General features: G+C 63.3%; 7 protein-coding genes across 15 annotated transcripts; 5 read left to right on the top strand and 2 right to left on the bottom strand.

Annotated features, from left to right (window-relative positions):
- The first annotated feature begins 6,544 nt into the window (after positions 1-6,544).
- On the top strand, positions 6,545-16,067 carry LOC140912246 (signal-regulatory protein beta-1). Its single transcript, XM_073346393.2, has 7 exons — positions 6,545-6,671; positions 7,900-8,229; positions 8,508-8,807; positions 9,741-10,031; positions 13,075-13,179; positions 13,850-14,203; positions 14,694-16,067. Exons 1-7 carry the CDS (start codon positions 6,614-6,616, stop codon positions 14,726-14,728), a joined length of 1,473 nt encoding a protein of 490 aa, XP_073202494.1. The 5' UTR covers positions 6,545-6,613; the 3' UTR covers positions 14,729-16,067.
- A 16,415-nt stretch (positions 16,068-32,482) lies between these two features.
- NFATC2IP (nuclear factor of activated T cells 2 interacting protein) lies at positions 32,483-41,176 on the top strand. Of its 2 annotated transcripts, XM_073346386.2 has the most exons (8): positions 32,483-32,501; positions 32,719-32,788; positions 35,654-35,793; positions 36,084-36,149; positions 37,071-37,251; positions 37,863-38,007; positions 39,703-39,836; positions 40,136-41,176. In XM_073346386.2, exons 3-8 carry the CDS (start codon positions 35,672-35,674, stop codon positions 40,292-40,294), a joined length of 807 nt encoding a protein of 268 aa, XP_073202487.2. In that variant the 5' UTR covers positions 32,483-32,501; positions 32,719-32,788; positions 35,654-35,671; the 3' UTR covers positions 40,295-41,176. The 2 variants fall into 2 exon arrangements, with proteins under 2 accessions (XP_073202487.2, XP_073202486.2); XM_073346385.2 differs by lacking the exons at positions 39,703-39,836; positions 40,136-41,176 and adding an exon at positions 38,427-39,690.
- A 1-nt stretch (position 41,177) lies between these two features.
- LOC140912243 (arylamine N-acetyltransferase 1) lies at positions 41,178-45,015 on the bottom strand. 3 transcript variants are annotated; one of them, XM_073346388.2, is made up of 2 exons: positions 44,955-45,015; positions 41,178-42,476 (listed from the first exon to the last, which is right to left on the bottom strand). In XM_073346388.2, the coding sequence occupies exon 2, from the start codon at positions 42,468-42,470 to the stop codon at positions 41,631-41,633; it is 840 nt and encodes a 279-aa protein (XP_073202489.2). In that variant the 5' UTR covers positions 42,471-42,476; positions 44,955-45,015; the 3' UTR covers positions 41,178-41,630. The 3 variants fall into 3 exon arrangements, with proteins under 3 accessions (XP_073202489.2, XP_073202488.2, XP_073202490.2); XM_073346387.2 differs by having other exon boundaries at positions 44,818-45,008; XM_073346389.2 differs by having other exon boundaries at positions 44,879-45,008.
- On the top strand, positions 45,011-64,749 carry SPNS1 (SPNS lysolipid transporter 1, lysophospholipid). The gene is made up of 13 exons (XM_078853052.1): positions 45,011-45,072; positions 46,555-46,831; positions 47,107-47,172; positions 47,370-47,506; positions 49,911-50,062; positions 50,251-50,317; positions 55,757-55,899; positions 56,434-56,589; positions 57,694-57,883; positions 58,197-58,262; positions 60,656-60,754; positions 60,853-61,024; positions 64,254-64,749. Exons 2-13 carry the CDS (start codon positions 46,606-46,608, stop codon positions 64,346-64,348), a joined length of 1,569 nt encoding a protein of 522 aa, XP_078709178.1. The 5' UTR covers positions 45,011-45,072; positions 46,555-46,605; the 3' UTR covers positions 64,349-64,749.
- Positions 64,750-65,023: 274 nt separating this feature from the next.
- LAT (linker for activation of T cells) lies at positions 65,024-82,583 on the top strand. Of its 3 annotated transcripts, XM_073346390.2 has the most exons (13): positions 65,024-65,088; positions 70,462-70,572; positions 70,969-71,005; positions 71,283-71,335; positions 71,545-71,608; positions 77,989-78,050; positions 78,656-78,682; positions 78,923-78,989; positions 80,744-80,829; positions 81,332-81,385; positions 81,735-81,797; positions 82,102-82,167; positions 82,500-82,583. In XM_073346390.2, exons 2-12 carry the CDS (start codon positions 70,467-70,469, stop codon positions 82,158-82,160), a joined length of 678 nt encoding a protein of 225 aa, XP_073202491.2. In that variant the 5' UTR covers positions 65,024-65,088; positions 70,462-70,466; the 3' UTR covers positions 82,161-82,167; positions 82,500-82,583. The 3 variants fall into 3 exon arrangements, with proteins under 3 accessions (XP_073202491.2, XP_073202492.2, XP_078709177.1); XM_073346391.2 differs by lacking the exon at positions 78,656-78,682; XM_078853051.1 differs by lacking the exon at positions 65,024-65,088 and having other exon boundaries at positions 70,432-70,572.
- A 2,162-nt stretch (positions 82,584-84,745) lies between these two features.
- LOC140912241 (uncharacterized) lies at positions 84,746-105,423 on the top strand. Of its 4 annotated transcripts, XM_078853049.1 has the most exons (11): positions 84,746-84,791; positions 92,470-92,574; positions 92,989-93,026; positions 99,740-99,766; positions 100,890-100,923; positions 101,510-101,550; positions 102,441-102,473; positions 102,717-102,761; positions 103,378-103,405; positions 103,556-103,623; positions 104,814-104,952. In XM_078853049.1, exons 3-11 carry the CDS (start codon positions 93,020-93,022, stop codon positions 104,861-104,863), a joined length of 333 nt encoding a protein of 110 aa, XP_078709175.1. In that variant the 5' UTR covers positions 84,746-84,791; positions 92,470-92,574; positions 92,989-93,019; the 3' UTR covers positions 104,864-104,952. The 4 variants fall into 4 exon arrangements, with proteins under 4 accessions (XP_078709175.1, XP_078709173.1, XP_078709176.1 ...); XM_078853047.1 differs by lacking the exon at positions 103,378-103,405 and having other exon boundaries at positions 104,814-105,423; XM_078853050.1 differs by lacking the exon at positions 102,717-102,761.
- A 2,394-nt stretch (positions 105,424-107,817) lies between these two features.
- LOC140912240 (sulfotransferase 1A1) lies at positions 107,818-114,212 on the bottom strand. Its single transcript, XM_073346380.1, has 8 exons — positions 114,110-114,212; positions 113,375-113,781; positions 112,642-112,770; positions 112,432-112,529; positions 112,219-112,345; positions 111,853-111,947; positions 109,547-109,727; positions 107,818-109,074 (listed from the first exon to the last, which is right to left on the bottom strand). Exons 2-8 carry the CDS (start codon positions 113,553-113,555, stop codon positions 108,962-108,964), a joined length of 924 nt encoding a protein of 307 aa, XP_073202481.1. The 5' UTR covers positions 113,556-113,781; positions 114,110-114,212; the 3' UTR covers positions 107,818-108,961.
- Between the last annotated feature and the right edge of the window lie 19,777 nt (positions 114,213-133,989).

Genomic DNA, 133,989 nt, shown 5'->3' with positions numbered 1-133,989 from the left:
CCCCACCCCGCTGTCCCCACCCAGCTCGCTACCCGGGGTCTCCCAGCGGCTCAGCCAGCAGGGCAGGGACACAGACCCCCCCACGGACACCCAGCCGTCAGCCCCTGTACCCAGCCGGCCTCCCCCATCTGATGTCCGGCCCCCGGCGTCCCCAGCGGCTCAAGTCACCCCAGAGCCCCATAGGGGAGACGGGGCCTGTGTCCCCATGTGCGCGCAGGATCCCGGCCCCCCGGAGTGGTGGTCACGCCCTGCAGACGCGAAGCCGTTGCCACGAGGTGGGTGTCCCCGTCCGTCCGCGGGGATCCCAGCTCCATGGCTGCGGGAGCTGTGCCTGGGGACGCTGCCAGGGGGGACGACCGGCCCCTGACCCGCGGGCTCACGGCTGCGCCGTCCGCTTGGTGCTCGCAGCCTCTGCCCGGGGCGGGCGCTACTCGGCCTCCGGGCTGCCCAGACACCTCTTCACCTTGGCAGCCAGCCGGGCCAGGTGCCCCTGCAGCTCGCTGGCCAAGCGGACGCAGCCCCCGATCGCCTCCTCCAGCTGCCGCAGCCGTGGGGCGCCCCCGCCCAAGGGGCAGGCGTCGGGGGGCGCCGACGGGTCTGCAACAACAGCACGGCACTGCGTCAGGGTCACTGCGAGGTCCCGGCCCCACGGCAGCCTGCCCCACTCCAGCCATGGCCTCAGCCGCGGGCAGGGGCGCTGGCAAGGCGGGTGCGGACATTATGAGTAGTGGGGCAGGTGGGAACTCCCCAGCAGGGGGCGCCGTGGGGGGGCGGGAGAACGGGCCGGGCGGGCGGGTCGGTGCCCCCCAGCAGGGGGCGCCGTGGGGGCGGGAGAACGGGCCGCGCGGGCGGGTTGGTGCCCCCCAGCAGGGGGCGCTGTGGCCGGTTTCCCCCCCCGCCCCGTGCTCACCGGCCCCGCGCAGGGTGAGGCTGCCTTGGGCCTGGTCGGCGGGCAGAGGACGTAGCAGGTCCAGGCCCGGCTGTCGCTGGGGGTGACGCCCTGCAGCGCCCGCGAGAGGTTCCCGCTCCTCCCTCGTCCTCGGCCAGGCTGAGTCCCGCCCCACCCCGCCCCGCCCCGGCGAGCTCCAGCACCGTGCGCCCCTCGTGCCGCCACGGCGCCTGCAGCTGCTCCGGGTCCAGGGGCGGGTCGCCCGCCCCGCCGAGGGGCCCACGGACACCTGCAGCCAGGCCGCTGCGGGGAGAGGGGCAGGGTCACCCCCCGCCGGGGCTAGTCTGCCGGGGGCCCGCCCGCCGCACCGCCAGCCGGGGGTCCGTTCTCCCCCAGCATCCTCTGGGGCGGGGGGTGCCCCGTTCACTCCCAGCATCCTCTGGGGCGGGGAGTGCCCCGTTCTCCTCCAGCATCCTCTGTGGCGGGGGGTGCCCCATTTGGCTCCCAGCATCCTCTGGGGCGGGGGGTGCCCCGTTCACTCCCAGCATCCTCTGGGGCGGGGGGTGCCCCGTTCTCCCCCAGCATTCTCTGGGGCGGGGGGTGCCCCGTTCAATCCCAGCATCCTCTGGGGCAGGGAGTGCCCCATTTGACTCCCAGCATCCTCTGGGGCGGGGGGGGGTGCCCCGTTCACTCCCAGCATCCTCTGGGGTGGGAGGGCACCCCGTTTGACTCCCAGCATGCTCTGGGGTGGGGGAACCCCTCCTGGGGTGGAGTTGCCCCTGCTCCCTGCAGGACACTTCCCACTGCCCCCACAGCTTTGGATGGGCCTTGAATCTCCCCAGGCAGGGCCGTTCTCCAGCCACCTGGCCCTGCCCCCCAGCTCTGTTGGGGTCCCCACACCCTGTCCTGGAGTGATGAGGGGAACTGCTTGGCTCTTCTGCTTTGGGGAAGCAGGGGCAGCTCTCATCTCCCCCCTGAGCTGGCTCCTGCCCCCCTCACCCTCCTGCCTGTCTTGGGCAGATCCAGGGGGAACCCCCCAGGGCAATGAGGGGCCTGTCTCAGGGAGATCCCAGGGCAGTGGGGGGCCCTGTCTCGGGGAGGTCACAGGGGAACCCCAGGGGCAGTGGAGGGCCAGTATTGGGGAGGTCACAGGGGAATCCCCATGGGCAGTGGGAGGCCAGTCTCGAGGAGACCCAGGGCAGCGAGGGGCCCTGTCTCAGGGAGGTCACAGGGGAATCCCGGGGCAGCGAGGGGTCAGTGTCGGGGAGACTCAGGGGCAGCGATGGGCCAGTCTCAGGGAGACCTCGAGGCAGCGAGGGGCCCTGTCTCGGGGAGGTCACAGGGGAACCGCATGGCAGAGAGGGGCCAGTCTCGGGGAGACCCCGGGGGACCTGCGGCGGGACTGGCCCCATACTCACCAGCTGCCGTGCAGCACAGGGCCAGCATGGCCCCACACAGACACATCTCTGGGGGTGCGTGCGTGGGGCAGGGCCCCGATAAGCCCCGAACGTGGCCAGCAGTCCCCTGATTGGCTGGGACGTCCCGTCCCGTCCCCCCAGGCACGCCGGTGCCGTCTGCCTGGATTGTTTTTATCCTGGGGCAGCCGGTGGCCTTGTGGGGCCAGGACCCAAGTACCCCCAGGACACCCGTGTCCCCTTCCCGTGGCACCCGTGTCGGACTATCCCAGCCAGGCATGGGGGGCGGTTCCCTGCCCCAGGCCTGCTCTGTGTCAGCGTGGGGACCCCAGCCTGGGGGTGGTTCACCCCCCACCCGGCTCTGGGCTCCGCTCCCCTCGGATTATAGTCGCCCCTTCCCGGGGGCAGCGCTGGCCGAGCCCAGCCAGGCCTCAGTCAATGCCCTGGACACGGGACACCCGCTCCTCCCTCCAGGGCAGCGTCCCATCAGGGAGAGGGGCTGGACCCTGCACCCCCTGGGATGGGGCAGCCCCCGTTCCCCTTCTGGGGGGCCTGTCCCACTGCCCCAGACACAGAGAGTGTGGGGCCGGGATGGAGGCTCAGCAGCGGGGTTCACCCCCCGACTCCCACATCACGGACGAGGACACAGACCATGCATCACCACCGGCTTTATTCAGACAACAGCTCACAACCTGCATCCCGGTACGGCCCAATGGGACCACCCTAAAGCTGAACCCCCTTTCCCCCAATGCACAGCCCCCCACAGCATCCCCCCCAGTGCACAGCTCCCGCACAGCATCCCCCCCAGTGCACAGCCGCCCCCCCGCAGCGTCCCCCAATGCACAGCCCCCGACTGGGTCGCCTTGCTGAGAGGCCCCACTATGTCCATGGCCACCTTCTGGAAGGGCTCCTCTATGATGGGCAAAGGTCTCAGTGGGGCTTTACACTTATCCCGGCCTTCCCCCCCCTCTGGCAGGAGTCACAGGACCTGCCGGGCTGCTGGACAGCGTCAAAGACCCTGGGCCGGTCAAAGTTCTGCCCGGTGCACTGGATGCCCCGCAAGGGGGATACCGTGGGCCACGTACAACAGTCTGTGGCGGTACCTCTGGGGACTGCCTCCTGGCTTCCCACGGTTCACTTTTCCTGGAACCAGCCCATTCCCGGTACAGGAATCCCTTCTCCCCCTGGAATCTCTCCCGGCGGTCCTCCCGTTGGGATCCTGCACCGCTGAGGCCAGCCAGGGCCCTCACCTTCTCCAAGGAGGGATCCTCCTGCAACCCCGTCTGGAATTCAGCAGCTGGGTTTGAGGATACAGCCCTGGCTGGCGGTGCCTCAGTGTCCCCACCTTGGGGCGGAGGCTCCAGCCCGGCCCAGTCAAGCCCTGCCCCTGGTGTTTTAGTTCCCCCCTTCGGGATGTCCTGCATCCCTCGCTTGCTCTGGCTCCGGGTAAGGACCAGGGCGCTCTGAGTGCCCTCCAGCCAGTGCTCCAAGTCATTACCCATGAGCACCTTGGTAGGCAGGTGATTGTGCACCCTGACCTCTTTGGGTCCCTCCTTAGCCCCCCCATTTCAGGTGTATCCTCGCTGCCAGCACCTTGACGGGGGGCCCGAACGCTCCCCTCAGGGTCATGTAGGCATCGGGCACTAGCTGGTCTGGGCCCACCGCCTCGGACCGCGCCAGCATCTCCTCACCACCCATGTCCCAGAGCCCCGGGACACTCCTTCCCCCACCTCCATGGGGATGAGGTGGCGATCGTCCCCCGGGGCCTGTCCCAGGCTCACCCAGAGGACAGAGTACGGGCGCTCCGGACCTGGAGCCCCACCTTCCCCTGCGGGCCTGGCCTGGCAGTCCCTCCCCCGGCACAGCCCTCTCGACTGCAGCCCCCGGGCCGGCGGTGCCCCCTCTCGGTGGGCTTCCACCCAGTTGACACCCCGCGGGTTCTGCTTGGCTGCCATTTCCTTCCTCTTCGGGCCTTGTGCCACCTCGTGTCCCTTTGGCCACAGTAATTACACTTCAGGTCCCTCAAGTCCCACGACGGGGGTCAGCCCGCCCTGGCATTCCCGGGCACCCCTCACTTGGGCTTCCGGGAATCCCACCTTGGAGAGGTCTCTGGGTGACTCCCCTTCTGAGTCCGCAATGGGGGTCTCCCTCCTGCCCCCGATCTGCTTCCACAAACTCATCTGCCAGAGCCCCTGCCCTGCGCAGATCTCTGGGCTCCCGGTCCCCTAACCCCATCTTCAGGTCTTGGAGGGCAGATGTCTGACAGCTACTCCAGCCCCACCAGGTGATACACGTCCTCTGCGGTTGTGGCCCCCGTGCCCTTCCCCCACTTGCGGAGATATTCCCCCAGCAGGTGGACGACCTCCTTGCAAGTGACCCCTGGGGTCTTGCGTACACCCCGGCTGAACCTCTATGGCCTTGGGACCCAGCAGGGGGGTCAGACAGCAGAGCCTGTCTGCGGGGTCAATCTGGTTCAGACCACAGGCCTTCTCAAAGGCTGTGAGATAGGCATCAATAGCCCCGGCGTCCCTGGGCGATGCTCTGGAACTGCTCCCCATGAAGCCAGTCAGGACTCTGGGGCAGTCTCCTCTCGGGGAGCAGCCTGTCTGCAGGACACACAGCTCACCCAGCTTCCCCCTTCCTGGGTCTGACCTCGGAGCATTCAGCATCCTCTGCCCCTCCCTGCGCTTCCCACAGCGAGTCCGCCCAGGCGGGGTCCTGGGGAAGCCAGAGGGTCCTGCCCCCCAACTCCGCAGTCAGACGGGACTCTCAGCCGGCCAGTAAAACAGAAGGTTTATTAGATGACAGGAACATGGTCTAACACAGAGCTTGCAGGTGCAGAGAACGGGACCCCTCAGCTGGGTCCATTTTGGGGGGCAGTGAGCCAGACAACCCCGTCTGCCCTTCACTCCATGTCCCAGCCAGCCCCAAACTGAAACTCCCTCCAGCCCCTCCTCCTCTGGGCTTTGTCCCTTTCCCGGGCCAGGTGGTCACCTGATTCCTTTGTTCTCCAACCCTTTAGCTCTCACCTTGCAGGGGGGAAGGGCCCAGGCCATCAGTGGCCAGGAAACAGGGTGTCGGCCATTCTCTATGTCCAGACCCCTGCACACACCTGCCCTGCAGAGCTCTGCAATGATCATACACCCTTACCCCCCCCACCTAGAGACTTAAGAACTGCCTAGGGGAAACTGAGGCACCCCCACACTATTCAGAGGGAACATTAAGAACAGTCCCACTTCGTCACAGCCGCCACTGGCAGAACTGACTGCCAAGCTGGGCCTCCTGGTCATCCGTCGCTGGGGTCTCCGTTCTCCAGGCCATTGGCCGGGGTCCCAAGTTCCCTCACCGGTCCTCTGCACCAACAAACTCCCTCTCCCATCCCCTCGTTAAACCCGTAACACCCAGGGAAACTGAGTCCCACCCCCTCTGCATGCAAACCAGTGAAAAAAAAAAACAAGGAAAACTCAAGAAAACCCCCCACTTCGTCACACTTCTTGACCAAAATGACAATTTTTCACCAAATTTAAATTTTCCACTTTGTCATTTAAATCATGGTCAAACTTCCTGTCGTCAATAAAACTCTTTGATTTCGGAGACCAGAAGACATTCCAGCAGCAGGGCAGGTTCCCGCTGTGGGATGAAAAGCCAGGAAAGGTTTGCAGGAAATTTTTAAAAAGTTCATTCCCGGTGAGAAGTGTGTGGCATTTTCTGTCCCTCTCTGCTGAGGGGTGCACGGCCGGCCAGGGGAACCGGGGTGGCTCCTGGCTCTGACACCCCCGGGTGCTTGAACCAAGCCCACCTGGGCAGGTTTCCAGGTGGGGCAGGGGCGCTCTGGGCAATCACTTCGCCACCCCCCGACGGGCCGAGCTCAGAGCCCCTCGGAGCCGGGAGCCGGGCCAGCGCTGAGCCAGTACCCACCTCCGGGCCGGGCCTGACCCGAGCCAGACCCCAGAGCAGAGAGACGCTCGCTGGGCCAAGGGACACCGAGGGGGGCTGGGGCAGCGAACTCCAGCCCGAAACACACGGGGGACAGGTGGGAGCTGTCGTACGCACAGGTAATGGGGGGGGGTCCCCCAGCCCCCCAACCTATCCCGGGGGGATCCCGCCAGCTCCCCCATTGCTCGGCTCTCCCCCCAGGCAATCCCGCTCCCCACGACGGGTCCCCCCCGGGGTCCCTGCCCTGATCTCGGAGCCCCGAGCTGTGGGTCCCGCCCAGCCCCGCGTCCTGCCCTTATCTCGCCCGCCAGCCAGGCTGCAGAAGCGAAAGTAACCGAGGCTGGGGCCGCCGCGCCCCGCACCGCCCCGCACGATGCCCCTCGCCCTGGCGCCCGGCCTCCTGCTCCTGCTCCTGCTGGCGAGCGGGGCCCGTGAGTAGCCGCCGGGGCCGCCCCTGCTCCCCGGGGGTCGCTTCTCTGCTCCCCGCCCCAGACCCTGCCCCAGAGGGGCGGTGGGCAGGAAACCCGGCCCCGGCTTCCCCCCCGCGGCCCCGGGGCCGGGGGGTCCAGCCCGGGCGGTGCCCTGGCGGATGGGGGGCGGGCTGGGCGCAGGGTCCCGCGGGGGGTCTCCGAGCCGGAGGGGCTGGTGGGTGAAAGTGGGAAGCTGGGAGCCAGGACTCCTGGGTTCTCTCCCTAGCTCTAGGAGGGGAGTGGGGTGTGGTGGTTAGAGCAGGGGGCGCTGGGAGCCAGGACTCCTGGGTTCTGTCCCACATTGGCACACCCCATGGCCAGGCCCCACCGCAAACCCACATCGCGCTCCCTCTGGGCTGTTCCTGCCCCCCAGCCCCCTCGCACCCATCACCCGCAACCTGCCCTGGGGTTCTGGAGCTAAATCTGCCCCCCCACCACGGGACCAGCCCAGTGCTGACGCCAGGGCCCTGGGGCCTCCACCGAGGGGCTGGCAAGGGGGGTGCCATGGCCACAGAATTGGTTCACGCTGCTGGGGGGTGCCCAGAGCCCTGACCAAGTCAGGCCGGAGAGCTGCCCGATTAGTATGGAGGCAGGTCGGGCAGGTGGTGCTGGCTTTGGGGGTGGGGTGTGGTGCTGACGTGGGGGTCAGACACAGGGCGGGGGTCCTGCTCCCCACCCCACCCCTGCACGGGAACAGCTGGGGTGAGGGTGGCCCCTGAGGGAAGCTTGAAGTAGGAGGCTCAGGCTGGAGGACAGTGGGGGCTGGGCCGGGGGCGGGTGAGGCCAGGGGCTCAGGTTGAGGGGCAGAGGGGGCGGCTGGGGCAGGAGGCTCAGGCTGGGGGGCACAGGGAGGGTGGGGGCAGGGGCTGGGAACCATGTAAGGGCCACAACACCAGTTGCTGCGCAAACAGGAAGCTTCTCACTTCCTCTGCCTGAGGCTTGGGGCCCCCACGGGAACCCAGCGCCCGGCCCACATGGGACACGAGGCTGCCAGGCCTCAGCCTGGGGCCCCCACCTTCCTCCCTGGGCTCTGACTGGCCCTTGCAGAGAGGATGTGGGCTCCCATGGTGCTGAGGGGCTGGAGGGGGGCCCAGTCCCTGGGAGGGGGTGGGGTCTCCCCCCAGGCTGCCCCCCCCATGCCCCACAGAGCGGCAAATAGCCCTGCCTGTCTGCCTGTCTGTCTGTGCAGGGGGTGCCCTGGTGGTCTCCGTCCCCAGCTCCCGGGTGCAGACCCAGCCGGGCTCGGACGTGCTCCTGGGCTGCCACTTCTCCGTGGGGGCGCCCGTGGACCTGATGGCACTGGTGGTGCAGTGGAAGCTGGGGAACAGCCTGGTGGCCGAGTTCGATAACGCCCCATCGTACGGCAGGCCCGGGGCCAGCCTGTCCCGGGAGGGGCTGCGGGTCGGCAACGCCTCCCTGCTCCTCCCGCGGGTGGGGGGCGCCGATGCCGGGCTCTACACCTGCGTGGTCATCGTCCCCCCGAGCCGGGAGAGTCGGCAGGTGGAGCTGCGTGTGGAAGGTAACTGTGGGGGGCAGGGTCCCAGGGCAGAGCCCAGAGGGGCCTGGCTCCAGGGCTGGGTCTGCCCCCCTAAGCCACCTCCCCAGCGGGGCAGCAGCTGCCCCCTAACCCATGGCCCGGCCAAGTCTCCGTGGGCAGCACCGTGGCAGGGCGGAGGAGGAGGTGGGGAATGGATTGGGGTGGTTGGGGCGGACGGGGAGATGGGGGGCAGATGAGGGTTGGTAGGGGGCGGACGAAGGGGTCTGGGCCCCACTGACTCTCCCCCTCCACCCCCTCAGTCCCGCCCCATGTCTCAGTGTGGGGCACCGAGGTGAGGGCCGGCGAGCAGAACCTCGTGACCTGCAACGTGAGCAACTTCTACCCCGGGCGTGTGAGCGTCGCTTGGCTGCGGGACGGGCTGGTGGTGGGGGGCTCCAAGACGGCCCCCAGCCAGCTGGGCCCCACCGGCCTGTACAGCACGACCAGCATCCTCCCGCTCGCGCCCAGCATCCCCGACGCCAGCGCGAGCTACGCCTGCCGCGTGCAGCACGTCGCCCTGGGGGCGCCGATCCAAGAAGCCTTCCGGCTGAGCGTGCTCTGTGAGTCACCCCACAGCACCCCCCGCTGCCCGTCCCCCACCAGAGCCCCGTCCCCCCACTGCACTTCACCCCCCGCTGCGCCCCCACTTCTCTACATGCCTCCGCAGCACCCCCCGCTGCCCATCCCCCACCAGAGCCCCGTCCCCCCACTGCACTTCACCCCCCGCTGCGCCCCCACTTCTCTACATGCCTCCGCAGCACCCCCGCTGCCCATCCCCCACCAGAGCCCCGTCCCCCCACTGCACTTCACCCCCCGCTGTGCCCCCACTTCTCTACATGCCTCCGCAGCACCCCCGCTGCCCATCCCCCACCAGAGCCCCGTCCCCCCACTGCACTTCACCCCCCGCTGCGCCCCCACTTCTCTACATGCCTCCGCAGCACCCCCGCTGCCCATCCCCCACCAGAGCCCCGTCCCCCCACTGCTCCCCACCCCACAGAACCCTGTCCTCCCCACAACACCCCATCCCCTGCTGCACCCCCCAGCACCCCATCCCCACCAGACCCCCATCCCCCCCACAAAACCCTGTCCCCCTCACAGCACTGCCCCTCCCCTCACAGCACTGCCCATCCCCCACCAGACCCCCACCCTCCCCACTGCACCCCATCCTCCCCACAGCACTGCCCATCCCCCCTACACCCCCCCACAGAATCCCACCCCATACTGCACTCCAACAGCACCCCCATCCTCCCCGCAGCACCCCCATGCCCCTACAGCACTGCCCACCCCCTGCCAGAGCCCTGTCCCCTGTACAGCACCCCATTCCCACGCAGCGCCCCCTGCTGTGCTCCTGGGGGCCCCATTCCTTCCACCTGCCCCCCCCAGGTGTCTGTTCCCCTGCCCCTGCCTAGAGGGCCCCCCCATGAAAGTCCCCTCTTGGGGCCCAGAGCCTGGGGAGGGAGCCCAGCGCCCTGACCCTGTTTCCTGCCCGGCAGCCCCGCCACGGCTGACCCTGCTGCCGCCCCTGGTGACGCTGGAGGGGCAGGCCACCCTGCAGTGCCAGGTGAGCGGCTACTACCCCGCCGAGATCACGGTGCAATGGCTGCGGGACGGGGTGCCCCTGATCTCCATGGAGTCACCCCCCATGAAGGAACCCGACGGGTCCTTCGCCCTCCGCAGCAGCTGCATCCTCGACCTCCCGGAGAGCAGCGCCCAGGCCAACTTCGCCTGCCACGTACAGCACCCGGCGCTGGCCGCCCCGCTGGAGCGCACAGCCGTCTGGATAGGTCAGTGTGGCGGGCTGGGGGCCAGAAGGCATAGGCATCGACTTCCCCTCTGACTGGCGGGGGCTTGACCCCTCCCCGCCCCGGCCCACCTCTTCCCGCCCCCGCACCGCCCTTGCCCCGCCCCCATCCCAACCCTTCCCCCAAGTCCCCACCCCTGCCCCAAGCGGCCGGCATCTCCGTTCCTCCCCTTCTCTCCCAGAGAGTCCTAATTGCCGCCAAATAGCTGTTAGGTGGCAGGAAGTGTGGGGAGGAGCAGGGATGCGGCACGTTGGGGGGGGGGAGGTGAGGTGGGGGACAGAGGGAGCTTGGCTGCCGGTGGGTGCAGAGCACCCGCTAATTTTTCCCCGTGGGTGCTCCAGGCCCGGAGAACCCATGGAGTCGGCACCTATGCCAGAAGCGGGAAGTGGTCTTACCCCCTGTTACGGAGTGTGGGGGAGTCCGGGCCCTGCACCCCCCACTTCCTGCAATTCACTGTGACTCTCAGCCAGCCAGTAACACAGGAGGTTTATTAGACGACAGGAACATGGTCTAACACAGAGCTTGTAGGTGCAGAGACCGGGACCCCTCAGTCAGGTCCGTCTTAGGGGAGGTCAGGTCCCTCCATTTCCCAGCCAGCTCCAAACTGAAACTCCCCAGCCCCTCCTCTGGCCTTCGTCTCTCTCCTGGGCCAGGAGGCCACCTGATCCCTTTGCTCCCCAACACCTTCCGTCTGCACCTTTGCAGAGGAGGGGCCCAGGCCATCAGTGGCCAGGAGACAGGGTGTCGGTCAGTCTCTGTGCCGACATCATCACACTGGCCCTCTAGGGCTCTACAACAATCACACTCCTGATCCCACCACCTGGCTACTTAAGAAAGGCATGGGGGGAAACTGAGGTACCCACACAGTGTTCAGAGAGAAAATTAAGAACAGTCCCACTTCATCATCCCCTGCCCCTCCCAGCCCAGCATCGCTCCCGGCTGCGCTGCCCCCTTCCCTGGCATTAGCCCCTCCCTGCTCCCCTAACTGTGTTAAAATTACCAGCCTTCGCTTTCATCTGATCCCACGAGCACAAGGGTAGGGGGAGCCTGTGAGCAGTCGTAGAATCAGAGACCATCAGGGTTGGAAGGGACCTCAGGAGGTCGCCTAGTCCCACCCCCTGCTCAGAGCAGGACCGACCCCAACTAAATCATCCCAGCCAGGGCTTTGTCAAGCCTGACCTTAAAAACCTCTAAGGATGGAAATTCCACCACCTCCCTAGGGAACCCATTCCAGTGCTTCCCAAAACTCCTTGTGAAATCATGTTTCCGAATATCCAACCTAGACCTCCCCCACTGCAACTAGAGACCATTGCTCCTTGTTCTGTCATCTGCCACCACTGAGAACAGCCGAGCTCCATCCTCTTTGGAACCCCCCTTCCGGTAGCTGAAAGCAGCTATCAAATCCCCCCTCACTCTTCTCTTCCGCAGACTAAACAATCCCAGTTCCCTCAGCCTCTCCTCGTAAGTCATGTGCCCCAGCCCCCTGATCATTTTCATTGCCCTGCGCTGGACTCTCTCCAATTTGTCCACATCCTCTCTGTAGTGGGGGGCCCAAAACTGGACACAGTACTCCAGGTGTGGCCTGAGCAGTGCTGAATAGAGGGGAACAATCACGTCCCTCGATCTGTTGGCAATGCTCCTTCTAACGCAGCCCGATATACCATTAGCCTTCTGTGACGATGTGACTCAGCAGGGAGGGGGGAGTGTTGACCTGGGACTGTGCCCTGGGGAGGGGAGACCTGAGAGCCTGTCCCCTGAGCCAGGAGGGGGAGGTGACACCTCTGCCCAGGAATGTGAACAGAGGCTGCAGGAGGGGGCCTGCTGGGGGGGTTTAGTTTCAGTTTGGGGCTGGGTGGAGGAACGCAGGGAACCCCAGGGCTGGGGTCTAAGCTCTCTGCTCCCCCAGAAGGACTTGACTGAGGGGTCCAGGTGGTACCCACAAGCTCTGTTTTGGACTGTGTTCCTGTGGTGCAATAAACCTTCTGTTTTACTGGCTGGCTGAGAGTCTCAAGGAATCCCAGGAAGAGGGGTGCAGGGCCTGGACTCCCCCACACTCCGTGACATCTTCTTGGCCACAAGGGCACACTGCTGACTCATATCCAGCTTCTCGTCCACTGTCACCCCTAGGTCCTTCTCTGCAGAACTGCTGCCGAGCCATTCGGTCCCTAGTCTGTAGCTGTGCATTGGGTTCTTCCGTCCTAAGTGCAGGACTCTGCACTTGCCCTTGTTGAACCTCATCCGATTTCTTTTGGCCCAATCCTGTAATTTGTCTAGGTCCCTCTGTATCCTATCCCTGCCCTCCAGCGTATCAACCACTCCTCCCAGTTTAGTATCATCCGCAAATTTGCTGAGAGTGCAATGCACACCATCCTCCAGATCATTTATGAAGATATTGAACAAAACCGGCCCCAGGACCGACCCCTGGGGCACTCCACTTGACACCGGCTGCCAACTAGACATGGAGCCATTGATCACTACCCGTTGAGCCCGACAATTTAGCCAGCTTTCTACCCACCTTATAGTGCATTCATCCAGCCCATACTTCTTTAACTTGCTGACAAGAATACTGTGGGAGACCGTGTCAAAAGCTTTGCTAAAGTCAAGAAACAACACATCCACTGCTTTCCCTTCATCCACAGAACCAGTAATCTCATCATAAAAGGCGATTAGATTAGTCAGGCATGACTTGCCCTTGGTGAATCCATGCTGACTGTTCCTGATCACTTTCCTCTCCTCTAAGTGCTTCAGAATGGATTCCTTGAGGACCTGCTTCATGATTTTGCCGGGGACTGAAGTGAGCTGACCAGTCTGTAGGTCCCCGGGTTCTCCTGCTGCCATGTGGGGAGTTGGCCAAGGGAGCTGCCGGTTTCCTTGGTCGGTGTTTTGGGAGCTTGTGCGGTATCCGGGATTCCGAACGCTGAGCCCCCTCGGCACCGTAGCCTCCCGGCAGGAGCCTGGTTAGCGCTCAGCTGCTCTGGGCGTGGGGCCGGGGGCGGAGCACTAATGCCGACTCTCTCCCCGGCAGTCCCCAAGAGCTCCGAATTACTGGCATGGGTATTGCTGGGAATCTTGCTGGTCCTGCTGCTGCTGCTCCTCGCACGGGTCGTGTACCGGGGCTGCAACATCAGCAGTAAGTGGACCTGGACCCCATCCCCGAGCGGTTCCCCCCCCCCCAACCCTTCACACTCTCCCTCCCCCCGCCCCACGCCCTCCTCCCACCCTCCTCCCCCCGCCCCACGACCTCCCCCCGCCCCACGACCTCCCCGCTCCAGCTCACACCTTCCCCCTGCCCCACGACCTCCCCCCTCCGGCTCACACCCTCCCGCTGCCCTGCCTGCCCCACAACCTCTGCCTCACGCCCTCCCTCCGGCTCACGCCCGCCCCACGACCTCCTCCCTCCGGCTCATGCCCTCCCGCTGCCCTGCCTGCCCCACAACGTCTGCCTCACACCCTCCCCCTGCCCCCCCCGCCCCACACCTCCTCCCTCCGGTTCACGTCCTTCCTCCTGCCCCACAACCTCCTTCCTCTACCTCACGCCCTCCCGCTGCCCCCCCCGCCCACCCCATGACCTCCTCCCTCTGGCTCACGCCCTTCCTCTGCACCCCCTGCCCCATGACCTCCGCCCCATGCCCTCCTCCCTCCGGGTCACGCCTGCCCCATGCCCTCCTCCCTCCGGCTCACGCCCTCCCGCTGCACCCCCTGCCCCACAACCTCCGCCTCACGCCCTCCTCCCTCTGGCTCACACCCTCCCCCTGCCCCACACCTGCTTACCCCAGCCTGACGGCTGCCTCTCCCCACAGTGTCCAAGATCCATCGGGGGCAGTGTTGGCCGGAGGGCAGCATCATCGTGCTTTGGTGCAAGGTGGAGGGCTGGCTCCGGGCCACGGACCAGCTGGTCTGGGTGAGGCTGCGCCCGGGGAAGGAGCCCGGGCGGCCCGGGGAGCTGAGAGAGCCCTTGCTGAAGGGGGAGTCGGAGCAGTACCAGATTTCGACATGGCGGTGCCCCCTCCGGCTGGGCAGGGAGCGGCTCATGTCCTGTCTGATCATCTGCTCGGCAGGGAGCGTCCACGGCACCTTCAGCTGCATGTTCCAGCCGGGCACGGCCGGCAGGCGGGTTCAGGAGAGACACATCACCCTCTCCAGTGCACAGGGAGGTAAGTGGGTCGGAGACAGGATTGCGGGGGGGCAGATCGGGTGCTGGACAGAGGGCAGCAGGGGGCTGTGCGGCGCAGGGATTGGGGTGCCTTGGGGAGGCAAGGTTATGTGGCGCATAGTCGGGGCACAGAATGTAGGGGGAGGGGATGGGGGTTCTGCAGGATATGGGGTGCAGTGGGGGGGTGCAGGGGAAGGGATATGGGGCACCGGATGCTCAGGAAAGGGGGTGAGGTGCAGGCGGAGGGGTGCAGGGTATATGGGGCGCAGTGGGGTGGAATATGGGGCACAGGAAGCAGGGTGAAGCGGGGGATGGGAAGTTTGCAGGATATATGGGGCACAGTGGGGCGGGATATGGGGCACAGGACGCATAGCGAAGGGGTGGGCTCTGTGTGCTTTCAACTCCGTGGGGCCCCAGGCTATGCCCCCAACATGGTGGGGATTCTGCCCAGCCCTCCGGGAGCCATCTTTGACCCCCTCCCCTTCTTCCAGTCACGCCGGATACGGATCTCAGCAGCTGCCTGTGAGGGCCTGGAGCAGTGCGGGCGGCCCCATGCTAGGTGCCAGAGCCCAGCAGGATGAGAGCCAGGCCGCCGGCTCCACGCTGACAAATGCCCACCTGGACTCAGTGTGACGAAGTGGGACTGTTCTTAATGTTTCCTCTGAATAGTGTAGGGGTGCCTCAGTTTCCACCATGCAACAATTAACCCCTCACAGGAATTCTGCTCTTACCCTCTTTCCCTAGGGCTTGCTCTCAGGAAAGTGTTCCTCTAGCAACAACAGACTCTTTCTGGGTCTCCCTTACATCCAGAATCACCTCTGGCCCATCCAGCAGATTCCTACACAATCCCCTTTCAGGCAAACTTACAGACTTCCTAGATAAAAGGTCAGAAGCCTTCTCCTTCCCTTTGCCACACACAAGTTCAGGAATCTTTTCCTTCTTGCTGCAGGTTTCCACACCCTCAGTAGGTAACACAATCACACACCTTCCTGCTCTCCTTGTGCCCTGGCTAGGATCTCACCCTGATCAGACAGAGTTGCTCCACCCTTTCCAACAACACACTAGCAACAGCCAAAATACAAGCACCAGAATTGTCTGGGCTCTGGGATTTTGCATAGTCACTAACTGGATGCGACCTAGTTACCGGGCCATTCTCCTGAGCAGACCCAAACTTAGGACCCTTCCCTTCCTGGGCTTTAACTGAATCCAGAACCAGCTCTGAGACAACTGCACGACCCTCAACCGTCACAGGCTGAAAGGCCCCTTCTGTCTGCTCCACAGACAAAGAAGAGCTGGACACACTTTCTCCTTTCCCAGACACACAGCTTGGGATCTCATTCCCCTGGTCCCAGCACACAAGGCTGGTCACAGACAACTGCTTGGAGATTGATAAGGAAAAGTTAGCACATGTGACTCCATTTTGGTTTGGGGCCCACCATTGTCTAAATGCCAGCACATCATACACCAGGAGGAGTAATCCTTAGATACTGAATCCCTGTGAAAATCCTCCTCCTTGTCTCCAGCCTGCCTTGACTCCCAGTATCTGGTTTTTGTCAGTCTGTAACTCCCTGTCTCTTGGCCTTGATGTGAGGCCTCCCATCCTGATAATAAAGGTTACTGATGCATGGCTTTAGGACCATGCTGTGTAATTAACATACTGGTTTAGCACGAGGAATGCACCAAGCAGGGATAGGTAGATAAGACAAGGGTTTGTTTATTGGCTAAAGTTTCCAATGCACGATGCACGAGGGCAACATGCTTTGCTAAAAAGTATATAACCTTTGTATAATCTGCATTCAGGGTCCCCTCCTGGCTAGCAGGGGGGCACCACGCTCGAGCGTAATAAACTTAGTGTCTTTTGGGAACTCTGCAGTTGTGGACTTTATTTCTGTGTCTCAGCCTAGATTCGAACTGTGTGTGTCCTACCAGGTGTAATTCGCAGCATTGGTGTGTGTGTCCTACCAGGTGTAATTCGCAGCAGTTGTATGCGTGTCCTACCAGGTGTAATTCGTAACAAGATCAGGGTAGCTCCCTCCACAGGCAAGTCAATACCCCTGACAGACACAGGCACGTTTCCTTCCCTGTCACACTTCTCCACCCAGCTAACAGGTAAGGTCCAGGGAGCTATCGACCACCCCCAACCTAAGGGAGGGCATGAAACTGGAAGGGCCTGGTGTAACTCCTACCAAGGAAAGGGAGAGATGCTGGGGCATCCATGGGAACGTTGGTGGCTTCGAACTTCCCCAGGTCACCAGCTAAAGTGACCCTGCTCAGTTCGATCTCGAAGGGGGGAGAGGTGTGACGAAGTGGGACTGTTCTTAATGTTTCCTCTGAATAGTGTGGGGGTGCCTCAGTTTCCCCTAGGCATTTCCTAAGTCTCTAGGGGGTGGGGTAAGGGTGTATGATCCTTGTAGAGCCCCAGAGGGCAGGTGTGTGCAGGGGTCTGGACACAGAGAATGGCCGACACCCTGTTTCCTGGCACCTGATGGCCTGGGCTCTTCCCCCCCCTGTAAGGTGAGAGCTGAAGGGTTGGAGAACAAAGGAATCCGGTGACCTCCTGGCCCGGGAAAGGGATAAAGCCCAGAGGAGGAGGGGCTGGAGGGAGTTTCAGTTTGGGGCTGGCTGGGACATGGAGTGAAGGGCAGACGGGGTTGTCTGGCTCACTGCCCCCCAGAACGGACCCAGCTGAGGGGTCCTCTTCTCTGCACCTACAAGCTCTGTGTTAGACCATGTTCCTGTCATCTAATAAACCTCTGTTTTACTGGCTGGCTGAGAGTCAGGTCTGACTGCGGAGTTGGGGGGCAGGACCCTCTGGCTTCCCCAGGACCCCGCCTGAGCTGACTCGCTGTGGGAAGCACATGGAGGGGCAGAGGAGGCTGAATGCTCCGAGGTCAGAACCAGGAAGGTGGAAGCCGGGTGAGCCGTGTGTCCTGCAGACAGGCTGACCACAGGAAGGCGACTGCCCCAGAGTCCTGCCTGGCTTCGTAGGGAGCAGTTCCAGAGCATCGCCCAGGGACTCCGTGACAACTGGTGGCAGCGGTGGGATGTACTGCACCCCATGGATGGCACTTCCTGCAGTAAGTGATGGGGGAGCAGTAAAACGAAGGGGGATTGACTGAGGCACCCCCACACTATTCAGAGGAAACATTAAGAAGAGTCCCACTTCATCACACTCAGCCCATGGCGTTTCCCAGGGAGGGGACCACTGCCCAGGGAAGGTGCTTTAGCCAAGCACAGGGCCCCTTCTGGCCTTGGACTCGATGGCCCATGGAAATCCGGAGTGGGAAGGGGGTACAGAGTGTGGGGAGAACGTGAGCAGGGGATCCCGGGAGGCAGAGCTGGGGTTGGTGGGTGTCCAGTTTTCGACCAGAACGTCTGGTGGAAAAGGGACCCTGGCGGCTCCGGTCAGCACTGCTCGCCGGGCCATTACAAGTCCGGTCAGTGGCGCTGCGGGGCTAAGGTGGGACCTCTGCCCGGCTTTGCGCGGCTCTCGGAAGCGACCGGCTCCTCGGCACAAGGGCAGCCATAGGGGCTCCGCGCGCTGCCCCCACCCCGAGTGCCAGGAACCACAGTCCGTGGGAGCTGTGGAGGTGACGCCTGCAGGCGTGGGCAGCGGGCAGAGCCCTCGGGCCCCTCCAGCTGGAGGACAAAGGGCCGAGGAGGGGCCAGGTGGGGCTGTTTAGTGGGGGCGGTTGGAAGCCGGGGAGACGGTCTGGGACTGGCACTAAAGGGGGTCGGGGCTCGGGGGTCCCCCGATGGACCTTGCTGTAATGCTCCACTCTCTGTGTTAACTAGACTCTCTTCGCTGTCCCCCAGACAGCCAATAAACCCTCCTGCTGTCACCGCTGGCGGGAAATCCCTCCAGAGTCAGGGACTCGGGTGCATTTCTCTCTTTGGGGGGGTGAGGCTTCCCCAGGGGTCCAGTCCAGGTGGGCTCGCTGAGGGGGGGCTCACGGCGTGACACTGGGGTGCTGACGGTGCCGAGGTTTGGTCCCCAGAGGCGGGGAAGCCGAGGGGCTGACCCCAGCAAGAGCGGGACCCTTTGGGGGCTGACGCACTGCCAGGCTTCTCCTCGGGACTGCTCCAGAGCCGTGTGTGAGCACAGGGCCTGTGGAGCCGGGACACTGTCATCGGCCTTATTCTCGGGCCTCCCCACACCTGCCCTGCTGTCTGCCCGTGTGTTAAGGTGGGAATTACCAGCCTCCCCTTTCCCCAAGCCGAGATCAGGGCCTGTTGGGTGGGGCACTGCCTCAAACCCCCAGTGGCCCAAGCCCTGTCCCAAGGAGCTCACCCTCCGAACAGACAAAGAGCAGGAAGGAAAAGGGAGGCACCCAGAGGGGAAGGGGCCTGCCCATGATCACACAAAAAGTTTGGGGCAGAACTGGGGATAGAACCCAGGAGCCTTGGCCCCCAGCCCCTGCTCGTATCCTTGAGCCAGGGATAGAACCCAGGAGTCCTGACTCTCAGGCCCCCCCACTGTAACCCGCCAGACCCCACTCCATGTTGTGGCATTCACCTCATATTCATGTAATATTGAGAGGAGTTATGGCATAATCCTCGTGTATCTTGGGCAAGATAAGGCAGTTGGGGTGTCACTGAAAAGGTTACAATTTGCTGAATACCCTCCTGTTTGTATGCGGGTATCGTTTCTGTATCTGAAGTTAGGAATATTGTCTATGCACCTCTCACACCTGTGTTTACACCCGCCGAACGCCCACTAGACTGAGTGCAATCAGGCTAGACGGCTGGCTGGGCCATCTGGAAGAACAGTAGGTCTTAGAAGGTGCTAATCTCCCGCCAGGGAGCCTTCCTAGGATGCTGCAAACGGCCTCTGGGTTGTGGCTGCAGGGCCATGTGATCGAGTCACCTGATAGTGGACACCCTGATAACTCTAGTATTTTCCCACTGGCCAGGGGTGGGAATCACACTGGAAGACCGAGGATCCCCGCCATATGTAAAACCTATGTAAGGCAGGGGCGTGACACCATCAGGGGCTGGTTCTTCACTGGCTCCCCGCCCAAGAAGGCTGGTGTAAACATCTAAGGAACAAAACGTGAATGGGGGGGAGGGGCAGGCTGGAGGGGTGTCAGGCCTGTGAAAGGAACATCTGGAGTTGTACACGGCAGGCCAGTGCAGCCGGCCTTCAAGAATCTCTGCAATCTGTCTGTGGCAACGTTTAGGGTGGGAATGTGCCACTTGTAACGAGTTTCTTTAGTATCATAAGCTTAGGTTTCGTGTTCGTTTCATTTGCTGGGTAATCTGCCTTGATCCGCTTGCTCTCCCTTATATTCACTTAAAATCTACCTTTTGTAGGCAGTTGTCATAAATATAAAGGGAAGGGTAAACCCCTTTAAAATCCCTCCTGGCCAGAGGAAAAATCCTCTCACCTGTAAAGGGTTAAGAAGCTAAAGGTAACCGCGTTGGCCAAAATGACCAATGAGGAGACAAGATACTTTCAAAAGCTGGGAGGAGGGAGAAAAACAAAGGGTCTGTGTCTGTCTGTGTGATGCTTTTGCCGGAGACAGAACAGGAATGGAGTCTTAGAACTTAGTAAGTAATCTAGCCAGGTATGTGTTAGATTCTGATTTCTTTAAATGGCTGAGAAAATAGCTGTGCTGAATAGAATGAATATTCCTGTCTGTGTGTCTTTTTTGTAACTTAAGGTTTTGCCTAGAGGGATTCTCTATGTTTTGAATCTAATTACCCTGTAAGGTATCTACCATCCTGATTTTACAGAGGTGATTCCTTTACTTCTATTAAAGGTCTTCTTGTAAGAAAACTGAATGATTTTTCATTGTTCTAAGACCCAAGGGTTTGGGTCTGTGGTCACCTATGCAAATTGGTGAGGATTTTTACCAAACCTTCCCCAGGAAGTGGGGTGCAAGGGTTGGGAGGATTTTGGGGGGAAAGACGTGTCCAAACTACGTTTCCCAGTAAACCCAGATAAAGTTTGGTGGTGGCAGTGGAAATCCAAGGGTAAAATAATTTTGTACCTTGGGGAAGTTTTAACCTAAGCTGGTAAAAGTAAGCTGTGACGATGTGACTCAGCAGGGAGGGGGGAGTGTAGACCTGGGAATGTGCCCTGGGGATGGGAGACCTGAGAGCCTGTCACCTGAGCCAGGAGGGGGAGGGGGAGGCGACACCTCCGCCCAGGAATGTGAACAGAGGCTGCAGCAGGGAACCTGCTGGGTGGGTTTAGTTTCAGTTTGGGGCTGGGTGGAGGAACACAGGGAACCCCAGGGCTGGGGTCTAAGCTCCCTGCTCCCCCAGAAGGACGTGATTGAGGGGTCCTGGTTATACCCACAAGCTCTGTTTGGGACTGTTCCTGTTGTCCAATAAACCTTCTGTTTTACTGGCTGGCTGAGAGTCTCAGTGGATCCCAGGAAGAGGGGTGCAGGGCCTGGACTCCCCCACACTCCGTGACAACTGGTGGCAGCGGTGGGATGTACTGCACCCCGTGAACGGCGCTTCCTGCAGTAAGTGACTGGGGAGCAGTAAAACGAAGGGGAATTGACGGGGACCAGGCGTGCTGAAGATTCAGAGAGAGACGGTTTCGGGGGGCGGTTAACCCCTGGGAATGTGTGACCAGAGAGAAAGACTTTTGCAGTAACAGGGTCCCCCAGGGGATTGCAGCGAGCGGTCCCAGGGGCGGAGGAGTCTGCAGCTCGACCCTGGCAAAGAGTCGGTGACCTCAAGAAGGACGGGCACACGAGGGGCTTTTCCTGGAAACCGTGGGAAGCTGCCCGGCCTGCGAGGGGCCAGCAGGGAGATGTACGCTAAACGCCTGAAGAGCGACCTGGTGGAGCTGTGCAGGCAGAGGGGGCTGCGCATCGGGAGGTCCACCAAGGAACAGCTGATTGCCCAGCTGGAGGAGAGGGATCGCTTGGATGACCCGATCCCTGTCCCTGAGGGAAGCTGCCCGGGGGACGCAGCGTGGGCCCTGGGGCCTGACCGGGCTGGGAGGGGTCAGACTGCTGCTGAGGACATCCCGAGACCCTTCCTACCTAGGCCTGGGGGAGGGGTTGGGGGAAGCCCAGCGAATACCGAGGGCACCCTGACCCCGGCACCCAGCAGGGGATCCTCCCAGCGGAGCTCCCCATCCCTGGAGCGGAGGCGGCTGGAATGGGAGAGGGAGATGAAAATGAGGGAGCTGGAGGATCATGAAAAACAACGTCAACATGAGGAGAAACAACGTCAACATGAGCAGGAGGAGAAGGAGAAACAACGTCAACATGAGCAGGAGGAGAAGGAGAGGGAGCGTCAGGAGAAGGAGAGGGAGCGTCAGGAGAAGGAGAAACAAAGACAGCATGAACTGGAGCTGGCCAGGCTGAGGAGCAGTGGGACCCCGGCTGCGGTGAGTGAGGGGGGACCCAAGACGGCAAGGAACTTTGATAAGTGCTTCCTGGCCCAGCGTAAGGAGGGGGAGGACATAGATAGCTTCCTGACGGCCTTTGAGAATGCCTGTGAGCTGCACAGGGTTGACCCTGCAGACAGGCTCCAGTTTCTCACCCCCTTACTGGACCCCAAAGCCGTGGAGGTGTACAGCCGAATGACAGGGCCGGAGGCAGGGGACTATGAACTGTTCAAGCAGGCCCTGCTCCGTGAGTTTGGGCTGACCCCCGAGATGTACCGGAGAAGGTTCCGGAGTCAGCGTAAAACGCCTGAGGTCACCTACCTACAACTGGCCAACCGGATGCAGGGGTATGCCCGCAAGTGGACAGCTGGGGCCCGAGCTAAAGAGGACCTGCTGGACCTAATCGTACTGGAGCAGCTGTATGATCAGTGCCCTTCCGACCTGAGGCTGTGGCTGGTGGACAAAAAGCTCGAGAACCCCCAGCACGCAGGGCAGCTGGCCGACGAGTCTGTGAACAGTCGGTCAGGGGGTAGCCGGGAGGAGCCCCAAAAGAACAGGCCCCCCCCGATGCAGAGAGAGAGTCACCAGGGGGCCTCCCAGCGGGGAAATAGGGAGAACCCCCTCCCAAGGGGAACGCCTGGCGTCGGGCCCCTCCGACCTGCTCGAGGGGACCAACGTGACCTGAGCTGCTATCACTGTGTCCAGAAAGGCCACGTACGGTCCCAGTGCCCCGGGCTCAGGGACAAACTGAGCAGACCCAACCTACCCAGGGTTAACTGGGTAGGGACCCAGCTGGACGAGGGGCAGACGACCCAGGAAAGGGGGCCTACCAGTTTACCACCTGCCCCGGAGGGAAGAGTACCCCAGGCCAGCTCCGCCAGAGGGCTGGAGGCTCTGGACTCAGGGTGCTCAGTTTACAGGGTGGGCGCGGGGCTGTCCCTCCGGAGAGAGTGCCTTGTTCCCCTGGAGGTGGATGGGAGGAAGGTAAATGGATACTGGGATACGGGCGCGGAGGTGACGCTGGCCCGGCCCGAGGTGGTGGCCCCAGATCGGGTGGTGCCCAACACCTATCTGACCCTGACAGGGGTGGGCGGGACCCCATTTAAGGTGCCCGTGGCAAGGGTACACCTGAAATGGGGGGCCAAGGAGGGCCCCAAGGATGTGGGGGTACACCACCATTTGCCCACTGAAGTTTTGATGGGGGGAGACCTAGAGGACTGGCCAAGCAAGCCCCAGGCCGCCCTGGTTGTGACGCGTAGCCAGAGCCGGCGAGGGGCACTGCGCCCTGACCTCGGGGAGGGTATCACACCGGAGGCGCAGGACCCTACCCTGGTGGGGAGGGAGGGCCGAGGGGCACGGCTTAGAGAGGCGGAGGCCTCAGACCTGGCCAGCGAGAGGGAACCGGGCCCCGTCCCTGCCCCAGCTGCTGAGTTCCAGGCCGAGTTGAGGAAAGACCCCTCCTTGCGGAAGCTCAGGGACCTGGCCGACCTCAGGGTGGTACGGACCATGAGGAGAGGCTGCCAGGAGAGGTTCCTGTGGGAGAAGGGGTTCCTGTACCGAGAATGGGCTCCCACAAGGGAAGTGGAGTCCTGTGGGATCAGGAGGCAGCTGGGGGTCCCCCAGAAGTATCGCCGCAGGCTCCTGTACCTGGCCCATGACATCCCCCTCGCAGGGCACCAGGGAATCCGGCGCACCCGGCAGAGGTTGCTACAGAACTTTTACTGGCCCGGGGTCTTTACCACGGTCCGGCAGTATTGCCGATCCTGTGACCCCTGTCAGAGGGTGGGGAAGGCCCGGGACAAGGGGAAAGCGGCTTTGAGACCTTTGCCCATCATAGAGGAGCCTTTCCAGAAGGTGGCCATGGACATCGTGGGGCCTCTCAGCAAGACGACCCGGTCGGGGAAGAAATACATTCTGGTGGTGGTAGATTTTGCCACCCGCTACCCCGAGGCAGTGCCCTTAGCTTCCATTGAAGCAGACACCGTGGCCGATGCGCTCCTGACCATTTTCAGCCGAGTGGGGTTCCCCAAGGAAGTCTTGACAGACCAAGGCTCCAACTTCATGTCGGCCCTGCTCCGGTGCTTGTGGGAGAAATGTGGGGTCCGGCACGACTGGGCCTCAGCGTATCACCCCCAGTCCAATGGGCTGGTGGAGAGGTTTAACGGGACGCTAAAGATGATGCTGAAAACCTTTATGAACCAGCACCCGCAGGACTGGGACAAGTACTTACCTCACCTGCTGTTCGCGTACAGGGAGGTGCCCCAGGAGTCTACCGGATTTTCGCCTTTCGAACTGTTATATGGCAGGAGGGTGAGGGGCCCCCTGGACCTGATGAGAGACGAGTGGGAGGGGAAGGCCACTCCCGATGGAGAGTCAGTGGTGGAGTATGTCCTGATCTTCCGAGAGAGACTGGCTGAACTCATGGGCCTGGCCAGGGAGAATCTGGCCAGAGCCCAGAGGAAGCAGAAGGTCTGGTATGACCGCACGGCACGGGCCCGTGCCTACGCCACCGGGGATCAGGTGATGGTTCTCATCCCAGTGAGAAAGAACAAACTACAGGCCGCCTGGGAGGGCCCTTTCAAGGTCGTCAAGCAGCTCAATGAGGTAAACTATGTGGTGGAGCTGTCAAACCGGGCGCACCACCGCCGGGTGTACCATGTGAATATGATGAAGCCATATTATGCCAGGGGGAATGTGGTGTTGGCCGTGTGTGGACAGTGGGAAGAGCAGGGAGATGACCCTTTAGTAGATCTATTCCCTGGGACCAGAGCTGGTTTCCCCCTGGAAACAATTCCCCTCTCGGATCAGCTAACCCCTGCCCAGCAAGCTGAGGTCAGGGAGGTGCTGCATCCGTACCGACAGCTGTTTTCCAACCAGCCTGGACGCACTAATCTGACTGTCCACCGGGTGCAGACAGGGTCACACCCGCCGATAAGATGCTCCCCCTTCCAAGTCACAGGGAAAACTGCTCAGGACCTGGAAAGAGAGGTCCGGGACATGCTGGCTTTGGGGGTGATCCAGCCATCTGCCAGCCCTTGGGCCTCGCCGGTGGTGCTGGTCCCCAAAAAGGACGGGTCGGTCCGGTTCTGTGTGGACTATCGGAAGCTCAATGCCATCACTGTATCTGATGCCTACCCCATGCCCAGGCCGGACGAGCTCCTAGACAAGCTGGGAGGAGCTCGGTACCTCACCACCATGGACCTTACAAAGGGCTACTGGCAAGTGCCGCTGGATGCAGATGCCCGACTGAAATCGGCCTTTATCACCCCTCTGGGGCTCTATGAGTTCCTGACCCTGCCTTTCGGCCTCAAGGGAGCGCCGGCCACTTTCCAGCGCCTAGTGGACCAGCTCCTGAGGGGGATGGAGAGTTTTGCCGTGGCGTATATTGATGACATCTGTGTCTTTAGCCAGACCTGGGAGGACCACGTGTCCCAGGTTAGACAAGTGCTGGACCGACTCCAGGGGGCTGGGCTGACTGTAAAAGCGGAGAAGTGCAAGGTGGGGATGGCGGAAGTATCTTACCTGGGCCATCGGGTGGGGAGCGGCCGCCTAAAGCCGGAACCAGCCAAGGTGGAGGTGATCAGAGACTGGCCCGCTCCCCACACCAAAAAGCAGGTCCAAGCCTTTATTGGGATGGCAGGATACTACCGAAGATTTGTGCCCCACTTTAGCGCCATCGCCACCCCCATCACGGAGCTATGCAAGAAGGGGAAGCCAGACAAGGTGGTCTGGACCGAGCAGTGCCAGGAGGCTTTCCGGGCGCTGAAGGAGGCTCTGGTCAGTGGCCCAGTTCTGGCAAACCCAGACTTTGACAAGCCCTTTGTGGTGTTCACCGACGCCTCAGACACGGGACTGGGGGCGGTCTTAATGCAGGAGGATGAAAAGGGGGAGAGACACCCCATCGTGTACCTGAGCAAGAAGTTGCTACCCCGGGAGCAACACTCCGCGGCCATCGAGAAGGAGTGCCTGGCCATGGTGTGGGCCCTCAAGAAACTAGAGCCCTATCTCTTCGGGCGACACTTCACTGTCTACACCGACCACTCTCCCCTGACCTGGCTGCACCAGATGAAAGGAGCCAACGCCAAGCTCCTGAGATGGAGCCTGCTCCTGCAGGATTACGACATGGACGTGGTCCACGTGAAGGGAAGTGCCAACCTGATAGCGGATGCGCTGTCCCGGAGAGGGGGCCCCGAACTTCCCCAGGTCACTGGTCAGCGTGACCCCGCTCAGTTCAGTCTCGAAGGGGGGAGAGATGTGACGATGTGACTCAGCAGGGAGGGGGGAGTGTTGACCTGGGAATGTGCCCTGGGGATGGGAGACCTGAGAGCCTGTCACCTGAGCCAGGAGGGGGAGGGGGAGGCGACACCTCCGCCCAGGAATGTGAACAGAGGCTGCAGCAGGGAACCTGCTGGGTGGGTTTAGTTTCAGTTTGGGGCTGGGTGGAGGAACACAGGGAACCCCAGGGCTGGGGTCTAAGCTCCCTGCTCCCCCAGAAGGACGTGATTGAGGGGTCCTGGTTATACCCACAAGCTCTGTTTGGGACTGTTCCTGTTGTCCAATAAACCTTCTGTTTTACTGGCTGGCTGAGAGTCTCAGTGGATCCCAGGAAGAGGGGTGCAGGGCCTGGACTCCCCCACACTCCGTGACAACAAACCCAGATAAAGTTTGGTGGTGGCAGTGGAAATCCAAGGGTAAAATAATTTTGTACCTTGGGGAAGTTTTAACCTAAGCTGGTAAAAGTAAGCTTAGGAGGTTTTCATGCAGGTCCCCACATCTGTACCCTAGAGTTCAGAGTGGGGAAGGAACCTTGACAGCAATAAACATTTATTTTGTCTAAAACCTGTATGTGTGTGGACATTGTATCTTGGGGCAGACAGCTGTGCAGATCCTTCTCCACATTGAGGGAGGGGGCGAATTTCAATGATCTTATCCTGTGTAGTTCTCTGTGCAGCTGTGACGTTATGAGTGTAATATAATATCTCATTGAAAGGGGGGGACACAGGGCCAGAAAGAGTTAATTAACTCACAAACTGACCTGACCGTGGCCAACCTTTAAAGACTTGTTAGGAAGAGATGGAAATGAAAAGAGCTTTGAAATGCAGCCTGCATTGTTAGAGATAGAAGGGGAGATGTTTGTTCAGGTCTTGTGAGGTCAGCAAATAAGTCTTGTCTATTGCTATGGCTTTGACTCAAGATTTAAAAAAAAAGAGTATTAACATTTAGGAAGACACTTGAGTGACATTGTATTATTGTCTACATGGCTCATTGAAGGTTGTGGTGGCCTGTATCTGAATTGTTTAATGGATAAATGACCCTGTGCTAATTGCCAGCATGTTTGGGAGACAGAAAGTTGAGCCGATTGTTTTCTCAGGCCAAGAGGCTGCTAGAAATGTATAAAAACCCTGGGACACGATCCTTCCTCATCGCAGATCTGCTTTGGGGTTCAAGAAGAGGTAAGATCTGAGTTATAATTGGATCTGGGTGTGTGGCTGATCCTTTGGGACTGGAAGGACCTTTTCTTTTATATGATGAGAGAAGATTTTCAGAATTTATCGTAAGTTTGACGTGTGGCCGGATGGAGGCCTGAGGCCGGGCACGTTACAGGAACTGCGTCGTTTGGACTCCTGAGTACCCAGGGAGGTCAGACAGAGGCTGGTTTGGGCTGGCTGGGGAAATCTAGGTCCTGGAATATCCCCCAGCGTTTTGGGTCTGTCTGCCCTGGTCAGTTCACAGCTCACCCTGATTGAGTGACCTCAGCTGGCTCCCACAGGCAGCCCCATCACAGCAGCACAAGACGGTACAAGTTTGGGTTTATCCTCTAGAGTGGGGTGTGCGCTTGAGTACTGGGCAACTCCTTAGTTGATCTCAGCATCCGTGTGCATACAAGCTGCAGTTGGGTGTGTCCATAAGGGTGCGTGCTGGAGGGAGCTTGAGAGACTGTCACAACAGCACAGGGTAAAGGGAACCCAGGCTGGTGGGTCAGGCGGGCTCAGTGGTACCCCAGTTTCAACTGGCACCCTGGGGGGAACCTGTCACACCGGGATCCCTGAGATGGGCCCAGCTGGTGCTGCCTGTCCTGTCTCCCAGGCAGACGTGGTACGTGGTTCATCTGTGGAACTGGCAGCTGCAGGGTGTGGCTGGGGCCTCCCTACAACACCACTCAGGATGGCCTCACGGCTGCGCTGGCTCAACCCAGTGTCCCAGGCAGGAACCCCCTGGGGGTGAGGAGCTGCTTTGAGCTGGTTCCCCCCATCCCCTGATAACCCAGGGGCGCTGGAGGAGCCTGTAGACACAGGGGGATCGTATCTCTGGCTTGGTTAATGGCAGGAGAGGGTTGGGTTTTTTGGCGGGGGGGGAGATCGGGGCAGCCCACAACATTTTGGCACCTGAGGCGGGGAGCTCAAATGATGTCCCCATACCCCCTTGCTTGGGCCAAAACTCTGAAACTCTGGGTCTTAGTGGCGCCCCCCCCTCAGTCTGGCACCCGAGGCAGCTGCCTCCGTTCGCCTCAGGGTAAGGCCAGCCCTGGGGGAGAGCCTGCTGGCAGGGCCTGGCTCTGCTGCTACCCCTGGCCCCGGGGACTGTCGTGCTGCGGGCATTGGCACGGGCTGGGGCATCTCAGCCCAGCTCCGGGACTCAGGGTGAACTCTCAGCCCCGGGGCTGGCCCTGCAGAGCCAGAGGCGCCTGCCCAGGGGCACAGGGACAGAGAGCGGGGCCCGTCGGGCTGGGCCCAGCAGAGCCAGAGAAATGGACGCTGACGCCCAGCAGCACCCGCAGGGACCAGCCGCAGAAGGGAAACGGGAACCTGGGGGTGGAGGAGGGGGACCGGAGACACTAGGCGGCTGATCAGCTGAGCCAGCTCTCCCTGGGGCCAGGCTGGGAATTATTTTTGTACGTTTCTTCAGCTAAGGGCAATGTTTATTTTTAAGCATTTGCTCCTTGTTCCCCAGCCGAAACGTTTGTGGGGGGGCTGCCACGGCCACCCAGGCCCTGGGCTCTCGGCTCTGTGCGGCCCCCCCGGAAAAGCCCCCCTTCGGTGTGACACAGCCCCCTGGGAAGGTTGCTCTCTCTCTCTCTCTCTGGGGTTAGGTCCCGCTGCCTCTGGCGACTGCACCTCTGAGCCTGCAGCAGGCCTGTCTGTGCTGTGGGGCCCCCAGGGAGTCCCCTCGCTTGGGGTCCCGGGGGCCTCCACCCCCAGAGGGAGCAAAGTGCCACCCTCCGGTCTCCACCCTGCAGCGCCTCCCTGCCGGAGAACACGGGAGGTTTCTTGAATGGCAGAATCCAGCCCAGACAGTTCTCAGGGCCCTCGGGACTGGCCAGTCTCAGCCCCGGCCAGCTGGGTCTGTCCCCGTCCCAGTGGGGCTCTGGCTGGTCTCTCTCCCCCGAGTCTGGCAGCCCCCTCCTTCCAGCCGAGCCCCCTGTATTCCCTTCCCCAACACCCCTCCTCAGTCCTCTCTTCGGTCCCAGGTAACCCGGTCACCTGGGCCCCTCTCTTCTGTCCTTTGTTCCCCTCTGGCTGGAGCTGGCTGGTCAGGTCACTGGCCCCTCTCTTCTCAGCCCCACTCTGGCCAGAACTGGCTGACTGCCAAGCTGGAGGGAGGGCTCGTGGTCACCAGGTCACCAGTCGCTGGGTCCCCCATCTCCAGGCCATTGTCCAGGGTCCTGGCTGCTAGGTGAGGTCACACCTGGTCCTCTGCAACAACAAACTCTTCCCACCACCTCGTTAAACATGCAGCACACAGGGAAACTGAGGCACGCACCGCGTTCAGGCCAAGCCCTACGGAAACTCCCCACTTTGTCACAGTGGGACGTTAAGGGGGGAGGCCAGGCGATGGGGCGGGCCAGACAGCAATTGGATAATGACAGGAGCCGCTGAGCTGCACAAAGTGAGAGCCTGATCAAGCATGAACGCACAATGGGCCAAGGTCCCGCGACAGCAGATACAAAGGCAAGAGCCTGAAGCCAAACGCAGACGCCCCACCTCAGCGGGGCCGGATCCTCGGGGCCTCCACGCTGGGGCCTCTGTGTGGACGCTGGCATTGGTGCGACAATCCTCCCGCTGTACGGCGAGGCTGGGCCAGTTTACCCGGGGTTTCCTGCAGGTCACCCGAGTCTCCCGGCCCACGGGCCGAGCCCCCTGCCCCACGGGGGAACTACACCTCCCAGCCGCCCCCGCGCCTCGGGGGGGGGAGCCGAGCCCCCCCCGCCCCACGGGGGAACTACACCTCCCAGCTGCCCCCGCGCCTCGGGGGGGGAGCCGAGCCCCCCCCGCCCCACGGGGGAACTACACCTCCCAGCTGCCCCCGCGCCTCGGGGGGGGGAGCCGAGCCCCCCCCGCCCCACGGGGGAACTACACCTCCCAGCTGCCCCCGCGCCTCGGGGGGGGAGCCAAGCCCCCCCCGCCCCACGGGGGAACTACACCTCCCAGCGGCCCCCACGCCTCGGGGGGGGAGCCGAGCCGAGCCCCCCCCCGCCCCACGGGGGAACTACACCTCCCAGCCGCCCCCGCGCCTCGGGGGGGGGGGAGCCGAGCCCCCCCCGCCCCACGGGGGAACTACACCTCCCAGCCGCCCCCGCGCCTCGGGGGGGTGGAGCCGAGCCCCCCCCCCGCCCCACGGGGGAACTACACCTCCCAGCCGCCCCCGCGCCTCGGGGGGGGGGGAGCCGAGCCCCCCCCCGCCCCACGGGGGAACTACACCTCCCAGCCGCCCCCGCGCCTCGGGGGGGGGGGGAGCCGAGCCCCCCCCGCCCCACGGGGGAACTACACCTCCCAGCCGCCCCCGCGCCTCGGGGGGGGGAGCCGAGCCCCCCCCCGCCCCACGGGGGAACTACACCTCCCAGCCGCCCCCGCGCCTCGGGGGGGGGGGAGCCGAGCCCCCCTCAGCCCCACGGGGGAACTACACCTCCCAGCCGCCCCCGCGCCTCGGGGGGGGGGGAGCCGAGCCCCCCTCAGCCCCACGGGGGAACTACACCTCCCAGCCCCCCCCGCGCCTCGGGGGGGGAGCCGAGCCCCCCTCAGCCCCACGGGGGAACTACACCTCCCAGCCGCCCCCGCGCCTGGGGGGGGAGCCGAGACCCCCTGCCCCACGGGGGAACTACACCTCCCAGCGGCCCCCGCGCCTCGGGGGGGGAGCCGAGCCCCCCCCGCCCCACGGGGGAACTACACCTCCCAGCCGCCCCCGCGCCTCGGGGGGGGGAGCCGAGCCGAGCCCCCCCCGCCCCACGGGGGAACTACACCTCCCAGCCGCCCCCGCGCCTCGGGGGGGGGAGCCGAGCCCCCCGCCCCACGGGGGAACTACACCTCCCAGCCCCCCCCGCGCCTCGGGGGGGTGGAGCCGAGCCCCCCCCCGCCCCACGGGGGAACTACACCTCCCAGCCCCCCCCGCGCCTCGGGGGGGTGGAGCCGTCCTGTCTACCGTCACAGAGCCGGCGGGCCGTGGCCAATGGCAGGGCAGGGGCGGGGCTGAGTGGGAGGGTCTAAGCCAATACGGGGCGTGACCTGGGAGCCCGCGCCATGGCGGAGCAGGTGAGTGGCGGGGGGCCGTGGGGGGGTCTCTGGGGAGCTAGGCTCGGGGGGTCTCTGGGGGGTCTCTGGGCCGTGGGGTGGGGCCGTGGGGGGGTCTCTGGGCAGTGGGGAGCGAGGCTGGGGGGTGTCTCTGGGTGGGGCCGTGGGGGGGTCTCTGGGCAGTGGGGTGGGGCTGTGGGGGGGTCTCTGGGTGGGGCCGTGGGGGGGTCTCTGGGCCGTGGGGAGCGGGGCCGTGGGGGGGTCTCTGGTTGGGGCCGTGGGGGGTCTCTGGGCAGTGGGGAGCGAGGCTGGGGGGTGTCTCTGGGTGGGGCCGTGGGGGGGTCTCTGGGCAGTGGGGTGGGGCCGTGGGGGGGTCTCTGGGTGGGGCTGTGGGGGGTCTCTGGGCAGTGGGGAGCGAGGCTGGGGGGTGTCTCTGGGTGGGGCCGTGGGGGGGTCTCTGGGCAGTGGGGTGGGGCTGTGGGGGGGTCTCTGGTTGGGTCTGTGGGGGGTCTCTGGGCAGTGGGGAGCAAGGCTGGGGGGTGTCTCTGGTTGGGGCCGTGGGGGGGTCTCTGGGCAGTGGGGAGCGGGGCCGTGGGGGGGTCTCTGGGTGGGGGTCTCTGGGGAGCTAGGCTCGGGGGGGTCTCTGGGGGGGTCTCTGGGCAGTGGGGTGGTCTCTGGGTGAGGCTGTGGGGGGGTCTCTGGGCAGTGGGGAGCGAGGCTGGGGGGTGTCTCTGGTTGGGTCTGTGGGGGGGTCTCTGGGCAGTGGGGTGGGGCTGTGGGGGGGTCTCTGGTTGGGTCTGTGGGGGGTCTCTGGGCAGTGGGGAGCGAGGCTGGGGGGTGTCTCTGGTTGGGGCCGTGGGGGGGTCTCTGGGCAGTGGGGAGCGAGGCTGGGGGGTGTCTCTGGTTGGGTCTGTGGGGGGGTCTCTGGGCAGTGGGGTGGGGCTGTGGGGGGGTCTCTGGGTGAGGCAGTGGGGGGTCTCTGGGCAGTGGGGAGCGAGGCTGGGGGGTGTCTCTGGGTGGGGCTGTGGGGGGGTCTCTGGGGAGCGGGGCCATGGGGGGGTCTCTGGGTGGGGGTCTCTGGGGAGCTAGGCTCGGGGGGGGGTCTCTGGGCAGTAGGGGAGGTGACTTGGGGCCTGCTCCTCCCTCACCCCTGTCTTGGCGCAGGGTGGAGGGGGCCGCTGGGCAGGTGCGGGGAGCCCCCCTGGGGCTGTACTGGGGGAATCATAGGGTAGAACCCAGGAGTCCTGCTCCCTAACCCTCCCATCCCCACTCAGGTTGGCCCTGCCCCACCCCCCATCTACGTGGGGGGCAGCAGTAGCAGTGACAGCGAGGAGGAGCTTGTGAGACCCCCAAGGGGGGCAGTGGGGCAGCCGCGCCCCAAGCGCCGGCGTGTTCTGGGCAGCACCGAGGTCCCCGCTGTGCCTGTCTACTCGAACAAGGTAACAGGGACCCAGGCGTCTGAGCACCCCTCCACCCCGAGCTCTAACCACCAGACACCTCTCCTCTCCCGGAGCTGGGGACAGAACCAGGAGTCCGGGCTCCCAGCCCCCCTCCCCTGACATGCTCATCCCTCTTGTGCCCATCCTGAGGCTCGGTGCCCCCATGGGGGTGCCCGCGCAGCAGGGCCTGTGGGTAACATGCCCCCTTCCTCTCCAGGTGAACAGCAGCTTCCAGCTGTGCCCTGCGGAGCTGCACCCGGAGGTGCCCACCCTGCAGTGGCAGGGAGGTAAGGGGGTGCTAGGGCTGGGTGGGAGTAGGGGGGTTTTGACCTTAGGGAGGTGGGGGCTATGTATGTGCCCGGGGGGGGGAGTGGGAGGAGGCAGCAGAGGTAGTCTGGGGGGGCTGTTTGCCTGGGCTGTGGTGTTTGATGGCCACTTGTGCCCTTAAAGTCTGAGACACCCCCAATCTGATCACAGGCCACAGAACCCTCCCCCCCACCCCAATGAACCTCCGGCTGAGTCACTGACGTCCTCACATCGTGGCTTAAAGACCCCAAGTTTCAGAGACTCCGCCGCTGACACTAGTTCTAGCCTGCGAGTGACCCGTGTCGCACGCTGCAGAGGAAGGTGAAACCCCCACCCAGGGTCTCAGACAGTCTGACCCCGGGAAAAATTCCTTCCCAACCCCGAATACAGCGATCAGTTAGACCCTGAGCAGGTGAGCAAAACCCACCAGGCAGGTCCCCGGGAAAGAATTCTCTGTAGTAACTCAGAGCCTCCCCATCTAGTGGCCTGTCTCTGGCCATGTTTGTTACAGGCGGTCGCACGCCATTGTAGGCAGTCCTGTCGTACCAGCCCTTCCATACGCTGATCAAGCTCAGTCGTGAAGCCAGTTAGGGGGTTTGCCTCCCCTGCTCCCCTTGGGAGGCTGCTCCAAAACTTCACTCCTCTGAGAGTTAGAAACCTTCATCTAATTTCAAGCCTAAACTTGTTAATGGCCAGTTTATAGCCATGTGTTCTGGGTTCACATTGGCGCTTAACTTAAATAACTCCTCTCCCTCCCTGGTATGTATCCCTCTGATGTATTTATACAGAGCAATCCTGTCTTCCCTCAGCCTGCGTTTGGTCAGGCTAAACAAGCCAAGCTCTTTGAGTCCCTGCTCATAAGGGAGGTTTTCCATTCCTCGGGTCCTCCTAGCAGTTCTTCTCTGCGCCTGTTCCAGTTTGAATTCATCTCCCTTACATGGGAGACTAGAACAGCTTTGCCAGAAGCTGGGAATGGGCGACAGAGGATGGGTCACTTGATGATTCCCGGGTCTGTTAATTCCCTCCGGGGCACCTGGCATTGGCCACGGTTGGAAGACAGGACACTGGGTAGGTGGACCTTTGGTCTGATCCAGTCTGGCCCTTCTTACGTTCTCATACACTACTCCAGATGAGTCTCACCAGTGCCTCGTATCATGGTGCTGACACGTCCCTCTCTCCACTGGAAACACCTCACTTGATGCACCCCAGGACCGTGTTAGCCTTTTTCACGGCCACATCACACTGGCGGCTCCTAGTCAGCCTGTGATCAGCCAATACCCCCAGGTCTTTCTCCTCCTCTGTCGCTTCCGACTGATACGTCTCCAGTTTAGAGCAAGAATTCCTGTTGTTAGTCCTTCAGTGCACTTTGCACTATTAAATAGCATCCCATTTCTATTACTCCAGATTACAAAATCATCCAGATCTTCTTGTAGGATATTCCGGTCCTTCTCCATATTAGCAACACCTCCCAGCTTTGTCTTATCCCCAAATTTTATTCGCATGCACCCACTTTTTGTGCCAAGCTCAGTAATAAATATTAGGGCTGTCAAGCAATTAAAAAATTAATCACAATTAAAAAATACCTATATGTAAATACTTTGCAAGGCCGGCTACAAAAGTGCCTTGCAAAAGACTGTTCCCACTTTCAGGTGACAGTGTAAATAAGAAGCAGACAGCATTATCTCCAATAACTGTAAACACATGTGTTTCTCTTCGCAATTGGCTGAACAAGAAGGAGGACTGAGTGGACTTGTAGGCTCTGAAGTTTTACATTGTTTTGTTTTTTGAATGTGGTTATGTAACAATCTACATTTGTTTAAGTTGCACTTTCACGACAAAGAGATTTGTCTTGTATGACTTGTATGAGGTGAATTGAAAAATACGATTTCTTTTTGTTATTTTTACAGTGCAAACATTTATAAACAAGTTATACACTTTTATTTCAGTTACAATACAGAATACGATATATAGGAAAAACATCCAAAATATTTAATAATATTTCAATTGGTATTCTATTGTTGAACAATGCGATTAAAACTGTGATTAATCGCGATGAAATTTTTGAGTTAATTGTGTGAGTTAACTGCGATTAGTCGACAAGCGTAATAAAAATGTTAAATAAGATTGGTCCCAAGACCGATCCTTGAGGAACTCCACTGGTAACCTCCCTCCAGCCTGACAGCTCACCTTTCAGTAGGACCCGCTGCAGTCTCCCCTTTAACCAGTTCCTTACCCACCTTTCAGTTCTCCTGTTAATCCCCCTCTTCTCCAATGTAACTAATAGTTTCCCATGTGGAACTGGATCCAAAGCCTTTTGGACATCTGGGTAGGTTGGATCCACTGCACTTCCTTTGTCTAAAACATCAGATCTCTTCTCAAAGAAGGAGCTCAGGCAGGATCCACCTTTTGTAAAGCCCTGTTGTATTTTATCCCAGTTACTGTTCACCCCATGTCCTTAACAACTTTCTCTTTCAAAATTTGTTCCAAGACCTTGCGTACAATTGAGGTCAAACTAACAGGCTTGGAGTTTCCTGGATCACATTTTTTTCCCTTTCTTAAAAATATGAACTATATTAGCTGCTCCCCAGTCATAGGGTACGACCCCCGAGTTTAGAGTCATTAAAATCCTTGGTGTGGGACTTGCAATTTCAGGTGCCAGTTCCTTTAATATGTGGCTATGTGTGTTGGGTTGGGGGGAGATGTGCCAGGTGAGGGGTCAGGGGAGTTGTATCTGGGGGGCTTGGGGTACGTACACTGGATGGCGGTTTATTGTCTGGGGGGGCAGCTGTGGGGAGAGGTGCCCCCTGCCTGGCAGTCACAGCTGCTATCTCCCCTCCCCCTGCCAGGGGCAGATCTGGACGTGGATGAGATTGGCCCTGTCACGCCCCCCCCGGCCGGAGCGGCCTCATGCCCCACGCCTCCCCCAGGGCCCCTGCACTGACTGGCTGGAGGAGGAGCCGCAGCAGCAGCAGGGGGTAGTGAGAACGTAGGTGCGGGGGAGGGATTGCAGGTGGGGGGGAGGGATTGTGGCAGGATTACTGTGGGAGGTATATGGGGGGAGGGGATTAGGCTCTAATGGGGGTGGGGGGATCAGGGTGGGGACAGGGTTACAATGGAGGTATATGGGGGAGGGGACAGGGCTATAAAGGGGAGGTGGGGGCATGGCTCGGGCTCTGTGGCCCCTGGCTTTGGGGTCTGTCCCTGGGGGGGGGGGGGGCTGTCACTTATGGGGCACAGCAGCCCCATCTCACCCCCTGCTCTCTCTCTCTCTCTCAGGGTCCGGGACGAGTCCCCCTCTCCCCCACCACAGCCCACACGCAGACAGAGGGGCCGGACCCGCCGGTGAGGGGTTGTAAGGATGTGGGGGTGTTGCTGAGCTCCTCCCCTCAGGGAGGTGGGGCTGGGTGGGGGTGGTGTCTCTGTTGAAATCTCTGCCTCTGCAGGAGTTGGGGAATTGAGGGGCAGATTCTCTGGGGCACACCTCCCTTGTAGAGAGCAGGGAAGGTCTCTGGGGGGGATTTGTCTGGGGAGTCTCTGGAGGTGGGAGATGGGGAGGTCTGTCAGAGGTCTGATGGCCCCTACCTCCAGGGAGGTGGGGGGTGTCTGTGGGGCACATGGGTCTGTGCGGGGCTCTAACAGCCCTGCCCCCCAAGGAGGTGTCTGGGGGGGGTCTGTGGGGCACAGGGGTTTGTTGGGGGTCTGACGGCCCTGCCCCCCAGGGAGGTGTGGGAGGGGGGTCTGTGGTGCACAGGGCTCTGTCCGTCTGATGACCCTGCGCCCCAGGGAGGGGTGTGTGTGTGTGTGGGGGGGTTGGTCTGTGGGGCACGGGGGTCTGTCGGGGTCTGACGGCCCTGCCCGCAGGGAGGTGGGGATTGGGGAGTCTGTGGGGCACGGGGGGCTGTCGGGGGTCTGACGGCCCTGCCCTGCAGGGAGGTGGGGATTGGGGGGTCTGTGGGGCACGGGGGGCTGTCGGGGGTCTGAAGGCCCTGCCCCGCAGGGAGGTGGGGATTGGGGGGTCTGTGGGGCACGGGGGGCTGTCGGGGGTCTGAAGGCCGTGCCCCGCAGGGAGGTGGGGATTGGGGGGTCTGGGGCACGGGGGGCTGTCGGGGGTCTGAAGGCTGTGCCCCGCAGGGAGGTGGGGATTGGGGGGTCTGGGGCACGGGGGGCTGTCGGGGTCTGACGGCCTTGCCCCGCAGAGAGGTGGGGATTGGGGGGTCTGTGGGGCACGGGGGGCTGTCGGGGGTCTGACGGTCCTGCCCGCAGGGAGGTGGCACGCCAGCTGCGGGGTCTCCGCACGTGGCTCTCGGCCGCCCAGCGCAGCCTGCGGGAGGAGCCGCCCGAGGACGACGTGATCCTGGTGGAGCCGCCCCCATGCCCTGCGCCCCGGCAGCTGCAGCTCAAGGTGCGGTGCCGGGCCGAGATCCACCGTGTCGCCGTGGAGATGGTGAGTGACCCCCCACCTCTCCGCTCTTCCACATCCCCATGTGGCTGGGGAGCGAGCCCCTCATCCCCTCAGCTTGTGCTGGGCCTCCATGCAGGCCTTATATATCCTCCACAGCCTTCGGCCCCCTGCAGACACTGCCTCTCCCACCCTGCCCCCACAGCCTGGCTCTGAGCGAGCCCCACGCCCCAGCGTGCAGACCCCGGCCATGCCCTGGGGGGGCGGGGGGGTCTGGGGAAAGGCAGAGCGCAGATCACGGAGCGCACAGCTCAGACGGGGGTGGGTAGGGCCAGGGAGGTGCCGGTACAGGATAGGGGGCAGGACAGCGGCCAGGTGGAGGAAGGGGCTTGTTCACCCCCCCAGTGTAGAGCTGGGAGGACAGGGTGAGATTAACACTGATTGCAGGGGGCGGTGGAACTGCCTGACACTGGATCTGCTGGGAAATGGCCCAGCTGGAGTCACTCGGGGTGAATGTACCAGGTGATTTGGCACCTGCCATGCCAGCCCCGCTGCTTGGCTCACGCTGGCCCAGAACAGCCCAGTGGGCTGCCGGGCTGGGGGTGGCTGTGGACTGCCCGTCTGGCCCTCCCTGACGGTCCCCTCCCCCGGCGCAGACACAGCCCCTGCATGCGGTGGTGGAGCACATGGCCGGGAGGCTGCAGGTCCGGCCAGAGCAGATCCTGCTGCTGCTGCGAGACGTCGAACTGCCCCCCAGCAGCACCCCCCAGGGCCTGGGCCTGGGCGTGGCCGACATCATCGGTGAGTGAGGGGCAGGGGGCTTCTCTTGGCCCAGGTACCAGCTGGGGCTGCGCTGGCTGGGCGGGGTCTGCGGTCCGAGCGGGTCAGGCGCGGGTGGGCTGCCGTTGTGGGAAAGGCGGCTCTCCGGCTGGGGAGCGCTCGCAGCAGCGCTGTACGTAGGACGCGGGCGGTAGCTGTCCCACGTGCAATGGGAGTGCTGGGTGCAGCTCTGGGCACCAGGCGTTAGGCAAGCGGGGGACGAAGTGGAGAGGCCAGAGGAGGGGTCCGAAACCCTGACCTGGGGAAGGTTAAAACCCGGGTGAGTTTGAGCCGCCTGAGAGCAGGGGTCAGCTCTAGTAAAGGCTGGTAAGGAGAGGGTGGGACGCCACAGGAAATCCCTTCCCTGTGCCAGACCCCCTGGGGTCCCCCTTTCCCTCCAGGGTCGGCCACTTGGCCTCACCGCCTGCTTGGACTGGACCTCTGGGCTGCAGCCTCCTGCTTCCCCCGTGAGCTCTGCCCAGCGAGTCCCGCTGAGCCAGACCCCGGCAGAGACGCGCCCACGCTGCCGGGACGGTGCCCTCGCCCAGCATGGCAGGGACAGTCCCTCAACACTGGCGCACAGTCAGGTGTGTTAGTCAGCTGGGCAAGGCACAGGGAGCCCTTAGGGTCGCGCAGAGGGGTGCAGGTTACAGCCCAGTCCATTCTGCTCAGCCCAGAGCCCTGCCAGGCTGTGGGGAAACCCTTGGCACAGGCTCTGTCTATCGCTCGCTCGCTCTCTGACTTCCTTCCTGAGTCTGTTCCCGGGTGAGAGCCCCCAGCGCCCACACTGCTCCCCCCACCTTGCCCCTCCCAGGCCCTGGTTCTCCAGCCGGGGTCTGTGCCCAGCTTCCCGCTGGGAGCATGGGGCCAGGAGTCAAGAGCACGGCCAGCCGCGCTCTCTGGCCCCCTTGCTGACCTGGGGCAGTTTCAGCCAGTTCCTTAATGACTGTTCGTTCCACCAGCCAGGGCGGTGATGCATGTACCTGTGTCTTAGGCTGCCCTGAGAGCAAACTTAGTCCTTCCCCCCGCACTGAGTAGCTGTGCAAAGTATAGGGGAAACTGAGGCAGGCGTGAGACTCCCACAGATGCTACAGAAAATTCCCCCTTCGTCACAGGGATCAGTTATTCTCCGTGTTCACTGGAGGTAGGACAGGAAGTGATGAGCTCCATCCGCGGCCAGGGAGATTTAGGTCGAATATTAGGAAACTGTCTAACTGTAAGGGGAGCTTGGCCTGGAACAGGCTGATGGGGGTTGGGGAGTCCGCAGCACTGGAGGTGTCTAAGAACAGGTTGGACAAACAGCTGTCAGGGCTGGCCTAGGTTTGCCTGGCCCTGCCACCTGCCGAGGTCCCTTTCCGCCCCATGTTTCCATGTTCTGCGGGCGCCCGGCAGCTGCCCCGCCTGAGCCATGCTGGGGTCCCCGTGGCGGCTCATGGTCGCCCCACGCACCAGGCCTCTCTTCTCCTCTGTGGCCGTCAGCTGACGAGCCCACAGCGGGTTGCAGAAATTCTGGTACGGGCCCCGAAGTGCATGCTGTGCCCCCAGGCTGGGGGCAGGGGGTCTGATATCAGTGGGGGTCCCCCAACCTGGGATGGGCGGGTAACAGGGGAGTTCTCAGTGCAGCGCCCCCAGCTGCCCGCCCCTTGCGCTCTCTGTATGTCCGTCTGTCCCCTGCAGATTGCGTGGTGGACATGGCAGCCGGAGAGCCGCAGGGTGGGGGGGGACCGGGGGCTGGGCCGGGCCCTGGGGAACTACGGCTGACCGTGCGAGGCCAGGAGAAAGACTCTCAGCTCACGCTCAACGTGCCCAGGGTAAGGGGGAGCTGCAGGGGGGTCACCATCTGGGGGGTCGTCTATGGGGGAGGTGCTGTTTGCAGAGGGAGGGGGATGTGGGGGTTGTCACAGCCTCAGGGAGGAGGATGGGACTGAGCCAGCAGGGGGCTGTTGGCTGGGGCAGTCGGGGGGGGGGGAACTATCCTGGGGCAGGCCCCTCTCCACCTGGGGCTGCTTTGGGAGGGATGCTGGGGCCAGCCCACAATCCCTGTAGTGCCCCCTCCCTGGCATGTCTGCGGCGTGTACCCCCCACCCCGCTAACCCCCCACCCCCGGCAGGGAGAGCCGCTGCACCGGCTGATGGAGCGCTACCAGGAGGCCATGGGGCTGGGCGGCCGTCAACTCCGCTTCTTCTTTGACGGGCAGCGCCTGGCAGGGACCCGCACGCCCGAGCAGCTGGGCATGGAGCCCGACGATGTCATCGAGGCCTGGGCCTAGCCCCCCTAGGGTGCCCCTGACCCCCAACCCCCTCCTCCACACCTGGGCATGGAGCCCGACGATGTCATCGAGGCCTGGGCCTAGCCCCCCCCCAGGTGGCCCCCCGCACAGCTGGGTACGGAGCCCGATGACATCGAGGCCTGGGCCTAGCTCCCCCCCAGGGTGCCCCCCCGCACAGCTGGGTACGGAGCCCGATGACATCGAGGCCTGGGCCTAGCCCCCCAGGGTGCCCCCCCCCCGCACAGCTGGGTACGGAGCCCGATGACGTCGAGGCCTGGGCCTAGCCCCCCTGGGGTGCCCCCAACCCCCTCCTCCACAGCTGGGCATGGAGCCCGACGATGTCATCGAGGCCTGGGCCTAGCCCCCCCCTGGGGTGCCCCCCCCGCACAGCTGGGTACGGAGCCCGATGACATCATTGAGGCCTGGGCCTAGCCCCCCTGGGGTGCCCCCCCCCGCACAGCTGGGTATGGAGCCCGATGACATCATTGAGGCCTGGGCCTAGCGCACCCCCTCAGCCCTGGGATGCCCCTGCCCCTGCATAGCTGGGCATGAGGCCTGATGGAGGACTGGGCCTAGCCCCCCCGGGGTGCCTCCCTACAACTCCCCCACAGCTGGGCACAGAACCAGCTGCTGCTGTCACTGAGCCCGGGGGATCCCCCTTCCTAGCACCCTGCAGCAGCTGGGCATGGCCCTGCCCCCCGAGAAACCCCCCTGCACCTGGGCATGGCCTGGAGCCTGCCCATCATGTCAGCGAGGCCTAGACCCAGACCCACCCCCGGCGGCCCGTTCTGTAAATAGGGGACTTTAGGGGCGTTTATCCCCCCTGGCACGGGGGCGGTGGGAAGTTGCTTTTATGAAATAAATAAATGAACTCAGCCCTTGGTCCTGAGCCTCTTGCCCTTTATTTTGTGAGGAGGGGGTGGCACTGCACCGGACCCTGCAAGGACCCTCACACCCAGGGATCAGGGCCCCCTCGCTGCTCAGCATAAGGCAGGCCCTGCCCCACGGAGCTCACACGCTCAATGCACCACAGGGATGGACCCATCCAGCATCACACAGAGTCGGTGTCTGAGCCAGGGATAGAACCCAGGAGTCCTGAGCCGAGCCCAAGCCAACCCACTAGACGCTGCTTCCTTCCCAGAGCGGGGGATAGAACCCAGGAGTCCTGGCTCCCAGACCACCCCTCATTCTTCCCTTTGGGCCCAGCAGCTCCCCCCAGGTTCCTGCCCTGGCTGGCATGTTTTACAGCTCCCTCTCCCCACAGCTCTCAGAGCCGGGCCCCCAGGGGTGCTGTCAAGGGGGTCTCGGCCCCCCTCCACCTCCTTTCGGCGCTCCTTCATTCAGTGGGGGGAGCTGGCCCCATCTCCTCCCCCTCCGGGGGTGGCTGTATGTCCTGGTCCTTGGGCACCAAGGTCCCGCTCAGCTGGGCCCCGAAGGTGTGCTGCAGCAGGGCGGGGATCTCGGGGGGCTGCAGAGGGGTCTCCGTGCGCTCCCCGCCCCGCGTGGCGATGAGGCGCCAGCCCATGTAGGTGAGGCGGCCCCCGCCCGGCTGGGGCAGGCTGCAGAAGGACTTGCAGGCGAAGAGGGAGCTGGGGGCCTGCTGGTGGTAGCAGGCCATGGCGGCGAAGTCTCCCAGCTCCCGCTCCTCCAGCGTGAAGGTGTAGAGCACCCGCCCCTCCCCGCCCGGCGCCCGCAGCCGCTCCAGCACCCAGACGCCCCCCGCCAGGCCCAGCCGGAAGGTGCTGCCCTCCTGCGGCTGCTCCAGGCCCGGCTCCAGCCGCAGGGGCTCCAGGAAGCCGTCCCCGAAGCCCACGTCGCACAGGAAGCGCTGGCCCCCCAGCCGGGCCAGCAGCAGCAGGTGGTCGCGGGGCGGCCCGAGGCGGCCGGTGAAGCGGTTGCGGACGCGGCCGGCCAGCCCCACCACGTCGAAGCCCAGCGCCCGCAGCAGCCACAGGAAGAGCCCGTTGTTCTCGTAGCAGAAGCCGCCGCGCCGCCGGCGGACGATCTTGTCGTAGAGCAGGGGCGGCGCCAGGGTGATGGGCTCCCCGCAGTGCACGCTCAGGCTCTCAAAGGGCACCGAGAACAGGTGGCAACGGTGCAGCCCCCGCAGCGTCTCCAGGGTGGGCTCCGTCGGGCCCTGATACCCGATCCGGGAGAGATAGGCACCCACGTCCATCCTGGGCTGGGGAAAAAGTGGGGGCTGTGAGGAGAGAACCCAGGCGTCCTGGCTCCCAGCCCCGCCCGCCGCCCAGAGCGGGGTTCGACTCCGGCCCTGCAGCTCTCACACTGGGGCGGCAGCTGGCCCTGCACAGGGTTGAGCTTTCCGCATCTCCAGTGGGGGGGGGAGACATGTGCCCTCTCCCGTGGTCCCCCCCGCCCCACAGGACAGCTCCCTAACCCCTCCCAGCCTGGCAGGGCCCCCCGGCCTCTTTCCCCGGTAGCCATGGGGCAGAGGGGGGTCAGTGTCACCTGTGGGAGCAGCCCCCCACGCTCCCACCTACCTGTCCAGGGGAGGGGGAGGTAATCACCCCCCAGACTCCCAACTCCCCCTTCCCAGCGCCAACAGATCCCCCCAACGTCCAAGGCCCCCGTGCCCCCCATGCCCTGTGTTCCCAACCCCCATTGCCCCCCCTTTAACCACTGCACTCAAAGCCCGGGGAGTATTTCCTGTGCACCCCCCCCACCCCGAACACAGACAGGTGATTTGATGAGTTTCGGAGACTCTGGATTGGGGGGCAGGGGCAGCAGGGGGGCAGGTCAGAGGTCAGCACAGGTCAGGTGGCATGGTCAGCAGGGGCCCCTCTTGCCCCCCTCGGGGAAGGGCGACTCCGGGGCACTGCCAGGCGGCCGGAGGTGGGGGCGGGCGGGGGGCAGAGCATGGGCACGGGCTGGGCCTGCCCCTCCCACCACTGCCCCAGGGGGGCGTGACTGGGCACCGGGCCAGCGCGGGCAGCACCTGCCCCTGCCCCTGCCCCTGCCGGGCCAGCCCAGGGCGCAGGGGGCCAGCAGCCGCCGCGCCCACGGGGGGCATCCAGCCCCTCCGCCAGCCGGCCATGCAGCGTCGCCCCCCGGGGCGTGGGTTCCCCCCCCGCGCCCCACACCCAGCGCCCCACGGGGCCAGCCCTGACCGCCAGGGAGAGCGCCCCCCCCGCGCCCCCCAGCCCTGCACCCCCGGCCCGGCGCCCCACACCCAGCGCCCCACGGGGCCAGCCCTGACCGCCAGGGAGAGCGCCCCCCCCGCGCCCCCCAGCCCTGCACCCCCGGCCCGGCGCCCCACACCCAGCGCCCCACGGGGCCAGCCCTGACCGCCGGAGAGAGCGCCCCCCCCCCCACGCCCCACAGCCCAGCACCCCCTAGCGCCCCCCAGCCCTGCACCCCCGGCCCGGCGCCCCCTAGCGCCCCCCAGCCCAGCGCCCCCTAGCGCCCCCCAGCCCTGCACCCCACACCCAGCGCCCCACGGGGCCAGCCCTGACCGCCAGGGAGAGCGCCCCCCCCGCGCCCCCCCCGCGCCCCCCAGCCCAGCGCCCCCGGCCCGGCGCCCCCTAGCGCCCCCCCCTGCGCCCCCCAGCCCAGCGCCCCCTTGTGCCCCCCAGCCCTGCACCCCCGGCCCAGCGCCCCCTAGCGCCCCCCCCTGCGCCCCCCAGCCCTGCGCCCCCGGCCCGGCGCCCCCCAGCCCTGCACCCCACACCCAGCGCCCCCTAGCGCCCCCCCCTGCGCCCCCCAGCCCTGCACCCCCGGCCCAGCGCCCCCTAGCGCCCCCCCCTGCGCCCCCCAGCCCTGCACCCCCGGCCCGGCGCCCCCTAGCGCCCCCCCGCACCCCCCAGCCCAGCGCCCCCTTGTGCCCCCCAGCCCTGCACCCCCGGCCCAGCGCCCCCTAGCGCCCCCCCCCGCGCCCCCCAGCCCAGCGCCCCCTTGTGCCCCCCAGCCCTGCACCCCCGGCCCAGCGCCCCCTAGCGCCCCCCCCTGCGCCCCCCAGCCCTGCGCCCCCGGCCCGGCGCCCCCCAGCCCTGCACCCCACACCCAGCGCCCCCTAGCGCCCCCCCCTGCGCCCCCCAGCCCTGCACCCCCGGCCCAGCGCCCCCTAGCGCCCCCCCCTGCGCCCCCCAGCCCTGCACCCCCGGCCCGGCGCCCCCTAGCGCCCCCCCGCACCCCCCAGCCCAGCGCCCCCTTGTGCCCCCCAGCCCTGCACCCCCGGCCCAGCGCCCCCTAGCGCCCCCCCCCGCGCCCCCCAGCCCAGCGCCCCCTTGTGCCCCCCAGCCCTGCACCCCCGGCCCAGCGCCCCCTAGCGCCCCCCCCCGCGCCCCCCAGCCCAGCGCCCCCTTGTGCCCCCCAGCCCTGCACCCCCGGCCCAGCGCCCCCTAGCGCCCCCCCCTGCGCCCCCCAGCCCAGCGCCCCCTTGTGCCCCCCAGCCCTGCACCCCCGGCCCAGCGCCCCCTAGCGCCCCCCCCTGCGCCCCCCAGCCCGGCGCCCCCTAGGCCCCCCTTCCCCCTGGCCGTGCTCTGCCCCCCCGGCACCCCGCGCACTCCGGGCCCCCGTCCCTGGGGTTGCCATGGTGACGGCGACAGGGGTGTCTCGGCTGGTTACGGGGTGACACTCTGGTTGCCATGGTGACGGCGGCGCTGGAAATCGGCCGCGGGGGGCTGCGGAGGGTCCCCGTTACCCTGGTAACAGAGGCCGAGGGTTCCGCGGTGACGTCCCGGAGGGGCGGGACTCGCCATGGGTCAGGTGACGCGAAGGGGGTCACATGACCGCAGCTGGGAGCAGCGCGCCCCGGCTCGGTAGTGGGGTCATGGCGGGGGGCGGGGGGGCTGCGGGGTTATGGGGGGCGGAGGGATGGCGGGGGGGATGGGGAGTTGTGGGGTTATGGGGGCGGGGGGCTGCGGGGTTGGGGTTGCGGGGGGCAGGGGAGCTGCGGGGTTATGGGGGCGGGGGGGCTGCGGGGTTGGGGTTGCGGGGGGCGGGGGGGCTGCGGGGTTATGGGGGGCGGAGGGATGGCGGGGGGGATGGGGAGTTGTGGGGTTATGGGGGTGGGGGGATTAGTAGGGGAGCTGTGGGGTTGGGGTTCTTGGGGGCGGGGGGCTGCGGGGTTGGGGTTGCGGGGGGCAGGGGAGCTGCGGGGTTATGGGGGGCGGGGGGGCTGCGGGGTTGGGGTTGCGGGGGGCAGGGGAGCTGCGGGGTTATGGGGGGTGGGGGGATTAGTGGGGGAGCTGTGGGGTTGGGGTTCTTGGGGGCGGGGTGCTGCGGGGTTATGGGGGGCGGGGGGGCTGCGGGGTTGGGGTTGCGGGGGCAGGGGAGCTGCGGGGTTTTGGGGGGTGGGGGGATTAGTGGGGGAGCTGTGGGGTTGGGGTTCTTGGGGGCGGGGTGCTGCGGGGTTGGGGTTGCGGGGGCAGGGGAGCTGCGGGGTTTTGGGGGGTGGGGGGATTAGTGGGGGAGCTGTGGGGTTGGGGTTCTTGGGGGCGGGGTGCTGCGGGGTTGGGGTTGCGGGGGGCAGGGGAGCTGCGGGGTTATGGGGGCGGGGGGGCTGCGGGGTTGGGGTTGCGGGGGGCAGGGGAGCTGCGGGGTTATGGGGGGCGGGGAGATGGCGGGGTTGGAGTTGCGGGGGATGGGGATTTGTGGGGTTATGGGGGGTGGGGGGATTAGTGGGGGAGCTGTGGTGTTGGGGTTCTTGGGGGTGGGGTGCTGCGGGGTTGGGGTTGCGGGGGGCAGGGGAGCTGCGGGGTTATGGGGGGTGGGGGGAGGTGCGGGGTTGGGGTAGCAGGGGGATCGGCAGGGGGGCTGCGGGGGACAGGGGGAGCTGCAGGGTTATGGGGGCGGGGGGATAGCGGGGGGGCTGCAGGGTTGGTGTTGTGGGGGGCAGAGGAGCTGCGGGGTTATGGGGGGCGGGGAGATGGCGGGGGGGCTGCTGGGTTGGGGTTGCAGGGGGGCTGCGGGGTTGGAGTTGCGGGGGATGGGGATTTGTGGGGTTATGGGGGTGGGGGGATTAGTAGGGGAGCTGTGGGGTTGGGGTTCTTGGGGGCGGGGTGCTGCGGGGTTGGGGTTGAGGGGGGCAGGGGAGCTGCGGGGTTATGGTGGGCAGGGCTACTGGGGGGGATGGGAGGTCATGGGGGCCGGACCTTTGGGGGATGGGAGGTCATGAGGGCGGGGCTATTGGGGGATGGGAGGTCATGAGGGCGGGGCTCTTGGGGGGGAAAGGGGTCATGACTGGCAGGGGAAGCCGTAGTGCCGGGATCACTAATCCCCCCCCTCCCCGCCCTCCGCAGGCCCCGCTCCGGAGCCGGGCTCCCTGTGAGGCGGCTGCACAGCCCCCGGCCATGGCGTCCCGGTGCAGCCCCCACCCCGATGCTGCCCCATTCCTGAGCCAGGCGGACGAGACAGAGGAGGAGGCGGCGGCAAAGGGGGGCTCGCGGGTGGGCGGGGGGCAGCCGGAGGCGGGAGTGCAGGCCGTCACCGGGATCTCGTACCCCCGCTCAGTGATGATCGTCGCTGTTCTCTGCTACATCAACCTGCTCAACTACATGGACCGCTTCACCGTGGCCGGTGAGGGCTGTGGGGAGGGGGGACGGCAGCGGTGGCTCTGTGGGTGCGTGGGAGAGTTGTGGGAGGTTTTGGGGGACGGGGTGGAAGTTTTGGGGGGTCAGGGCTGCAGGATGGAGGGGGTTGTGTGAGGAGTGGGGCCAGCAGAGGTCGGGGGGACTGCACAGGGTGTGGAGATCTGCCGTGGGAGGTGGGCTCGGGGTTGGCAGAGGTGGGGGGCTGCGGGGTCCATGGGGGGCTCTCCCCACTTTCTAACCCCCTGCTCCCCGGTTCCCCAGGCATCCTGCCCGACATTGAGTCGTTCTTTCGCATTGGAGACAGCAGCTCCGGGCTCCTCCAGACAGGTACGGGGGTTGGGGGAGAGAGGGGGATCCCATAGCGATGGGGGCAGGGATGCACTGTGTATGTGGGGTGACACCCTTTGGGGCCTGGGGCGGCGTCTTCTCTGATGGGGAGGGTAGGGGGGCAGAGGGTTGGTGGGGGAGTGGCTGTGCCTTGCGCAGTGCCCCAGTTCTAACCAACCCCCTACCCCCCCCCGCAGTGTTCATCAGCAGCTACATGGTGCTGGCCCCGATCTTCGGGTACCTGGGCGACCGCTACCACCGCAAGCGCCTGCTCTGCCTGGGCATCGCCTTCTGGTCGGCCGTCACGCTGGGGTCCAGCTTCATACCCCAGGAGGTACCGGCTGGCAGGCCACGCGCAGGGCGGGTGCCGAGTGGAGAGGACGAGGGGCTGGGCAAGGGGCGCAGAGGGGCTGTGCGTGGGGGGAGCTGTGTGCGCAGGTCGGGTGCGGTGTGGAGGATATGTGGGGCTGGAGCGATGCAGGGGGTTCTCCCGGGCGAATTCTGTGCCACTGCGCAATGCGGAATTTTTACTCCTGGGGGAATTCTGCAACAAAAATTTAAAATTCTGTACACAGTATCTTAAAATTCTGCATATTTTATTTGTCAAAATAACACAATATAATCACACCAGTTTCAGTTATTTTTGGTCATTTATTTTAAAATACCTGTCAGCAAGTACGTCTGAAACAATACAGACAACAAAAAAGATTCAGGAAATGTTTTTTGACAAGTAGATTCCTTAGTAGGCGTATTAACACAATAATAATTCATGTAAACTACCATATGGAACCGTATTTCCCACCCCCCTCGGAAGCAGAGCAAAGGCTGGGCGGAGTCATGGGGAACGGAGGAGCTGAGGGAGAGGGAAGGACCCTGGGTGTGAACTTGGAGGGTTGTTGGGTGTGGGTGGAAAAGTATGGAACAGGTTTTTTTGGAGGACGGGGAGGGATTGTTTGGGAGCTTCCGCCACACAGACCCAGGCTGATCCCTAGCCTCTCCCATTCAGTCAGGCACATCTGCCCTGTCCCCACCACCCCATGTGTCCTTGCACCCCCGTCCACATGTGTCCCTCCAGCCCCACTCAGACACTTACTCTCCCATCCCCATGTGGCTCTGCACCCCCTTCCCCTGTCCCTTGTGTGTCCCTGTACCCCCTCCCCCATCACCATGTGTCCCTGCGTCTCCACTCCCATTCAGCCCCTGCCCCAGTCTGTCCTCCCTCGCTAGCCCTTATGAGCCCCTGTCTGACGCCCCCAGCACCCCCTGCTGTCTTGTCTCCCCATAGCCCCTGTCTCCTGACCCGACCAGCTGCAAAGATGGCAGGCTCTTTCTCTTCCTATGCTGGCTGGGAGCTGCTGCTGTGTTCTATCGCCACAGCACCCTCTGATGGGCCAAAGACGGAACTGCAGAAGTCATCTTCTGCAGGGAGCTGCTACTGTTCTTGTGCCACAGCACCCTCTGGTGGGCAAAAGGCAGAACTGCAGCAACATTACAGCAGAAGCTTTTTTTCTGCACAAAAAATTAAAAATATGCATGGCTCATTAATTATGTGCACGCGCAGTAGTGCTGGGATAACTAACAGAGAGTTCCCCCAGGAGTCAATTTTGCAGAAATTAACATGTGCACAGAATTTCCTTTCCCCCACAGAAATGGGCTGCAGAGCTGCTAGCTGCCACTAGGGGCTGCTGGACCCACAGAGCCCAGCTTGCACATAGAGGATACTGCTGGGGGGAAGGGGAGGGAGCTAGGGGGTTCCTGTCCGCTGCAGTTCCCAGCATGCCTGGGGGAAGGAGAAGGTAGAGAGTAGGAAACTCCTTGCAAGCCTGGGACCGAACATCAGGCTTTCTCTCCCTCTGGGCTCTGGGGCGGAGGGGAGCGAGTGTCTGGGCAAGCGGGGGGCCCTGTGGCTGAGCTCTGGGGGGGAGGGGGACAGGTGCCTGGGCTGGGGGGGACATGGTCGGGGGGGGTGCAGGTATCTGAGCAAGGGGGGGCCCTGCGGCTGGCCTCTGGGGTGGGAGGTATTGTGCGTGTCTGGCCCTCCCTCTGGGCTCTGGGAAGGGGAACAGGGCAGAGAAACAGGAACTGGGCTGTCAGAGGAGTTTCTTTAACTCTTTACTCCTGGGGGAACTTTTGTGTGTGTCTGAATTGTTTCAGACGTACTTGCTGACAGATATTTTGAAATAAATTACCAAAATAATTGAAAGTGGCATGATTGTGTAGTGTTATTTTGACCAATAAAATTGGCAGAATTTTTAAAGATTGTGCGCAGAAATTTTAATTTTTTGGTGCAAAATTCCCCCAGGACTGAGGGGGTGCAGAGGGGCTATGCGTGGGGGGAGCTGTGTCTTGCAGGGCAGGTGCGGGGTGGAGGTGGTGAGAGCTGGAACAATGCAGGGGCGCAGAAGGGCTTGGGGGCTGTGCATGAGGGAAGCTATGCGTGCAAGGCGTGGGGCGCAGGCTGCACCCAGTGGCTCTCGGGGTGAGGCGGTCCAGATGGGGTTGTCCCCACTGGGTGTCCTAGAAGGCAGGAAGGACAGGCTCTCTCGCTCCCCCATACTGGGTTCCCCCATCTCCAGGCCCCTCAGCGTGATGGGGAGTTTACGGTTGTAGGGGTGGCCGGGCTGGGCCTGTGGCAGGCGGGGAGCTGCGGGGTGAGCTCCCTGCTCCAGGGCGTCTCAGCCCCTTGGCAGGCCGGGGTGTGGTGCCGTCTCTGAGCCGTCTCTCACCTCCCCCGCCAGCGGTTCTGGCTGTTGCTGGTGACGCGGGGGCTGGTGGGGGTAGGGGAGGCCAGCTACTCCACCATCGCCCCCACCATCATTGCCGACCTGTTCGTTAGCGACCAGCGCAGCCGTATGCTGGCCTTCTTCTACTTCGCCGTCCCCGTCGGCAGGTGAGGGGCTCTGGGGGCGGTGGAGGTGGGTGGGAGCCCGGGGGCCAGGGCGGATTGATGGGGTGGGAACCTGGGGGTAGGGTGGGGACAGGGGGCGGGTGTTGGGGCAGTGTGGTAAGGGGCAGGTGGTGTAAGGGGCAGTGGGGAGAGCTGTGGGTCCTGGCTCTAACCTCCTGCTCCTCCCGCAGCGGGCTGGGCTACATCGTGGGCTCGAAGGTGAAGGACTTGGCTGAGGACTGGCATTGGGCCCTGCGGGTGAGTCTGGAGGGCTGGGCCGGGGGGGGGTGTGACAGAGGCCGGGCTTGGGGCTCTGGAGCCCCCCCTGAGTGACGTGCTGACAGGACCCTCTTGTCCTGGGACACCCCTCGGGGAACATTATCAGTAGGGGGAGCGTCCTGGGTCTGACCTTGGAGTGTCCAGCCCACTGTTCAGCCCATGAGCTCCCCGCAGCGAGTCCCCCTGGACGGGGCCCTGGGGCAGATGGAGGGGCCCTGCCCCCCGGCTCGGCAGCGAGCCTGGACTCCCAGCCGGCATGTGACACAGACGGGTTATCAGCCCTCAGGAACCCAGCGTAGAACAGGACTTGTTAGCACAGACCTCAGGGACTTTCAGTCAAGCCCATCTTGAGGGGACCCCAAGTCCTGGACTCTTCCCCCCGAGTCCCAAAGAGGAGCCTGCCCGGTTCGAGCTGCCTGGCCCCAGACCCCCTGTGCACCCCCCTCGTTCCTTTGTCTCTTTCCCAGGCCAGCAGGTCACCTGGTCGGCACCGACACCTCCCACCTCCAGCTGGTCCTTGCAGAGGAGGGGGCCCGACCATCGGCTGCCAGGCTACAGCGTCGCCCGTTCTCTGTCCCAGGCAGCCAGTCGCAGACACACCTGCCCACTAGGGGTCGCTGCAACAATCACACACCCTCATCCCACCACCAGATATTTGAGTAACACATAGGGGAAACTGAGGCACACACAGTATTCAGAGAAAACATGAAGAACATTCCCACTTTGTCACAGCGTAACACAGACCGGTATTAGTCGTCGGGAACACAGCGTAGAACAGAGCCTGTTAGCACAGAAAGCAGGAACTTTCAGCAAGGTCCATCTTGGTTGAGACCGGGGTCTCCTGTCACGGAGTCCCCGGGCGATGCTCTGGAACTGCTCCCTCCGAAGCCAGTCAGGACTCTGGGAAAGTCTCCTTTCTGGGAGCAGCCTGTCTTCAGGACACACAGCTCACCCGGCTTCCCCCTTCCTGGGTCTGACCTTGGAGCCTTCAGCCTCCTCTGCCCCTCCGTGCGCTTCCCACAGCGAGTCCGGCCAGGCGGGGTCCTGGGGAAGCCAGAGGGTCCTGCCCCCAACTCCGCAGTCAGACGGGACTCTCAGCCAGCCAGTAAAACAGGAGGTTTATTAGACGACAGGAACATGGTCTAACACAGAGCTTGTAGGTGCAGAGAACAGGACCACTCAGCTGGGTCCATTTTGGGGGCAGTGAGCCAGACAACCACGTCTGCCCTTCACTCCTTGTCCCCAGCCAGCCCCAAACTGAAACTCCCCCCAGCCCCTCCTCCTCTGGGCTTTGTCCCTTTCCCGGGCCAGGAGGTCTCCTGGTTCCTTTGTTCTCCAACCCTTTAGCTCTCACCTTGCAGGGGGAAAGGGCCCAGGCCATCAGTGGCCAGGAAACAGGGTGTTGGCCATTCTCTGTGTCCAGACCCCTGCACGCACCTGCCCTCTAGGGCTCTGCAATGATCATACACCCTTACCCCACCCCCTAGAGACTTAAGAACTGCCTAGGGGAAACTGAGGAACCCCCACAATATTCAGAGGAAACTTTAAGAACAGTCCCGCTTCATCAGATCTCCCCTCCAGACCAACGACCCTCCATCACACCCAGTTGACCCTCCTTGTCCTTTGTCATCTCTCCCAGGCAAGCCTTTGTTCTCCATCCCAAGGGTGTTCCCCCCCCCCCCCCGCCATCAGTTGCTAAGTTACAAAGAGTCTGATCATTGTCTGGGCCCAGGCAGCTGTTGTTTGACAGGCACACCTGTTCTTAGGCAGTGGTTCCCAACCTTTCCAGACTCCTGTGCCCCTTTCAGGAGTCTCTGCAAAGATCAGACGCTCTTGCCCCACCACATAATGAATTGTGCAATACATAGGGGATGCCGAGGCACGTAGAACATTCATACAAAGTATTAAGAAATTCCCCCATTTTGTCGGATTTCTCCCCGCTTTGAGACTGAACTGAGCGGGGCTCGCTTCAGCCTGTGAACTGGGGAGGTTCGGGCCCCCTCTCCGGGACAGCGCATCCCCTGTAATATTTGCACTCCCCTGAACATGGACCGTCTCCAGCTCATAATCCTGGATCAGGTTCCACCTCAGGAGCTTGGCATTGGCCCCTCTCATCTGGTGCAGCCACAGCAGGGCGAGTGGTCAGTGTCCACAGTAAAGCACCACCCAAATAGGTACGGCTGCAGCTTTTTAAGAGCCCACCCCAGGGCCAGGCATTTCTTCTCGATGGCCACATAGCTCTGCTCCCGGGGCAGCAGTGTCCTGCTCAAGTACCCGATGAGGGGTCTCTCCCCGTTAGCATCAGCACCGCACCCAGCCTTGTGTCTGAGGCATCTGTGAACACCAGGAAGGGCTTGTCAAAGTCTGGGTTTCCCAGCACTGGACCCCTGACCAGAGCCTCTTTCAAAGCACAGAGAGTCCCCGGCATTGCCCAGTCCAGACCAGCTTGTCTGGCTTCCCCTTCTTACAAAGCTCCGTGCTGGGAGCTGACAGGGAGATAAAGTGGGGCACAAACGTCTGGTAGTGCCCCGCCATCCCAGTAAAGGCCTGGGCCTGTTTCATAGAAGATTAGGGTTAGAAGAGACCTCAGGAGGACATCTAGTCCAACCCCCTGCTCAAAGCAGGACCAACCCCAACTAAATCATCCCAGCCAGGGCTTTGTCAAGCCGGGCCTTAAAAACCTCTAAGGATGGAGATTCCACCACCTCCCTAGGGAACCCATTCCAGTGCTTCCCCACCCTCCTAGTGAAATAGTGTTTCCGAATATCCAACCTAGACCTCCCCCACTGCAACTAGAGACCATTGCTCCTTGTTCTGTCATCTGCCACCCCTGAGAACAGCCGAGCTCCATCCTCTTTGGGACCCCCCTTCTTGTAGCTGAAGGCTGCTATCAAATCCCCCCTCATTCTTCTCTTCCGCAGACTAAACAATCCCAGTTCCCTCAGCCTCTCCTCCTAAGTCATATGCCCCAGCCCCCCTAATCATTTTTGTTGCCCTCCGCTGGACTCTCTCCAATTTGTCCACATCCTCTCTGTAGTGGGGGGACCAAAACTGGACGCAGTACTCCAGGTGTGGCCTGACCAGTGCCAAATAGAGGGGAATAATCACTTCTTAACCTGTTTCTTAGTCTGGGTCAGAGGCCAGTCTCTGATCGCCCACATCTTGGCTGGCTCTGGTTTTAGGCAGCTGCTCCCCACCTTGCGGCCCAGGTACGACACCTCTGCCATCCCCATCTTGCATGACACAGATATTATCCATGATGTACGCCAGGCCAAACTCTCTACCCCCTTGGTAACTGATCCCCAGGCCCTGGCAAGTGACCGGCGCCCCCTTGTGGCCAAAAGGCAGGGCCAGGAGCTCACAGAGCCCCATAAGGGTGATAAAGGCAGATTTCAGCCTGGCCTCTGGATCCAAAGGCACCTGCCAATAGCCCTTGGTAAGATCCACAGTAGTGAGGTAACATGCCCCCCAACACACACTTGTCCAGGGTCTCATCAGGCCTGGGCATGGGCAGGCACCAGACACAGTGATGGCATTGAGCTTCCGATAGGCCACACAGAACTGGATCAAGCCATTTTTCCTGGGGACCAGCCCCACGGGTGAGGCCAATGGACTGTTGAATGGCTGGATCACCCCCAAAGCCAGCGTATCCCTGACCTCTCTCTCCAGGGCCTGGGCTGTGTTCCCAGTGACTCTGAACAGGGAACACCTGATGGGAGCGTGGGCTCCTGTCCCCATGCGATGGCCAGCCAGGTTAGCGAGCCCCGGCCGGCTGTGGGTAGGAGCACGGTGTCACAGAGTCAGTCTCCTGGCAGCACTCTGAATGAAGTCGTGCAGGTCTCTGGGGCAGCGTGACTCTGCCCACCCTCACCAGCGCAAGAAGCCTGCTTGGCTTTGGCACTTCCTGGGTCTGACCTCGGAGCGTTCAGCCCTGTTCACCCCGTGAGCTCCCCGCAGCCATGGGACTCCTGGGGAAGCCTCACATGCCCCCCAAGGGATCCTGACCCCCAACTCCGCAGCCAGCCGTAACTCCCAGTCAGTGTGTGACACGGACGGGTTATAAGTCGACAGGAACCCAGTGTAGAACAGGGCTTCTTAGCACAGACATCAGGGACATTCAGCAAAGTCCATTGTGTGGGGATGCAGGGCCTCGTGCCCTGCCCCCCTTCCCTTCCCCCCGGCCCGACTCCAGCCAGCAGACGGCCCAGTCTCCAGCAGCCCAGCCTCAGACATGCCCATTGCCCCTCCTATGTCCTATGTCTCTATCCCGGGCAAAAGGGTCACCTGGTCTGCACCCCTCCCCTGGCTCCACCTTGTTGCAGGCGCCGTTGCCAGGCTACGGAGTGCTTCTGCCCTTCTCTGTGTGCAGGCAGCCAGAGGCAGCCCCACCTGCCCACTCGGTCTCAGCAAAAACCACACCCCCTTGCCCCACCACCTACGTCTTGTGTGACACACGGGGAAACTGAGGCACACACTGTATTCGTGCAAAACCTCAAGAAGAAACCTCCCACTTTGTCACACGCAGCACCTCTCTGATCTCTGCCTGCTGAGGAGGGGTGAGCTGATCACAGAGGGGAGCTGATTCCGGCAAGGGGCCGGCTCCGGTCTCAGAGAAGAGACCCACCAGGGGATCTTCTCCCACTGGCCGCACACGGCCCGTACCAGCCTCTCCCTGTCCCACTACGGCTCCATCACATTGACCTGGTCCCCGCGGTGGCTGTGAGCCCGGCTGGGCAGTTCCACCACATCGTTCTCCTCATTCAGCTGCTGGATGACCTTGAAGGGCCCGTCCCAGGCAGGTTGCGGCTTATGCTTCCTCACCGGGACGAGACCCCTCACCTGGTCCCTGGTGCCGTAGGCCGAGCGGTCATACCGGATCTTCTGCCTCCCTTGGGCCCTGGCTAGGTTCTCCCTGGCCGGACCCAGGAGCTCAGCGAGCTGTTCCCGGAAAGTCAGTCCATGCTCCAGCACTGATTCTCCATCGGGGGAGGCCTTCCCCTCCCATCCGTCCCCCACCAAGCCCAGGGGACCCTTCACTCTCCTCCCATACAGCGGCTGCGAAGGGGAGAACCCCGTGGATTCCTGGGTCACTTCCCTGTACGTGAACACCAGGTGTGGTAAATACTCATCTCGGTCCTGCAGATGCTGGCCCAGGAAAGTCTTCAGCATCATCTTCAGGGTCCCAGTGAAGCTCTCCAGCAGCCCCTGAAGGGAATCTCTCCCTGCAGCCCCCCTTAAGGGTTCCTCAACGCTGTGGCCAGCAAGGCCCTTCAGCTTGTCTAAGGAGGGATCCTTCTGCAGCTCCATCTGAAATTCAGCTGCAACACACGTGGGAAACTGAGGCACGCCCCATGTTCATACCAGCCAGTGAGGAAATCCCCCACTTGGTGACATGGGGTCCCGCGCTCTGCCCCCCAGGTGACCCCGGTGCTGGGCGTGGTGGCTGTGGTGCTGCTGGTCGTGGTGCTGCGGGAGCCGCCGCGGGGGGCCGTGGAGCGTCTCTCTGACTCCTCCCTGCGCTACACCTCCTGGGCCGCCGACCTCCGGGCGCTGAGCCGCAAGTGAGTGGGAGAGACCTGTGGGTACTCAGCAGGGGCCAGGGATGGGAGGAGCAGCAAGTGGGGGGGGTGTCAGACAAATAGGGGGTCAGGAGGAGGTGGGGCTGGGAGGAGCAGGGCGCAGGGAGTGGGGTGGGGTTGGGGGTCTGGGGAGCTTAGAGGAGTGGGGGATGGGGAGGAGTGAGAGGCAATGGGGGTCAGTGTGCAGCTGTGAGGAGTGGGGCTGAGCTGGGGATTGGCAGGGGACCCGGAGGAGTGGGGCGGGGCCCGGGGGCTGGGAGAGGCAGGAGTGTGGGTCAGTGAGGGGCTGGGGGGAGCAGGATGGGATTGGGGCTCAGGGGGGGTCTGGGAGGGGCAGAGCTGCAGGTTTTGCAGGGGTCTGGAGGTTGGCGGTAAGCTGTGGGGAGCAGGACGGGATTGGGGCTCGGCGTGGGGCTCTGGGAGGGGTGGGGCTGGGGGTCAGCAGGGGGGCTGGGAGGAGCAGGAGGGGATTGGGGATCGGGGGGGCTCTCACATTCCCCCCCCCCCCCCCGGCAGCCGCAGTTTCGTGCTGTCGTCGCTGGGCTTCACGGCGGTGGCGTTCGTGACGGGGTCTCTGGCGCTATGGGCCCCGGCCTTCCTGTACCGCTCCTGCCTGGCCACGGGGCAGAGCCGGCCCTGCCCCGACGGGGACACCTGCAGCTCCCAGGAGAGGTGAGCGATGCAGGGGGCCCAGCCCTGAGCTCCCCCCGGGAAAGGGAGTCACCGGTGAGCCCTGAGCTCTGACCCTCCCCATATCGGGGCCGTTCTCTCCCCCGTGACCCCCGAGCACTGACCCCCCCAGTGTCAGGGCCGTTCTCTCCCCAGTGACCCCCGAACTCTGACCCACCCCCAGTGTCGGGCCGTTCTCTCCCTGGTGACCCCCGAGCTCTGACCTCCCCCCCCAATGTCGGGGCCGTTCTCTCCCCGGTGACCCCCGAGCTCTGACCTCCCCCCCCCAGTGTCGGGGCCATTCTCTCCCCTGTGACCTCCGAACTCTGACCCACCCCCAGTGTCGGGCCGTTCTCTCCCCGGTGACCCCCGAGCTCTGACCTCCCCCCCCAGTGTCGGGACCGTTCTCTCCCCGGTGACCCCTGAGCTCTGACGCCCCCCAATGTCGGGGCCATTCTCTCCCCGGTGACCTCCGAGCTCTGACCCCCCCCATGTCGGGGCCGTTCTCTCCCCGGTGACCCCTGAGCTCTGACCCCCCCCCCATGTCGGGGCCGTTCTCTCCCCGGTGACCCCCGAGCTCTGACCTCCCCCGACAATGTCGGGGCCGTTCTCTCCCCGGTGACCCCCGAGCTCTGACCTCCCCCCCCCCAGTGTCGGGGCCATTCTCTCCCCTGTGACCTCCGAACTCTGACCCAGCTCCAGTGTCGGGGCCGTTCTGTCCCCGGGAACCCCCGAGCTCTGACACCCCCATATCAGGGCCGTTCTCTCCCTGGTGACCCCCGAGCTCTGACCTCCCCCCCCAGTGTCGGGGCCGTTCTCTCCCCGGTGACCCCTGAGCTCTGACGCCCCCCAATGTCGGGGCCATTCTCTCCCCGGTGACCTCCGAGCTCTGACCCCCCCCATGTCGGGGCCGTTCTCTCCCCGGTGACCCCTGAGCTCTGACCCCCCCCCCATGTCGGGGCCGTTCTCTCCCCGGTGACCCCCGAGCTCTGACCTCCCCCGACAATGTCGGGGCCGTTCTCTCCCTGGTGACCCCCGAGCACTGACCCCCCCCCATGTCGGGGCCGTTCTCTCCCCGGTGACCCCTGACTCCCCCTGTCTCCGCAGCCTGATCTTCGGCCTCATCACCTGTGTGACGGGCTTCCTGGGCGTGGGGGCGGGCGTGGAGATCTCCCAGCGCCTCCGCCGAAGCAACCCCCGGGCCGACCCCCTGGTCTGCGCCGCCGGCCTGCTGGGCTCCGCGCCCTTCCTCTTCCTCGCCCTGGTGTGTGCCCAGGGCAGCAGCCTCGCCACCTACGTGAGTGCCGGGGCGGGGGGCCCCGGGGCCGGGGGGGAGCAGGGCCAGGGGGCCAGGGGGGAGCAGGGCCAGGGGGGAGCAGGGCCAGGGGGGAGCAGGGCCAGGGGGTGCCAGGGGGGCTGGGGGGAGCAGGGCCAGGGGGTGCCAGGGGGAGCAGGGCCAGAGGGTGCCAGGGGGGCTGGGGGGAGCAGGGCCAGGGGGTGGACACCCCACACACTCGTGGGCCTGGTGCCCAGCGTTGGCAGGGGAGGGAGGACCCGGGGAGGGGCAGGTGGGGTCCTTAGCCTCAGTAACCGGCTCCCTCCTCCCACAGGTGTTTATCTTCATTGGGGAGACGCTGCTGTCCCTGAACTGGGCCATCGTGGCAGACATCCTGCTGGTGCGTCTGTCCTGCCGCCCCGTGCCCGGAGCCACAGGGCCAGCGACCCCCCCCAGCCCGCCCTTAGCCGGCCCCTGGGAGCGACCCCCCCCGCCCCGCCCCGCCCTTAGCCGGCCCCTGGGAGCGACCCCCCCGCCCTTAGCCAGGCCCCGGGAGCGACTCCCCCACCCCTCCCGTAGCCGGCCCCTGGGAGCGACCCCCCCACCCCACCCTTAGCCAGGCCCCGGGAGCGACTCCCCGGCCCTTAGCCGGCCCCTGGGAGCAACTCCCCCACCCCGCCCTTAGCCAGGCCCCTGGGAGCGACCCCCCCACCCCGCCCTTAGCCGGCCCCTGGGAGCGACCCCCCCACCCCGCCCTTAGCCAGGCCCCGGGAGCGACTCCCCGGCCCTTAGCCGGCCCCTGGAAGCAACTCCCCCACCCCGCCCTTAGCCAGGCCCCTGGGAGCGACCCCCCCACCCCGCCCTTAGCCAGGCCCCGGGAGCGACTCCCCGGCCCTTAGCTGGCCCCTGAGAGCGTCCCCCCCCACCCCGCCCTTAGCCGGCCCCTGGGAGCAACTCCCCAGCCCTTAGTCGGCCCCTGGGAGCCACTCCCCCACCCCGCCCTTAGCCAGGCCCCGGGAGCGACCCCCCCACCCCGCCCTTAGCCGGCCCCTGGGAGCAATTCCCCAGCCCTTAGCCGGCCCCTGGGAGCAACTCCCCCACCCCGCCCTTAGCCAGGCCCCTGGGAGCGACCCCCCCACCCCGCCCTTAGCCGGCCCCTGAGAGCGACCCCCCCCACCCCGCCCTTAGCCGGCCCCTGGGAGCAACTCCCCAGCCCTTAGTCGGCCCCTGGGAGCGACTCCCCCGCCCCGCCCTTAGCCAGGCCCCAGGAGCGACTCCCCCGCCCCGCCCTTAGCCGGCCCCTGGGAGCGACCCCCCCCCACCCCGCCCTTAGCCAGGCCCCGGGAGCAACTCCCCGGCCCTTAGCCGGCCCCTGAGAGCGACCCCCCCACCCCGCCCTTAGCCGGCCCCTGGGAGCGACCCCCCCACCCCGCCCTTAGCCGGCCCCTGGGAGCGACCCCCCCACCTCGCCCTTAGCCAGGCCCCGGGAGCAACTCCCCGGCCCTTAGCCGGCCCCTGAGAGCGACCCCCCCACCCCGCCCTTAGCCGGCCCCTGGGAGCCACTCCCCCGCCCCGCCCTTAGCTGGCCCCTGGGAGTGACCCCCTCCAGCCCGCCCTTAGCCGGCCCCTGGGAGCCACCCCCCCACCCCGCCCTTAGTCGGCCCCTGGGAGCCACTCCCCCACCCCGCCCTTAGCCAGGCCCCGGGAGCGACCCCCCCACCCTGCCCATAGTCGGCCCCTGGGAGCAACTCCCCGGCCCTTAGCCGGCCCCTGAGAGCGACCCCCCCGCCCCGCCCTTAGCCAGGCCCCGGGAGCGACTCCCCCGCCCCGCCCTTAGCCAGGCCCTGGGAGCGACCCCCCCACCCCGCCCTTAGCCGGCCCCTGGGAGCGACCCCCCCGCCCCGCCCTTAGCCGGCCCCTGGGAGCGACCCCCCCCACCTCGCCCTTAGCCAGGCCCCGGGAGCAACTCCCCGGCCCTTAGCCGGCCCCTGAGAGCGACCCCCCCGCCCCGCCCTTAGCCGGCCCCTGGGAGCGACCCCCCCCCCCGCCCTTAGTCGGCCCCTGGGAGCGACCCCCCCCCGCCCTTAGTCGGCCCCTGGGAGCGACCCACCCCCACCCTTAGCCGGCCCCTGGGAGCCACTCCCCCCCCGCCCTTAGCCGGCCCCTGGGAGCCACTCCCCCCCCGCCCTTAGCCGGCCCCTGGGAGCCACTCCCCCGCCCCGCCCTTAGCTGGCCCCTGGGAGTGACCCCCTCCAGCCCGCCCTTAGCCGGCCCCTGGGAGCCACTCCCCCACCCCGCCCTTAGTCGGCCCCTGGGAGCCACTCCCCCACCCCGCCCTTAGCCAGGCCCCGGGAGCGACCCCCCCACCCTGCCCTTAGTCGGCCCCTGGGAGCCACCCCCCCACCCCGCGTTTAGCCAGGCCCTGGGAGCGACCCTCCCACCCCGCCTTTAGCCGGCCCCTGGGAGCGACCCCCCACCCCGCCTTTAGCCGGCCCCTGGGAGCGAACCCCCCGCCCCGCCCTTAGCCAGGCCCCGGGAGCGACCCCCCCCGCCCCGCCCTTAGCCGGCCCCTGGGAGCGAACCCCCCGCCCCGCCCTTAGCCGGCCCCTGGGAGCGAACCCCCCGCCCCGCCCTGGCCCTTAGCTGGCCCCTGGGAGTGACTTGGGGCGGCAGGGACAGACAGACGGACACAGAGCAGGGGGAGGGGGCAGTGACAGACGGACGCACTGACTGGGATGGATGGGGGGCAGGCCCCCCCCCGGCCTGTGCTGACCCGGCCCCTGTCGCCCACAGTACGTCGTGGTCCCCACACGCCGCTCCACGGCCGAGGCCTTCCAGATCGTCATGTCCCATTTGCTGGGCGACGCCGGCAGCCCCTACCTCATCGGCGTGGTGAGTGCACGGCAGCGGCACTGCTGGGGGGAAGTTCGCAGCGTTGGGGGGGAGCTGGGGATTGTGGGATGGCTCCGCTCACCCTCTCTGCCCCCCAGATCAGCGACAGGATCCAGCGGGGCCGCCCCCCATCCTACCTGCTGGAGTTCCGCAGCCTGCAGTACGCCCTGATGCTGAGCGCCTTCGCCGGGGTGCTGGGGGGCGGCTTCTTCCTCGCCACCGCGCTCTTCATCCAGGGCGACCGCAAGCGGGCCGAGCTGAGCGCCCAGGGTACGTCCCTCTGCCCCCTAGCCCCGTCGCCTCCCTCTGCCCCCTAGCCCCGTCGCCTCCTGCTACTCCCCCCGGCCCCCACCTCGCCACCGCGCTCTTCATCCAGGGCGACCGCAAGCGGGCCGAGCTGAGCGCCCAGGGTACGTCCCTCTGCCCCCTAGCCCCGTCGCCTCCCTCTGCCCCCCTAGCCCCGTCGCCTCCTGCTACTCCCCCCGGCCCCCACCTCGCCACCGCGCTCTTCATCCAGGGCGACCGCAAGCGGGCCGAGCTGAGCGCCCAGGGTACGTCCCCCAGCCCCGTCGCCTCCCTCTGCCCCCTAGCCCCGTCACCTCCTGCTACTCCCCCCAACCCTGTCACCTCCCACTGCTCCCCCCGGCCCCCACCTCGCCACCGCGCTCTTCATCCAGGGCGACCGCAAGCGGGCCGAGCTGAGCACCCAGGGTACGTCCCCCAGCCCCCTAGCCCCATCGCCTCCCTCTGCCCCCTAGCCCCGTCGCCTCCCTCTGCCCCCTAGCCCCGTCACCTCCCACTGCTCCCCCCGGCCCCCACCTCGCCACCGCGCTCTTCATCCAGGGCGACCGCAAGCGGGCCGAGCTGAGCGCCCAGGGTACGTCCCTCTGCCCCCTAGCCCCGTCGCCTCCCTCTGCCCCCTAGCCCCGTCGCCTCCTGCTACTCCCCCCGGCCCCCACCTCGCCACCGCGCTCTTCATCCAGGGCGACCGCAAGCGGGCCGAGCTGAGCGCCCAGGGTACGTCCCCCAGCCCCCTAGATCCATCGCCTCCCTCTGCCCCCTACCCCCGTCACCTCCCTCTGCCCCCTAGCCCCGTCACCTCCCACTGCTCCCCCCGGCCCCCACCTCGCCACCGCGCTCTTCATCCAGGGCGACCGCAAGCGGGCCGAGCTGAGCGCCCAGGGTACGTCCCCCAGCCCCCTAGCCCCGTCGCCTCCCTCTGCCCCCTAGCCCCGTCGCCTCCCTCTGCCCCCTAGCCCCGTCGCCTCCCTCTGCCCCCTAGCCCCGTCACCTCCTGCTACTCCCCCCTAACCCTGTCACCTCCCACTGCTCCCCCCGGCCCCCACCTCGCCACCGCGCTCTTCATCCAGGGCGACCGCAAGCGGGCTGAGCTGAGCGCCCAGGGTACGTCCCTCTGCCCCCTAGCCCCGTCGCCTCCCTCTGCCCCCTAGCCCTGTCGCCTCCCTCTGCCCCCTAGCCCCGTCGCCTCCTGCTACTCCCCCCGGCCCCCACCTCGCCACCGCACTCTTCATCCAGGGCGACCGCAAGCGGGCCGAGCTGAGCGCCCAGGGTACGTCCCCCAGCCCCCTAGTCCCGTCGCCTCCCTCTGCCCCCTAGCCCCGTCACCTCCTGCTACTCCCCACAACCCTGTCACCTCCCACTGCTCCCCCCGGCCCCCACCTCGCCACCGCGTTCTTCATCCAGGGCGACCGCAAGCGGGCCGAGCTGAGCGCCCAGGGTACGTCCCCCAGCCCCCTAGATCCATCGCCTCCCTCTGCCCCCTAGCCCCGTCGCCTCCCTCTGCCCCCTAGCCCCGTCGCCTCCTGCTACTCCCCCCTAACCCCGTCACCTCCCGCTACTCCCCCCGGCCCCCACCTCACCACCGCGCTCTTCATCCAGGGCGACCGCAAGCGGGCCGAGCTGAGCGCCCAGGGTACGTCCCCCAGCCCCCTAGATCCATCGCCTCCCTCTGCCCCCTAGCCCCGTCACCTCCTGCTACTCCCCCCTAACCCCGTCACCTCCCACTGCTCCCCCCGGCCCCCACCTCACCACCGCGCTCTTCATCCAGGGCGACCGCAAGCGGGCCGAGCTGAGCGCCCGGGGTACGTCCCCCAGCCCCCTAGACCCGTCGCCTCCCTCTGCCCCCTACCCCCGTCACCTCCCTCTGCCCCCTAGCCCCGTCACCTCCCGCTACTCCCCCCGGCCCCCACCTCACCACCGCGCTCTTCATCCAGGGCGACCGCAAGCGGGCCGAGCTGAGCGCCCAGGGTACGTCCCCCAGCCCCCTAGATCCATCGCCTCCCTCTGCCCCCTACCCCCGTCACCTCCCTCTGCCCCCTAGCCCCGTCACCTCCCACTGCTCCCCCCGGCCCCCACCTCGCCACCGCACTCTTCATCCAGGGCGACCGCAAGCGGGCCGAGCTGAGCGCCCAGGGTACGTCCCCCAGCCCCCTAGACCCGTCGCCTCCCTCTGCCCCCTAGCCCCGTCACCTCCTGCTACTCCCCCCTAACCCTGTCACCTCCCACTGCTCCCCCCGGCCCCCACCTCGCCACCGCGCTCTTCATCCAGGACGACCGCAAGCGGGCCGAGCTGAGCGCCCAGGGTACGTCCCCCAGCCCCCTAGATCCATCGCCTCCCTCTGCCCCCTAGCCCCGTCACCTCCTGCTACTCCCCCCTAACCCTGTCACCTCCCACTGCTCCCCCCGGCCCCCACCTCGCCACCGCGCTCTTCATCCAGGGCGACCGCAAGCGGGCCGAGCTGAGCGCCCAGGGTATGTCCCCCAGCCCCCTAGACCCGTCGCCTCCCTCTGACACCTCCCACTGCTCCCCCCCGGCCCCCACCTCGCCACCGCGCTCTTCATCCAGGGCGACCGCAAGCGGGCCGAGCTGAGCGCCCAGGGTATGTCCCCCAGCCCCCTAGACCCGTCGCCTCCCTCTGCCCCCTAACTCTGACACCTCCCACTGCTCCCCCCCGGCCCCCACCTCGCCACCGCGCTCTTCATCCAGGGCGACCGCAAGCGGGCCGAGCTGAGCGCCCAGGGTACGTCCCCCAGCCCCCTAGATCCATCACCTCCCTCTGCCCCCTACCCCCGTCACCTCCCTCTGCCCCCTAGCCCCGTCACCTCCCGCTACTCCCCCTGGCCCCCACCTCGCCACCGCGCTCTTCATCCAGGGCGACCGCAAGCGGGCCGAGCTGAGCGCCCAGGGTACGTCCCCCAGCCCCCTAGATCCATCGCCTCCCTCTGCCCCCTACCCCCGTCACCTCCCTCTGCCCCCTAGCCCCGTCACCTCCCGCTACTCCCCCCGGCCCCCACCTCGCCACCGCGCTCTTCATCCAGGGCGACCGCAAGCGGGCCGAGCTGAGCGCCCAGGGTATGTACAGCCCCACAGCGCCCCCCACTGCCCCAAAATCTTGGGCATCAAGAATCGCGCCCCCCGGCACCTGCAGCTCTGTGCCCACCCTGTCAGCCCCCCTGACTCTCCCCCTCCCCCCGCCAGGTCTGCTGCAGGAGGAGGCCGAGCCGGAGGAGCGGATTGTGGTGCCGAAGCGCGGCCGATCCACCAAAGTGCCCGTCTCCAGTGTCCTCATCTGAGATCAGCACAGACACCCCCGGCTGGGGTCGGGCGCCGCCTGCCGGGCAGAGACTCTCGGTGCCCCCCAGGGGCCAGACTCGGGGGGCTGGTGGAACTGTGCCAGTTTGGGGGGCTGGTATTTTATGTGGGCATGGAGCCCACCCGTGAAGGAAATGGGGTCAGGGACTGATGGATGGGGCACCCTGGGCTGGGGTGAGCCAGGGACCCCCAACTTAACATCCCCAGTCCCCTGGCGCAGGGAGGGGCTTAGGGACCGAGAGGGGGGGCTCTTGGATTCCTTGGGGGGCAGGCTGTGAGGCCCCCCCCAAGGTCATACAGGTCCCCACTGCATTGTGGGGGGCTGGAGTCCTGCCCCCTTCCAGCCGCCATGTTTTCACCCCATTAAACTCTTTCTTACGTCTCCTGCTGCTGGTCTCTGTCCCGGGGGGGCAGAAATCCTGGCCGTGCTGCCGGACCCTGCTCCCCCCCAGGAGGGCACTTGCCCCCCACTCCACCCCCCTACCCTGGGTGTGAGCTCTGCTCCTCGCTGAGCCGCTTGCCCCCTTGCACAAGAGCGTGAGCCCTCGTGCCCCTGTGGGGGGGCCCCTCCCGAGCCTCACACACCTGCCGCTCACTCAGTGCTACGACTTCCTGCCGGGAACTCATTGCCCGCCGCAGCTTCCTGCCGGGGGGAGAGCGCGAGCAGGGCGGTGTGGGTGGTAGCCCTGGAGGAGCCAGCACCGGACGCGCCACGGCCCAGGTAGGTGCCCCCCCCCCCCCCGCCCGGCCCGGCTGCAGCCACAGGAAGCCGGACGTGGCGTCTGTCCCCCAGGGCCGGCCAGATTCACAGCCTCTCCCCGCCGCCCCCGGCTGCGGTGTCACCCTGCCATCGGGGTGACCCTACCGAGCGCTGGATATGGGGCTGGGGCCCTCTCGGGGGGCCGGGCGAGGTCCCTGGACTGGGGGGTCTCCAGGCCCCCTGCCTGTGAAATCCCCCCCTTCTCCTGCAGGGGAGTGGGAGGGGGGCCGCTCAGCTCCCCCAGATCTCCAGTGCCTGGCCCAGACCCATGGCGCTATTCCCCAGACCCCGCACGGCCACTCCCGGAAACGGGGGGCTGTGGCCCCCCAGCTGGGGCTCCTGCCTGTGACCCCTGCAGGGACAGCGGTGGGGGCAAGGCACTCAGTGGGGGCCTTGGGCGGGGCCGGAGATGGGGCCTGGCCCGGGGCCCGCTGGGGGGTCCGCAGATGAGGCCATGAAGGGGTCAGTGGTGACCCTGGGGGGCTGCCCGGAGCAGCAGTGTCGCCGTGGGGCACGGTGGGGCTGGGCACCGGGGGGCAGCGTCTCCAGGGTGCGCCGCGCCCCCCGATACCATCTCGGCTTTTCCTGTTTTGCTGCCTCAGCAGCGCGAGCTCCATCTCGCGGGGCGTTGGCGTGACCGCGGTGCCCCCCTCAGGCCACCAGCGTGCGGCCAGGGCCCACGCCGAGCTGGCTGGTCACTCAACTGTGCCGTGGGGCTGGGGCCCCACATCCCCGACCCACAGCCCCATTAGCACTGGGCTCCCCCACTGCTCCCCCCACAACTTCTCCGGCGCCCCTCAACCCCGACCCACAGCCCCCGTTAGCCCTGGGCTCCCCCACTGCTCCCCCCCCACCTCTCCGGCGCCCCTCAACCCCGACCCACAGCCCCCGTTAGCCCTGGGCTCCCCCCCTGCTCCCCCACCTCTCCGGCGCCCCTCAACCCCGACCCACAGCCCCCGTTAGCCCTGGGCTCCCCCCCTGCTCCCCCACCTCTCCGGCGCCCCTCAACCCCGACCCACAGCCCCCGTTAGCCCTGGGCTCCCCCACTACCCCCCAACCTCTCCGGTGCCCCTCAACCCCGACCCACAGCCCCCGTTAGCCCTGGGCTCCCCCACTACCCCCCAACCTCTCCGGTGCCCCTCAACCCCGACCCACAGCCCCCATTAGCCCTGGGCTCCCCCCCTGCTCCCCCACCTCTCCGGTGCCCCTCAACCCTGACCTACAGCCCCCGTTAGCCCTGGGCTCCCCCCCTGCTCCCCCACCTCTCCGGTGCCCCTCAACCCCGACCCACAGCCCCCGTTAGCCCTGGGCTCCCCCACTGCTCCCCCACACCTCTCCGGCGCCCCTCAACCCCGACCCACAGCCCCCGTTAGCCCTGGGCTCCCCCACTGCCCCCCCACCTCTCCGGCGCCCCTCAACCCCGACCCACAGCCCCCGTTAGCCCTGGGCTCCCCCACTGCTCCCCCACACCTCTCCGGCGCCCCTCAACCCCGACCCACAGCCCCCGTTAGCCCTGGGCTCCCCCACTGCTCCCCCACACCTCTCCGGTGCCCCTCAACCCCGACCCACAGCCCCCGTTAGCCCTGGGCTCCCCCACTACCCCCCAACCTCTCCGGTGCCCCTCAACCCCGACCCACAGCCCCCGTTAGCCCTGGGCTCCCCCACTGCCCCCCCACCTCTCCGGCGCCCCTCAACCCCGACCCACAGCCCCCGTTAGCCCTGGGCTCCCCCACTGCTCCCCCACACCTCTCCGGCGCCCCTCAACCCCGACCCACAGCCCCCGTTAGCCCTGGGCTCCCCCACTGCTCCCCCACACCTCTCCGGTGCCCCTCAACCCCGACCCACAGCCCCCGTTAGCCCTGGGCTCCCCCACTACCCCCCAACCTCTCCGGTGCCCCTCAACCCCGACCCACAGCCCCCATTAGCCCTGGGCTCCCCCCCTGCTCCCCCACCTCTCCGGTGCCCCTCAACCCCGACCCACAGCCCCCGTTAGCCCTGGGCTCCCCCACTGCCCCCCCACCTCTCCGGTGCCCTTCAACCCCGACCCACAGCCCCCGTTAGCCCTGGGCCCTCCCCTGCCCCCCCCACCTCTCCGGTGCCCCTCAACCCCGACCCACAGCCCCCGTTAGCCCTGGGCTCTCCCCCCCCCCCCGCTGGCACCCCTCAATTGTGATCTTGATGGCCCCCCCATCTTCTTCTCCAGCTCCCCCCGCCACCCCGCTGGTTCCTCTCCAGTGAGTTCCCAAGCGCTGCCGGTTTCCGACCCTAACCGACCCGGTGGTTTGTGGTCGGCCCTTGGCCACGCTCCAGGGCTCTCGCTGCCCCGGCCAGGGCCTGTTTGCAGGAGCCATGCTAGCAGGGGCTGCCCTGGATGGGGGCCTGGCGGGGGGGCGTGCAGGGCTGTGTCCCTCTGACACGGGGACTGGGACAGGAGCAGGATGGGGGTTGTGACTGGGAGCCAGGACTCCTGGGTTCTGTCCTGCTTCGAGGGTGGGAGCGTCTAGTGGGTTAGAGTAGGGGAGCTGGGGGTCAGGACTCCTGGGTCCTCTCCCAGCTCTGGGAGGGGAGCGGGATCTAGTGTTTAGAGCAGGGGGGTCAGGACTCCTGGGTTCTGTCTCCAGCTCTGGGAGGGGAGTGGGGCCCAGTGGTGGTAGGGGGGGGGTGGGGGGGCTAGGAGCCAGGACTCCTGGGTTCTGTCTCCAGCTCTGGGAGGGGAGTGGGGCCCAGTGGGGGGGGGGGCAGGCTGGGAGCCAGGACTCCTGGGTTCTGTCTCCAGCTCTGGGAGGGGAGTGGGGCCCAGTGGTGGTGGTGGGGGGGGCAGGCTGGGAGCCAGGACTCCTGGGTTCTGTCCCCAGCTCTCCTGTGTGACTTGGGGCTGGTCCCTGCCCCCCGTGGAGTGTTAGTTTCCTTTCTCACCCTTTGTGTGTTTGGGACTGTCTCTTCCTCTGTGTCTGGGCGGCAGCACCCCAACTCATGGGCCTTTGATCTGGGCGGGGGGAGGAGCCCAGGGAGTTCGGGTCGGTCCTGCCATAATAAGGCACAAGAAGTGAGGCGTGACCCCGGCGTGGGTGGGGATGGTGCAGGCGGCCGGCACCCGGGGCAGCGGGAGCCTGGCAGGCCCCAGGGTCTCTGGCGCAGGGGCCTGGCCTGCGTGTGAGCTGGGCCCCGCTGCGGCTGCGTTGCCGGGAGCTCGGGGCAGGCCCCAGCCGCGGCTCCCTGGGGGCGGCAGCTGCAGCGAGAGCCGGGCGCTGCTGGGGTGGAAACCGCAGCTGCAGAGACGGAGCTGAGCAGCGCCCGAGCCGGCAGCCCTGGTCCCTCCACCCACCTGCTGCAGCAGCAGATCCGACCTCCCCCACCCCGGTGACTCACCCTCCCCCCCACAACCCCCCAGGAGCCGGCGGGATCCGGCCCCACCATCGGCCCAGCCTGGGACCCAGCGTGCTCGGTGCTGCACATACCCTGTGAGAGACGGCCCAGCAATGGCGGGCTTGGTGGCCAAGGGCCTGGGGCAGATCCCACAGTCCGGCAACAGCAGAGTCAGGGATGAAACCCAGGAGTCCTGGCTCCCGCCCCCTCCCCACTCCAACCCACCAGGCCCCGCTCCCCTCCCAGAGCCTGGAGAGAGCCCCATGCATGGCTACAGACTAAGGACCGAGCGGCTGGGCAGCAGTTCTGCGGAAAAGGACCTAGGGGTGACCGTGGACGAGAAGCTGGATATGAGTCAGCAGTGTGCCCTTGTTGCCAAGAAGGCCAATGGCATTTTGGGATGTATAAGTAGGGGCATAGCGAGCAGATCGAGGGACGTGATCGTCCCCCTCTATTCGACATTGGTGAGGCCTCATCTGGAGTACTGTGTCCAGTTTTGGGCCCCACACTTCAAGAAGGATGTGGATAAATTGGAGAGAGTCCAGCGAAGGGCAACAAAAATGATTAGGGGTCTGGAACACATGACTTATGAGGAGAGGCTGAGGGAACTGGGATTGTTTAGCCTGCAGAAGAGAAGAATGAGGGGGGATTTGATAGCTGCTTTCAACTACCTGAAAGGGGGTTCCAAAGAGGATGGCTCTAGACCGTTCTCAATGGTAGCAGATGACAGAACGAGGAGTAATGGTCTCAAGTTGCAGTGGGGGAGGTTTAGGTTGGATATTAGGAAAAACTATTTCACTGGGAGGGTGGTGAAACGCTGGAATGCATTACCTAGGGAGGTTTCAGAGGAGCAGCCGTGTTAGTCTGTATCCGCAAAAAGAACAGGAGGCCTTGTGGCACCTTAGAGACTAACCAATTTATTTGAGCATGAGCTTTCGTGAGCTACAGCTCACTTCATCGGATGCATAAAGTGGAAAATACAGCAGATGTTTTTATACACACAGACCATGAAAAAATGGGTGTTTACCACTGCAAAAGGTTCTCTCTCCCCACCCCACTCTCCTGCTGGTAATAGCTTATCTAAAGTGATCACTCTCCTTACAATGTGTATGATAATCAAGGTGGGCCATTTCCAGCACAAATCCAGGGTTTATCTCCTTCCTTTGAGGTTTTTAAGGTCAGACCTGACAAAGCCCTGGCTGGGATGATTTAGTTGGGGGTCGGTCCTGCTTTGAGCGGGGGAGTTGGGGGGGGGACACGACACCTAGATGACCTCCCGAGGTCCCTTCCAACCCTGATCTTCTATGAGTCCTGCCTCCCAGACCCCACCGCCCTGCTCCAACCCACCAGGCCCCACTCCCCGCCCCGAGCTGGGAGAGAACCCAGGAGCCCTGGCTCCCCTCCCCCACCCCGCCCCCAGGTGCGATGGAGGCCATCTCTCTGGCCGGGGTCCCCCCCAGGTGCGATGGAGGCCCTCTCTCTGGCCGGGGTCCCCCCAACCTCCTCTCCCCCTCTCCCCCCCAGGTGCGATGGAGGCCGTCTCCCTGGCCGGGGTCCCCCCCAACCTCCTCTCCCCCTCTCCCCCCCAGGTGCGATGGAGGCCATCTCTCTGGCTGGGGTCCCCCCCAGGTGCGATGGAGGCCGTCTCTCTGGCCAGGGTCCCCCCAACCTCCTCTCCCCCTCTCCCCCCCAGGTGCGATGGAGGCCGTCTCTCTGGCCGGGGTCCCCCCCAGGTGCGATGGAGGCCGTCTCTCTGGCCGGGGTCCCCCCCAGGTGCGACGGAGGCCGTCTCTCTGGCCGGGGTCCCCCCCAACCTCCTCTCCCCCTCTCCCCCCCAGGTGCGACGGAGGCCGTCTCTCTGGCCGGGGTCCCCCCCAACCTCCTCTCCCCCTCTCCCCCCCAGGTGCGACGGAGGCCGTCTCCCTGGCCGGGGTCCCCCCCAACCTCCTCTCCCCCTCTCCCCCCCAGGTGCGATGGAGGCCGTCTCTCTGGCCGGGGTGCTCTGGGCCTTTGTGCTGGTTCTCCCGGCAGTGCTGGCCACCGCTCTCTGCATTGGCTGCCGGGACACCGGCTCCCCTGGTAAGTCCAGCTCCAGGCTGCCCCAGCTCCAGCCAGGGGGGCAGCGTGGCATTCACCCCAATGCACAAGGGGACCCAGCACCTGCCCCCCCATGCCTTCCTGCCCCCCCAGGTACCCCCACCCCAGCTCCCCCTGAGCTCCCCCTGACACACACCCTGCTCCCCCCCAGAGCCACCCCCACAAACACACTGCTTCCCCCAGGGACATCCCCACACCTTCCTCCCCCCCCCCCGCAACATACACCCTGCTCCCCACCCCCAACCCCACACCAGCCCCCTCCCCCTTGCTGGGCTAACATGGGGGGTCCTGTCCCCTCAATCTCTCCCATCCATGGGAGCAGAGTGGGACAGACCCCTCTGCCCCCACCCCTAACGCTGCGCCCTGCTCTCTCGCCAGCCCACGGTGCCCAGGCGGTGGGGGACTACGAGTACAAGTGAGTCTGTCCCCGTGTCTGTCTGTCTGTCTGTCTGTCGCACAGCGAGGGGGCTGCCAGGCAGGGGATTGGGGTTCCCTGGGGGAGGTGCGAAGGGTGGGGAAGTGGGGTGTGGTCTTAAAGGCTGGGATTGGACAGAGGGCAGGGGGGACTGGGCATGTGGGGGGCTCCCTTGGGGTGAGTGGGGGGGGGGTTGGTGGGATCCCTGGTGGTATCTGGCAGGTGCTGAGGTGGGGACCTTGTCTGGCTCTAATGGTGTCTCCTCTGCCCCCCACAGACCCCCACCTTGTGTCCCCCCCAACAGCTTCATGGTGCTGACCCGAGCCAACTGTGAGTACCCCCCATGCACCCCACCCTGTACCTCTGTCACCTCTCATATCCCCTGCACCCCATCCCCTATTCCACACCCCCACACTGTACTCCCTGCTCCCCCATCCCCTGCCATGCGCACCGCCGCACCTCCACACCCCTGAACCCCCATCTTCCCGCCCCAATGCCCCCCAGTCAAGCCACTGTCCTGTCTGCCTGTGTCTCCCCAGATCCCTCCAGGAACCAGATCAAACAGCAACCGGTGGCTCCCGCTGAGCAGTTCCTGTCCATCCCGTGAGTACCCCAGCGAGCCCCCCTTCCTGCCCTGCCCCCACCCCCGGGACACCCCCACCCTGAGCCGTTCCCGTCCATCCCGGGAGTACCCCAGCGAGCCCCCCTTCCTGCCCTGTCCCCAACCCCGGGACACCCCCACCCTGAGCCGTTCCCGTCCATCCCGGGAGTACCCCAGCGAGCCCCCCTTCCTGCCCTGTCCCCACCCCCGGGACACCCCACCCTGAGCCGTTCCCGTCCATCCTGTGAGTACCCCAGCGACCCCCCCTTCCTGCCCTGCCCCCACTCCTGGGACACCCCCACCCTGAGCCGTTCCCGTCCATCCCAGGAGTAACCCAGTGACCCCCCCCTTCCTGCCCTGCCCCAACCCCCCACCCTGAGCCGTTCCCGTCCATCCCAGGAGTACCCCAGCGACCCCCCTTCCTGCCCTGCCCCCACCCCTGGGACACCCCCTGTCACGGAGTCCCTGGGCGATGCTCTGGAACTGCTCCCCATGAAGCCGGGCAGGACTCTGGGGCAGTCTCCTATCAGGGAGCAGCCTGTCTGCAGGACACACAGCTCACCCGGCTCCACCTTCCTGGGTCTGACCCCGGAGCCTCCAGCCTCCTCTGCCCCTCCGTGCGCTTCCCCCAGCGAGTCTGCCCAGGCAGGGTCTTGGGGAAGCCAGAGGGTCCTGCCCCCTAACTTCGCAGTCAGACGTGACTCTCAGCCAGCCAGTAAAACAGAGGTTTATTAGACGACAGGAACATGGTCTAACACAGAGCTTGCAGGTGCAGAGAACAGGACCCCTCAGCCGGGTCCATTTGGGGGGGGGGGGGGGGGCAGTGAGCCAGACAACCCCGTCTGCCCTTCACTCCTTGTCCCAGCCAGCCCCCAACTGAAACTCCCTCCAGCCCCTCCTCCTCTGGGCTTTGTCCCTTTCCCAGGCCAGGAGGTCACCGGATTCCTTTGTTCTCCAACCCTTTAGCTCTCACCTTGCAGGGGGGGAAGGGCCCAGGCCATCAGTGGCCAGGAAACAGGGTGTCGGCCATTCTCTGTGTTCAGACTCCTGCACACACCGGCCCTCTAGGGCTCTGCAATGATCATACACCCTTACCCCACCCCCTAGATACTTAAGAACTGCCTAGGGGAAACTGAGGCACCCCCACACTATTCAGAGGAAACATTAAGAACAGTCCCACTTCGTCACATCACTCCCCCCTTCGAGATCGAACTGAGCGGGGTCACTTTAGCTGGTGACCTGGGGAAGTTCGAAGCCACCAACGTTCCCATGGATGCCCCAGCATCTCTCCCATTCCTTGGTAGGAGTTACCTTCCAGTGTCACGCCCTCCCTTAGGTCGGGTGTGGTCGACAGCACTCGCAGGCCACATGTGGGAAGGTTTATGTGGCCCGTACCCTTTGGCCACCCCAAAACCCCAGGGGGTCAAACTGGGATTGGGTCTTCTCCCCAACAAGCTGGCCAAACACAGCCACTTGGTTATAGGACTGTTTAACTTTCTTAACAGCTTTCACTTCATCTGAGACCTTCTCAAAGCTCTCCACACTGGGTCTTTCAACAGGACAGTCAGTGGATCCATTCACAACAGAAAATTTCTGGCTGTTAGGAACTGAAACTTTCTTGATTAAATCCTTTTCACACCCTTCAGTGGCAGTAAACTTCTTGCAAAGACTCCAGGAGGATTCCTTTCCCTAGGGGCTTTTCTATGCAACAGTTCACCCCTCACAGAAATTCTGCTCTTACCCTCTTTACCTAGGGCTTGCTCTAGAGGAACACTTTCCTGAGCAACAACAGACTCTTTCTGGGTCTCCCTTACATCCAGAATCACCTCTGGCCCATCCGATGGATTCCTACATAATCCCCTTTCAGGCAAACTGACAGACTTCCTAGATAAAAGGTCAGAAGCATTCTCCTTCCCTTTGCCACACACAAGTTCAGGAATCTTTTCCTTCTTGCTACAGGTTTCCACACCCTCCGTAGGTAACACAATCACACACCTTCATGCTCTCCTTGTGCCCTGGCTAGGATCTCACCCTGATCAGACAGAGTTGCTCCACCCTTTCCAACAACACACTAGCAACAGCCAAAATACAAGCACCAGAATTGTCTGGGCTCTGGGATTTTACATAGACCCTAACTGGATGCGACCTAGTTACAGGGCCATTCTCCCGAGCAGACCCAAACTTAGGACCCTTCCCCTCCTGGGCTTTAACTGAATCCAGAACCAACTCTGAGACAACTGCACGACCCTCAACCGTCACAGGCTGAAAGGCCCCTTCTGTCTGCTCCACAGACAAAGAAGAGCCGGACACACTTTCTCCTTTCCCAGACACCCAGCTTGGGATCTCATTCGCCTGGTCCCAGCACACAAGGCTGGTCACAGACAACTGCTTGGAGACTAGGGTAGTTCCCTCCACAGACAAGTCAATACCCCTGACAGACACAGGGACATTTCCTTCCCTGTCGCAATTCTCCACCCAGCTAACAGGTAAGGTCCAGGGACAGTCATCTTCCACTCTCCTCGCCTTTCCCCACTGCTGACTAGACACAGCCATCAGCTCACAAGGCTGCCTAGGCTCATCCAGACTTTCCTTACCAAGCACCTTGCCACTCCCCACAGATCCCCTGCCCTGCCTGTGTCTCCCCCCACTCAGCTGGGCTCTTATCTTCCCCCTTGCTCAGCACTGCCCTTGCTGTCCCAGTGGGGATAGGCAGCAAGCTCCCTGCTTTCCTCACAGCATCAGAGCCAGCGTGAGCCCCTTGGGTGCTCAAGGGGGCAGGGAGCCCCAGGGGTCTGGTTACGGACAGGCAGGTAGCCTGAGCCTACCCGCTCCTCCCTGCTGCCAGCCAGGTCATCTGCATTTTCACTGACCATTTTCCTCTCCGCCGATTGGTTCCCTGGATTCAAATTCAAACCCTTGGCAGTTACAGGAGTAAGGCCTGGATCCTGTCCCAAAGAGACATGGTCACCCCACAACAGGGTCTCGCAGCCGATATCCCAGAGAACCCCAAAAACCAGCCAGCCCCACCCCTCCTGGGTCTGCACAGGGATCTGGGCCATAGGCAGGGCGAGGGGCTTCGTCCCTGGGACCCTCACCCAGCTCACCCAGCCCCTCAGCATCTGAGGCTGCACCACCCAGGGCCTGACAACAGTTTCCTCTGTCCCAGGATCTCGCCACCCCAGGAATGTCTCCCCATTGACCATCCCCTCCCGCTCCCACTGTGGGTCCGAGGGGCCTGGCCCCAGGAAACTCCACACAGACATATAGGTTGGGATCAGGAGTGGGAGCCTGTCCACCTCCCCACCCATCGGGCTGATGGAGTCTATGGCCTTGGGACCCAGCAAGGGAGCTAGACACCGGGGCTTTTCCGCATGGTCCCCCTGGTTCAAATCTCCAGCCTGCTCAAAGGCAGTGAGGTGGGCATCCACATCCTCCCCCTCCTTAACCAGGGGCAGCAATTTAGTCTCGAGGTTCCCTGCAGAACTGGTCCCCCGGGATCTATCCCCACTCACCCCTGGGGGGTCCCCTAGGCCTCTCCGCTCCCCCACCGCCAGTTCATGCTGCTGCTGCTTCTGCAGCTCTTTCTCGGGCTCTCGCTGTCTCTCACAGTCCTCTTGCTCTCTCGGACTCAGCTCCAACCCATCCATCTCCGATCCCCGGATGGGGAACCTGATCGTGAAGACCCTCGTCTGGTCGGGGACAGGAGTCTTGGGGATGCCTGGCTCCCACTCCAGCTGCTCCCAGATCCTGCTATCGCCCCATTTGGGTCAGGAATCTGTTCCTTAGAGCGGTCATCCTCCTCCAGCTGCACGATGAACTGTGCCTTGGTGAACTTTCCAACGCTCAACCCTCTCTTTCTGCACAGGGTTACAATGTCCTTCTTAAGGAGACGGAGTACTTGTGGCACCTTAGAGACTAACCAATTTATTAGAGCATAAGCTTTCGTGAGCTACAGCTCACTTCCTCAGATGCATATCGTGGAAACTTAAGGAGACGATGACAGACCATCCCAAGTTGTTGTGGACTCACAGGCCTGTGTGCTCTCAGCTCCCCACGGTTTCCAGGGAGAACCCCTAGTGTGCCAGCCCTTCTCGAGGTCACCACCTCTTTGCCAGGGTCGAGCTGCAGACTCCTCCGCCCCTGGGACCGCTCGCTGCAATCCCCCGGGGGACCCTGTTACTGCAAAAGTCCTTCTCTCTGGTCACACACTTCCAGGAGTTAACCGCCCCCTGAAACCGTCTCTCTCTGAATCTTCAGCACGCCTGGTCCCCATCAATCCCCCTTCGTTTTACTGCTCCCCAGTCACTTACTGCAGGAAGCCCAATCCACGGGGTGCAGTACATCCCACTGCTGCCACCAGTTGTCACGGAGTCCCTGGGCGATGCTCTGGAACTGCTCCCCATGAAGCCAGTCACGACTCTGGGGCAGTCTCCTCTCGGGGAGCAGCCTGTCTGCAGGACACACAGCTCACCCGGCTTCCACCTTCCTGGGTCTGACCTCTGAGCATTCAGCATCCTCTGCCCCTCCTTGCGCTTCCCCCAGCGAGTCCGCTCAGGCGAGGTCCTGGGGAAGCCAGAGGGTCCTGCACCCCAACTTCGCAGTCAGACGTGACTCTCAGCCTGCCAGGAAAACAGAAGGTTTATTAGGCGACAGGAACATGGTCTAACACAGAGCTTGCAGGTGCAGAGAACAGGACCCCTCAGCTGGGTCCATTTTGGGGGGGGCAGTGAGCCAGACAACCCCGTCTGCCCTTCACTCCATGTCCCAGCCAGCCCCAAACTGAAACTCCCCCCAGCCCCTCCTCCTCTGGGCTTTGTCCCTGTCCTGGGCCAGGAGGTCACCGGATTCCTTTGTTCTCCAACCCTTTAGCTGTCACCTTGCAGGGGGGAAGGGCCCAGGCCATCAGTGGCCAGGAAACAGGGTGTCGGCCATTCTCTGTGTCCAGACCCCTGCACACACCTGCCCTCTAGGGCTCTGCAATGATCATACATCCTTACCCCACCCCCTAGAGACTTAGGAAATGCCTAGGGGAAACTGAGGCACCCCCACACTATTCAGAGGAAACATTAAAAACAGTCCCACTTTGTCACATCCCCACCCTGAGCCGTTCCCGTCCATCCCGGGAGTACCCCAGCGACCCCCCCTTCCTGCCCTGCCCCCCCCGGGACCCCCCCCCGAGCCGTTCCCGTCCATCCCGGGAGTACCCCAGCGACCCCCCCTTCCTGCCCTGCCCCCACCCCCGGGACAACCCCCCCCGAGCCGTTCCCGTCCATCCCGTGAGTACCCCAACGACCCCCCCTTCCTGCCCTGCCCCCACTCCTGGGACACCCCCACCCTGAGCCATTCCCGTCCATCCCGTGAGTACCCCAGCGACCCCCCCTTCCTGCCCTGCCCCCAGCCCCAGGACACCCCCCCCGAGCCGTTCTAGTCCATCCCGTGAGTACCCCAGCGACCCCCCTTCTTCCCTGCCCCCCACCCTGAGCAGTTCCTGTACATTGCTGAGTTTCCCCCAATCCTCCCACCCCTTGGAGCTGCCCCCTGATCCCTGCCCAGAACCCGTGGGCTCCCCCAGTGCCCCATAAATCCACCCCACAGGCCTTAGCTACCTCTGGCCCAGTCTCTGGGGCTGGTGGGCACTGGGTGGGCCCCACAGACGCTGCTCAGGGGGTGTGGGGGCGCTGCGGTCACCTTGCTGTGGATACGTCAGGGCGTGTGTGGGTGTCACAGAGCCCCAGGATCAGGGCTACGGCCCCCTGCTTTGGAACAGACCCCTGGGGTCCCACTCTTCCTCCAGGGTGAGCCCTGCAGCTTCCCCCTGAGCCGGAGCCCGGGTTCCTGTGGGACTGGCCACGGCCCAGCCCTCGGGTAGCCCAGAGAGCAGCAGGTTAAAGCTGCAGAGACCCCCGGCCCCGTCCTGGAGGAGCAGCGACACCAACCCGCCACCCCCCCGGCCAACACGTACCAACCCCGCCTGGTCCCCTCTGTCCTCTGAACTCCCCCACGGGGCATGCCTGGCTGGCTTTCAGGGGGCGGGGGGGCAAGACACAGTCGTTAGCAAATATCCCGGTGATTGGATTTGCCATTGTGCTCCATGGACCTGGCCCAAACCCGAGACAGCTGGATGCCCCTCCTCTGCATCGCTGGGCCTCTGCAGAGAGCACAGGGCCCTTCCCCGCCGCTCGTGAACAATGCATCTGGGGAAACTGAGGCACACACAGTATTCACCCAAAATCTCGCAGAAAATTCCTCTCCGTCTGGGGGGCGTGGTAGGCATGTGCTCTGCATGGGGCAGGGCATGTTGGGGATGGCAGGGGTGTCCGTGTGCTGGATGGTGGGGCTCAGGGCTGGCCTGTCCCTCCTGATCCAGCCCCCCCATTTCCAGGCGATCCCCACAGGCACCCCAGAGCCGCCAAGTCTCCTTCACCAGGACAGAGACCGACAACGGTGAGTGTGGGGGGCTGGCAGGGAGAGAGAAATGGGGACATACAGACAGAAACACAGGGAGACAGACGGGGGATGGATGGATGGGTGGACAGGCGGAGGGCTGGGGCAGGGACGGGATAGTCATGATGGACAGACAGACGGACAGGGGGATGGGTAGATGGGGGAATGGATGGACAGTTCGGGGGACAGGCGGACGGCTGGGGGGCAAGGCAGATGGGGGATGGACGGGTGGACAGCTGGGGGTGATGGGCAGACGGCTGGGGGGCTGGACAGATGGGATAGTCATGATGGACAGACGGAAGAAGAGCTGGGGGGACGGACGGACGGGGTAGCAGTGATGGACAGATGGACCGACAGGGGGATGGGCAGATGGGGGATAGACGGACGGGATAGCAGTGATGGACAGACAGATGGATGGGGGGACAGGCGGACGGGGGACGGACGGACGGCTGGGGGGATGGACAGATGGGATAGCAGTGATGGACAGACAGATGGACGGGGAGGATGGAGGAGTGGGGAGTGACGGGCAGAGATATGGGGAGGGGGAGGAGGGGGTCACTGGTCTTTGGGGGTGACGGACACATTTCTCTCCCCTCCCTCTCCAGACAGCGTCCCCAGCTACGAGAATGAGGGTGAGTCTGGACACCCACCGGTTAGTGTGGGGGGGTTAGGGGTCAGTGTCAGAACCACTGCCAGGTTGTGGGGCAGGAGGGTCGGAGGGGTGGGCAGAGATTGGGGGCGGGAGAGGTGGTGGGAGGGGGTGGAGTGAGCAGAGGGTGGGGGCAGGTGGGAGGGGAAGGGGGCGGGGGAGAGGGGGTCAGAGCAGCCGGTGCCCCCCCATGCTAACCCCCCTCCCCGTGTCTCGGTTGCAGAGCGACCCCGTGGGGATGACGACGACGACAATGACTATAACAACGAGCTCTACATCACCGGCTACGTGTACGGGCCATGGGGGGGCAGTGGGGGCTGGGGGTGGGGGGAAGATGGGGGGCAGGGGGAGATGGGTCGGGGAGGCCTGCGGGGGACAGGCCACGGTGTGGCAGGGCTGGGGGGTGGCACTGGGTCCAAGCCTGGGGGTCAAAGGTCATGGATGGGAGCTGTGACAGGTTGCCCCCCCTTCCAGGGCGCCCCCTGATGTACTGGGGTCCCACTGACCCCCCGGTTCCACCCGCCTGGGCTCCCTCGCCCTGTCTTTCAGTTCCATGGCTGGCTTCTTCCACGGCCAGCTCATGGGCTGCTCTTTGTCTGGCTCCTTCCGCTCCCTGGTCTCTCTGCCGCTGTCTCTTGTGCAGCTCCGCTCTTTCATCCGCCTGGAAGCTGCAGAGCTCCAGCTTTGTGGTGGCTTCACTGTCACTCGCTTTCCTGTCCCTGCTTCCCTTGCCCGGAATAAGCAAACCGAAAATAGCAAACCAGGAACCACTTTGTCTGTTCTCCGCTTAAAACTCACCGAAACTCACCACCAGTGTCTCGGCACGATCGGCTGTGCACATGGCCCTGCTTGCTGCACCACGGTGACAGGTTGCTCCCCCGTTCTGGGGTGCCACCTAATGTACTGGGGTCCCACTGAGCCCTCCGGTTCCAGCCATCTGGCTCCCTTTCCCTGCCCTGCTGAGCCAGGCCCTCAAGCCCCCTCCAACCCACACACGGGTAGGGACGCACCCAGTGGCAGGAAGACACAGACACTGAAATCAGCTCTGTGTGGGAAGACTCAGCTCGGGAGTTGCCCAGCACTCAAGTGCAAACCCCCTCTGGAGTGTAAACCCCAAATTGTATCCTCTTGAGCTGCACAGAGAACTGTACAGCGTAAGCTCATGAAATCCGCCCCCCCCCCAATGTGGAGGAAGATATGCACAGCTTTCTGCCCCCCAGTTATGAATTCCACAAACTGGTTTTAGAGAAAACAAAACCAACTTTATTAACCACAAAAGATAGATTTTAAGTGATTATATGGAATAGCAAACAGATCAAGGCAGATTATTTTAGTAAAACTGCAAACTGAGCTTAACACGCTAGAGAGGCAGGATATAAATTAGCAAATTCTCACCCTGAGTGATAAACAGGCTGGCAGATTCTTAAGGCCTTGGTTTTCCAGGTTTTCATACACAGGCTAAAACTTCCTCTAGCCTGGGACCATCAGTCCTCCAGGTGTGGTGTTGCAGGGAGAGTGAGGTCCCCACATGATGTCATTTCCCCCTTTTCTACCTTCTCCCCACTTGCTGGAAAGCTCTTTTGCTGTGAGCTGGGTCAGACAGTTCCCATTGCGTAGTGCTGTCTCGGAGAGGTGTCTGTTGTACACAGTTCCTGGGGTAATCCTGGTGCTTGTGTGTATTTCCTCAATAAGCCACTAACATTGTTGTACCTGAAAGGCTGCTTGTGGGTGTTCTCAACCTCACACGTGTTTCAGTAACACCTACGTAGCCCAGCTTCGTAACTTCACGTACGATGCTGGCATATACAATCCAATGGGATACGACTGTCTAGCAGATCAGGACTTTTAGAATGATACGTCACAAAGCAGACTTTGTACAGAACATATCCTAATTACATGACCGTGGTGAATGTTGGGGTGTCAGGGTGTCACTGCGGTCATTGCTGTGGGTGGGTGGGGGGCAGGGCAGGGTCAGAGCCAGGAGTGTGGTGCATGCTCTCGCTGGTCAGTCTCACCCTTCCCATTCCTCCTCCTCCCCCCATAGGGAGGTGCTTCCCGACAGCATCACGGAGACGTCCCCCAAAGAGGTGGTCACCTTGGGGCCAGAGCTCAGGGACAGCGTGTCCTCAGGTGAGTCTGGGCCCCTGCCAAGCCCACCCATCTCCCACAGGGCCTGAGCAGAGACACCTCAGAGGGCCACTCTGGGTACCTGTCTCCCAACCTTAGCTTGGGCCCATACAGTCCCCGGGACTGTTTATGGGTGGATCTAGTGTCGGGCAGTTCCACCGTCCCCTGTGATCAGCATTAACCTCCCTCTGCCCCCTGGCATTGCGCTGTGGGGGCAAGGGGAGGAAACAGCCACCTGACCCCTTCTTGCCCTGATCACTATCTCATCCCTCGCACCCCATTTGGGTGTATCCCCGGCCCCCAGTAGCCCAGCCGTATTGGGATCCAGGTGTAATTTATGGGGAGAGGAGTGACCCGAACATCTCTGGGTGGGTTCCAGCTTGGGGCCTGGGGGTTGGGGGTATGGGGAGCAGTTGGGGCAGGGGCTGGGGGGTTCCCAGGGTCCCTGCTGTAGGGAGAAGTTGGAGAGCAGGTCCTCCCCCCTCACGGACCCCTTCTCTGGCAGTGGCAATGGGGGATGAGTACGAGAACATGCCGGAGGCCCAGAGGGAGTCGCTGGGTGAGTGCGGGACCCCCAACCCCATCTGTCTGTCTGTGTCTGACCCACACAGGGAGGTGGGGGGGGGATCCTGGAACTGGGGCTGACTGGAGGAAGAGGGCAATTCCCGGGTAGGGCCTGTGGGGAGGAGCAGCAGGGGAGGGGTTGTGGGGAGGAGATGAGACTGACCCCCCCCACCCCAGGGTCCCCCGGGGGCCGGGTTGGCATCCCAGTGCATGGGGGGATGGTAGTGGGGACTGAACCCCACAGGCCCCAGTGCACTGGGGTCCCCTGGGGCAGTTCCTCCATCCCCGGTCAGGGGGTCCCCCTGCACACGCTGTGGCTCACTGCCCCCGATCGCTCCCCACAGCTGACAGCCTGGAGTACGTCAACATGCCAGAGCCTGGATCCAGCATCCCTGACGCCCACTATGGTGAGTGTGTGTGGGGGGGGTACCTGCCCCTCCTCCGCTATGGTGAGTGGGGGCATCCACAAGCTGGGGGTACCCTTCCTCCCAGGGACCTCCTCGCTGGGGCCCCAGGGACCTCCTTACAAGCAAGATGTATGAATAGCACCCAAGGAGGCTGGGCTGTGGGGAAGCCCCGTGTGTGGGGCCAGGGGGGGTTCTGGGGAGCTCTGTGGGGGGCTGGAGGGGTTTTGGTGAGCCCTGAGGGTGGGGCCTGGCGGGGGGCAGTTCTGGGGAAGCCCCGTCTCACCCCCTCTGGCTCCCGTCACAGGCACCAGCAACCGGGAGAGCGAGGACGACGGCCCCGACTATGAGAACCTGCACAGCTGAGCGCGAGGTACTGACGCCCCCCTCTCCCCCACGCCTGCCCTGCCCCATCTCCGCCCTGTGCCCTGCACCCCAAACCCTGACCTCTCCCCAGCACTCCCAGGGCCACCTGCTCTGACTGCATCACGTGGGAGCCTCCACAAAGGACTCTGGGAGGGGTCCCCCCTGCACCTCTCACCCCCCATGGCTGGGGCTGCAGCCGTCCCGCGCTGGGGGGGCTGGGTCCCCACCTGTCTCTCCACCCTGGGTCCCCATTACCCTAGCCCTGCCTGGGTCCCCCAGCGTCAGGGCCCAGATCAGGCCCGTCCCTGCCCCGCATGACCTCATGGCTCTCTATTGCAGGCAGACCCCCCAGCTCTGGAGAGCGACACCCCTGCGGGGAACCTGCCTTCGAGGAGCGAACGAACAGCTGGATGAGCCTCCAGGAACCTCGCCACAGGGGGCCCTGAGAAACCCCCCGGCTGGCCACACCTCTGCACCCCACATCCTGAGAAACCACCTGTGAAAGCCCCACTTGGGGGCTCCCTCTGCCAACTGAGACCCCCTCCCCCCAGACTTCTCTCCGCGCCAGCCACCATCGTTAATTTATTGCCCTTCCCCGACTCAATGCTGGTTCTGCACCTTTTCTGACATAGCCTGAGAATTTCCCAGCATCCTTTGAGGTCTCCCCTTCCCTTCATGTCCCCCATTCCTAGGGGGTAGTCTGGGCCCCCCAGATGCCACGGGCACGCGGTCACATGGGCCGCACAGGGAGCCCCCACCCCCCACCCCCCCGCTGCGCTAAGCGACCCCAGCGCCTGGGGTCGCTGAATAAAGCCATAGGTGCCGCCCGCATCTCTGTCCCGGGCCTGGCTTTGTTCTCCTGCCGAGGGGCTGCCCCGGCCGTCCCTCTGCCCCAGCTCGGAGCTGCCGGCCATGGGGTGCACCGGCCACCCTGGGGTCTGTGCCCTGAGTGGGGAGGGGGTCGGGCCCTGGCCCCACAGGGCGGAAACGGGCCGCGAGCCGGGGGCGGGGATCCGCAGAGGGCAGGGATGTTACTGCAGGGGCACTCCTGGGCCCAGGCAAGAGCCTGGGGTCGGGACCCCCACTGGCTCTCACCAGGGTGGGCAGTGGGACAGAGGCACTTCTGTGCACCCCTGCAAGCGCCCCCTATCCCCGCCAGGAGCTGTTTTCTCTGTGTGCCCGGCCTAGTGGGAGTGACCGGGATCCTCGCTGGGCTGCCCGGGGGGAGCCGCATTGTCTCCGCACCGTGCCCTGCCTGGGGTAGCTGTACTGTGCCCTGCCCGGGGGAGCGATCCCCGCAGTGTGGTCTGCCCTGCCCGGGGGGAGCCGCATCGTCTCCACACCGTGCCCCGCCCGGGGGAGCCACAACATCCCCCCAAGGCACTGTGAACGGGTCCCCACGCCACTATCACGGGGTCCCTGGGCGATGCTCTGGAGCTGCTCCCCACGAAGCCAGGCAGGACTCTGGGGCAGTCGCCTTTCTGTGAGCAGCCTGTCTTCAGGACACACAGCTCACCCGGCTTCCACCTTCCTGGGTCTGACCTCGGAGCATTCAGCCTCCTCTGCCCCTCCCTGCGCTTCCCACAGCGAGTCCACCCAGGCGGGGCTCCTGGGGAAGCCAGAGGGTCCTGCCCCCCAACTCCACAGTCAGACGTGACTTTCAGCCAGCCGGGAAAACAGAAGGTTTATTAGACGACAGGAACATGGTCTAACACAGAGCTTGTAGGTGCAGAGAACAGGACCCTCAGCTGGGTCCATTTTGGAGCCGGGTCCGGGCCTCCCTTGCTTTCCCCAGCCAGCTCCAAACTGAAACTCTCCAGCCCCTTCTCTGGCCTGTGTCTCTCTCCCGGGCCAGGAGGCCACCTGATCTCTTTGCTCCCCAACACCTTCCGTTGGCACCTTTGCAGAGGAGGGGCCCAGGCCATCAGTGGCCAGGAGACCGGGTGTTGGCCGACATCATCGCACTGGCCCTCTAGGGCTCTACAACAATCACACCCCCGATCCCACCGCCTGGGTCCTTAAAAAAGGCCTAGGGGAAACTGAGGCGCCCACCCAGTATTCAGAGAGAACAGTGAGAACAGTCCCACTTGGTCACATCGGCACCCCAGAGGGCAATGGGGGCGGGGGGACAGTGCTGATATCCCCAGGGCACTGCGCCAGGAGGGTTTGTCAGGGGCACGGGCCGGGAGGTGCATGACGCACTGGGAGGGCAGCACCCAGACCATAGGGCGTATGCGGGGCTGGGGGGAGGCGTGCAGACCCCAAATCGGGGCCTCGTTGGACCAGGCATGGCACACAATGAAACACAGCCCCACAGCCAGAGGGGCTGCCCTGCCCCATAGCAGCTGGGGGGCTGTGGTGATGGGGGAGGTCGCAGGTGGCCCTAGGCCGGGCGGGCTGTGCTGTGGCAGGGAGGAGGTAGGATAGGGCAAGGGAAGGCAATGCAACCCCGCTGGGTGCTGGCCGGGGGGGGGGGGGCCCTGTGTCCCCGCCCCCGAGCTGGGGGCCCTGTCGGAAGCGGCAGGCAGCTGTGGGGCAGGGGGAGGCGACGCTCTGACAGGAAGCCCCGGAACAGGCGAAGTGCAGTCACACCCGCCCGCCGCAGACCCACAGACGGATCCCTGAGCGCTGGTGAGCGACGCGCCCGGCCAGAGTGGGGGGGCTGGGGGTGCCCTGTCCCTGCTGTCCTGCCCCACAGCACCGGGGGGAGCTGCCCTGTCCCTGCCGTCCTGCCTCACAGCACGGGGGGGAGCTGCGCTGTCCCTGCCGTCCTGCCCCACAGCACCGGGGGGCGGGCTGCCCTGTCCCTGCCGTCCTGCCCCACAGCACGGGGGGGGGAGCTGCCCTGTCCCTGCCGTCCTGCCCCACAGCAAGGGGGGGAGCTGCCCTGTCCCTGCTGTCCTGCCCCACAGCACGGGGGGGGGGGCTGCCCTATCCCTGCCATCCTGCCCCACGGCGCGAGGGGGGAGCTGCCCTGTTCCTGCCGTTCTGCCCTACAGCACGGGGTGAGCTGCCCTGTCCCTGCCGTCCTGCCCTACAGCACGGGGTGAGCTGCCCTGTCCCTGCCGTCCTGCCCCACAGCACCGGGGGGCGGGCTGCCCTGTCCCTGCCGTCCTGCCCCACAGCAAGGGGGAGGCTGCCCTGTCCCTGCTGTCCTGCCCCACAGCACGGGGGGGGGCTGCCCTGTCCCTGCCATCCTGCCCCACGGCGCGAGGGGGGAGCTGCCCTGTCCCTGCCGTCCTGCCCCACAGCACGGGGGGGGGGGCTGCCCTGTCCCTGCCATCCTGCCCCACGGCACGAGGGGGAGCTGCCCTGTTCCTGCCGTTCTGCCCTACAGCACTGGGGGGGGCGGAGGGGGGCTGCCCTGTCCCTGCCGTCCTGCCCTACAGCACGGGGGGGGGCCCTGCCCTGTCCCTGCCGTCCTGCCCCACAGCACCGGGGTGGGGGGCTGTCCTGTCCCTCGCGTTCTGCCCCACGGCACGAGGGGGGAGCTGCCCTGTCCCTGCCATCCTGCCCCACAGCACCGGGGGGGGGGCTGCCCTGTCCCTGCCGTCCTGCCCCACAGCAAGGGGGGGAGCTGCCCTGTCCCTGCCGTCCTGCCCCACAGCACGGGGGGGGAGCTGCGCTGTCCCTGCCGTCCTGCCTCACAGCACGGGGAGGGGGGGGGCCTGCCCTGTCCCTGCCGTCCTGCCCCACAGCACCGGGGGGGGCTGCCCTGTCCCTGCCGTCCTGCCCCACAGCAAGGGGGGGAGCTGCCCTGTCCCTGCCGTCCTGCCCCACAGCACGGGGGGGGGGAGCTGCCCTGTCCCTGCCGTCCTGCTCCACAACACGGGGGGGGGGGGGGGGCTGCCCTGTCCCTGCCGTCCTGCCCCACAGCAAGGGGGGGGAGCTGCCCTGTCCCTGCCGTCCTGCCCCACAGCACCGGGGGGCGGGCTGCCCTGTCCCTGCCGTCCTGCCCCACAGCACCGGGAGGGGGGGGCTGCGCTGTCCCTGCCGTCCTGCCCCACAGCAAGGGGGAGGCTGCCCTGTCCCTGCTGTCCTGCCCCACAGCACGGGGGAGGGCTGCCCTGTCCCTGCCATCCTGCCCCACGGCGCGAGGGGGGAGCTGCCCTGTCCCTGCCGTCCTGCCCCACAGCAAGGGGGGGAGCTGCCCTGTCCCTGCTGTCCTGCCCCACGGCACGAGGGGGAGCTGCCCTGTTCCTGCCGTTCTGCCCTACAGCACTGGGGGGGGGCGGGGGGGGCTGCCCTGTCCCTGCCGTCCTGCCCTACAGCACGGGGGGGGGCCCTGCCCTGTCCCTGCTGTCCTGCCCCACAGCACCGGGGTGGGGGGGCTGTCCTGTCCCTCGCGTTCTGCCCCACGGCACGAGGGGGGAGCTGCCCTGTCCCTGCCATCCTGCCCCACAGCACCGGGGGGGGAGCTGCGCTGTCCCTGCCGTCCTGCCTCACAGCACGGGGGGGGGGGCCTGCCCTGTCCCTGCCGTCCTGCCCCACAGCACCGGGGGGGGCTGCCCTGTCCCTGCCGTCCTGCCCCACAGCAAGGGGGGGAGCTGCCCTGTCCCTGCCGTCCTGCCCCACAGCACGGGGGGGGGAGCTGCCCTGTCCCTGCCGTCCTGCTCCACAACACGGGGGGGGGGCTGCCCTGTCCCTGCCGTCCTGCCCCACAGCAAGGGGGGGAGCTGCCCTGTCCCTGCCGTCCTGCCCCACAGCAAGGGGGGGAGCTGCCCTGTCCCTGCCGTCCTGCCCCACGGCGCGAGGGGTGGGGCTGGGGGGCTGTGTCCCGGAGCTCAGGTGACACCATGCAGGAAGGGTGTGGGCAGGGGCAGCTCAGTGCTGGAGCGGGGCAGGGAGCCAGGCCCCACACGGGTGGGGTTGGGGCCTACGGGGCACAGACCAGGACAGGCCCCATTGACTCCGATGGAGCTATGGCCAAATGATGCCAGCCTGGGGTCTGGCCCCATTGATGCTAATAGAGTGGGGCCAATGGCCCCTCTCGCTTCCTGTCCTTGTCCCCCCCCACCGCCTCACCACATCCTGGAAACATCTGGGGGAGGGGAGGACTGGAATCGAGGGGCTCAGGGCCAGGCCGTGGTGCTGCCCTTCACCCCTGTAACAGGGGGCAGCCCCTCCATGTGTCACTAGTGCTTACCGCCCGGCCCCTTTCCCCTCGCCCAGCCCCAGCCCTATTTCCTTGTGGGCACTCGGCACCCGTGGGGTTAATGATACCCAGCCTGTGGGCTGGCTGCTGTGCCCACGGGGGCTGCCGGGGAGCTGCCTGCCCTGGGGCACCCCGTGGGGTAGCAACACCTGCCCCCTGGACCTGCTCCCCATGAAGCCGGGCAGGACTCCGGGGCCGTCTCCTCTCGGGGAGCAGCCTGTCTGCAGGACACACAGCTCACCCGGCTTCACCTTCCTGGGTCTGACCCCGGAGCCTCCAGCCTCCTCCGCCCCTCCGGGCACTTCCCCAAGCCAGTCCGCCCAGGCGGGGTCCTGGGGTACCCAGAGGGTCCTGCCCCCCAACTCCGCAGTCAGACATGACTCTCCGCCAGCCGGGGAAACAGGAGGCTTATTAGACGACAGGAACACAGCGTAGGGCAGAGCTTGTTAGCACAGAAATCAGTGACTTTCAGCCACATCCATCTTGGGGGGAGGGGAGCCCAGAGCCAGGGCTCTGGTCCCCCCCTGAGCCCCAAGCCAGCGGAGACCGACTCCTTCCAGCTGCCTGGCCCCTGCCCTGCCCCTTGCTCCTCCTCCGGCCTTTGTCTGGCTTCCTGGTCACATCCCGCTCCTGGTTACGAAGGGGCGGCCATAGCATCCCTGCAGGCAACTGGAGCAATCCCCGCAAAAGTCACACCCCCTTATTCCCACCACCCAGACATTGGTGCAATACGAGAGGCAAACTGAGGCACACACAGCCTTCATGCAAAGCAGTAAAACTCACATAGGCTCACATACAACATAACAAGAGAAAATCCCCACTTCCTCACATCTCTCCCCCTTTTGAGACCGAACGGAGAAGGGTCACTTTAACCAGTGACCTGGGGAAGTTCAGGCCCCCCCTCTCCGGGACAACGCATTGGCTATAACATTTGCACTCCCCTTAACGGGGACCATCTCCAGCTCATACTCCTGGAAGGACAGACTCCACCTCAGGACCTTGGCATTGGCCCCTCTCATCTGGTGCAGCCATGGCAGGGCGAGTGGTCAGTGTCCACAGTAAAGCACCGCCCAAATAGGTACGGCTGCAGCCTTTTAAGAGCCCACCCCAGGGTCAGGCACTCCTTCTCCACAGCCGCATAGCCCTGCTCCCGGGGCAGCAGCTTCCTGCTCAGGGACATGAGGGGGTTTCTCGCCCTTTGCATTGGCCTGCCTCGGCACCGTGCCCAGCCCTGTGTGTGTGGCATCGGAGAACGCCATATAGGGCTTGTCAAAGTCTGGGTTTCCCAGCACCGGGCCCTTGACCAGATCCTCCTGCAGCATGCAGAGACCCCTCTGGCACTGCCCGGTCCAGACCACCTTGTCTGGCTTCCACTTCTTGCGCAGCTCAGTGATGGGGGCCGACACAGAGCTAAAGTGGGGCACGACCCTCTGGCAGTGACACGCCATCCCAATAAAGGCCTGGCCTGTTTCTCAGTCTGGGACGGAGGCCAGTCTCTGATCGCCCCCACCTTGGCCGGTTCTGGCTTTAGGCAGCCGCTCCCCACCTTGCGGCCCAGGTACGACCCCTCTGCCATCCCCACCTTGCACGTCCCAGCTTTTACAGTCAGCCCTGCATCCTGGAGGCGACCCGGCCCCCTCTTCACCTGGGACACGTAGTCCTCCCAGGTCTGGCTTACGTCACAAATATCATCAATGTTGGCTAGGGTACAATTCTCCATCCCCCTCAGTAGCTGATCCCCCTGGCGCTGGCAGGTGACCGGAGCCTCCTTGAGGCTGAAAGGTAGGACCAGGGACTTGTACAGCCCCAAAGGGGTGACAAAAGCAGGTTTCAACCTGGCATCTGGATCCAAAGGCACCTGCCAGTAGCCTTGGGTGAGATCCCTGGTCATGGGGTACCGAGTCCCCCCCACCCCGCCCCCAGCTTGTCTAGGATCTCGTCAGGCCTAGGCACGGGGAGGCACCAGACACAGTGATGGCATTGAGCTTCTGAGAGGCCACACAGACTGGGATCGACCCGTCTTTCCTGGGGACCAGCCCCACGGGAGAGGCCCCCGGGGCTGGTGGGTGGCTGGACCGCCCCTAAAGCCAGCATGTCTCTCACCTCTCCCTCCAGGGCCCGGGCTGTGTTCCCCCTTATTCTGAATGGGGAACACATGATGGGAGGGCCGGCTCTCCTCTCCACCCAGTGGACGGCTCGGTTAGTGAGCCCAGGCCGGCTGGAGAACAGCTGTGGATGCGAATGCAGCGTCTCTCTGACCCCTGCCTGCTGGGCAGGGGTGAGCTGGTCAGAGAGGGGAACTGATTCCAGCAAGGGGCCGGCTCCTGTCTCAGGGAAGAGACCCACCAGTACGGCTCCATCACGTTGACTGGTCCCCGCGGTGGCTGTGAGCCCGGCTGGGCAGTTCCACCACATCGTTCTCCTCATTCAGCTGCTGGATGACCTTGAAGGGCCCGTCCCAGGCAGGTTGCGGCTTATGCTTCCTCACCGGGACGAGACCCCTCACCTGGTCCCCGGTGCCGTAGGCCGAGCGGTCGTACCGGATCTTCTGCCTCCCTTGGGCCCTGGCTAGGTTCTCCCTGGCCGGACCCAGGAGCTCAGCGAGCTGTTCCCAGAAAGTCAGTCCATGCTCCAGCACTGATTCTCCATCGGGGGAGGCCTTCCCCTCCCATCCGTCCCCCACCAAGCCCAGGGCCACCTTCTGAAAAGACTCCTCTGTGACAGGCAGGTGTCCCAAGGCTCTGGACAAGGCAGCCCTGGTTGGCAGCTGTCCTGCCCTGGCTGTGGTTCCCCACACTGAGCTGGGTCTCCGATCCCCCTGGGCTCAGCTTCGCCCCTGCTGTCCCAGTGGGGATAGGCAGCGAGCTTGCTGCTTTGCTCACAGCATCAGAGCCAGCCTGAGCCCCCTCCCCCATGTGCAGGGGGATGGGGAGCATCTCTCCATCCCACTCGACCCCAGGGGTCCGGTTACAGGCAGGCAGGTATCCCGAGCTTAGCCGCTCCTCCCTGCTGCCAGCCAGGTCATCTGCATTTTCACTGACCATTTCCCTCTCCGCCGATTGGTTCCCTGGATTCAAATTCAAACCCTTGGCAGTTACAGGAGCAGGGCCTGGATCCTGTCCCAAAGAGACACAGTCCCCCCACAACAGGGTCACGCAGCTGGTGTCCTGGAGAACCCCAATGGCCAGCCAGCCCCACCCCTCCTGGGTCTGCACAGGGACCTGGGCCATAGACAGGGCGAGGGGCTTCGTCCCTGGGACCCTCACCCAGCTCACCCAGCCCCTCAGCATCTGAGGCTGCACCACCCGGGGCCTGACAAGAGTTCTCTCTGTCCCAGGGTCTCGCCGTCCCAGGGTCTCGCCACCCCAGGAATGTCTCCCCATTGACCATCACCTTCCGCTCTCACTGGGGGTCCGAGGGGCCTGGCCCCAGGAAACTCCACACAGACATATAGGTTGGGACCAGGAGTGGGAGCCTGTCCACCTCCCCACCCATCGGGCTGACGGAGTCTACGGCCTTGGGACCCAAGAAGGGGACTAGACACGGAGCCTTTCTGTAGGGCCAGCCTGGTTCCAATTGCCACCCTTCCCACAGGCCGCGCTATATCTCCTCCCTCCTTAACCTGGGGCAGTGATTTAGTGTTGAGGTTCCCTGCAGAATTGGCACCCTGGGGTCCATGCCCATGCACCCCTGGGCGGGTCCTTCTGCCTCTCAGCTCAGCCATCGCCAGTTCCTGCTGTCGCTGTCTCTCCCGCTGTTCTGCCTCATGCCTTCCCCGTCTCTCATGGTCCTCTGACTCCTTCGATCCCAGCTCCAATTCCATCTGTCTCAGATCCACCGACGACTCCCAGCTGGTCGGGGACACAGGTCTCCCGGACGCTCAGCTGCTCTCGCGTCCCCACCTGGGTCAGGAACCGGCTCCTTAGAACGATCCTCCTCTTCCAACTGAGCAATCAGCTGTGCCTTAGGGAGCTTTCCAATGTCCGGCCCTCTCTCTGCACAGCTCTACAATGTCCTTCTTAAGGGGATGGTTATAGGCCATCTCCACGCCGTTCCCAAGTGGTCACTCAGCTCCCCACGGTCCCTGGGAGGAACCCCCTTCAGGGCAACAGCCCTTCTCAGGGGTCCACTTTCTTTTGGGGTTAAGCCGTAGGCTCCTCCGCCTCCTGGATCCGCACCTCTAGGAGCCTCCAGCACTCCCGTCTCTCGCTAATCCCCCTTCGTTTTACTGCTCCCCTGTCACTTAGTGCAGGATGCTCTGTCCACGAGGTGCTGTACATCCCACCGCTGCTGCCACCACCTGTCACGGCGTCCCTGGGCGATGCTCTGGAACTGCTCCCTACGGAGCCGGGCAGGACTCTGGGGGAGTCTCCTCTCTGGGAGCAGCCTGTCTGCAGGACACACAGCTCACCCGGCTTCCGCCTTCCTGGGTCTGACCTCGGAGCATTCAGCCTCCTCTGCCCCTCCTTGCGCTTCCCACAGCGAGTCTGCCCAGGCGGGGTCCTGGGGAAGCCAGAGGGTCCTGCCCCCCAACTCCGCAGTCAGACCTGACTCTCAGCCCGCCGGGAAAACAGAGGTTTATTAGACGACAGGAACACAGCGTAGGGCAGAGCTTGTTAGCACAGAAATCAGTGACTTTCAGCCCAGTCCATCTCTGGCCCTCCCTGTGAACCCCAAGCCAGCCGAGACTGACTCCTTCCAGCTGCCTGGCCCATTGCTCCTCCTCAGTCCTGGGCCAAGAGTCCCCTGGTCGCATCCCTCTCCTGGGTCTCAGGTGACAAAGGGGCGGCCATAGCATCCCTGCAGGCACCTGGAGCAACCCCGGCAAAAGTCACACATCTCACCAGCTAGACATTGGTGCAATACACAGGGAAACTGAGGCACACACAGCCTTCATGCAAAACAGTAAGACTCACATAGGCTCACATACAACAGAACAAGAGAAAATCCCCACTTCATCACTGGGGGCTGGGCGCTGGTGCCTACTGCAGGCCAGGAACTGGGGGCTGTGCCAGCTGTGGGGGGGCTGTGTCTGGCCCATCCCTCTGTCCAGGCAGGGCACTGCAGGCTAGCCCAGGTGCAGCAGCCACGGGGCGGGGAGGGGGGGTGTCTCTGCTGTTCTAACCCGTCTCTCTCCCATTTCTCTCCCCACAGAGCTGCCCATGGCCTGGGCCGAGGGCACAGTGAGCGGCTGGGTGGGGGGCTGGGCGCTCATCCCCCTGGGGGGCTGCTTGCTGCTCTGCGGGCTCTGCCGGAGAAGTGAGTGATGGGGGATGAGGGAGGGGGGACGGGGCTGGGGGCTAGGGGCGGGGGGACGGGCCTGGGTGGCTGGGGGCTAGGGGCTAGGGACGGGGGTGGGGGCTAGGGGCAGGGGGGGCAGGGACTGGGGGGTACAAGGGATGGGGGAGGGGAGACGGGGCTGGGGCTAGGGGCGGGGGAGGGGAGACGGGGAGCAGGCGGGTACAAGGGGCAGGGAAGGGTGGCGAGGGAGGGAGGTTGGGCTGTTTGTTAATGAGGTGACATCACTGACTCATCCCCCCCCCCCCCGCAGAGCTGCTGGTTTCCCCCAGGTAAGTGCTACGCCCCCCCCACCCCCTCCCCGTCTCCCACCCCCACCCCCGCGGTGCTGCCCCCGGCCCCCCACGCTGCCCCTCTGCCCATTGTGTATTGCAGGGACTTGCCTCGGGATCTGGGGCCACGCTACATGTCAGGTGAGTCCCCGGTGCAGGACAGCTGCCCCACCCCTTACCCTGGGGCAGGGCCCCCAGCACAACTCACCCTCCTGTTCCCCCCTGATCCTACTGCTGGCACCAGCATCGCCGCAAGCCCACGGCCTCCTGTGGGCCCCAGGAGCATGGACAGTGAGCACCCCCAGGGCAGGGGGGTGAGATGGGGGGCTGGCTGGATGGAGAATCGTAGAGACGCGGGGCTGGAGAGGACCTTGAGAGGCCACCACCGCGTCCAGCCCCGACGCCGAGGCAGGGTCAGGAACCCTACAGCGGCTCCGAGAACCCCCCAGGGACGAGGACCCCCCAGCCCGTCCCGGGTTCGCTCACGTCCGAGCTCACGCACCCTGACTGCACACGACGCCCATCGCTGCTTGTCCTGCCTCAGGGGACAGAACGGACCCCGTCCTGGTTCCAGCCCCCCCAACCTACCTGCACGGCCCCCCAGTCGTCTTGTCTCTGCACTGAGCACCCAGGTTTAACCGCCCCTCACAGGCTGTCACGGAGTGTGGGGGAGTCCAGGCCCTGCACCCCTCTTCCTGGGATCCACTGAGACTCTCAGCCAGCCAGTAAAACAGAAGGTTTATTGGACAACAGGAACACAGCCCCCAACAGAGCTTGTGGGTACAACCAGGACCCCTCAATCACGTCCTTCTGGGGGAGCAGGGAGCTTAGACCCCAGCCCTGGGGTTCCCTGTGTTCCTCTCCCCAGCCCCAAACTGAAACTAAACCCACCCAGCAGGTTCCCTGCTGCAGCCCCTGTTCACATTCCTGGGCGGAGGTGTCACCTCCCCCTCCCCCTCCTGGCTCAGGTGACAGGTTCTCAGGTCTCCCATCCCCAGGGCACATTCCCAGGTCAACACTCCCCCCTCCCTGCTGAGTCACATCGTCACATCTCTCCCCCCTTTGAGACTGAACTGAGCGGGGTCACGCTGACCAGTGACCTGGGGAAGTTCGGGGCCCCCTCTCCGGGACAGCGCATCCGCTATCAGGTTGGCACTTCCCTTCACGTGGACCACGTCCATGTCGTAATCCTGCAGGAGCAGGCTCCATCTCAGGAGTTTGGCGTTGGCTCCTTTCATCTGGTGCAGCCAGGTCAGGGGAGAGTGGTCGGTGTAGACGGTGAAGTGCTGCCCGAAGAGATAGGGTTCTAGTTTCTTGAGGGCCCACACCATGGCCAGGCACTCCTTCTCGATGGCCGCGTAGTGTTGCTCCCGGGGTAGCAACTTCTTGCTCAGGTACACGATGGGGTGTCTCTCCCCCTTTTCATCCTCCTGCATTAACACCGCCCCCAGTCCCGTGTCTGAGGCGTCGGTGAACACCACAAAGGGCTTGTCAAAGTCTGGGTTTGCCAGAACTGGGCCACTGACCAGAGCCTTCTTCAGCGCCCGGAAAGCCACCTGGCACTGCTCGGTCCAGACCACCTTGTCTGGCTTCCCCTTCTTGCATAGCTCCGTGATGGGGGTGGCGATGGCGCTAAAGTGGGGCACAAATCTTCGGTTGTATCCTGCCATCCCAATAAAGGCTTGGACCTGCTTTTTGGTGTGGGGAGCGGGCCAGTCTCTGATCACCTCCACCTTGGCTGGTTCCGGCTTTAGGCGGCCGCTCCCCACCCGATGGCCCAGGTAAGATACTTCCGCCATCCCCACCTTGCACTTCTCCGCTTTTACAGTCAGCCCAGCCCCCTGGAGTCGGTCCAGCACTTGTCTAACCTGGGACACGTGGTCCTCCCAGGTCTGGCTAAAGACACAGATGTCATCAATATACGCCACGGCAAAACTCTCCATCCCCCTCAGGAGCTGGTCCACTAGGCGCTGGAAGGTGGCCGGCGCTCCCTTGAGGCCGAAAGGCAGGGTCAGGAACTCATAGAGCCCCAGAGGGGTGATAAAGGCCGATTTCAGTCGGGCATCTGCATCCAGCGGCACTTGCCAGTAGCCCTTTGTAAGGTCCATGGTGGTAAGGTACCGAGCTCCTCCCAGCTTGTCTAGGAGCTCGTCCGGCCTGGGCATGGGGTAGGCATCAGATACAGTGATGGCATTGAGCTTCCGATAGTCCACACAGAACCGGACCGACCCGTCCTTTTTGGGGACCAGCACCACCGGCGAGGCCCAAGGGCTGGCAGAGGGCTGGATCACCCCCAAAGCCAGCATGTCCCGGACCTCTCTTTCCAGGTCCTGAGCAGTTTTCCCTGTGACTCAGAAGGGGGAGCATCTTATCGGCAGGTGCGACCCTGTCTGCACCCGGTGGACAGTCAGATTAGTGCGTCCAGGCTGGTTGGAAAACAGCTGTCGGTACGGATGCAGCACCTCCCTGACCTCAGCTTGCTGGGCAGGGGTTAGCTGATCCGAGAGGGGAATTGTTTCCAGGGGGAAACCAGCTCTGGTCCCAGGGAATAGATCTACAAAAGGGTCATCTCCCTGCTCTTCCCACTGTCCACACACGGCCAACACCACATTCCCCCTGGCATAATATGGCTTCATCATATTCACATGGTACACCCGGCGGTGGTGTGCCCGGTTCGACAGCTCCACCACATAGTTTACCTCATTGAGCTGCTTGACGACCTTGAAAGGGCCCTCCCAGGCGGCCTGTAGTTTGTTCTTTCTCACTGGGATGAGAACCATCACCGGATCCCCGGTGGCGTAGGCACGGGCCCGTGCCGTGCGGTCATACCAGACCTTCTGCTTCCTCTGGGCTCTGGCCAGATTCTCCCTGGCCAGGCCCATGAGTTCAGCCAGTCTCTCTCGGAAGATCAGGACATACTCCACCACTGACTCTCCATCGGGAGTGGCCTTCCCCTCCCACTCGTCTCTCATCAGGTCCAGGGGGCCCCTCACCCTCCTGCCATATAACAGTTCGAAAGGCGAAAATCCGGTAGACTCCTGGGGCACCTCCCTGTACGCGAACAGCAGGTGAGGTAAGTACTTGTCCCAGTCCTGCGGGTGCTGGTTCATAAAGGTTTTCAGCATCATCTTTAGCGTCCCGTTAAACCTCTCCACCAGCCCGTTGGACTGGGGGTGATACGCTGAGGCCCAGTCATGCCGGACCCCACATTTCTCCCACAAGCACCGGAGCAGGGCCGACATGAAGTTGGAGCCTTGGTCTGTCAAGACTTCCTTGGGGAACCCCACTCGGCTGAAAATGGTCAGGAGCGCATCGGCCACGGTGTCTGCTTCAATGGAAGCTAAGGGCACTGCCTCGGGGAAGCGGGTGGCAAAATCTACCACCACCAGAATGTATTTCTTCCCCGACCGGGTCGTCCTGCTGAGAGGCCCCACGATGTCCATGGCCACCTTCTGGAAAGGCTCCTCTATGATGGGCAAAGGTCTCAAAGCCGCTTTCCCCTTGTCCCGGGCCTTCCCCACCCTCTGACAAGGGTCACAGGATCGGCAATACTGCCGGACCGTGGTAAAGACCCCGGGCCAGTAAAAGTTCTGTAGCAACCTCTGCCGGGTGCGCCGGATTCCCTGGTGCCCTGCGAGGGGGATGTCATGGGCCAGGTACAGGAGCCTGCGGCGATACTTCTGGGGGACCCCCAGCTGCCTCCTGATCCCACAGGACTCTACTTCCCTTGTGGGAGCCCATTCTCGGTACAGGAACCCCTTCTCCCACAGGAACCTCTCCTGGCAGCCTCTCCTCATGGTCCGTACCACACTGAGGTCGGCCAGGTCCCTGAGCTTCCGCAAGGAGGGATCTTTCCTCAACTCGGCCTGGAACTCAGCGGCTGGGGAAGGGATGGGGCCCGGTTCCCCCTCAGTGGCCAGGTCTGAGGCCTCCGCCTCTCTGAGCCGTGCCCCTCGGCGCTCCCTCCCCACCAGGGTAGGGTCCTGCGCCTCCGGTGTGGTACCCTCCCCGAGGTCAGGGCGCAGTGCCCCTCGCCGGCTCTGGCTACGCGTCACAACCAGGGCGGCCTGGGGCTTGCTTGGCCAGTCCTCTAGGTCTCCCCCCATCAAAACTTCAGTGGGCAAATGGTGGTGTACCCCCACATCCTTGGGGCCCTCCTTGGCCCCCCATTTCAGGTGTACCCTTGCCACGGGCACCTTAAAAGGGGTCCCGCCCACCCCTGTCAGGGTCAGATAGGTGTTGGGCACCACCCTATCTGGGGCCACCACCTCGGGCCGGGCCAGCGTCACCTCCGCGCCCGTATCCCAGTATCCATTGACCTTCCTCCCATCCACCTCCAGGGGAACAAGGCACTCTCTCCGGAGGGACAGCCCCGCGCCCACCCTGTAAACCGAGCACCCTGAGTCCAGAGCCTCCAGCCCTCTGGTGGAGCTGGCCTGGGGTACTCTTCCCTCCGGGGCAGGTGGTAAACTGGTAGGCCCCCTTTCCTGGGTCGTCTGCCCCTCGTCCAGCTGGGTCCCTACCCAGTTAACCCTGGGTAGGTTGGGTCTGCTCAGTTTGTCCCTGAGCCCGGGGCACTGGGACCGTACGTGGCCTCTCTGGCCACAGTGATAGCAGCTCAGGTCACGTTGGTCCCCTCGAGCAGGTCGGAGGGGCCCGACGCCAGGCGTTCCCCTTGGGAGGGGGTTCTCCCTATTTCCCCGCTGGGAGGCCCCCTGGTGACTCTCTCTCTGCATCGGGGGGGCCTGTTCTTTTGGGACTCCTCCCGGCTACCCCCTGACCGACTGTTCACAAACTCGTCGGCCAGCTGCCCTGCGTGCTGGGGGTTCTCGAGCTTTTTGTCCACCAGCCACAGCCTCAGGTCGGAAGGGCACTGATCATACAGTTGCTCCAGTACGATTAGGTCCAGCAGGTCCTCTTTAGCTCGGGCCCCAGCTGTCCACTTACGGGCATACCCCTGCATCCGGTTGGCCAGTTGTAGGTAGGTGACCTCAGGCGTTTTACGCTGACTCCGGAACCTTCTCCGGTACATCTCGGGGGTCAGCCCAAACTCACGGAGCAGGGCCTGCTTGAACAGTTCATAGTCCCCTGCCTCCGCCCCTGTCATTCGGCTGTACACCTCCACGGCTTTGGGGTCCAGTAAGGGGGTGAGGAACTGGAGCCTGTCTGCAGGGTCAACCCTGTGCAGCTCACAGGCATTCTCAAAGGCCGTCAGGAAGCTATCCATGTCCTCCCCCTCCTTCCGCTGGGCCAGGAAGCACTTATCAAAGCTCCTTGCCGTCTTGGGTCCCCCCGCACTCACCGCAGCCGCAGCCGGGGCCCCACTGCTCCTCAGCCTGGCCAGCTCCAGTTCATGCTGTCTTTGTTTTTCCTTCTCCTGACGCTCCCTCTCCTTCTCCTGACGCTCCCTCTCCTTCTCCTCCTGCTCATGTTGACGTTGTTTCTCCTTCTCCTGACGCTCATGTTGATGTTGACGTTGTTTCTCCTTCTCCTCCTGCTCATGTTGACGTTGTTTTTCATGATCCTCCAGCTCCCTCATTTTCATCTCCCTCTCCCATTCCAGCCGCCTCCGCTCCAGGGATGGGGAGCTCCGCCGGGAGGATCCCCTGCTGGGTGCCGGGGTCAGGGTGCCCTCGGTATTCGCCGGGCTTCCCCCAACCCCTCCCCCGGACATAGGTAGGAAGGGTCTCGGGATGTCCTCAGCAGCAGTCTGACCCCTCCCAGCCCGGTCAGGCCCCAGGGCCCACGCTGCGTCCCCCGGGCAGCTTCCCTCAGGGACAGGGATCGGGTCATCCAAGCGATCCCTCTCCTCCAGCTGGGCAATCAGCTGTTCCTTGGTGGACCTCCCGATGCGCAGCCCCCTCTGCCTGCACAGCTCCACCAGGTCGCTCTTCAGGCGTTTAGCGTACATCTCCCTGCTGGCCCCTCGCAGGCCGGGCAGCTTCCCACGGTTTCCAGGAAAAGCCCCTCGTGTGCCAGTCCTTCTTGAGGTCACCGACTCTTTGCCAGGGTCGAGCTGCAGACTCCTCCGCCCCTGGGACCGCTCGCTGCAATCCCCCGGGGGACCCTGTTACTGCAAAAGTCTTTCTCTCTGGTCACACACTCCCAGGGGTTAACCGCCCCCCGAAACCGTCTCTCTCTGAATCTTCAGCACGCCTGGTCCCCGTCGATTCCCCTTCGTTTTACTGCTCCCCAGTCACTTACTGCAGGAAGCGCCGTTCACGGGGTGCAGTAGATCCCACCGCTGCCACCAGTTGTCACGGAGTGTGGGGGAGTCCAGGCCCTGCACCCCTCTTCCTGGGATCCACTGAGACTCTCAGCCAGCCAGTAAAACAGAAGGTTTATTGGACAACAGGAACACAGTCCAAAAACAGAGCTTGTGGGTACAACCAGGACCCCTCAATCACGTCCTTCTGGGGGAGCAGGGAGCTTAGACCCCAGCCCTGGGGTTCCCTGCGTTCCTCCCCCCAGCCCCGAACTGAAACTAAACCCCCCCAGCAGGCCCCCTCCTGCAGCCTCTGTTCACATTCCTGGGCAGAGGTGTCACCTCCCCCTCCCCCTCCTGGCTCAGGTGACAGGCTCTCAGGTCTCCCCTCCCCAGGGCACATTCCCAGGTCAACACTCCCCCCTCCCTGCTGAGTCACATCGTCACACAGGCCTGTTCTCTGCCCCTTCGCCCGGGTCTGGGGCTCTCCTCTGGCCTCTCCCGCTCGTCTCCAGCTCTCCTAAAGCGCAGCCCTGGCCCCTGGCCCAGACGTGTGACCTGGGGCCCGGGGCGCCCCGCGGGTGACGGGGGCCGGGGGGGTGGAGGGCTGCGTGGCTGGTGTCACAGGCACTGTTTCCCCTCTCTCTAGACGAGGACGAGGACGATTTCCAGTTTCGTAAGTACCACGGCGACAGACGGAGACCAAACATCCCGGGCAACCCTGGGACACGCGGCGCACCCCCGTGTGACACGCCTCAGAGACACGCAGCCCCGAGACACGCACCCCGCATGGCACCCCCGCACTATGCACCCCCAGACACGCACCCCGCATCGCACCCCTGCACTATGCACCCCCAGACACGCACCCCGCACCCCCAGACACGCACCCCGCATCGCACCCCTGCACTATGCACCCTGAGACACGCACCCCGCATGGCACCCCCGCACTATGCACCCCCAGACACGCACCCCGCATCGCACCCCTGCACTATGCACCCCCAGACACGCACCCCGCATCGCACCCCTGCACTATGCACCCTGAGACATGCACCCCGCATGGCACCCCCGCACTATGCACCCCCAGACACGCACCCCACATGGCACCCCCGCACTATGCACCCCGAGACACGCACCCCGCACCCCCAGACACACACCCCGCATGGCACCCCCGCACTATGCATCCCGAGACACGCACCCCGCATTGCACCCCTGCACTATGCACCCTGAGACACGCACCCCGCATGGCACCCTTCACTATGCACCCTGAGACACGCACCCCCAGACACACCCCCCGCATCGCACCCCTGCACTATGCACCCCCAGACACGCACCCCGCATGGCACCCCCGCACTATGCACCCCCAGACACACACCCCGCATGGCACCCCTGCACTACGCACCCCCAGACACGCACCCCGCACACCCAGACACGCACCCCGCATGGCACCCCCGCACTATGCACCCCGAGACACGCACCCTGCATCGCACCCTGCACTACGCACCCCCAGACATGCACCCCGCATCGCACCCCCCACAATACACGCCCCTGAGACACACCCGCCCAAGATAACAGGCCTGAAAGGCCCTGCGGAGACCCCCCCGGCTCTACAGCTCCCCACTGCTGCCACCACCCTGCAGCGCGGCAGAATGGGACAGAACTGCCCTGGCGGCCAGGACCCAGACGTGGCAGCCAGCGTCTGGCATAGAGCCTGCCCGGCCTGCTGCTGTGCCCCCATGTGCGGGGTGGGGGTGGGGTGTCTGTGCGGGGGAGTCACCGTCTCTCCCCCTCTCTCCTCACAGCTCCTGCCCCGCGGACAGAGTCGCGGCAGACCCCGTAAGTGTCAAATCCCTGGCCACACCTGGGCTCCCCCTCCGCCCACACTGCTCCCCCATGGGCCTTGCCCCGGCTCCCCTGAGACCTTCCCCAGCCCTGGGAGAGATGCTCTGTCTAGAGGTCACATCCCTAAGCAGGAGCTGGGTAATTGGTGCGGAGTCCCAGTTAGCTGGGAGGGTGCTGGCTGGGGAGAGGGGGTCCCAGCTAGGAAGGGGAGGGGGTCCCAGCTTGAGTGGGAAGAGGAGGATGTCCCAGCTAGGGAGGAGTGGGGGTCCTGGCTGGGGCAGGAAGAGGAGGGAGTCCCAGCTAGGGAGGAGTGGGGGTCCTGGCTGGGGTAGGAAGAGGAGGGGGTCCCAGCTAGGGAGGGGAGGGGGTCCTGGCTGGGGCGGGGAGGGGGTCCCAACTGTGCTGGGGAAGGGAGGGGTTCCCAGCTGTGGAGAGGGGTCCCAGCTTGGGCGGGAAGAGGACGGTGTCCCGGCTAGGGAGGAGTGAGGGTCCTGGCTGGGACAGGAAGAGGAGGGGGTCCCAGCTGGGGTGGGGAGGACGGGAAGCACCTCGCTCTGACCCCACTTCTTCCTCCCCACAGGGTCTTTGAGTCCCTGAAGCAGGCCCGGGAATCTGGCACTGGTGAGTGGGGTCTGGGGGAATGGAGACCCGGCCCATGCTGGGTGGGGCGTTGTCCCGGAGTCCCCGGGCGATGCTCTGGAACTGCTCCCCAGGAAGCCGGGCAGGACTCTGGGGCAGTCTCTTCTCGGGGAGCAGCCTGTCTGCAGGACACACAGCTCCCCCGGCTCCACCTTCCTGGGTCTGACCTTGGAGCATTCAGCCTCCTCCACCCCTCCGTGCGCTTCCCCCAGCGAGTCCGCCCAGGCGGGGTCCTGGGGAAGCCAGGGGGTCCTGCCCCCCAACTCTGCAGTCAGACGTGACTCTCAGCCAGCCAGTAACACAGAAGGTTTATTAGACGACAGGAACATGGTCTAACACAGAGCTTGTAGGTGCAGAGACCGGACCCCTCAGCCGGGTCCATTTTGGGGGGCAGTGAGCCAGACAACCACGTCTGCCCTTCACTCCATGTCCCAGCCAGCCCCAAACTGAAACTCCCCCCAGCCCCTCCTCCTCTGGGCTTTGTCCCTTTCCCTGGCCAGGAGGTCACCGGATTCCTTTGTTCTCCAACCCTTTAGCTCTCACCTCGCAGGGGGGAAGGGCCCAGGCCATCAGTGGCCAGGAAACAGGGTGTCGGCCATTCTCTGTGTCCAGACCCCTGCACACACCTGCCCTCGAGGGCTCTGCAATGATCATACACCCTTACCCCACCCCCTAGATACTTAAGAACTGCCTAGGGGAAACTGAGGCACCCCCACACTATTCAGAGGAAACATTAAGAACAGTCCCACTTCGTCACAGGGGAGCACCAGGCAGTGCCAGCCAGCAGTCTGCGCCCGCCCCCTCCCCGCTGTTCCCCCACTGGGCTGGCAGCAGTCCGGTGTCTGTCTCTAACCCCCTGTGTTTCTCAGCAGACGTGGACAGCCACGGGAGCTACGTGAACATCAGTGAGTGCTGGGGCCGGGGGGTGGGGGGGTGGGGGGCAGGACGCGACGGGCGGGGCCCTCCTGGCTCTGCACCCCAAGTCCCGTCTCCAGCCCAGCGCTGCGGGGGGAGGCTGAGGTTGGCAGGAGTCCCAGCGGGAGGGGTTTAGGGGGGAGGGAATGGGAGAGCGGGGTGGGGCGGGGGCACTTTGATCTGCCCCCCGGGTCATGGGGCCAGGCGACTCAGGTTGCGTCTCTCTCTCTCAGACTCAGAGGAGAACTATGTGAATCTGGAGGGAGCCGAGGGGGGAAGTAAGTGAGACATGAACTGCAGCCGGACCCCCTTTGAAACCCTGCCCCACTGCCCTGCCCCATAGAGACCCTGCCCCGCTGCTCTACCCCATAGAGACCCTGCCACACCCCTTGCCCCCATAGAGACCCTGCTGCACTCCCCTGCCCCCAACAGAGACCCTGCCCCACTGCCCTACCCCATAGAGACCCTATCCCACTGCCCTGCCCCCAAAGAGATCCTGCCCCACTGCTCTGCCCCATAGAGACCCTGCCCCACCCACTGCCCGAAAAGAGACCTTGCCCCCCATGGAGACACCCCACGCTCCCCACCTTAGATCCCTCTAAAGCAGTGTTTTGGGGTCTCCTGGGTTACCAACAGCCCCAAGTGGGAATGTTCCCCACTAAGGACACATCAGCAAAGGCCCCTTGGGCCTGGGGGAAGCCATGGGGGGGTGAGTTTGGCCCACGCTGAGCCATGGGGAGCGCCCCACACCTGAACCCAGATGGCCACAGGCTGGGCCAGTGCCCCACGTTACATTGCCGGGGGGGCAGCTTTGGGATGGCTCGCCCTGGGGCGGGGTGCTGTGTGCGGGTGCTGACGGCCTCTCAGCCCGCTCTTGTGCCTTGTGCTTTGCAGGCTCCGAGGAGAAGGAAAAGGAGTATCTGTGAGTACTGGGGGGCTGCGCGCAGGGGGGGACACAGGGTGAGCTGCCGGGTGGGAGTGTAGGGCCTGACCCCTTCCTGAGCACATTTCCCTGGGGCTGGGCCCCTGCCCCATCCCGCATGGTCACCCCTCTGCTCCTCCCCATCTGCAGGGAGGTGCTTCCATTGGAGGCCGAGAGAACCAGGCCCCACAAGCAGAAAGGCCCCAGTCGCGGCAAGGGTAAGTGCGTGCGTGTGTGTGCATATGCCCTAGTGCGTGTGTGCACGCCTGGCGTGAGTGTGAATGAGTGTGTGTGCAGCCCGTGTGCGTGTGTGCACGCCTGGCGCGAGTGTGAATGAGTGTGCGTGCAGCCCGTGTGCGTGTGTGCACGCCTGGGGCGAGTGTGAATGAGTGTGCGCGCAGCCCGTGTGCGTGTGTGCACGCCTGGCGTGAGTGTGAATGAGTGTGCGTGCAGCCCGTGTGCGTGTGTGCATGCCTGGCGCGAGTGTGAATGAGTGTGCGCGCAGCCTGTGTGCGTGTGTGCATGCCTGGCGTGAGTGTGAATGAGTGTGTGTGCAGCCTGTGTGCGTGTGTGCACGCCTGGCGTGAGTGTGAATGAGTGTGTGTGCAGCCCGTGTGCGTGTGTGCACGCCTGGCGGGAGTGTGAATGAGTGTGCGTGCAGCCCGTGTGCGTGTGTGCACGCCTGGCGCGAGTGTGAATGAGTGTGTGCGCAGCCCGTGTGCGTGTGAGTGCGTGACTCCTGCGTGTGCATTGCCTGGCTTGTGCATTGTCCCCTGGGTGGGAACCTGCCCCCCGAGCGGCTGCTCCATGCGACCGGCTCACGAGGCTGCGGCTGCTCCCAGCTGGGGTCGGGGGGCCAGTCCTTTCACGCCGGCGCTGGCAGCTGGGGGTCCCGCCTTCACGCCCCGCCTGTGAGGAGCCGCTGTGTGACTTGCCCTGGCGAGCGTGGGCCCACGGCTCCCTTTCGCACGCACGAGGGGGACTCTGCACGTTGCCCCCTCCGGAGTCCCGCGGGGAACATTTCCTGCCCTACCCGAGGGCGCCAGTCCTGCCCCCGCGCACGCGTCCCTCACCCACAGTCCCCTTCCTTTCTCCCGGGCAGGTGAAAATGTCTCCTACGCGAACGTGGACGACAAGGAGCCGAAACCCTGTTAGAGCTCTGCCCCCTGAGCCCCACCCCACCCCCCGAGCGTGACCCAGCCGCCCCCAGGCCCCGTGGGACTCTCCCTGACCCCGCAGGCCCCGGACACGCACTTTCTGCTGTGCCCGTGGAAAGAAGCCCCAGGCTGGGCGCACCAGGCAGCCATAGCCCCCCGGGCCGGCGGGGACCCCCAGCCCCATGTCCCGACGCCTGCACCCCTCTCCCTGGGGCTGAGCCCACCGTTCTCTCTCTCTCTCTCCCTCGCAGCCTCGCTGGATGAGCAGACGGCTGACTCCGACTATGTCAACGTGCCGTAGCCGTGTGGGGCTGGGGACCGGCCGCCTGCAGCTCTGCCCCCCGGCAGGTCCCTCCCTGGGGCTGCGGGTGGGGGCTCTTGGGAGGGGGCGCAGCACGACCCATGTTCAGTACCTGGGAGAGCCCCAGCTAAGGAGCTGTGGTCCTCGCCGCCCCACAGCACAGGGGCTGGGCTCCCCAGCGGGGCCAAGCCGGCTGCCCCACAGCACAGGGGCTGGGCTCTTGGGGAAAGGGCTCTCTAATTTGAACACCAGGTCTGGCTTGGCCCGTGCGGCCCGGTCCGGAAGGCGAGCTGCAGAGGGGATTTGCCCAGCCCTGTGCAGGAGGGGGGAAGGCACAGACCTATCGTCTTCCCCACGCCTCCCCCGGGCCTAACTCGCCCGCAGCCTCCCCCATTGTTTACGGGCTTGTGAATATGTGTGTGTGTGTGAACCTTCCTGGTGAACCCGGGGATTCGCTCCAAATCCACCCCCGTGCCGGGGCCCCTGTCTCTGTCTACACCTGGGATCACGGTGTGAGCATAAAACCGTCCCAATAAACCGGGGATTTGCCCCTCAACCTCTGCCTGCCCCCGGTGGTGTCTGTGTTCTCAGCGACGGTGTTACCGTCCCCCAAACTGCTGGCTGCTCTGGACCCCGCTGAATGTCTCCCCATGAGCCTGCTCTCTGCTCCCTTGTATGGCCCTGCCCTGCTCTCCTGCCCCATCAGCCCTCCCCACGACCCCTCCCCGTGACCCCCTGCTCCCTCCCCCCATCATGGGCTTCATCTTGTAACCCTCTGTGGGCCCCCCCGTAACTCCCCACTGCCCCACAGTTCTGCCCCCCCATGGCCCCCTGCCTACCGCCAGCCCCATCCCTGCCCTGTGCCGGCCCCGCCCCTGACTCACCCCCTGCCCACCTCCCGCCCCGTGCTGGCCCCACCCCTGCCCTGCACTGCCCCACTCCCTTCCTTGTGCTGGCCCCTCCTCTGCCCCAACCCCTGGCCCCACACTGCCCTGCCTCCTGCCCCATGCTGGCTCCACCCCCTGCACTGCTGACCGGGCCATTAAAAGTTGGGTCGAGGCGGGACTGACAGGCTCCCTTCCCGGGTCCATGCAGCTCTCGGGAAGTGGTGACACGTCCCTCCGGCTCCTAGGTGCAGGGGCGGCCAGGGAGGCTCCAAGCGATGCCCCCGCCCCGAGTGCCGGCTCTGCAGCTCCCATTGGCTGGGAACCGATACTGCGAATGACAACACACGGCCCCAGGCAGGCTGCCCTAAGGCCTTGTGTGCACTAGAGTCTTGACTGCTTTGTGCTATTAGTATTGACCCAGCTGACGCGCACACGATTATTCGCTGTATCCCTGCTGGCACTCAGCCCCCGGGCCTGGCCCAGTTCTGGGTGTGGGGCCAAAGCGGCACCAGGGCCCCGCCAGCTGGTGCCGTCTCTAGAGCTCCTCAGCTGAGTCCGGGGTGGGTAACAATTGTCATTGTACAAAATTGTCTTAAAATTTCAACCAATTTTCATGTGTTTTTTCCCGCTGATGGTGTGAAATTGCCGACGGGGCTGTAGTGTCTGGTCCTAGCGCCTTTAATCAGGTTTCTGAAGGAGAGTGGGTTTGTAGATTTTACATGGAGATGTTTTCTGCTAAGAAGTTTCACACTTACAAGGCTCAACTCCGCTGCAAAAGGCAAGTGCCAGGGCTTCACCCATAGATTGCCAAGACCAGAAGAGACCCCTGGCGTCTAGTCTGTATAGCGCAGGCCAGAGAATGGCCCAGAACAATTCCAGTTTGAACTAGCAACGAGCATCTCTACGATGAGCTCAGCACCACCCCAGCATAAGGCCCTGCTCTATTTTATGCCAGCAAGAGCAGGTTTTAGTAAGAAAACAGTTTTAGCCCTTGATCGTGCACCTGCTTAAGGCCGCGTGTCACTCTGAGCACCTGACTATCCCCTTTGACGCGTTTGTCACTCTGAAGTCAAGGGGGGAAGTTACAGACCTGCGTAAGTGTGTCGGGGTGGGGGGCCTTTCCCAGGGGGTGGCTAGTCCATTTCACCGGGGTGCAGTACTGCTGAAGGGTGAAACCTCCTTCGGGGTTGATTTCAATTGAGCTTGACGGCTGTGAACTCCCCCTTCGGTTAGTGGCTGCCAGGGCAGGACCAAAGGAGAAGGCAGCCTGCCCGAGAACGGTGCTGAGGATGGTTTTGGGTAGGGGCCACTGGTGGCTGTGAGAAGCCAGAACAGACACAAAACTGAAAGGCTGGGGACTTATCTAACCAGCGCGTCAGTGAAGACGCTGTGTGCGCCAGGCCTTCGCCCATCCGCGTAGGCATCCACCTCCCCGAGAGGCAGTAGCCAGGCGCTTGGAGAATTAGTCCGTCGACCTAGCGCTGCCTACGCTGGGGCTGAGGTTGGTATACCGGCATCTCTCAAGTGTGTAGATTTTCACACCTCTGAGGGCTGTTGCTATGCCGAAGAAAATTCCTCGTGGAGACCAGGCCTGCGAGAGTCAGAGCCAGCCTGAGGGAGCAGCCGGCAGTGCAGTGTCTGCCCCTGAAGAAACAGGCGGAGAGGTTTTGGTTGGGGGTGCAGGCTTAGAAGAGCGGTCTTGGTGCTCTGAGCAAATAAACCCCCCGGTTTCCTGGTATCTGAGTTGTCACGGAGTCCCCGGGCGATGCTCTGGAACTGCTCCCCATGAAGCCAGTCAGGACTCTGGGGCAGTCGCCTTTCTGTGAGCAGCCTGTCTGCAGGACACACAAAAAGCTTATGCTCTAATAAATTGGTTAGTCTCTAAGGTGCCACAAGTCCTCCTTTTCTTACAGCTCACCCGGCTTCCACCTTCCTGGGTCTGACCTCGGAGCATTCAGCATCCTCTGCCCCTCCGTGCGCTTCCCCACTGCGAGTCCGCCCAGGCCGGGTCCTGGGGAAGCCAGAGGGTCCTGCCCCACAACTCCGCAGTCAGACGGGACTCTCAGCCAGCCAGTAAAACAGAGGTTTATTAGACAACAGGGACATGGTCTAAAACAGAGCTTGCAGGTGCAGAGAACGGGACCCCTCAACTGGGTCCATTTTGGGGGGCCGTGAGCCAGCAACCCCGTCTGCCCTTCACTCCATGTCCCAGACAGCCCCAAACTGAAACTCCCCCCAGCCCCTCCTCCTCTGGGCTTTGTCCATTTCCCGGGCCAGGTGGTCACCTGATTCCTTTGTTCTCTAACCCTTCAGCTCTCACCTGGCAGGGGGGAAGGGCCCAGGCCAACAGTGGCCAGGAAACAGGGTGTCGGCCATTCTCTGTGTCCAGACCCCTGCACACACCTGCCCTCTAGGGCTCTGCAATGATCATACACCCTTACTCCACCCCTAGATACTTAAGAACTGCCTAGGGGAAACTGAGGCACCCCCACACTATTCAGAGGAAACATTAAGAACAGTCCCACTTCGTCACATGAATCTCTCTGCGTTCCGCAACGCAGGACTTTGTACAGTTTGTAAATAAACAAAATTGCATCAAAGAAATCCCCGACTGCCACCGATTTCTCCTCCTCACAGGAACAAGCTGCTGGATTTTTGGCTAGCTGCTCAGGTCAAAGGGTTACACTCCTGACCTTGCTAGCGGCTCTGAGGACGAGGAGAATGCAGAGACCCCCCCAGCCCCATGGAATCTGTCCCCCCAGAGTTGCCAGCTTTTCCTGTGGTGCTGGCAGGGCCTCCCAGCCAAGTCCCTTTTCCCTTTCCCTGGCTCACAGCGAACAACCCTGAGTTCATTGCTATTTACACAGCCCCATGGAGGAAATGCAGCCTCTCTCTCTCTCCCCCCCCCCCCCCCGGCTTGATATCGGTCTGCGGGTGAGCTCTCTGTGGTGCGACTCACCCTCCAAGCAGCACCTGTGCCCCAGGGGACGGGAGGGATACTCGGGGGGGGGGGGCGGAGGGGGATGGGGGGGGCAATTGTGGGCACATCCTGTCTCGGGCTGAAGGGGAAGTTTCCTGAGGCACCAGCCCCCACTCCCATCTCTGGGACACGCCCTCCCAGGTATCACAATGTCTGCGGGTCAGGAGATAAACTTTTATTGCAGCGCTGTTCCCAGGGGCGGGGAGGCTGTCCGCACCTGCGAGGCGGGCCCTAGATCTGGGTCCGGAAGTGCATGCCGGTCCCCTCCATGCGGCGCTGGTAATGGGCGTCGAATGCCTCGCTCTGTGCCACGGTGAAATGGTTCTTCCAGTCGCCAACCTCGCCTGGGGAGGAGAGGGGGTATCAGCGGGGAGACCCCTCACCAGCAGCAGCCGCCCCTTCCCCAGGAAGTGCCTTCCACCCCCAGCCAGGGGACCCCAGCTCCAGGGAGCGCCCCCCCTCCATACCGTGCCCCGCAGCCAGCTGGGTCACAGGACAGGACTGCCGGGAAGAATGCCATGGGGACCCAGCCCAACAGGAGTTACCCAGAATCCCTGGGAAGAGCCGAAAGGACACGACCCCCCCCCACCTGTGACCTTACGGGGCGCTAATGCCAAGTGAGCATGGCCCCCCACAAGGGACTATGGGTAATAAGGCAAGGCTTCAGCCCAAGCAGGCATTACCCAGAGTACCTTGGGCAAGTCTCCTAGGCCCCGTTCCAGGGGGCCACGGAGCAGTGTATAGGGAACTTTCCAGACAAAGCCAGTGGGGTAAGGGGTCCCCACAATCCCCAGGTCCCCCTCCCCCTCCGCTCACCCTTGCGCATGAAGGGGCTGATGGTCTGGTCGAAGATGACGCTGGGGATACTGCTATAGTTGGCCATGGGGTTCTCCTTCATGATCTGGAAGGACGTTTGTTGGACGATTTTCTCCACCACCTCTGGAGGCAGCTCCACCTCCAAGAAGTCTATGACCCTGCGGATCTCCCGGGCCGGGTCCTGGTGAGGGAGAAGGATGCTGATCCAACGGCCTCTTGATGGCAACTGGCTGAGGGCCCAGGGGTGCATAAGGGTTACAGGGATCCCTTGGGTCTGGTAGCTACACAGAAGTTCGCCAAAGGACGTGGTGTGAGGTCTTTAATGTAAGCCTGTGTTGCACTGGACATGGGCATATGGCACTAGGTAACGAGTTATGTATAGACACTGAACTTTGCCACCTCACTGGTTACCCCTTTTTCCAGATAATGTATTAATATGTTGAGCAGGGCTGGGCCCAGGACAGACCCCTGGGGGACCCCACTATTTATTCCTCTCCACTGTGAAAACTGACCATTTATTCCTGCCCTTTGTTCCCTGCCTTTTAATCAGTTACTGATCCACGAGAGGCGCTTCCCTCTTATCCCAGGACAGCTCACTTGGCTTAAGAGCCTTTGGTGAGGGGCTTGCGAAAGGCTTTCTGAGTGAGCGTCTCCGCTGCAGTAAAATACCTGCAGCTGGCCTGCGTCAGCTGACTCGGGCTCTGTGACGTTATTGACTTGAACTGGGACCGTATAGAACATTGTTGCAAGGTCCTGTAGTGGCACCAAATCTTGTACAAAAGGGGTCAAATAAGGTGTCTAAGACGAGGTGATGGTTGGCTGGTTAGGATTATGCTGTTTGTCTGCATGTATTGTTTTTGTATTTAAAGTTATCAGTATTGGCTCTATACTGTCTGTATTCCAAACTTATGCTCTGCTTCCGGGGGATACCCCAGACAAGTTGGTGTCTTGTCCAAGCCCCATGATCAGCCTCAGTCAGCGACACGAGCCCCCCAGGGGCGTTTTATGGCAGTGTAGAACTACCCGGAAAGTCCAGGTACACTAGATCCACTGGATTCCCCTTGTCCACGTGTTTCCTGACCCCCACAAAGAACTCTAGTAGATTGGTGAGGCACGATTTCCTTTTACAGACACAGTGTTGACTCTTCCCCAGTAGATCATGTGCATCTCGGTGTCTGATAAATTCTGTTCTTCACTAGAGTTTCAACCAGCTTGCCCGGTACTGAAGTCAGGCTTCCCGGCCTGTGATTGCCAGAATCGCCGCTGGAGCCTCTCTTAAAAATCGGAGTCACATTAGCTGCCCTCCCGTCCGCTGGTCCAGAGGCTGATGTGAGTGATAAGTAACATGCCACATTTAGCAGTTCTGCCGTTTCATATTCGAGTTTCCTCAGAACTCTTGGATGATGCCGTCTGGGCCTGATGGCTTCTCACTGGGCGGGGGAGGTGAGCCCACATGCCCCTCCACGCATCTCTTCTGGCTTCTGCCCACTGGGGAGAAGGATCTCGGGGCTTCACCCCCCCACACACGGCATGCCTGTCGGGGCTCGGGGCTTCCACTGGAGCAGGGTTGAAGCCCTGAGACTCCCTGTCCCCGCAGAGCTGAAGCCCCAAGTCTCGACAGGTGAGCCCCACAGGGCTGAAGCCCTGGCACACACTCCCAAGCTCTTAAACATCTGAAGATTGTTGTGTGCGGCTGGGTACGTCTGGCCACCCCTAAGTTATTCCCTCAGTCTGTGAGGAGAAGCTACCAGCGAGCTTGATCTTTTGAGATGTGATTTCAGCCAAACTGAATGAAAATGCTGGGAGAAGGACTTGGAATTAACGATCTTGCAGGAGACAGGCAGGGGAACGCCTTGTGAGTCAACTGAGGCATAGAAAGCAGGTTATGTAACTATTTCCAGTATTCTCATTCTATCGCTTGACGCCCTCTTCTTTGATGCTAAACTTCTCGTGGTTCTCACTGTCACTGCATCGAAGTGCGGCACAAAGGGGAGCGGGGATCCAGAGGGGGGATTTTACCAGCCGGTGGGTTCTGACTCTGGGGTCTGGAAGCGCTGGGAGTGTGCAGAGGATCGGGGCTGGTAACTCCAGAGAGGGGCTCCAAGGGGCCAGGGTGTGCACCAGCCACTCGCTAACCTGGACAGAGTGAGCCCCACGGAGGCTGGGGCGGCAGAGGTTGTACCCTTCCAGAGGCTGGTGGTTTCAGGGAACTGACCCACGGTGGGGCCAGACACGACTCTGTCATGCTAAGACCCCTGGGCAGCGTGACTTGCCCCTTGCCCCCCGTCCCATCCTTCCACACTCACCTCTTTCATGTCCTCATAGAAGACGTAGAGGATGCGGTGATTGGCCCGTTCAGCCCAGTATCCACAGACGTGGTCATACCACGAGCCCCAGGCCACTGTGGGGAGAAAGGCCAAGCTGACATGACCCTAATCCCTTGGGCAGAGGTCATAGGATGTGACCTTTGGTGTGGTCACCATACGGACTCCTGCCAGAATTCCTTGCTAGCCTCCCCCAGCAGGTAAGGACCGGTCCGTATACCCCAACAGGTCTGGAACCAAGGGAGCTTCCTCACACCCACAATCCCTTAGGGCCCCCACAGCCTAAGAAGGGGTGGGGAGGGAGGTGGGGTGCCATGGGGCCTCTGAACCCTCTCGCCCAGTACTAACGTTTCCCATCCATGAACTTCTGCAGATAGAGCTCCCAGGGCCCTGGCTCGGGCTGTGTCTTGTTCATCTGGTCAAAGAAGTAATACGAGACCAAGTTATCCTTGGCATTTCGGGCCACGTAGATCACCTGGGGAAGAGAGAACAACGTGACTGTGGGTTGGGATTTAGGGGTACCGGCAGGGCTGTTGGGGGACCGGGGGGGGTGTCTCTTGCCTTGCATCTGTTCTCCCAGAAGGACTTGGGAACCAGCTGGAAGGGCAGGTGGGTCTTGATGACTCGGGGGGGAGGAACATTCGCCAGCTGCTGCACACCTGCGAGAGACGGGACCAGAGGGGGCGTCAGCCCTGCGGGGGGAGCCCAGCAAGGTGGTGGTGGGGTTGCAGCCTTGCCCTGTCCCCGGGCAGGTAGATCGGAAGCACCCACCTGAGGGCACTGGGGGAGGGGAGCAGATCTCCAGGAAGGGGATCCGGATGTGGGTCGGGGCTCGGCAGGCTTTTTCCACCTCCCCTCGGACCAGGATCAGGTCCACGATCTCCTGCATCCACGTGGTCCCTGCAGCGAGACAGTCACAGACAGAGACCCCACCATCCCTGCTCACGCCCAGGCAGCTTGATCCAGAACCCCTGGCAAGGGGCAGTCGTCGGACAGGATGCTACAGCACCCCCTGCTGGGAGAGCACCGCCCCTCTCCCACCCCACAGCGCCCCCCGCAGCACCCCTCCCTCCCCACAGCACCCCGCTCCCTCCCCACAGCGCCCCCTGCTGGGAGAGTAGCGTCCCTCCCCCTCCCTATAGCACCCCCACAGCACCCCCTCCCTCCCCACAGCGCCCTCTGCTGGGACAGGCCAGGTCTAGAGTAGCCAGGAGCCGCCCCCCAACCAGCACCCCGCCCCCTTCCTACAGGCCATGGCGGGAGTAGCCAGAAGCTCCCCGCACAGCCAGAGCCCCTCCCCCTCCCCACAGCACCCCCTGCTGGGACAGGCCGGGGCTGGAGTATCCGGGAGCTCCCCCCACAGCCAGTGCCCCGCCCCCTCCCCACAGCGCCCCCTGATGGGAGAGGCTGGGCTGGAGTATATGGCAGCTCCCCACGCTGCAAGTGCTTCTGCCCCACTCCCTACGGCGCCCCCTGCTGGGGGAGGCCGGGTCTGCTCTCTTACCCGCCTTGGGGTAGGTGGAGATGAGGAGGTCGTCAGGCCAGGCCTGGAAGTTCTCGATGGGGCCCCACTGCTGGGCAATGGGCTCCATGAGCGGGATCCCGTGGACCAGCTGGAGGGGGAAGCGGTGGAAGACGTCCTGGGATTCTTGCAAGACCCTAGTGTAGGTCTTTGGCGCTGCCATGGCACCTGCTTCAAGGGGTGGGGTGGGGAGCCCTGCTCAGGGGTAGGGACCCCTTGGGGGATTCCTAGCAGGGGAAGAAGACTGGTTTCTGGGGGGACCTAGCCGAGGGGAGCAGGTGGGATTCGGGGGGGTGCTGCCTCAGGGCTCCCTGGCTGAAGGCGCAGGCTGGGTCCCTCCTGATCCTGTCGGAGCTGCTGGCCGTGTCCTTTGCAGCTGAGATTTCTCCCTGCACAAAGATCAGGAAATAACCTTTACCTTCAGTCCAGCTGGCCACGCAACGAGGGGCTGAACTTGTAACCCTCCAGCCAGGTGGAGCTGGCAGCCACCAGGGCCGGGTTCAATATCTAGGGGTTCCTCTGCACCGACACAACCCAGAACCGGCTCCAGCCCCCACGCAGTGACCTGGGACAATTACCGCTCACCCCGGGCGCCGCTGAGAGGTAACCCCCAACCCCCCGCACGCACAGAGTCTGAGTGTAGAAAAGAGACTCTTAACGAGAGGAGGGAAGTCGCCCGGCATTAATTAGGGAAAATGCCACAAGCTGGATTCATACACGTAACGCTGTGAGCGGGACGCCCACACCAGGGTGTGGGGGGCAGAACGTCCGCTTCCTGTTCCTGAGACCTACAACCAACCACCAGTTCCTTGTCTGTGCCCCCCAGTTTCCCTCTGTGAGGATGTGACGCAGCAGAGAGGGGGGAGTGTTGACCTGGGACTGTGCCCTGGGGAGGGGAGACCTGAGAGCCTGTCCCCTGAGCCGGGAGGGGGAGGTGACACCTCTGCCCGGGAATGTGAAGACAGGCTGCAGGAGAGAGCCTGCTGGGGGGGTTTAGTTTCAGTTTGGGGCAGGGTGGAGGAACACAGGGAACCCCAGGGCTGGGGTCTAAGCTCCCTGCTCCCCCAGAAGGACTTGACTGGGGGGTCCTGGTTGTACCCACAAGCTCTGTTTTGGACTGTGTTCCTGTTGTCCAATAAACCTTCCGTTTTACTGGCTGGCTGAGAGTCTCAGGGAATCCCAGGAAGAGGGGTGCAGGGCCTGGACTCCCCCACACTCCGTGACACCCTCCACCCCACCCCACTCACAGGGGGAGTCCCTGGTCAGTGAGAACCCAGGGCTCAGAGGCGCACCTGTGGGAGCTCCCCTCCCGCCCGGGGGAGAAGGCACCTGGCTTGTTCCCCCCTCTGAGAACTTGCTTTAGCTGCCCGCCCCCCCCCCACAGCTGCTCATTCCGCTCTGCTGGCCCCTGGCCAGCCACGGTGCCTCTCTGCTAGCCCCTGGCCAGCCACAGCTGCTCCCTGCTAGTCCCCGGCCAGCCACGGTTCCTCTCTGCTAGCCCCTGGCCAGCCACAGCTGCTCCCTGCTAGTCCCCGGCCAGCCACGGTTCCTCTCTGCTAGCCCCTGGCCAGCCACGGTGCCTCTCTGCTAGCCCCTGGCCAGCCACAGCTGCTCCCTGCTAGTCCCCGGCCAGCCACGGTTCCTCTCTGCTAGCCCCTGGCCAGCCACAGCTGCTCCCTGCTAGTCCCCGGCCAGCCACGGTTCCTCTCTGCTAGCCCCTGGCCAGCCACGGTGCCTCTCTGCTAGCCCCTGGCCAGCCACAGCTCCTCTCTGCTAGTCCCCGGCCAGCCACGGCTCCTCTCTGCTAGCCCCTGGCCTGCCACGGTGCCTCTCTGCTAGCCCCTGGCCAGCCACAGCTCCTCTCTGCTAGTCCCCGGCCAGCCATGGCTCCTCTCTGCTAGCCCCTGGCCAGCCACGGTGCCTCTCTGCTAGCCCCTGGCCAGCCACAGCTCCTCTCTGCTAGTCCCCGGCCAGCCACGGCTCCTCTCTGCTAGTCCCCGGCCAGCCACGGCTCCTCTCTGCTAGCCCCCGGCCAGCCACGGCTCCTCTCTGCTAGTCCCCCGGCCAGCCACGGCGCCTCTCTGCTAGTCCCCCGGCCAGCCACAGTGCCTCTCTGCTAGTCCCCAGCCAGCCACGGCTCCTCTCTGCTAGTCCCCGGCCAGCCACAGCTCCTCTCTGCTAGTCCCCCGGCCAGCCACAGTGCCTCTCTGCTAGTCCCCTGGCCAGCCACGGCTCCTCTCTGCTAGTCCCCGGCCAGCCACAGTGCCTCTCTGCTAGTCCCCGGCCAGCCACGGCTCCTCTCTGCTAGCCCCCAGCCAGCCACGGCTCCTCTCTGCTAGTCCCCCGGCCAGCCACGGCTCCTCTCTGCTAGTCCCCAGCCAGCCACGGCTCCTCTCTGCTAGTCCCCAGCCAGCCACGGCTTCGCTCTCCTGGTCATGCAGCCAGCCACAGTTGTCTGGCTCACTGCCCCCCAAAATGGACCCAGTTGAGGGGTCCTGTTCTCTGCACCTACAAGCTCTGTGTTAGACCATGTTCCTGTCTCCTAATAAACCTTCTGTTTTACTGGCTGGCGGAGAGTCATGTCTGACTGCGGAGTTGAGGGGCAGGACCCTCTGGCCCCCCTAGGACCCCGCTTGAGCGGACTCACTGTGGGAAGCGCCCGGAGGGGCAGAGGATGCTGAATGCTCCGAGGTCAGACCCAGGAAGGGGGAAGCCGGGTGAGCTGTGTGTCCTGCAGACAGGCTGCTCCCCGAGAGGAGACTTCCCCAGAGTCCTGCCTGGCTTCCTAGGGAGCAGTTCCAGAGCATCGCCCAGGGCCTCCGTGACACCCACCACAAGGGATTTCAGCTCTCATTTGAGCACTTTGACTAACAAAAGGCTCCTAATAAAACCTATTTAGCTCTGTGATTGAACAATGGGAGGAACAGGCTAAACCAGTCTGGGGACCCCTAGGCAGGGTCCACACCTCCTGGCTGGGATGCCTGTCCCCACCCCTCTTACTTTCACAGGGCTCTAGCATGTCTGTAACACAGGCCATAGAGCTTCTCCCGAAACAATTCCTAGAGCAGATCCCTGTAGCATTTCATTTCACTAAGGGGGTGTGATGAAGTGGGGGACTTTCTTGTTTTTCCTTAAAAAGAACAGGAGGACTTGTGGCACCTTAGAGACTAACAAATGTATTGGAGCGTGAGCTTTCATGCGCTACGCTCACTTCATCGGATGCTGTAGCTCACGAAAGCTCATGCTCCAATAAATGTGTTGGTCTCTAAGGTGCCACAAGTCCTCCTGTTCTTTTTGCGGATACAGACTAACACGGCTGCTCCTCTGAAACTTGTTTTTCCTTGTTTCCTATGGGGGATTTTCTTGGTTTTCCTATGGTTTGCATGCAGAGGGGGTGGGACTCAGTTTCCCTGGGTGCTACAGGTTTAATGAGGGGATGGGAGAGGGAGTTTGTGGTTACCCAGGACCATCGAGGGAACTTGGGACCCCGGCCAGTGGCCTGGAGAATGGAGACCCCAGCAATGGGTGACCTGGGGAACCGGAGGCCCAGCTCGGGAGTCCCAGCCGGGTCTGGCCAGTGGGGGGACAATGGGCTGTGGAGAAAGGGGAGGGGGCCCAGGTGACGCTGTTTACGACCCTGTTTACCTGGAGAGGAGACAATGGACAGAGGTGGGGCTTGGGGCCAGTGATATTGGATGCCCAGCGGGGAAGCAGGGGGGCTCAGGGCTGGAGAGAGGGTTCAGGCAGAGCCCCCCTGGATGCAGGGGAGACTAGGATGTGCTGGGCTGAGGGAGGCCAGGCCTGAGGCCCGGAGAGTTTCCTGTGCTGAGTTCAGATGCTCAATAACCCTCCTGTTTTACGCTGGCGGAGAGTCGCTCCGGTCTAGAGAACAGGGTGGCATCATCCCCTTCGGGAGGGCGGGGGGTGGAGGCCCCGGGGATCCAGAGCAAGGGGACTCCCTGAGGGGGCCCACAGCGAGAAACAGGCATGCTAAGGCTCAGAGAGGTGCGGCTCCAGGAGGTGAGGGGCTGAACCCCGAGAGAGAGTGGACCCCTGAGAAGGGCTGTCTCACTGAAAGGGGCACCCCCCACACACCGCACAGGGCCAAGAGTGGGCACGATCTGTGAGTCCATGACAGGGGGACTACACAAAAATGAGGAAGTTTGTTAAACAGAAATTAAAAGGTACAGCGCAAAAAGTGAAACCTCTGCAAGCTGCATGGAAACTTTTTAAAGACACCATGATAGAGGCGTCACAGAGTGTGGGGGAGTCCAGGCCCTGCACCCCTCCTCCTGGGATTCCCTGAGACTCTCAGCCAGCCAGTAAAACAGAAGGTTTATTGGGAAACAGGAACACAGTCCACAACAGAGCTTGTGGGTACACCCAGGACCCCTCAGTCAAGTCCTTCTGGAGGAGCAGGGAGCTCAGACCCCAGCCCTGGGGTTCCCTGCGTTCCTCCACCCAGCCCCAAACTGAAACTAAACCCCCCCAGCAGGCCCCCTCCTGCAGCCTCTGTCCACATTCCTGGGCAGAGGTGTTACCTCCCCCTCCCGGCTCAGGGGACAGGCTCTCAGGTCTCCCCTCCCCAGGGCACATTCCCAGGTCAACACTCCCCCCTCCCTGCTGAGTCACATCTCTCCCCCCTTCGAGACTGAACGGAGCGGGGTCACTGTGACCAGTGACCTGGGGAAGTTCGGGGCCCCCTCTCCGGGACAGCGCATCCGCTATCAGGTTGGCACTTCCCTTCACGTGGACCACGTCCATGTCGTAATCCTGCAGGAGCAGGCTCCATCTCAGGAGCTTGGCGTTGGCTCCTTTCATCGGGTGCAGCCAGGTCAGGGGAGAGTGGTCGGTGTAGACGGTGAAGTGTCGCCCGAAGAGATAGGGCTCTAGTTTCTTGAGGGCCCTCACCATGGCCAGGCACTCCTTCTCGATGGCCGCGGAGTGTTGCTCCCGGGGTAGCAACTTCTTGCTCAGGTACACGATGGGGTGTCTCTCCCCCTTTCCATCCTCCTGCATAAACACCACCCCCAGTCCCATGTCTGAGGTGTCGGTGAACACCACAAAGGGCTTGTCAAAGTCTGGGTTTGTCAGAACTGGGCCACAGACCAGAGCCTCCTTCAGCGCCCGGAAAGCCTCCTGGCACTGCTCGGTCCAGACCACCTTGTCTGGCTTCCCCTTCTTGCATAGCTCAGTGATGGGGGTGGCTATGGCGCTAAAGTGGGGCACAAATCTTCGATAGTATCCTGCCATCCCAATAAAGGCTTGGACCTGCTTTTTGGTGTGGGGAGCGGGCCAGTCTCTGATCACCTTCACCTTGGCTGGTTCCGGCTTTAGGCGGCCGCTCCCCACCCGATGGCCCAGGTAAGATACTTCCGCCATCCCCACCTTGCACTTCTCCGCTTTTACAGTCAGCCCAGCCCCCTGGAGTCGGTCCAGCACTTGTCTAACCTGGGACACGTGGTCCTCCCAGGTCTGGCTAAAGACACAGATGTCATCAATATACGCCACGGCAAAACTCTCCATCCCCCTCAGGAGCTGGTCCACTAGGCGCTGGAAGGTGGCCGGTGCTCCCTTGAGGCCGAAAGGCAGGGTCAGGAACTCATAGAGCCCCAGTGGGGTGATAAAGGCCGATTTCAGCCGGGCATCTACATCCAGCGGCACTTGCCAGTAGCCCTTTGTAAGGTCCATGGTGGTAAGGTACCGAGCTCCTCCCAGCTTGTCTAGGAGCTCGTCCGGCCTGGGCATGGGGTAGGCATCAGATACAGTGATGGCATTGAGCTTCCGATAGTCCACACAGAACCGGATCGACCCATCCTTTTTGGGGACCAGCACCACCGGCGAGGCCCAAGGGCTGGCAGATGGCTGGATCACCCCCAAAGCCAGCATGTCCCGGACCTCTCTTTCCAGGTCCTGAGCAGTTTTCCCTGTGACTCGGAAGGGGGAGCATCTTATCGGCGGGTGCGACCCTGTCTGCACCCTGTAGACAATCAGATTAGTGCGTCCAGGCTGGTTGGAAAACAGCTGTCGGTAGGGATGGGAGGTCCCATGGTGACTCTCTCTCTGCATCGGGGGGGGCCTGTTCTTTTGGGACTTCTCCCTGCTACCCCCTGACCAACTGTTCACAAACTCGTCGGCCAGCTGCCTTCTCTAGCTTTTTGTCCACCAACCACAGCCTCAGGTCAGAAGGGCACTGTTCATACAGTTGCTCCAGTACGATTAGGTCCAGCAGGCCCTCTTTAGCTCGGGCCCCAGCTGTCCACTTGCGGGCATACCCCTGCATCCGGTTGACCAGTTGTAGGTAGGTGACCTCAGGCGTTTTACGCTGACTCCGGAACCTTCTCCGGTACATCTCGGGGGTCAGCCCAAACTCACGGAGCAGGGCCTGTTTGAACAGTTCATAGTCCCCTGCCTCCGCCCCTGTCATTCGGATGTACACCTCCGCGGCTTTGGGGTCCAGTAAGGGGGTGAGAAACTGGAGCCTGTCTGCAGGGTCAATCCTGTGCATCTCGCAGGCATTTTCAAAGGCCGTCAGGAAGCTATCTATGTCCTCCCCCTCCTTCCGCTGGGCCAGGAGCCACTTATCAAAGCTCCTTGCAGTCTTGGGTCCCCCCTCACTCACCACAGCCGGGGCCCCACTGCTCCTCAGCCTGGCCAGCTCCAGTTCGTGCTGTCTTTGTTTCTCCTTCTCCTCCTGCTCATGCCTACGTTGCCTCTCCTTCTCCTGACGCTCCCACTCCTTCTCCTGACACTCCCTCTCCTTCTCCTGACGTTCCCGCTCCTTCTCCTCCTGCTCATGCTGACGCTGCTTTTCATGATCCTCCAGCTCCCTCATTTTCATCTCCCTCTCCCATTCCAGTCGCATCCGCTCCAGGGATGGGGAGCTCCGCCGGAAGGATCCCATGCTGGGTGCCGGGGTCAGGGTGCCCTCGGTATTCACCAGGCTTCCCCCAACCCCTCCCCTCCCCCAGGCCTAGGTAGGAAGGGTCTCGGGATGTCCTCGGCAGCAGTCTGACCCCTCCCAGCCCTGTCAGGCCCCAGGGCCCATGCTGCGTCTGCCGGGCGGCTTCCCTCAGGGGCAGGGATCGGGTCATCCAAGCGATCCCTCTCCTCCAACTGGGCAATCAGCTGTTCCTTGGTGGACCTCCCAATGCGCAGCCCCCTCTGCCTGCACAGCTCCACCAGGTCGCTCTTCAGGCGTTTAGCGTACATCTCCCTGCTGGCCACTCGCAGGCCGGGCAGCTTCCCACGGTTTCCAGGAAAAACCCCTCATGTGCCAGTCCTTCTTGAGGTCACCCCCTCTTTGCCAGGGTCAAGCTGCAGACTCCTCCGCCCCTGGGACCACTCGCTGCAATCCCCCCGGGGACCCTGTTACTGCAAAAGTCCTTCTCTCTGGTCACACACTCCCAGGGGTTAACCGCCCCCCGAAACCGTCTCTCTTTGAATCTTCAGCACGCCTGGTCCCCGTCAATTCCCCTTCGTTTTACTGCTCCCCAGTCACTTACTGCAGGAAGCGCTGTCCACGGGGTGCAGTCCATCCCACCCCTGCCACCAGTTGTCACGGAGTGTGGGGGAGTCCAGGCCCTGCACCCCTCTTCCCGGGATTCACCATGACTCTTAGCCAGCCAGTAAAACAGAAGGTTTTTTGGACAACAGGAACACAGTCCAAAACAGAGGTTGTGGGTACCCCCAGGACCCCTCAGTCACGTCCTTCTGGGGGAGCAGGGAGCTTAGACCCCAGCCCTGGGGTTCCCTGCGTTCCTCTGCCCAGCCCCAAACTGAAACTAACCCCCCCGCCAGCAGGCTCTCTCCTCCAGCCTGTCTTCAGGTTCCTGGCAGAGGTGTTTCCTCCCCCTCCCAGCTCAGGTGACAGGCTCTCAGGTCTCCCATCCCCAGGGCACATTCCCAGGTCAACACTCCCCCTGCTAAACAACCAGTGGGGCCACTGGAGGATGGAGGTGCTAAAGGAGCACTCAGGGAGGGCAAGGCCATTGCAGAGACACTAAATGAATTCTTTGCATCCGTCTTCACTGCAGAGAATGTGAGGGAGATTCCCAAAGCTGAGCCATTCTTTTTAGGTGAAAAGTCTGAGGAACTGTCCCAGATTGAGGTGTCATTAGAGGCCTCTTAGACCAGGTCACCAGTTGTTAGGGTTCCCCATCTCCAGGCCATTGGCTGGGGGTCCCGGCTGCCAGGCGAGGTCACACCTGGTCCTCTGCAACAACAAACTCTCTCCCATCACCTTGTTAAACATGCAGCACACATGGAAACTGAGGCACACACTATTCATGTAAAGCACCACAACAATCCCCAACCTCGTCACAATTAGGAAAGGGAGAGATAATAAGACAGAAAATATCATGCTGCCTCTATATAAATCCATGGTACGCCCATGTCTTGAATACTGCCTGCAGATGTGGTTGCCCCATCTCAAAACAGATCTATTGGAATTGAAAAAGGTACAGAAAAGGGCAACAATAACAATTAGGGGTATGGAGTGTCTGCCATATGAGAAGAGATTAATAAGACTGGGACTTTTCAGCTTGGAAAAGAGATGACTAAGGGTGATCTGATAGAGGTCTATAAAATCATGACTGGTATGAGAAAGTAAATAAAGAAGTGTTATTTACTCCTTCTCGTAACACAAGAACTAGGGGTCACCCAATGAAATTAATAGGCAGCAGGTTTAAAACAAACAAAAGGAAGTACTTCTTCACACAATGCTCAGCCAACCTGTGGAACTCCTTGCCAGGGGATGTTGTGAAGGTCAAGGGTTCAAAAAAGAACTAGATAAGTTCATGCAGGATAGGTCCATCAGTGGCTATTAGCCAGGATGGGCAGGGATGGTGTCTGTAGCCTCTGTTTGCCAGAAGCTGGCAATGGGCACAGGGGATGGATCACCTGACGATTACCTGTTCTGTTCATTCCCTCTGTGGCATCTGGCATTGGCCACTGTCAGAAGACAGGTTTCTGGGCTAGAATGACCTTTGGTCTGACCCAGTATGGCCACTTTTATGTTCTTATTCTCTATAACAGCCCATAAGTTGCTTTTTTGACAGAGTTGTTGGTCTAGTAATTAGCCGGGAAGCATTAGCCAAGATATATCTTGATATTTGGTAAGGCTTTTGACACAGTCCCTGTGACGAAGTGGGCCTGTTCTTAATGTTTCCTCCGAATAGTGTGGGGGTGCCTCAGTTTCCCCTATGCAGTTCTTAAGTATCTAGGTGGTGGGGTAAGGGTGTATGATCATTGCAGAGCCCTAGAGGGCAGGTGTGTGCAGGGGTCTGGACACAGAGAATGGCCAACACCCTGTTTCCTGGCCACTGATGGCCTGGGCCCTTCCCCCCTGCGAGGTGAGAGCTAAAGGGTTGGAGAACAAAGGAATCAGGTGACCACCTGGCCCGGGAAAGGAACAAAGCCCAGAGGAGGAGGGGCTGGAGGGAGTTTCAGTTTGGGGCTGGCTGGGACATGGAGTGAAGTGCAGACGTGGTTGTCTGGCTCACGGCCCCCCAAAATGGACCCAGCTGAGGGGTCCCGTTCTCTGCACCTGCAAGCTCTGTTTTAGACCATGTTCCTGTCGTCTAATAAACCTTCTGTTTTACTGGCTGGCTGAGAGTCACGTCTGACTGCGAAGTTGGGGGGCAGGACCCTCTGGCTTCCCCAGGAGCCCCGCCTGAGCGGACTCGCTGGGGGGAAGCACACGGAGGGGCAGAGGATGCTGAATGCTCCGAGGCCAGACCCAGGAAGGTGGAAGCTGTGTGAGCTGTGTGTCCTGAAGACAGGCTGCTCACAGAAAGGCGACTACCCCAGAGTCCTGACTGGCTTCATGGGGAGCAGTTCCAGAGCATCGCCCAGGGACTCCGTGACAACTGGTGGCAGCGGTGGGATGTACTGCACCCCGTGGATGGCGCTTCCTGCAGTAAGTGACTGGGGAGCAGTAACACGAAGGGGGATTGCCGAGGACCAGGCCTGCTGAAGGCTCAGAGAGGAGCGGTTTCGGGGGGCGGTTAACCCCTGGGAGTGTGTGACCAGCGAGAAGGACTGTGCAGTAATGGGGTCCCCCTGGGGACTGCAGTGAGCAGTCTCAGGGGCGGAGGAGCCTGCAGCTTGGCCCGGGGAGAGAGAAGGACTTTTGCAGTAACAGGGTTCCCCTGGGGATTGCAGCGAGCAGTCCAAGGGGCGGAGGAGTCTGCAGCTCGACCCTGGCAAAGAGGTGGTGACCTCGAGAAGGGCTGGCACACTAGGGGTTCTCCCTGGAAACCGTGGGGAGCTGAGAACACACGGGCCTCTGAGTCCACAACAACTTGGGAGGAGCGGAGTGATGGTCTGTCCCCGTCTCCTTAAGAAGGACATTGTAACCCTGTGCAAAAAGAGAGGGTTGAGCGTTGGAAAGTTCACCAAAGCACAGTTAATCGTGCAGCTGGAGGAGGATGACCGCTCTAAGGAACAGATTCCTGACCCCAACTGGGGCTATAGCAGGATCTGGGAGCAGCTGGAGTGGGAGCCAGGCATCGCCAAGACTCCTGTCCCCGACCAGATGGGGGTCTTCACGATCGGGTTCCCCATCGGGGGATCGAGACGGACGGGATTGGAGCTGAGTCCGAGGGAGCAAGAGGACTGTGAGAGACAGCGAGAGCCCGAGAAAGAGCTGCAGAAGCAGCAGCAGCATGAACTGGCGGTGGTGGGGTGGAGAGGCCTAGGGGACCTCCCCGGGGTGAGTGGGGATAGACCCCGGGGGGCCAGTTCCGCAGGGAACCTCGAGACTAAATTGCTGCCCCTAGTTAAGGGGGGGGGGTGTGGATGCCCACCTCACTGCCTTTGAGCAGGCTGGCGATTTGAACCAAGGGGACCCTACGGAAAAGCCCCGGTGTCTAGCTCCCTTGCTGGGTCCCAAGGCCATAGACTCCGTCAGCCAGATGGGTGGGGAGGTGGACAGGTTCCCACTCCTGACCCCAACCTATATGTCTGTGTGGAGTTTCCTGGGGCCAGGCCCCTCAGACCCCCAGTGGGAGCAGAAGGTGATGGTGAATGGGGAGACATTCCTGGGGTGGCGAGATCCTGGGACAGAGAGAACTGGTGTCAGACCCTGGGTGGTGCAGCCTCAGATGCTGAGGGGCTGTGTGAGCTGTGTGAGGGTCCCAGGGACGAAGCCCCTCGCCTTCCCTATGGTCCAGATCCCTGTGCAGACCCAGGAGGAGTGGGGCTGGCTGGTCGTTGGGGTGCCCCAGGACACCAGCTGCGAGACCCTGTTATGGGGTGACTGTGTCTCTTTGGGACAGGATCCAGGCCCTGTTCCTGTAACTGCCAAGGGTTTGAATTTGAATCCAGGGAACCAATCGGCGGAGAGGGAAATGGTCAGTGAAAATGCAGATGACCTGGCTGGCAGCAGGGAGGAGCCGCTAGGCTCAGGATACCTGCCTGCCTGTAACCAGACCCCTGGGGCTGGGTGGGACAGAGAGATGCTCCCTGCTCCCTTGCACACAAGAGTGGGGACTCTCCCTGGCTCTGATGCATTGAGGAAAGCAGTGGCCTGCCCCACTGGGACAGCCAGGGCAGCGCTGAGCACAGTGGGAGCTGAGACCCCAGCAGAGTGGGGGGAGACACAGGCAGGGCAGGGGATCTGTGGGGAGTGGCAAGGTGCTTGGTAAGGAAAGTTTGGATGAGCCTAGGCAGCCTTGTGATCTGATGGCTGTGTCCAGTCAGCAGGGTGGGAAGGCGAGGAGAGTGGAAGATGAGAGTCCCTGGACCTTACCTGTTAGCTGGGTGGAGAATTGGGACAGTGAAGGAAATGGGTCTCTGTCTGTCAGGGGTATTGACTTGCCTATGGAGGGAGCTACCCTGATCTCCAAGCAGTTGTCTGTGACCAGCCTTGTGTGCTGGGACAAAGGGAAAGAGATCCCAACCTGGGTGTCTGGTAAAGGAGAAAGTGTGTCCGGCTCTTCTTGGTCTGTGGAGCTAACAGAACGGGCCTTTCAGCCTGTGATGGTTGAGGGTCGTGCAGTTGTCTCAGAGCTGGTTCTGGATTCAGCTAAAGCCCAGGAAGGGAAGGGTCCTAAGTTTCTGTCTGCTCGGGAGAATGGCCCTGTAACTAGGTCGCATCCAGTTAGGGTCTATGTAAAATCCCAGAGACCAGACAATTCTGGTGCTTGTATTTTGCCGGTTGCTAGTGTGTTGTTGGAAAGGGTGGAGCAACTCTGTCTAATCAGGGTGAGATCCTAGCCAGGGCACAAGGAGAGCATGAAGGTGTGTGATTGTGTTACCTACTGAGGGTGTGGAAACCTGTAGCAAGAAGGAAAAGATTCCTGAACTTGTGTGTGGCAAAGGGAAGGAGAAGGCTTCTAACCTTTTATCTAGGAAGTCTGTAAGTTTGCCTCAAAGGGGATTATGTAGGAATCCTCCTGATGGGCCAGAAATGATTCTGGATGTAAGGGAGACCCAGAAAGAGTCTGTTGTTGCTCAGGAAAGTGTTCCCCTAGAGCAAGCCCTAGGTAAAGAGGGTAAGGGCAGAATTTCTGGGAGGGGTGAATTGTTGCATAGAAAAGCCCTTGGGAAAGGAATCCTCATGGAGTCTTTGCAAGCAGTTTACTGCAACTGAAGGGTGTGAAAATGATTTAATCAAGAAAGTTTCAGTTCCTAACAGCCAGAAATTTTCTGTTGTGAATGGATCCACTGACTTTCCTGTTGAAAGATCCAGTGTGGATAGCTTTGAGAAGGTCTCAGATGAAGTGAAAGCTGTTAAGAAAGGTATACCGTCCTATAAGCAAGTGGCTGTGTTTGGCCAGCTTGTTGGGAGACAAGGTTGTGGAGAAAGGGATGTCTCCATGCTAGTTCTGTAAGTGAACAGTATGTGGCCCAGGTCAAGATGGGGGCTCTTAACCAAGAGAGCCCGAATTGCAGCCCTCCAGACTGGAGCACTCGGAGAAAACCCAATCCCAGTTTGACCCCCTGGGGTTTTGGGGTGGCCAAAGGGCATGGGCTGCAGAAACCTTCCCACATGCAGCCTGCTAGTGCTATCGACCACCCCCGACCTAAGGGAGGGCGTGAAACTGGAAGGGCCTGGTGTAACTCCTACCAAGGAATGGGAGAGATGCTGGGGCATCCATGGGAACATTGGTGGCTTCGAACTTCCCCAGGTCACCGGGTAAAGTGACCCCGCTCAGTTTGATCTCGAAGGGGGGAGAGATGTGACGAAGTGGGCCTGTTCTTAATGTTTCCTCCGAATAGTGTGGGGGTGCCTCAGTTTCCCCTATGCAGTTCTTAAGTATCTAGGTGGTGGGGTAAGGGTGTATGATCATTGCAGAGCCCTAGAGGGCAGGTGTGTGCAGGGGTCTGGACACAGAGAATGGCCAACACCCTGTTTCCTGGCCACTGATGGCCTGGGCCCTTCCCCCCTGGGAGGTGAGAGCTAAAGGGTTGGAGAACAAAGGAATCAGGTGACCACCTGGCCCGGGAAAGGAACAAAGCCCAGAGGAGGAGGGGCTGGAGGGAGTTTCAGTTTGGGGCTGGCTGGGACATGGAGTGAAGGGCAGACGGGGTTGTCTGGCTCACGGCCCCCCAAAATGGACCCAGCTGAGGGGTCCCGTTCTCTGCACCTGCAAGCTCTGTTTTAGACCATGTTCCTGTCGTCTAATAAACCTTCTGTTTTACTGGCTGGCTGAGAGTCACGTCTGACTGCGAAGTTGGGGGGCAGGACCCTCTGGCTTCCCCAGGAGCCCCGCCTGAGCGGACTCGCTGGGGGGAAGCACACGGAGGGGCAGAGGATGCTGAATGCTCCGAGGCCAGACCCAGGAAGGTGGAAGCTGTGTGAGCTGTGTGTCCTGAAGACAGGCTGCTCACAGAAAGGCGACTACCCCAGAGTCCTGACTGGCTTCATGGGGAGCAGTTCCAGAGCATCGCCCAGGGACTCCGTGACAGTCCCAAAGGACATTCTCATAAACAAACCAGAGAAATGTGGTCTAGATGAAATTATTATAAGGTGGGTGTGACATTCTATACCTTGGGGGAGCATCCTGGAACCCCCATATTCCTCATTTTTATATAATCATGATCTTACACAGAAAACAGGCCTTATAAGGTATCAGGGGAAAGGTTATGACCTGCTGAAAGTCATTTCTCTAGCCATATGTGTGTATCATTAATGCATGTGAAGTTATGAGAATTGTGTTGTACGGTTGTCACTCAACCATGCTGTAAATTGGGGAATTAACCAGATATGAGCTCCCCAGAGGCAACAGCAAGGAAAGTAACCAATGCCCGGGCAGGGTGTGAAACAGCAAGGGAGCTACAATCAATGACTCACCTGCATGAGGCCACACCAGGGGAATTGCTCAACCTGGCCTGGAGACTCAGCAATGCCCCCAGACATGCCTGGACTTGTGCTCCCCAAGCACATGGACTGAGGGTATAAAACAGACACAGGAGCCCCATGCTGGGCCTTCCTCCTTCACCCACCTATGCTGCAAGCAACAAGGACATTCTGAAGACTAAGGGGACTGGCCCAGATTTCAAGGGTGAAATCTGTGTACTAGGAACTGCAATATCCAGTGGAGTGAGAAAAACTGCTTAATCTAGATGCTGCCCCGTCTAATAGGGTTGAGGTGTTTAGACTGCGTGCTGATATTTTATTTCTTTTGATAACTAACTCTGACTTTTTGTCACTTAATACCTCTTAAAATCTATCTTTTGTAGTCAATTAACTTGTTTAACTGTTTAACTTTACCAGTGACTTTGTATGAAGTGTCTGGTGAATCTGCTCAGGTTTTGCAAAGGTTGGTGTACATCCACTTTCCATTGTTGAAGTTGTGAACTAATTAATAAAGTAGACAATATATCCCTGAGGTACGAGGCTGGGAGCTGGGGGGATTTGGCTGGTGCCTTTCTCGGTGTGATTCAGGAGTGGCTCTGGGAGCTTTCATGCTGGCTGTGGGGCTCCACATGCGGTTGTGCTGAGTGATCGCAGCGCCTGGAGGGGTTTGCTGCTGGTCACGAGCAGGGCATTGTGAGAGACAGCCCAGGCTGGAGAGAGTTCAGGGGGTGCAGTGGTCCCACGGTCCCAGGCTGCACCCCAGGGGGATCCCGTCACAGTCGGTGCACAGCTGGTTGAAAGACTGTACTCAAAGGGTGATTATCAATTGCCCACTGTCAGATGGGGAGGGCGCATCTAGTGAGTTCCTTCAGGTATAAGTCCTGGGTCTGGTACTAATTGATATTTTAATTAATGATTTGGATAATTATGCTTATAAAATTTGCAGGTGACATCAAGGTGGGAGGAGTTGCAAACACTCTGGAGGACAGGTTTAGAATTCAAACTGACCTTGCCAAATGAGAGAACTGGTCTGAAATCAACAAGATGAAATTCAATAAAGACAACTGCAAAGTGCTTCTCTCAGGAAAGAAAAATCAAACGCAGGAATCCCTGGCTGGCGGTGATACTGCTGAAGAGGATCTGCGGGTTAGAGTGGAACAGTAGATGACAACGTGATGCCATTGTGGGACAGGCGGCTCTCCGGCTGGGGTGTGCTCGCAGCGGGCGGTAGCTGTCCCACGCACAATGGGCAGGCTCCAGCTGGAGTGCTGGGTGTAGCGTGGGGCAGCTGGCGTTAGCCAAGCTGGGGACGAAGTGGAGAGTCCAGAGGAGAGCAACAAAACTGATCCACGGGTCCGAAACCCTGACCTGACAAAAAGAACTGGGTGTGTTTAGTCCAGGGAAGAGAAGACCAGAGGGGGGGCGGGGGGGGGAATGGACACTCTTCAGCTAGTTAAGGGCTGTTAGAAAGAGGATGGTGATCAATTGTTCTGTCCGTCCACTGAAGGTAGGACAAGAAGAAATGGGCTGAATCAATCTGCAGCCAGGAAGACTAAGGTTAGATATTAGGAAACACTTTCTAACTCTAAGGCTGTTTAATAGGCGTCTAAGGGTGGTGGTGAAATCCCCGTCATTGGAGGCTACTAAGAACAGGTTGGACAAACACCTGTCCGGGCTGGTCTAGGTTTACCTGGTCCTGCCACAGTGCAGGTAGCTGGACTTGCTGGCCTCTTGGGGTCCCTTCCAGTCCTGTGATTCTTTGATCACCCCAAGGGCCATGGAACCTTGATGAAGATTCCTAATGTCTGTGCTAACAAGCTCTGTTCTACGCTGTGTTCCCGATGACTAATAACCCACCTGTGTTCCCCTGGCTGAGAGTCACTGCAGGCTGGAGATCGGGGGGCATTGCTCCCTCTGGGGGTGGAGGCCTGGGGGGCCAGAGCAAGGGGACTCCCTGGGGGGGCCCACAGCAGAGACGGGCGTGCTGGAGGCTCAGAGAGGTGCGGTTCCAGGAGGCGCTGGAGCCCAGGGCTTAACCCCGGAGAGAGAGTGAACCCCCGAGAAGAGCTGTCACACTGAAGGGGGGTCCTCCCGGGGACCGGACGGATCTGAGAGAGAGCACAGGGCCTGGGAGTGCATGACACCGGTAGATAGGCAGGGGGGACGGGACGGCAAATAGAAGAGTTTGGCTAGTTAGCCATGCCATGGTTCAGGTGGCAGACGGGCGCAGGGGACAGGGACGGCAGGGAGGAAGTTTGGCTAGTTAGCTGTGCCATGGTCCTGTCCCTTGCTGGCATGTCCTGGTGCTGCCCCAGTCACACTTCCCTGTGGCTGGGCACTCGGGTACTCCCATGGCAGCAGACCCCTTGGGTTCTCCTGGGGCATTGGCCCTGTTCACAGGTTTGTGACCCCACATACCAACAGGAGGTGCCCCCCTCTTTCCAGCTGCCCCGCTGCCCCCATTGCGTCTGTCTGACAGCTGTCACTTCCAGCAGCCATGGAACCTTCCCACCCCCAACGTTCCATCACCCCAAGGGCCATGGAACCCTCAGGTCCCCAACGTTCCATCACCCCATATGGCCATGGAACCCTCAGGTCCCCAACGTTCCATCACCCCATATGGCCATGGAACCCTCAGGTCCCCAACGTTCCATCACCCCATATGGCCATGGAACCCTCAGGTCCCCAACGTTCCATCACCCCATATGGCGATGGAACCTTCCTTCTGCGTATTAAAGGGACTCCTCCCACAGGCAGCATTTCCTGCCTTGTAACCCAGCACCCCCCCATTCGAGGTGTCGGGATCGCTGACCCTCTTCATGCGGTGCAGGGTAAGGGCCCCTCACAACCTGCTGGGAATTTAACTACCACAGCACAACCCAGTAAGACACCTCCACGGAGTCCAGAGAGACAGTTTATTGCTCTGGTCTGAGCACTGGCCAGCCATCTGTGTGGGGCCAGAGTGAGGGGGGAATCACATTCCAGCCACACTCAGGAGTGAGGGGTCGGAGCAAGGCCCTGTGGGGCTGAATCTGAGGGTTTGCATGAAAGCGCCAGAGGGAGATACAGGGGTGTCTTGTGTCTGCTGCACAGGAAGGGGGATGGGCAGCTTTTATTGACACCCAGATCTTGGGGAGCGGGGATGCTGCTGAGACCTCGCTGGGGAGACAGGACTGACAGACGCAGGGATGGACCCATCAGCAGTTCATCCGGGGGCCCCCGGTGAGAACGAGGCGCGATGCACAGGCAGCCCCATGGGCCGTGCTCACTGGGATCCCCTTCTCTAGCCGCTCAGCAGGGACGGCCCCGCCTGTCCCTCTGCCGCTTCCTCTGGCTGCGCCCCACGGTGATCTCCAGCATCGGGGGTCCAGATCCACTCCCGCACCTGTGCCGGCAACAAGGAGAGACTTAGAGCCCGGGGCAGAGGGGGACACGGTCACCGGCAGCGCTGGGTGGGCAGAGCTCTGGCAGGTCCCTTGGACCAGTTACCCCACAGGGGAGATGCAGCCGCGGGGAAGCGTCTCCCTCCCCAAGGACCTGGCTTCCTGCCGAGAGCTCATGTCACCAGACTGAGGGCTGGCGTCCCAGCAGGGCCATGCCAGTACCGATGATGCTGTGCTCGCTGGTCGGGGCCTCTGCCCTTAGCCCTTACCTGCCCATGCCTCCTCCCAGAGCAGTAACAGCTCCAGCCCCCCAGCGCCATGGCCAGCAGGAGAGCCCCTCGCAGCATCCACAGCAGGATCCTCAGGCCCGGCTCCAGGAGGCCGCGCTGCTCCTCCGGCCCTGGCAAAGGGAGCAGGTGAGAGAGAGACGCCCTCACCTCTGCCCCTCCCTGCTCCTGCCATGGTCCCTGTGACCTGCTGCCTAGCCAGGGAGCTGAGCCCAGCCCCTGGGGAAATCATAGAATATCAGGGCTGGAAGGGACCTCGGGAGGTCATCTAGTCCAACCCCCTGCTCAAAGCAGGACCAATCCCCAATTTTTGCCCCAGATTCCTAAATGGCCCCCTCAAGGATTGAACTCACAGCCGAAATGCCTGGGGGTTCCCCCGCCCAGCCCGTGGACATTACGGGAGATTCACCGGGGACGTGCCTGCTAACGGGAGCCCAGTGGGTGTTACCCCCGGCACCAGAATGGGGGCCGGAGGGGGTCATGATGGGGTACATGCCCCATCCTGGCTCTGAAAGGGTTAATGTGGCTGGAGAGGCCCGTTACCCACCTGGCTGCACCTGGCGGAGGGCTGGCCCAGCTGAAGCTGAGTTCGAGGGGAGAGGGGCCGGGTCCTATGGAGGCAGGAAGTGTGGAGCAGAAGGGGCTGCGGGAGGAACCCCGGGATTCGAGAGTTTGGGGGTGGCTCTGGGCTCCTCTCCCAAGAAGCAAAGTCAATAAGAGGCCAGGAGGCCCACGGAGCAGCCGCTGGGGGAATAAGCCCCAGTGGAGAGGTAAAGGCAGGATCTGGCCCTCCGGGGAGGGAGGGTACAATGGAGGAACAGGCTGTGGGGGAAGGTCCAGCTCCAGGAGGGCAGAGGTTGGTTTGTGTTTTGGGGGGTTACTGGGCACTATGGGGCCCTGAGCAGGCCGGGGTTCCCCGGCCAGCCCCTGTAGGGTGCCGTGGGGCCCTGAGCAGGCCGGGGTTCCCCGGCCAGCCCCTGTAGGGTGCCGTGGGGCCCTGAGCAGGCCGGGGTTCCCCGGCCAGCCCCTGTAGGGTGCCGTGGGGCCCTGAGCAGGCCGGGGTTCCCCGGCCAGCCCCTGTAGGGTGATGTGGGGCCCTGAGCAGGGGATGAAGAGGAGCGAGTGCCTGCAGAGCAGGGTGTGAGGTCCAGGGCCCCCGAGACAGCCCGAGCCCTGTTGTCAGGACATTGGGCTGTTACTCGTTGGCCTTTGGTTACCCTAGCAGGGGCGGCAGTAAAACGTGAATTTTCCGGAGAACGGGGTCAGGAGAAGAGAGACCGCGGCAGAGCCAGAGCGACAGCTGGCAGGGGGCACTGGCTGAGGCGAGCCCGATACACCACATCCAGCCACGCTGGGACGCCCCAGCCGTGAGTCGATTATTTACAGGGGAGCACAGAGACCCCGACAGGATCCGGCAGGGGGAAATCACGGGGGTCAGTGACTCTAACTCTGCACATGGGCATGGGTGGGGGGAAGGGAGGTTCTGACGTGGGGCGCTCCTGATGGGGGCGGGGAGGGAAAGGTAGTGCAGGGGAGATCCAGGAATAACGGGGTGAAATGATACAAGGGGGTTCTGGTTGGAGCATAGAATTAACCCTGGTGCTGGGGGGGGGTCTCTTGAGCCAGGGGGATCCCCTTTCCGTGGTAAGGGCCAGGAGCCCCAGAGCTGGGGGGTTTGTGAGCCCAAAGGAAAGTCTGGGAGCCCCAGGGCTGGGGGACAGATCGTGGGGATCCTCCCGCCCTGGACGGCGCAGATGGGCTGAGGCCTCACCCCTGAAGGTGATCCGGAAGTTGGCCTGGCGGGACTGGTTCAGCGCAGGGTGCCGTGCCCGGCAGGAGAAGAGCGCCCCCAGATCCTGCTCCGTGGGGGTGAAGCTGTAGACGCTCACCAGGCTGAAGGTCTCGTCCCGGTGCCCCCGACGCGCGGCAGAGACGAAGGAGGTGTTTAGCTCCTGCCCGTCCCGGAGCCAGGACACTGCGACGTCCTGGGGGTAAAACCCCCGCACGCAGCACACCAGGGCGCTGTCCTCCTCCCTCTGCACCACGGGGCTGGGCACCTCGACCCGCGGCAGCGCTGGGGAGACAGAGACGGGGAGTCCAGAGAGCCGGGCAGGGGAAGCTCTGCAGGGAGAGGGGGTCGCAGGGGAAGCGGCTGGGGTGGAAGGTCCCAGCTGCACCAGCTGGGAACAGCTCTCCAGGTGCCCAATGCCCCCCGCGGTGCCCGTCCCTGCTCCCCGTCCAGGGCAGCCTGGGGTGTCGGCTCCATCACAGGCTTTCCCGCCAGCCAGCGCTGGCAGCCCCAAACCCGCCCCGTCCCCTGTGCAAAAGCCCCCCGGCTCATCCGCCCCCCGAGCGCCTCACTCGCCCCCCCCCCCCCCCGAGAATGCGGCTCCGAAGCCGGGCCGGGGCCGGGGCCGGGGCGGAGCTCGTCAGCGGCCCAGGGCTGCAGCCCTGCCTGGCCGGGAGCACGGGGCGAGGCCAGGCCGTGACTCTACCTGCCACCCGTAAGCGGACGGTGCCCTCTCCGCGCTGCCCCCCGTAGCGTACGGAGCAGCGGTAGGGGCCCTGCTCGGCCAGCGTGACGTGGGGCAGGAGGAGCGAAGCGTTGCCCCTGGGCAGCTC

Source organism: Lepidochelys kempii, chromosome 6, assembly GCF_965140285.1.
Source record: "Lepidochelys kempii isolate rLepKem1 chromosome 6, rLepKem1.hap1, whole genome shotgun sequence".
Taxonomy (NCBI): Eukaryota; Metazoa; Chordata; order Testudines; family Cheloniidae; genus Lepidochelys; species Lepidochelys kempii.
This window is presented reverse-complemented; position numbering and strand designations above follow the sequence as displayed.

What these genes read in the sequence shown, in the direction of transcription:
- LOC140912246 (XM_073346393.2), top strand. Translation starts at nt 6,614, where the DNA reads ATGCCCCTCGCCCTGGCGCCCGGCCTCCTGCTCCTGCTCCTGCTGGCG. An exon ending in CTTCCGGCTGAGCGTGCTCT is followed by an intron (nt 8,808 to 9,740) that starts GTGAGTCACCCC and finishes CCTGCCCGGCAG; the next exon opens with CCCCGCCACGGCTGACCCTG. An exon ending in CCTCTCCAGTGCACAGGGAG is followed by an intron (nt 14,204 to 14,693) that starts GTAAGTGGGTCG and finishes CCCTTCTTCCAG; the next exon opens with TCACGCCGGATACGGATCTC.
- NFATC2IP (XM_073346385.2), top strand. Translation starts at nt 35,672, where the DNA reads ATGAGATTGGCCCTGTCACGCCCCCCCCGGCCGGAGCGGCCTCATGCC. An exon ending in CAGAGGGGCCGGACCCGCCG is followed by an intron (nt 36,150 to 37,070) that starts GTGAGGGGTTGT and finishes TCCTGCCCGCAG; the next exon opens with GGAGGTGGCACGCCAGCTGC. An exon ending in ACCGTGTCGCCGTGGAGATG is followed by an intron (nt 37,252 to 37,862) that starts GTGAGTGACCCC and finishes CCCCCGGCGCAG; the next exon opens with ACACAGCCCCTGCATGCGGT.
- LOC140912243 (XM_073346388.2), bottom strand. Translation starts at nt 42,470, where the DNA reads ATGGACGTGGGTGCCTATCTCTCCCGGATCGGGTATCAGGGCCCGACG.
- SPNS1 (XM_078853052.1), top strand. Translation starts at nt 46,606, where the DNA reads ATGGCGTCCCGGTGCAGCCCCCACCCCGATGCTGCCCCATTCCTGAGC. An exon ending in CCAGCTTCATACCCCAGGAG is followed by an intron (nt 47,507 to 49,910) that starts GTACCGGCTGGC and finishes CTCCCCCGCCAG; the next exon opens with CGGTTCTGGCTGTTGCTGGT. An exon ending in GCCCCTACCTCATCGGCGTG is followed by an intron (nt 60,755 to 60,852) that starts GTGAGTGCACGG and finishes TCTGCCCCCCAG; the next exon opens with ATCAGCGACAGGATCCAGCG.
- LAT (XM_073346390.2), top strand. Translation starts at nt 70,467, where the DNA reads ATGGAGGCCGTCTCTCTGGCCGGGGTGCTCTGGGCCTTTGTGCTGGTT. An exon ending in CAGGACAGAGACCGACAACG is followed by an intron (nt 78,051 to 78,655) that starts GTGAGTGTGGGG and finishes CTCCCTCTCCAG; the next exon opens with ACAGCGTCCCCAGCTACGAG. An exon ending in CCCCAGCTACGAGAATGAGG is followed by an intron (nt 78,683 to 78,922) that starts GTGAGTCTGGAC and finishes TCTCGGTTGCAG; the next exon opens with AGCGACCCCGTGGGGATGAC.
- LOC140912241 (XM_078853047.1), top strand. An exon ending in GGCCCGGGAATCTGGCACTG is followed by an intron (nt 101,551 to 102,440) that starts GTGAGTGGGGTC and finishes GTTTCTCAGCAG; the next exon opens with ACGTGGACAGCCACGGGAGC. An exon ending in CGGGAGCTACGTGAACATCA is followed by an intron (nt 102,474 to 102,716) that starts GTGAGTGCTGGG and finishes TCTCTCTCTCAG; the next exon opens with ACTCAGAGGAGAACTATGTG.
- LOC140912240 (XM_073346380.1), bottom strand. Translation starts at nt 113,555, where the DNA reads ATGGCAGCGCCAAAGACCTACACTAGGGTCTTGCAAGAATCCCAGGAC. An exon ending in CCCTCCCCCAGTGCCCTCAG is followed by an intron (nt 112,530 to 112,641) that starts GTGGGTGCTTCC and finishes CGTCTCTCGCAG; the next exon opens with GTGTGCAGCAGCTGGCGAAT. An exon ending in TCTGGGAGAACAGATGCAAG is followed by an intron (nt 112,346 to 112,431) that starts GCAAGAGACACC and finishes TCTCTTCCCCAG; the next exon opens with GTGATCTACGTGGCCCGAAA.